Genomic DNA, 109216 nt, shown 5'->3' with positions numbered 1-109216 from the left:
CCTCCACCCTGCTCTGATTCTCCTCCCCAGTAAACACCCCCCTCCTCTCCAGAGCCCAAACCCCTCTACTGTGGGGCTCACAAAGCCCTCCACACCCTCAGCCCTTACCTCCTGCAGTAAATGACACGTAGCTCCCCTGCCCCTAAGGGCTCGGCTTCCCCACGGCCTCCCCAGCACTGGCTGCTCACTTTCTCACAGTCCACAGCTCAGGGTCAGGAGGTGGGGTCACCAGCCTCCCTGCTCCCCAAGGCCACATCCATTTCCCCTCCACTCTCCGAGGTTTAAGCCAGACCTCAGCCCATGCCCACCTCCCTCCTGGTCACTCCCCTTACATACCCAAGACTTTGGCAATGGGCTCACAGCCGACTGCCGACTCCACCCGACTGCCACCACCATCCAAGGCGGCCGCTGTGGTCCATCCATCCCACACCCTGGGCTCTCAGTCCCTTGACTTCATCTCCAAATACCTTCCCCTCCACTCCATTTCAGCCACAGCTTCCCATGGGCAGAACCTCTGAGATCCGGAACCCACACACTTGTACCCACACGTCATACTCTCCCAACCTTCTGGCCCATTCATCCAGTTACTCCCATCACATTAGCACTTATTCCTCAGCAAGGCCTCAAATCCATTCACTTCTCCAATTTCTCCCAATCTACCAGCCCCTTCTGGCCTTATGTCACTCACTCCCTATCCTGCTTGAACTGCGGGCTCCGTCTCTTCAATCACTCTCTTGTTCAACTCCTCAACATCACCACTGTCTTTCTAACCCCAACCCTGGACGAGTCGAACAGCCTTTTTCTCTGCAGATCTCATGATGGAGAAAAGCACACAGCCTAGGAGAGTGGGGCCTCCAGATCAGTGGCCACACATCTCAGCTGGATCCTCTACACTGACCACAATTCTCTGTCCTAGTGCCACGGGGCCCACCCTGGGGAGCACAGCACTCCTCTGACCTAAACCTGATCCATTCTCTCCAGCTCCTCGGCGGCCTTGAGCCACATTTCCTGCTCTCGTCCTCCTACACGGACAACCTTTCCCCGGACCAAGAAACCTCAAGCAGCATCTAAACAAGTGAAAGTACTCCGGTCTCTCTCATCTGAAAAGTACATATGTAAGCCCTCTCTTGAGCACATCTCCCTCCACCCACTGCCCCGTCTCTCTTCCCCTTCACAATCAGATATCTAGCTCCCTGCCTCGATTTCCCCATCTCCTTACTCCTTGCCCTGCTGTCATCAGGCTCCTGCCTCCACCAGCCACAGCTGCTCGCACAAGGTCACCGGTGTTGCTCTGACACAGCTGACCCTCCCTCCTTGCCCGTGTCTCTGAGACATCACACTCCTGCTGTCTACCTGTATCTCAGCTCCCTCGTCCCATGACCCCTAAGGTTGCAGGTCGCCTAAGATCTCACACAGGCCTTCTGCTCTCAAAACTTCAACTCCCATCAAACGCTGATGCCTCACAAATCTACATCTTCAGACATGTTCATCCAACTGCCTGCTAGACTTTTCCACTCAGATGCCGCAGAGGCTACCGCTCAGTGACAACATGGCCAGAACCAAATTACCTTCTCTTCACTCCTTCTCTTCGTCACTCTTCTCAGTGAATGGCAGTCCCACCCATCCTGTCCCAGGGCAGACCCGGACCCAGCATATAATTAAAGATCAATATTTGCAAAATAAAAATGAATCACTGAGCCTCCCTCATTCTCCACAGCCAATCACCAAGAATTATCATTTTTACCTCCTACTATATCCCCGTGCTTCTTTCTTAATTGAGGCTGGCTGCCTCCTACACATCCTTCAGAAGGCTTCCGGGACCCTAACTCCGGAGGGACAGGGATCTTGTCCGCTGTTCCCACGGCTCGTGACTGCCGCCACGGCCCGGACCACCACGCACTGTCCGGCCGGCCCTGTTGAGTGACACCCCACTGCACTGGGCGCTCCATCTCCGTAAGTGCCCACGGTCGGGCACACAGGAGCCTCCCAGCAAGCACTGAACGGTTGGAGCGAAGGAACGGAAGAGTAATGAGCGAAAGGGCCACGGATGGCACGCGATCGCGGAGAGAAGGCCGACAGGCCCCACGACAGGCAAGACCTCTAGCTGTGCAAGCCCAGCGCCCAGAGCGGCCCCACGCGGCGGCCGAGCAGCCTCGCCCCCACGTCACGCGGCGCTCCCCGCGGCCAATGGAAACGGTCCGCTGGCCGCGTCGGCGGACGCTCCCGGCCCGCGCGCGGCTTCTCAGCCAATGGGAGCGGCCGGCGTCGCCCTCGAGACGGGGCGGGGCGGGGCGCGGGGTCCTGTGATGGCGCGGTTGCGGGCTTGTTCCCACGTTGCGTTCCCTCCAGCGTAGTCTAGGCTCCTGCTCTGCCCAGCCGACGGATGATGGGGCCTCTGGGCGCCCGGCGCGGCCTGGAGTGGCTGCTGGGCCTCTACTTCCTCTCCCACATCCCGATCACCCTGCTTGTGGACCTGCAGGCGGTGCTGCCGCGCGATCTCTACCCCGTGGAGGTGAGGGTGCCGTCTGTCCTGGCCGCCGGTCGCCGAGGTTGGCGCCCCTCGGCGTAGCGGTTGACCTGGCGTCCCCGTGATCTCCCCTCCTCCGGCCTGACGCCCCGCCTCGCCCGCTCAGGGTTCCCTCCTGCTTTCCTTGGGTCCCGCCGGCGCTCCGGCCCCTCCTTATCCTTCAACTCGACTTCTTCCTCGGGGTTTTCTTTGTCTTTCCCAGCCGCTTCCCCAAGGCTCCTGGGGCCAAACACCTTGCTCCTTTTAAGGACAGTTCTTCCCTGGGTTTAAGACTCCCACACCCCAGCTCTGGTCAGTTGTCAGTATTTGAGGGAAGTAGCCTGGATGAACCAGTGTATAAATTAAGGACACATGTTGGATTTGTTTTAAAGTTGTGTTTCTTGGGAGAGCTTTAAAAATACCGACTAATCCCAAAGAAATAACACTAGTGTTAGACCCCTCTAAGGGACATTCGCAGAGCGTCCTGATTTCAAGATTAGGATCCAGCAACTTAAAAAGCTCAGAAGTAAACGACACCTTTTCAAATCGGCCTTTTTTATTGGATTTGAGCAAGAATGATCACCTGAGTAGAAACGGAGGCGAAAGCCCCATTTCCTGGTTGTTGGAGAGCATTCTTTACCCCAAACTTTAACTTTTGCTTTAAATGCTTTTTACTTATTGAGTTTTATTTTCATGTCTGGACCCTACAACCTTCTATCACGGAATTCCAGTCCTCAGTTCTACACTTCTCCAATCTGTCTGCAGAACTATAGGCAAGCCTGACGTGTCTACCTAAAGATTTGATTTTACCTCTATTTCTCTTTGATTGCTTTTTCTCTGCAGAGCAGGGGTTCTTAACCTGAGGTCCATGAACCCCTAACGGGGTATGCAAAATTGTGTGTGCCTTGTTTTCCATAGCTTCCATCAACTTTTCCAGGGGTCTGACCCTCCCCAAAAGGTTAAGAGCCACTGCTCAACAATAAACCCCCACTCCATAGTCTGGTTTGTTTCTAGCTCCAAGCATAACTGGGAAGACCCCTGACCTACCTTTTCCTGGGAAAAGTGTAGGTTGCGTGTGGCAAGAGCATTGTCTGGGGACTTGGTTCTTCCAAGAACTTCTTGAGTTCCTTGGGCAAGTCAGGGCTCTGTAGCTTCAACTGTCGAGTAGGAGAGAGAGGAGTTAAATCACAAGCTCAAACGTATACAAGATGTATTAGTTTCCTATTGCTTCTGTAACAAATTACAAAAATATAGTGATTTAAAACAACACGAATTTATTATCTTTCAGTTCTGGAGGTCAGAAGTGTGAAATGAGTCCTGTAGGCCTCGTTCCTTCTGAAGGTCCTAGTGGCGGATCTGTTCCTTGCCTCTTCCAGTCTCTGGTGGCTGCGGGTGTTCTTGGCTTGTGGCCACATAACATCAATCTCCGCTTCGGTCATCACTTTGCTGCCTTTTCTTCTTTAGTCCAATCTCCCTCTGCCCAACTTTTATAAGGACACTTGTAATTACATTGTTAGGGCCCACCAGATAACCAGGATAGTCTTCCCATCTCCAAATCCTTAACTTAATCACATCTGCAAAGTCACTTTTGCCAAATAGGGTTACATTCATAGGTTCCAGGGATTAAGATGTGGATGTCTTTGGGAGCCATTATTCAGCCTATGACACAGGCCCAGGTGGTACATGATCCTTCTAAACAGGTCGTCACAGCTCCGCACTAGCTACTAGTTGCCTCGAAGAAAGGAGAGCCATGTCTGTGCAAAGTCTGTGTGGCCAACAGAACTCAGGCAGGCTGCCTGTTCACAATCTCTGATGTTATGAGTCCCTTTAATAGTAGGCAGTCATGGGACTTCCCTGGTGGTCCAGTGGGTAAGTCTCCGCACTCCCAATCTGGGGGGCCCGGGTTCGATCCCTGGTCGGGGAATTAGATCCCACACACCTGCCGCAACTAAGAAGCCCGCATGCCGCAAGGAAAATCCCGAGTGCCGCAACTAAGACCCAGCACAGGCAAAATAAATAAATACATACGTACATAACAGTTATGTTACTCCAGGTAGCCAACCATTCCAGACTTAACAGCTGTTGGTTTCCCTATCTTTTCTGAATGTGCCATTCCCACAAGTTCTTGCTCACCACTCACAAAATACAATTAAAATGTTTCCAAAATCATAAAGACCCCATTTAAACTTATATATTTGATTGGTAGTTTTCTCAGCTTTATTTTTTTAAGTTGACCTGTTGTAAAAGGTCAAGGGACAACATAGGCAGGATCTGACCAGAAATTCTGTAAGTGTGTGTGTGTGTGTGTGTGTCTGTCTGTCTGTCTGTCTGTCTATGATACTGTTTAAAGACCTTAGTAACACAGGGGCCTCCCAGCTTGGAAGGCCTGTGTCTCTATTCACTCTTGTTGCTTTGGGGTGGGCAATGATGGTTTTGTTGCTTCTGTATGGGGAAATAATAAAAGCCCTGAGTTATTTTCAGATTCTTTGAAAAAATGCCAAATTTTAACATCTGTTGTGTTTTTCCTCCCTAAATAGAAGGAATTTCTCCTAGAACTAAAAAGCTTGTGGAGATCACATAATGGTTAGGCTAAAATTTGCAAATATCTTTCTTGGTTTGAATCAGATCAACACTTGGAAAAACTCTTACTATGAAACAATAAGAATTTAGTTTGGATTAGAACATGGAGAGGATGGGAAGCATTTTGTAGTATCATCTGCAGCTGGGTAGCATTGCTTCTGTTAAAATAAGGGAAAACAAGTGAACATCTAGATGCTGAAAGCAGTTTGTGCGCTTATTCTAAGAGGAGTGCAAGACTGTTCAGTAGCAACTTTGGTCTAGAAATCCATGTGCGTAGGCCAGGTGAATATTTTAATGGATAACAATGGTAAGTTGAGGCAAATGTGAGTCAGTTATAAATGGACACCGTTTTATTACCTTTTTTGGGGTCTTACCTAATAGTTATTAATGACCAGTTGCATGCTGAGATTTTTTTTTTTAAGATTTTTATTTATTTATTTATTTTTAATTTTTTTTTTAGAAATTCACGTTCTTTTATTTATCTATTTATGACCGTGTTGTGTCTTCGTCTCTGCGCGAGGGCCCCCTCCAGTTGCGGCAAGTGGGGACCACTCTTCATCGCGGTGCGCGGGCCTCTCACCATCGCGGCCTCTCACCATCGCGGCCTCTCTTGTTGCGGAGCACAGGCTCCAGACGCGCAGGCTCAGTAGTTGTGGCTCACGGGCCCAGTTGCTCCGTGGCATGTGGGATCTTCCCAGACCAGGGCTCGAACCCGTGTCCCCTGCATTGGCAGGCAGATTCTCAACCACTGCGCCACCAGGGAAGCCCGCATGCTGAGATTTTAATAGGATTAAATTGAACTTCTCCAAATATGTATTACATTCAATTAAGTAATCTTAACATCTACTGTGCTAGCCATTGTTCTAATGACTGTAAGTATTAACTCTTTTTATCTTACCAACAGCGAGGTAGGTGCTATAATTGGGAAACAAGTTTAGTGAGATTAAGTGCTTTGCCCAGAGCCAGCACTCAGCCCCTGGGTACCATGCTCATCACTCTGCTTGGGGGTTAAGGGCGTTGACCCTCCACAGTCGAAAATCCACGTACAATTTATAGTCAGCCCTCCATACCCACGTTCCTCCCTATCTTCAAATTCAACCACCCACCGATTGAAAAAAATCCACATATACGCGGACCTGCACAGTTCAAACCTGTGTTCAAGGGTCAACTGTTTTAAATTTTGCTGTTATCATCCTGCAGCCCTTAGAAATTACAGTGTTGTACAAATCTGCCTGGATTTATGAAATAGGTGGATCTGAATGTATACAAATTAAATAGAAAGTGAAGTTCAAATGAACCAGAATGCCTTTTTTAAAAAAATAAATTTGTTTTTGGCTGCGTTGGATCTTTGTTGCTGCGTGTGGGCTTTCTCTAGTTGCAGCGAGCAGGGGCTACTCTTCGTTGCAGTGCGCAGGCTTCTCATTGTGGTGGCTTCTCTTGTTGCGGCGCACGGGCTCTAGGCGCACGGGCTTCAGTAGTTGTGGCACGTGGGCTCAGTAGTTGTGGCACACGGGCTTAGTTGCTCCGTGGCATGTGGGATCTTCCCGGACCAGGGATCAAACCCATGTCCCCTGCATTGGCAGGCAGATTCTTAACCACTGCGCCACCAAGGAAGCCCAAATGAACCAGAATGCCTTTTAAATTCTGCATTAAATCTTTAAAAATAGATCCTTCCAATATTTTTTTGAAGTAAATCTAGAAAGCAAAAAAGGATCTTAAAATACATTTAGTCCAAGTTGTTTGTTTTACAGATGAGAAAATAGAGCCCAGGAGAGGTGCAGTGACTTAAACTTTATGAATATTTTCTACCACATTACCATCCTGAAAAGTGCTTAGAAGGAAGCTAAGGATATTGCTGTGAATTTAAATTTCAAGTCAAATACAAATTCAAGATCACTTGGTCAATAAATTGATTATCTAGCTAAGGCCTTTTTGTAATTAATATTATGCTAACAGAATGTTTGTTTCTGGATGTTTGCTTAAAGCTCACTTGCAGCAGAGAGGCGTCTATTTCACAATAGTGAGCCTTTATCTTTAGATTAAAAATTAACAGGAAAAATATCTTTGGATTTTCCATTATAAGCCAAATTCTTATCTTGGAAGTTGTCTTGATTTATCATAATATCAAGATGCCATCTCCAGGAGGTTAAATGTGACAGACCTTCAGTAGTCTACGTAGTGTGGAGAGCCCTAGGCTTTGGGCTCTTAAAAGAGCACAGAATGGGCAGCCTCAAACCCTCCTGCTTCCTTCCCCTGCCTGCAGCCTCGTCTACATGGATCTGCATCTTTTGATTTGACAGTGCCATCACGAAGGTGGGGCCCAAGCTAGAACTGAGACCACTCACTCTCCAGAGTGAGGCAGAGCCTGTTCCTCTGCGAATATACTACTGATCTCCTAAAACAGAAAAAACTCTAGAATTAGGGGGGTAAAGAATGACAAGGAACTTGAGATTTGGGGATAAGTTAAATTGTCTAAAATTGCAACTTCGCAGAGGTTAGATTTACCTCCCTTACACTTCCCCCCGCACCTCGCCCCCCAAAAAAGACAAGGAAACTTATTTCTGTATTTGAGGCCATCTGGCCCTTGGAGCTTGCTGTGCAGTTGCTATTTTGAAAGGACAAACGTCAGGATGGTTTTCACGTCGTTTCTTTATACAGAAGGATATTGTCAGCAGATCCTTCACGTTTGTGTGTTCAGCTGAGAGCCTACTAAGTGCCACACATTGTTGCTCCTGACAGTATCCACACCTGGATATGTGTTATCATAGACATGCTGGGTAGCACACAGGGGCTGGAAGAGCTGAGGAAAGCTGCTGGGAGAAGGTAACATTTGAGTTAGAGCTAGTGAGTTTTTATTAAATGACCATCTAGGCTGCACCACAAAAGCCAGCTGGGTGTGCCGTCTGCTGCCAAGGGAGCTGGGTAGTGAGAGGCTCCGCCAGCGGGTTGGAGCTGCTGAAGCCTGTCCTGCCAGGTAGCTGTATTCATTGTGATCCTCATCTTTTCCCAGCTGAGAAACCTGCGGCAGTGGTATACTGAGGAGTTCAAAGACGCCCTGCTACAGAACCCCCCGGTGTGGTTTAAGTCCTTCCTGTTTTGCGAGCTTGTGTTTCAGCTGCCTTTCTTTCCCATCGCAACATATGCCTTCTTCAAAGGTTAGTAAATGGGGAAATCCCATTTCTGCTCTGAAACCAGGTCCCAGAAATCTTTTGGGAATGTTTTACCAAGGGAGAGGGGAGTGGTCCCTGGAGGCTGTATGAGGGTGATATAGGATTGGTGGGAACAGCCAGGATAGATCTTGTATAGGGACATTAACATGGCTCAGGCTAGTGTCTGTGGTCAGCTGGGCTGCAGGACTGCCTCAGTCAACTGGAAATCTCTCACACACATGAAACCTGAGGCTACTTTCAAGTTTGAACTTGTTCCTTTTTATTGTCCCTCCCCTCCACCCCCCACCCCCAACAGAACTTCTTTTTTGTTGTTGCTTTTACTTTTCTGCTTTGGGTAGTATCATACTGGCTTTTAAGCAGTAGCATCAAGCTAATCTCTAAATGGCTTAACTTCTCATTTAAAAATTATTCTTACAGTGTCCCCATGACGAATGCTTTTAAAAAGAAGGTGGCCATACAAGTGTTCATGGTAACTAAGCTTGTACAGCTTCTTTCCCACTGGAACCCCCAAGCCATCTCAGCAGAATCTCTTGATCCCTCTCACCTATATATAATTACTTAGCAAAGAGATGTTGCTGACAGGTCTGCCCCGCCTCCTCCCCTCCCCCCAATTGCATTTTGGACCAACCCGGTTTAACTAGTAATGGCCATTTAACTGCCCCAGAGTTTTTCTGAATTAATTCTGACACCACCCAGTGTTCTTTGGCAGTCAGTGGCTAGGGCTCCAGCTGTCACATAAGTTTGCACGTTGGGCATTATTATATCACATCCAGTTTCCCATTTGTTTCCACTTGGAAAAGGAGGTAGAATGATTCAGCTGAAGGGAGCAGGCAGAGACAGGGTGGAGGATGTTGTGGACATACCTGGAGCCATGAGCAGATCTAACCCTTATCTCTTTCTCTCCTCGATGACCTCAGGAGGCTGCAGGTGGATCCGCACCCCTGCAATCATCTACTCGGTTCAAACGATGACAACTCTGATTCCAATCCTCTCCACAGTCCTACTCGAGGATTTCTCCAAAGCCAGTTGTTTCAGAGGACAAGGACCTAAGACTTTCCACGAACGACTATTCCTTATATCTGTCTACATGCCTTACTTTCTCATCCCTCTTATACTTCTGCTTTTCATGTTGCAGAACCCCTACTACAAGTCTGAGGAGAAAAGAAAGAAAAAATGAGGAAAAATAACCCTGGGTCCAGGGGAGAGGTGACCATGGGGCAGTTTCCTGTTGGACCCAGTACCAGGAAAATGCTCAGAACCCATGTTTTCAGTAGTATTTGAAACACACCAGCAGCAGCAACACACACGGCCAAGGCACTGGCAGCAGGCACATCACACCCTCATCTCCCAAGGGCGCTGGCGCAAACAGACCGATCACCTGAGGATGGGCAGAGGGGTGTGGGCTAGGTTATAGCGAAGTGGTGCCAAAGGCCTCACTGTGTGCCCAAGTGCCACTGCGGGATTACTAAAGGCAGGACCAGACCAGAAGCCACATAAACTTCCAAGCAACATGGCCTACTTGGCATGTTCATGAGTCATTTGACCCACAGTATACATGTGACTAACCCTTTGACTCATGACTCTACAGCGTGTCACTGGGGTGTCTCAGGCCATTTTTAAGCTTGAAGCTGTGCCTCTGTGATGTTCATTAAAAACTGTTTTCTTGTCCCCACACCTAGATGGGGGTGAGCTATTCTGTAAGAGGGTTAAACTTAGTTTTCCTTAACGTTCAACCTTGGCATGACCTTCAGTCCAAAATGGGTCAGACTGGAAGGTGTATTGTTTGTCTTAAACAGGTTGTCCCAGGAAAAGAGATTTTTTTAAAGTCTTCTTGTTTATCCTCTTTCCAAGCCTCAGTCTTCTATTACTTTTTACAGACCACCTAACATAAGTTCCTTTACTCTGACATCTGGTGTCCGGTCTCATTCCCAGTCAAAGGCAACGGGTGGCGGGGAGCTGCGCATGACAGGTCCAGTGTGTGCATATAGGGTCTCTTCACGTTAGTACTTGGTATTCTGCTAGCTTTCTCTAAATTCATACTCGAAGCCAACTCAAAAAAAAAAAAAAAAGACTTGTGAACACACATGGAAAATGGTAGATGCTGGTCCTGGTTAGTTCCCCCTTTTTGCCTGTTTTGCTTACAAGCCCTAACGGTCTGATTGTTGGGAGTATCGTCTGACTCGTGTGTCTGGTCAAAATAAAGGTAGCTGCTGACCACTGCCTGGTTTGTTTTGTGGACTAGGGGCTAGAGTCCAGGGTTCTCTTACAAAGGGTTAAATGTACATTTCAAGGGCACCAGGAAAAGAGGTAGATCAAGCCATTTGAAAATAATAATTTATTGCTTTTCCTTCCAAAGCTTTGTGAATTTACAAAAAAAGTTTATAGGCTGCTCAGTTCAGACTGAGAATGCAAGAGGTGAGAACCTGGACCACAATGGCCACTGGGTGTTCGCCTGCAGATAGGCACTGACGTCTGAAACAAGCTCCCCCAGATTTGTTTTATTGCCTTCAGAGATGCTGCATTCCTCACACACCATCTCACACAACACACTTGAGTCATTAGTCAAGTCACTGGATTGGTACAGAGGTTTTTTTGGTTTGGGGGTTGTGGGTTTTTTTTCTTTTTTTTGCCCTCCTGCTAGAAAATGAAATTTTCAGTTCATTTCTGAAAAATAAATTGGTCAATAAATTCATTTTGTTCTGCTTCTACTTTACACAGAGCTTCATATTCAACCCGATACCTGAAAAACAAAATTGTTAGAAGCCCTCAAAATGGATGAAATAAACCACGGACTTAATTCTTCTAGAGAAGAATGTAAGTGATTTAGATGATTCCAAGAAACGGTGTGAGTTCAAAATGAAGTTAGTGAGGGCAAGAAAGAGAGAAAAAATAAGAGGCAAAGCCCTACCCAGGGCCACCCATGAGAAGTCTCCAGCCCTGAGAGTCTTCCTTTCAGAGAGCCAGCCAACTCTGGACACTCGCTACCTGAGTGTCCGTGCTCTCAAACTACTAGAGGTTGTCTGATAGTAACAAATTTTTTTCCCATGAAATGTAATTTTATTTTTATTTTAATCAGGATGACAAGTTAAGACACTATTCCCGGGAGAACAACGATGAAGAATAAGGACAAGAGGTGACCATTCGAAAAGGAAAAATAGAATTGCAATTCAGTAAAGAACTTGCTTTATGTCAAAACTTCTTACCTTTCAAGCTGCATTTTCTTTTCAGCTATTAGTGCCTGGAGTTGCTGCTGTTGGGCTTCTCTCTGTTTTGCTATAGATTTGAGCAAGTTCCGAGCACCAATGGCCTAGAAAAACACGATACTGCCAAAGAAGGCCATGGCTTCATTAAAGTCCTCAAGTGGGGAAGGGACGCTGCCTGGGGCCGGTGGAGGGTGGGGCGCAGCGTGGGGAAAGTTGAGCCTCAGAGCTTTCGGGGTAAGTCAGAAAGAGGCTTAACCTCACGATCCCAGAGTGCCTGGTGAGAACGGAACTGCCGCTCTGAGGCAGACCTAGGAGTGTCCCCAGAGCCTGGCACACAGTGGCCCATTTGGTGCGCCATTTGTGTCCTTTGCCAAGTCATCTACACTCTGCACGCCTTCATTTTTTCATTTATAAAATGAGGGTAAACCACCTATCTCAGTGATGACGTGAAGATTAAAGGAAACGATGACGGAAAGTACACTGGCATATAAGAGTTCAATAGTAGGTTAACTGGACCAGGAATTATTTCAGGTGTACAACATAATCATTCAATATTTGCATAGGTATTCTTATTTAAAATCTTGTTCTAATTAAAGAATCCCCGCCCACCTTCCCCTACCCCCTGACCCCCAAATAAGTCAAGAGGGCAGAAGGATGAGAGGCTAGTGAACCAGGCCAAGGTTTAGACAAAACACATGCTGATCTTACCTTCATCTTCTCATTTTCTGCTTCTTTTGCAAGTTGGTCGACAAGCTCAATTAAACCACCAACTATTTTCTGAAACTGGCCGATTTCTTTTGGGGAAAGAACAAAACAAAATGTTTTATTTTCTCAGCATCACCACTCTCCCTCAGCATTCCCGTGCAGCAAGAGGGCAGGGCTAACTGCCCCTTCTAATTTGTGTCAGAAAACGTTTGGTGTCTGACACCCTTGGTCTGAACCTAGAGAAGGGTGGCCAGGTGCCCAGCGCTGGACTGGGGCATATTTGGATCTTGAGGCACAAAGGGCTGTGTTCATGAAAGAACCGCCCCAGGACGTGAACACTGCCTCTAGACAAGCCTCAGATAAGACACTAGATTTCAGTTAATGGTGGGGTAGGGGCTTTCCACCTATGACCTGAGCTAATAAAAAGCTCAAAGCATTTAAGGACTTAATCTCGCATTTGCTTTTTTCAGTGTCCTTGGGTGTAGTGGAACCCCATGTTACTGAGGAGTAAACTAAGGCCCAGAGGGTAGGACAACATGCACACAGCAATCAGAAGACTGGTGAGAGAACCCACGCTACCTTTCACCAGTCAAGCTCTCTCCACAGCCTACAGACGTCCAAAAGCTCAGAAATCCCTGCTCTAGCTAGATCTGCTCTGTATTCACTGCTACTGGGTTTGCTTGGCTGCTGGGACAGGAGGCATCCTGGGTATCTCTAGCTAAAAAAAAATGAGTCTTTTGAACTGCCTCTAGAAATTTTCACTCCTAATAATGGCAAGTCAGGGACTTCCCTGGCGGTCCAGTGGTTAGGACTCTGCACTTCCACTGCAGGGGGCTCGGGTTTGATCCCTGGTCAGGGGACTATTTATTTACTTATAGCCATGCCCTGAGGCATGGCAATCAATCAATCAATCAATAAAGGCAAGTCGGGCGCTGAGAACAGTATTTTTCCCAAGAAATCAAATCATAACTCCACTTCCCACCCCCAAGCCATAGTTCTGAAGTTTAAGGTTCCTGAGATGGCATATCTAAACAAATACCCTCCTCTCTCCATTGCAGTGTTGTTTTGATTGGTGCTCTGGGACTACACAAGAAGGCAGGTAGACAAGGTGGGTGGCACATGGGAATTCATGAAGGCCAGGCTCAACCTTCTGAGAGCCAGCAGTTCCACTGTGGCAGGGCCAAAAGCTGCAGTCGGGGTGGGGGTGGGGGTGGGGGCACAAAGCTGAGGGGCACCATGTCTCCCCAAATGGCACTCACTGTCCACAAAGTCCTTGCACTCTTCCTTCAGCTCTATGGTCTGCTGGGTAACCTCTGGGTCCAACACCCGCAGCTTGTTCAGCTCATCAAAGTGCAGCCCTGCTTCACCCAGGATGTCCTTGGCCATGGCTGTAAAGAAACCAGCCCCAATCCCCGATCACTTCCCAGCCACTCAAGGAAATGCCTGCATCCAGCCCAGCCCCACTCCTGGCCCCGGACACCAATGCCAGAAACCCAGATGTTCCAAAGGCTCCCCCTTCCCTCTGCCTCTGCCTCTCTGAGCCTCACCTGTTTCCTTTCCAGCTTCCCTAGAGAAGAGCAGTCCTGCTCTGAAGGGGTGACAGTGTCAGCCAGGAAGAGGTGTGTCATAGGAGCAAGGGTCAGGAAAGAATAAAGTCCAGTTGCTTGTCACAGGCATCGTTCATTCAACACACATTTCTTGAGGGCCTACTACATGCCAACACTGCTAGATGCTGGGGGTAAAGATGAGTACAACATGGTGCCCGCCCTGGAGGAGCACAGAGTTCAGCTGGAGGAAGACAGACATGTACACTGAAAAATTATACTGTGTTAAGTGCTTTTACAGAAATATCACTAAAGCGTGGAGGAGAATAGAACAGTTAACTTGGGGTGAGGAAGTGACATGTGAACTAAGTTGTGAGCCATAAGCATATTTATTTAACCACAGCTATGTACCCAAAGGGACATAAAAGAGCTTTTCAAATATAGTACAGGAACAACATAAAAGACAAGTAAAAGAAAATCTGAGCGAATTAAAAATTAAGGTTAAAAAAATAAGAAGCCAGGTGTAAGAATATTACCCAAAATGTATGCCACAGGCACAGCTGCCTGAACTGGGACCCAAAGGGGTCAGTCTCTTTCTAGCAGAAAACACAAAAAGGAGTGATATATCATCAAGAACATACCAATAAGGAGGCCAGGGAAAGGCATTCCAAGCAGAGAAAACAGCCTGGACAAGAGCATGAAGCCACTGGAAGGGCCTATCCTGCCTAGAAGATGAAAAGACAGAGGATGGAGCTGGAAAGGTCGGATGGAGCCAGATCAGAAACACCCTGTGTGCTAAGCTAAGGAGTTTGGTTTGTTTTTTTTTTCTGTAGACAAGAGAACCAGCAGAGATAACGTCTCCCTTCCCAGGCCACCTTGCATTCCTGGTCCAAAGGATGCCTCAACTCTGGGAAGGAAACACTGAAAACTCACCCTCGTTCTGGCTTAAATACACACACAAAATAAAATAAAATAAAAATAAGAGAGCACATACCCTGTCTAAAAAGGGAGGCAATGCTACTTAGGTCTAGCCATTGGCTGCTATACCAATTCCCACACCCCAGGTGTTCCGAAGGCTACCACAAACTGGCCCTGCGCCAGCCCTTCCCTCCCACCTCCCCCAGCCTCACCTGTTTCCCTTCCAGCTTCCTTAGAGAAGTTCTGTTCTGAATGGGGTGATTCTGCGAGTGACTTCCCGGGGTAGGTGTGCCACAGGAAGAGCAATGGTTAAAAAGAATTAAGCTCCATTCTTGCAAGAACTGATTTTCAAGAGGACCAGAAATCCATTAATTAATATATGAAATATATTAATAGATTAATATATGAAATCTGATTTTTAAAGGAGAGTATCTAATTCAAAAATTTTAAGCAAGGAAAAAAAAAAAAACCACATCCAACACTGTGTGGGCCAACTAATGTATGTTTGGCTGCGTATGACCGTGGTCCAGAGCCTTTGGCCTCACTGGAGCCCATTCAAGTAAGTTGGCTAGCATCTTCATTTTGAAACATTTTAATCATCCAGAGCTCCCTTATAACTGGGCTTTTAAAAAAGACCTGTCTTCCTATTTGTTCTATGTACACATACAGTCTAAGCATTTAACACCTACCAGCTGATTAATTAGAACAACTGTTTCAAGTAACCTGAGGGCACAAAGATCTGCTTCAACTTCCACTCTCTTCCCTGGGAGCTTGCATTTATTCACAAACATCTACTGAGTTCCTGCTCTGGGGATAGAGAAGTGAAGAAAATGCTTTAATGCTTTAGCTTCTGACCTCTGGACAGACAGTAAACAGATAATCATGAATTGTGATAACAGTATGAAGAAAAGCACATGGTGCTACCTGAAGCCATAGCAGGAGGACATAATTCATATGTAAACAAAATTACAAAAAAATTTGTAAACAAAAGTCTTCTGAAAAAGTGACACGCTGAGACCTAAAGGGTGTCCAGAAGTTTTTCAAGTTAAAGGGGGAGGAGGTATTCCAGGCAGAAGGAAAAGCATGTGTGAAGATGCTGAGGCTGTGAGAAATTTGATGTGTTCCAAGAGCCAAAAGGCTAGCGTGGTAGAAACACTGAGCAAGGGGAAGAGAGGAACGGGATGAGGCGAGGTGGGGAGGCTAGGGCTGGACGGCGGAGGGCTCTGAAAGCTGCAGCGATGAGCCTGGATTTTCTCATAAGGGTAATTAATGGGCAGCCAGCAGAGTGGCATAGTCAGATATGCCTTTTAGAGAGATCACTCTAACCCAGGATGGAGAATGGGTTGGAGGGAATAAGAGGATGGAGCTACAACTATCTTGTTCATCACTGTTACCCGAGCATTTGGCATGGTGCCTGCACAGAACTGGCACTCAGCAAATGTCTGTGGCATGAATGACTGTGACAACAAACAGAGCAAGCTATTTCAGTAACCAAGGCTTGGAGCTGAAGAAAAGTGTTCCGATTTGAGATGTTTTCTAAGTCGAGTTGATAGGACTTAGTAAAGGATGATTGAATGCAGGGGTTTGGGGAGGAGTGAAGGAGAGTCAGGCAAGATTCCCGTGTATCCGGCCGGAGCCAGCTGCACGGTTGGAAAGCACATAGTTGAATGAGATGGGTCAGACCGAAGAGGAAGTGTAGGCAGAGGGTTCACAGCCGACTACCGCATTCTCTCCCAACTACCACCACACGCGAACCTGAGGAGCACCGGGCACAAGAGCCGGACTGAGCTCCCTGCAGATCAGGGTGGTGACGCGCTCTCCGCCCCCCGGCCCCCCGGGCTCTTCCGGACCCACGCTGGGCGCTACGAGCAGGCTCCATCCGTGGGGTGTCGTGAAAATTAGGAAGACCTGGGTGATGGAGCTGGCTGTCTTCACTACGTAAACTCCTTGAACTTATCTGAGCCTCTGTTTCCTCCTAAGGTGGTTGCGAGCATCAGCGCGTAAAGCTCCAGGCCCTAGCCGGGGGTAAAACCGCTCCCAGAGCCGAGCGGAATTCCCACGTTTCTTTCACCCTGGGAAAGCTTTTCCTCGGGCCGCGGGCCTGTCAGGCTCATCTCGGCCCGGGCCCGCCCACGTCCCCCGACCCGGAGTTCATGGCTTACCTGTCTGCCCCACAGCGGCGGCGGCGGCTGCGACCCAGGCTGACGTCGGCAGGCAGCTTCTCTCCGGTCAGTGGCAGCCGGCGCCCTGCCCGCCAGCCTCAGCAGCGGCCACGGCAGGACCTGTTTACGCCTAACATCACTTCCTGACCTCGTAAGCCCGTACACCCGCAGAGCCTGCTGGGAAACAGAGGCCTGAGAGGAGAGACGGCTGCCTACAAGACCCAGAGGCCTTTGCGCCGGAAAGGCTGCCGAAAGTAGCTGTGCGCTCACCGCGGGATTCTCTCAGGGGCTCCTCCCTCCGCCCTGATTGGGTGCTGGGCTTGCCCCGCCTTATAGTCTCAGGCTCCCGCTGGCTTGGGGCGGAGTCAGCGGGTAGAGGATGGGAGTTTAAGGCCCGGGATTGCTGGAGGGCAGGCGGCCACAGTCTAGGGGCGGCACGGTGTCGACTTGCAACCCAGCTGAGAGGAGAGGCGCCACCTGGGAGGGTGAGAGCCGAGCCGGCCCATGCCCCAGGGGAAGGGATGGACGGGTCCAGGGCTGAGCAAAGAAAGTCCCTCCTGGTCTTGGGGAAAAGGCGTGGGACGGCGAAGGGAGGTGGAGAGCTGAAATCCTCCCCTGGGGGTGGGTGTCAGAACCGGTCTTGGTTTCTCGATAGTAGGGAGGGGTACGGGCTGGGGAAGACTCTACACTGGCCACGGATTGGTTGGGTCTCGATGAATTTCCCCAGACCCTTTGGATAAAGCATGAGATTTGCACCTTGGGTTTCTGCTAGATCCGCCCTCTCTAGCCAAGATCGGCTCCTCCCCTCGCCATCCCCAGTATGACGAATTTCTGGGACCTTCTTTCCTTAGGACCCCACCTTGTAACACCGCCGTGGTTGTTTGTCCTTTATTCGTCTTGGGTTGCCATTCGCTTCGCCGAGTGTGTCATGGATACGCCCCTAACATCCCCAAATATCCACACACAAAGTCCGGAAGGAAGAGCATTGAGGCTCTCAGTGGAAACTTCATTCTCACCGGAGTTACTTTCTGGGGCGTCACCTGCCACAGGATTCCTGGAACCCATTGGCCTGGGCGGAATCTGAGCGGGTGGAATCTGAGCTGACGTCATCCAGGGGCTCAAAGCAATTGCTTTGTTGGAAAAGAATAGATTAGCTTGGATTTGTCTTCCTCTTGGCAGACGCCTAGCCTTTAGTGAGCTCCTTTTCTCTGATCCTGGGGAAATTGGGCTAGACACAAAATACATAGGGAACTTGTTAAAACCTGTTAAGGGGTGGATTTATTCCTTTGGGGTGGGCAGAGGAAGGTAAGGTGACCTCATACTATTCAAGTTTACTTACTGATTGGGCAATATGCTGGTGGGGGCTCATCTCATCCATACATGACAAGCCACCAAAGGAATTCAATATTTCACACAGCACCTGCCCTGGGCCTTCCTAGGACATTCCTCCCAGGGACCTACCTAAATCTTTTCGGGGACAATTTCAGTCTAACAAACTGACAAGTACTTTTAAATGTGCATAGCATTGTGCTAAGCACTGTTTAGAGAGTGGAGCAGTAAATGTGGGAAAACCAGTGCACTTCTGGGTTACACTTAAAAGAGATAACGAGGTAAATTTCTGCAAGTTGTGATGATGAAATTAGGTCATTTCGCTTTTTTTCTGATTTCATTACCAGCACTGCAGTCCAAGCCTTCATCATCTCTTGCCTAGACTACTGCTTCCTCCGGTCTTCCCATTTGGTCTCTTGCACCCTTGCGGTCCTTTCTCTACACAGTAGCCAGAGTGATCTCAGATCATATCACTCCCCTGCTCTAAACCCTACAATCGATTCCCATTGCAATTAGTATAAAATCCAAACTCTTCAATATGATCCAGCCCCTGCCTTCCCTGAGCTTACATCCAGCCAACTTCCCCCTTCTTTCTATGCACCAGCCATCTTGGCCTTGTTTCTGTTCCTAAAATTTGTGTCTGACTGAGGAACTTTGCACTTACTCTTCCATCTGTCTGGAATGCTCTTAGAGCTCAGCTGGGAAGTCACCTTCCCAAAGAGGCTTTCCCTGGCTCCCCATCTAAGTTAGTACCTCTTCCTAGAGACTCTCTCTGTTTTATTATCTTTATTATTACGTTTCTCACCTTCTGGAATTGCCTGCTTATTTATTCATTTTCTTGTTTGTCTTCCCACTAGAATGTAAGCTCTACGAGGCTGACTTGTTTGTTCTCTTCTGTATCCCCAGCACCTGGCACAAAGCAGGAGCACAATAAATGCTAACGCTTATTATTTTTTTTCTTGTTAACTGACATTATCATGCTTCTTTGACCTCCTTGAAGTCAAGGACAATATCTTTTCATCTCTTTATTCCTCCTGCTTAACTTGGTAGGTACTCAATATTGTTTTATTGCCAAATGAATTAAATGAGCTGATATATATTAAATGCCTAGAATAGTACCTGGAACATAATAAACATGCAAAGAATGTTTGCTTTTTGTTTTCGTTCAGTGAATGAATTTTAGTGTTTCTTTAGAAAGCCAAAACATGTATAGAATCTAGATCATAAGGGGTGGTCTGGCTTTGCCCTCCTCTGCTTTGCTTGCTTCTCCCTCGTGTAAACTCCCGTCAGTGTTTCAGTTTCCAAATCACCTAATTGTTTTTAAATTTATCATCTGGTCTTTTTTGGCCCTTTCTCCCCATTCTTGTTGGGCAGGAAGAGAGAAGGAGATAAGGCTGGACCTGTTCTCAGGAAAAAGAAGCAAAAATAGCCATCCTGTAGTTGTTCTATCCTGAAAAATGGTGACAATTTCAGGAACTTGGGACAGGGCTGATGCCAAAAAAGGGGACGGTCAGGAAACCTTGGCTGGAGCTAGGGTAACCTCTGCCAGGAATACTGGCCGGCTTCCTCCAGCCTGGCTCAATCCATGTTCTCCTGAAGCTGCTGTTACTTGCCTTCCTGAAGCCAGTTTCTGGGTGGTGCTCAAAGGAAGCGCTGGTGCAGGCTGCTCCTGAGCCTGGAATCGTTAGAAAGGAAGTGCATCCTGTCCCTCAGACTCCTGGGAAACTCCTAGGCTGGCTGAATTCCCAGTAGGTTTGGCTGGAAATCTTGGATCCTGGGAACACTGAGAAGAAAACAACTGGAATCTGACTGGTGGATCCCCAGGGTGAGGACTTCTGCTCTGCCCAGTCTGTTCCTGGAGCTGTCTTTGATTAGCTCCAAGAGTTTACTTGGCCTCCTTGCCGCCCAGAGCTGGGCCAAGTCTCAGGGAGACTGATGAGGTGACCAGCATCGGGTTCTGGGAGGCTGTGCTCCCAGACCTGGTTCCTGGTACCATGAAGAACAGCAGGAATGTCTTTTTTGCCATTGCCTAGGGCTTTAGCCTCGCCAGGGAGTCTTGGGTTCATAAGGAGAGAATGACTGGATGGTCAGTGTTTGTCTTCCTGTTCCCTCCTGGCTGAGGGCTCTCCTCTGCTGACTCCTGTCTTCTCTCCCATCTCCTGCTCACAGCGCTGAGAGTATGAGGCTCTGGCCTCCACTGGCCACTCACTCGTGACCCTTCCACCACGGCGGGGCCTTCCAAGCCAACCTCCTGCCGTGTGGTGATCTACCTGCAGCGGGAGATGTCGGGGGATACCTGTCTGTGCCCAGCGTCAGGGGCCAAGCCCAAGCTAAGCGGCTTCAAGGGAGGAGGCTTGGGCAACAAATACGTCCAGCTCAATGTGGGTGGTTCCCTGTACTACACCACCGTGCGGGCGCTAACCCGGCATGACACCATGCTCAAGGCCATGTTCAGTGGGCGCATGGAGGTGCTGACCGACAAAGAAGGTGAGGTGCTGGGGCTTGTTGGGTGGGGTGGGGAAGGAAGGAGAAGTTCCTGAGGAAGTGATTTCAGGGCATGGCTCAAGCCTGGCAGATCTGGAATCTAGATTCATTTTCCCTGTTCACCTAGTGCAGGACTCCTTCACCTGGAGTTCTTGGTAGAGCTTCAGAATTCTTTGAAATTATACATAGAATGTTGTGTATTTACATATTTTCCAGGGAGAAGATCCATACTTTTAAAATATTCACATAGGACTAGATTCTCAAAAGAGCCATTGCCATAGTGCCTGGGCAGCGGGCCAAAGGCAAGCAGGGCCGGGTGTTTCTGTATTGCTGGGAGGTGGGCCTGAGCACTCCTGAGCTTAGACAAACTCTGTGGGCCTCTGCAGAGCCTGGAGGGCCTGTGTCTCCCACGGTAATGTGCCAGTTCTTGGCTTCAGGGAGGAGGGGTGAAAAGCAGCCATGGACTTAACAGCTGGAGGTTCTGTTCCCGCTCCCGTCACGCAATGCTGTGGGCTCTGTGCTCCTTATCACCTGCCACCAGGCTCGTCAGGTGGCCTTTGCCTGCTACCTGCTCTGAGGTACCTGGAGGCAAACAGTAACCCTCTGGGGCCTGTCTGAATCCCTAGGCTGGATCCTCATAGACCGATGTGGAAAGCACTTTGGCACCATTTTGAATTACCTCCGAGATGACACCATCATTCTCCCTCAAAACCGGCAAGAAATCAAGGAACTGATGGCGGAAGCAAAATATTACCTCATTCAGGGGCTGGTGAACATGTGCCAGACTGCCCTGCAGGTACGGAGGCAGAGTCGGGCAGGTTGATGAGGTCGGGATGGGGCCCCTCCTTCAGGGAGGTAGGGTCCAGTTCCTGGAAGGCTAGGTGGCAGGTATGATTGACAAGTCCAAACCTAGTTAGACACACCAGCTGTTGCCCAGGCCAAGCAAGCTGGCAGCCGGTCGGTTTATAAGGTGATGGACTCAGGCGGTGTGAGTAGACCGTGCTTCTAGTTTATCTGCCTAGATATCTGGATTTTAGGTTTCTGGGAATGGGGGTCTGCTTGCCAGCTGGCAGTTCTATTGCCAGGGGCCTCCTGTCTCTATCTGATGCCTCCTCAACAAGTAGGGGGTGGCCGTGGCAGAGGGGCTCTGACGGCTCCTGGGGAAAGCCTGGCTAAGCCTGGCAAACAGAAGATCTCAAAAAAAGATTCTTGGCTGTGTGTCACCCAGGACAAGAAGGACTCCTACCAGCCTGTGTGCAACGTCCCCGTCATCACATCCCTGAAGGAAGAGGAGAGGCTCATCGAATCCTCCACCAAGGTACTGGGACCTCCGAGGGATGGCCGAGGGCCGCGGGCTGGGGGGTGTCAGGCCCCTGGCCCTCACGCTCTCTTCCCTCACAGCCCGTGGTGAAGCTGCTATACAACAGAAGCAACAACAAGTACTCCTACACCAGGTAGGGGGGGGCACCTGCCAAGGGGTGGGGTGCGCTGCCCAGGGAAGGGCCACAGAAGCAGCAGAGAGGGCTGAGCAGACAGAAATCGGGCAGCAGACCCAAGGGAGGCCACCTGCACGCCTGGCACAGTTGGCGTGAGTCTGGGTCTCGGGAAGAGAACAGAGTAGGAGGGAAATCAGAGCTGAGGCATTTGGAACTCGATGCGGGGCCCTGGCTGGGATGTAGACGGGACTGAACATGAAACAGCCTCTTAACATGTGTCATGTCAGGCAGCAGGCCAGGTGTTTTCCCTGCATTCTCTATGGGCTGGAGGAAGGCTGGGACTCCTCCTCAGGCAGCCCTCACTCTTCATAGCTGGGCCAGTGTCCCCCTTGTCCCCCAGTGGCCTCTCAACAGGCCATAGTTAAGTATATACAGGAGGCTGCAGGCTCGGAGACCCAAACCCTCTCAGGGACTCCCCGTGGGCAGACGTATTGCCAGCGTCACCCCCCACAGCCAGGGAAGGGGGGTCCTCCTGCTGAGGTGGCAGCGAGCCTCCTTCCTTCCAGCCTGGTAAGAGGAGACCTCCCTCCCTCAGTCCTCTCTGCTTTAACTTAAAACCAACTCACCTCCTTTTCCTCACAGGCCCCCAAACCCGAAGGGGGCCCCATGACCCTTTCTCTCGCTGTCCCTCTGGCATCTTGACGCTTCCTCGTTTCATGAGCACAACAGCAGAGGGGAGGAGAGATCCCGGCCAGCACCCGCCCCTGTGCTGGGACCTCCCTCACTCCCAGGCCCCCGGGCCCTCACTGGTTTTTCAGCAACTCCGATGACCACCTGCTGAAAAACATCGAGCTGTTCGACAAGCTCTCCCTGCGCTTCAACGGCCGTGTGCTCTTCATCAAGGATGTCATCGGCGACGAGATCTGCTGCTGGTCCTTCTACGGGCAGGGTCGGAAGCTGGCGGAGGTGTGCTGCACCTCCATCGTGTACGCCACCGAGAAGAAGCAGACCAAGGTATGGGGCTTCTGCCTGCGTGAGTGGGGCTGAACCTTTCGCCACCGGGCATACATTTTGCTGTCTTTCCCAAACTTGCCGTGATGGTGCTGCTCAAGGACGAAAGCCAATGCATGGGGTTTAGGGAATGGTATAGAACTCTGCTTTGGTCCGCTGAGAGGCAGGGCTGTTGACCAGCAGGGAACAGCCTGGTGCCTTGGGAAGGACCCGGTCTTTGGAGTTGGCCCAATTCAGATCTGAATTCTGGTCCCACCATTTATCAGTTTTCTGACTTTGGATAAGCCCTGTAAACCATCTGGGCCTCAGTTTCCTCATTTGAAAACCTGAGAATGATAGTGTGAATTTAACAGAGCTGTTATGAAAATGAGACAGTTCTTAGGAGAAGCAGTGCAGGGCAGTAGAAATAGCTGTTCAGATCTCCTCTGGCCCCCGCTGGTTGGGTGTTTCTGGTCAATCAGCTTAGCCTCTGCAGTGACAACGCAATGCCAGGCACATGTAAGGGACTTGATAGGAGATAGCTCACTCTCTCTCCCCCGGCTGCAAGCAGATGGTGCCTCCCTGGAGAAGAGCTGTGCACCCGCCCCCCTCCGCCAGCGTGTTTTGGAGACGGCAGAGCATTGCTGGGGTGGAAGGGCAGCTCATCTGGGGGAGAGCTGTGTGCACGTGAAGGCCTCAAAGCAGCCAAGCTTTTATTTTTCGTTTACTGTGCGTCAGGCTCTCTGCTAAGCATTTTGCATCTTTCATGTAATGTTCACAACAACTCTCTTAGGTAGATGTTAACATGTGGAAACTGAAGCACAGCAAGGTTAAGTCCAAGGCCCCACAGCTAATAAGTGGGGGAGCTGTATTTGTACCTAGGCCTGACCACAGAGCCAAGGCCATAACCTCTGCACACACTAGTGCACTGGTCTAGGATTGGGTGAGGCAGGGGGAGGGTGCTAGCGTTCCGCATCTCTGTGTCCGTAGAGTCTGTCTCCTCACGCCTCCTTCAGAAGAAGACCCCCGCCCTCCCTCTTGAGATAGAAAGTCATGTCTCTTGAGAGAGTTCTGGAGGCCTTATGGAGTCAGCACAGGGCCAAGAGCCCTGACATGCTGCTCCCTCTTTGGGGTAAAACCTCATTCGGTCCTCTCGTCCCCCTTGCCCCAGGTGGAATTCCCAGAGGCCCGAATCTATGAGGAGACACTCAACGTTCTACTCTACGAGACCCCCCGAGTCCCTGACAACTCCCTATTGGAGGCCACAAGCCGGAACCGCAGCCAGGCGTCCCCCAGTGAAGACGAGGAAACCTTTGAACTGCGGGACCGTGTCCGCCGCATCCACGTCAAGCGCTATAGCACTTATGATGACCGGCAGCTCGGCCACCAGTCTGCCCATCGCGACTGACAAGACCCTCCTGGAGTCAGGGCACGAGATACCCTGTCTCCTCTCTTGTGGAACCCCGCCCCACTGGCCACCCCACACTGCTGCTGGCTTGGGTCCCTGCTCCAGCACCCAGAGGCATGACAGGCCCTGCCGGGGAGGTCAGAGGGCCTGAGCAGGGGAGGGACTGTGTTTCTTTTCCCAGCTCCCTGAGCACTTCAGGATGACTGAGCCCCAGCCCCTTTGCTCAGCATCTCCCTTTCTGCCACAGGGAGCCGCTGCTGCCCCTGGGCTGAAAGGACTGACCTGCCCACCCCCCTGCCAAGAGCATTCCCCTTGGCCCTTCGCTGAGCACCCCTTTGCTCTGCTGAAGGGCTGCTTTAGGCCTCAGGGGAGGCCCATGGGGAATGGGTTCACTCTGTGGGGAAGGTGGCTTCTGGTGCTGTGGAGGCCCGATTTCTTACAGAAGGTGGGGCTTCTTTTTTCCTAAGGTGTTTAAGCACAGGCTTAATGAGTTTGGTTTTTAAAAAATAATCTAGGAAATGACTAGTTTTAAGTCTAATAATGAGGAGACTGGGTATTTCTGCTCCAGGGTTCCAAGACCCTGGGTAAAACAGAACCCTTGGCCCTTTTGATGCCTTTGGGATCTGTTTCTGTAAAGCACTTTGTACTTTTATTCAGGAGATTTGTATTCTGCCCTGACCCACGTCATCTTTCTCTGATCCTAACCCCCTTCTCCCTGTAGAATCAATCTGAGGGAGGGGAAAGAAGCAATAAAAAAAAAAACTGACCAGCTTTGGCTTTGCCAAACTGGCCAAGCAGCTGGCCCAGAGAGCGCTGAGGGGGGAAGGATGTGTGAGTTAGGACCTATGGTCCTAATAACACCCCTGTAAGAAAGGATACTTTACCCCTATATCTTAGGGTCACATACTGACTTCTAGAGTCTTACATGATTGCTGTCTTTGATTCTCTTGCCCTCGGCTCCAAGGCATGCTGTCCTCACTTACTCTAAACCCAAAGAGCCATCACGGGGGCCAGGAGCTGCTTGCAGCCAGGAGCATGAGCTGCAGCAGGAAGGCTGTGGAGCCCGTGGGCACCACACCTGCCTGCCCATCAGCTGAGGACAGCAAACGCAGAGCCCCACGTTCCTGGAGGCCCTATGCAGAGGCGGCTCTGCTTGGCCATACATCTCCCTGCCCTGCATCCATGCTATTGGTTTTGTGTCCTGGCTGGGGAATGGTGGTTCTGCCCAGTGGTGAGTCCCTGAACACAGGATAATGTGAGTAGCCTAAGAGCCTTGAAAGGTTTCTTCATTTTTCTTGTTGGGTACTTGGCTGTGGAGATACAAGCACCGGCTCTTGGGCAAGGGTGCAAGTTCCTCTTCAGGGGTTTGGTATTCATTCCCTTCTGTTTGGCTTGGCCCTTAGGAGGCTGCTTATCCGAATTCTTTTCCAAAAGAATGCCGCCAGGGAGGGAGCTGTTCAGCCAGCCTAACAAAGCAGCATAGCACTTAGCAGTACCCACTCAGTCAGGAAGGGACATAGCTTATCAAGTTCATGTCTCTTGACTACTCTTACTATAGCTAGGTGGCTGCTCACGGCTGACCCCATGAGCCTATGGGCAAATGCCAGGCCAGGGTTAGCAGACACTCACAAGGACCTGAAATGACATGGTGGGGCAGGGGAAAGGTGACTTTAATCAAGTGTTTTTCACTTGTCGCAGTCTTGAACGTATAAAGACTTCCAGGTGAGGCACCTTGGTGATCAGCTACAAACGGTTCTTCCAGCCTTCACTGGAGTAAAAAGATGAAGACAAATCCATTTCTTTGACCGGATTCCGGCTTTGGCTTTGTGGCTTTCCCACAGTGACTGGAATGCTTCTGCTTGAGGCCCCTGGTCTGTTTCCTCAGCTGCCTTCCTGAAGCCCTTTAATACTCAAAGTCCCAGCTCCCCACTGAGGCATTTTAATGCTTGTCCTTTGACCTCCCCAGCCCCTGTAGCCTCTCTCTACTGCTTTGACATTCAGATCCTCAGCTGTCTCAGTGGTAAGTAGTCTTTCTGGGACTCTGGGCACTTATGTCGTCCAACTGAAAATATCTCTTTGGTCTTTAAATATTGAATACTAACATTGAACTCACCGAAGTAATCTTAGCTTTTAAAATCAGACTGTGGTGTAAGGGTTTGGGGTATTTTCTTTGAGTTTTCCAGCCCCACTTAGAAAGCAGCTCTTGGCTGTGTGAATTTTTCAACTCTGAGCAGCCCAGGGGAATGTAAACAAAAAGTGTGGATGAAGGTCAAAGCTTCTTGTCAGTTTCTGAGACAACTGGAAGCCTGCTGTTAACTACAGGGACCAGGATTAGGTGCTAATCAATCTGTTACCTGACCAAGTTCTGCTTAAAGGATGGCACAGGTCCTGACATGAGAGAACTTCTCCTTTATCATGTAACTACAATTCTTTGTTGCTCAGCGTAGGTGATGGAAAAAAAACACTAATTTCTAATAAAACTGTGTTACACTGCAGTGGTACAGAGCTGTGCTTACAGTGAGTATAGCTTGGTCAGCTCGCTGCTGTGGACATCATAATTGTATTTCTGTTCACCACCTGACCTTATGTTCTCACTGGGTCCTATGCCCCATTGCACTCAGTTGCCCTGCAACCCGGGCTCCCCCTGGTGGAGGATTAAGGACAACACTAATAAGGGTTGGAACTGAAATTTAATATTAATTCAAGAAAACGACCTCTGTAACAATCACTATAGTAGTGGGGGAGCAGGAATCCTAAGAATCAGGGCAAAAATGCAGCACATTTTATCTCTGGCTCTTGGAGATCTGTGAGAAGCTCAGAAAGTAGACTGGCTTCGTCACTGTCCATACCTAACACTCCTTGGCTGAGTTTCTGCAATTGTGATCTGGAGGCTTGACAGACCTGTGCTGGCAAGCCCATTGCTCCAGAACACCTGACAGGCTTGCCTCACTCCTCCCCCAGGCCCACGGAGGCCAGAAACGCCAATAGTTGGCCAGCACGAAGAGCCGAGCCACTTCTTTGATCCTGACGCTGGCCTCCCGCTCTGCACTTGGCAGAGGGTAAAGAGAACAAGAGTCCAGTCCAGCCCCCGCCTCACTGGCTGAGTGACCTGGGAGACATCGGCCAACCCCCAGCCTCAGGAAGGAGACAGATACTCTAGTTGAAGGGGCAGCTTCCTGGAAGGGCAGTAAGGACAGCAACGAAGGGCCCCTGCCGGGTCAAAAAGGGAGCCTGAGACCCTGGGGGCAGAAATGGCAAGGGGGGCCAAGCGTGCACTGGTTTATTGACCAAACCTCACATTCTAAACAACTTGTGTGACAGGCTAGGAAACTCCTCCAGTTTCCTAGCCTGTATGGCATCTGAACACAGAGAGTTCCTGATGGGAAGGTTTACTGGAACACAGCGTAGGCAGGGCTTACGGGGAAGGCCACCCTTGGAGGAGTCCTACGTGGGTCTTCTGGAGAAAACAGTTATACTCCACCCGCCAAAATAAGAACCCCACAATCAAAAGGTGCAAAAATTAAGAGACCCACTGTGGCCCATGACAGAGTTCTGCAGCAATTGTGGGATGTGAGCTGTTCTCTGGGGTCTGAGCCTGGGTGCTCAGGGCCTCAGCTGGCCTACCAGTGAAGGCCTGAAGGTGGTGTCTTCTCATCTTTATTGCTTTCAAGGGAGAAGGGAGGGATCCGGACATCAAAGTGGGAACCATCAGGCCTCTCGAAGCGGAATGTGCCCCTGTGAGAGAAACTGGTTTAGAGGGAGTGAGGGTTGAAGCCTGGAGAGCCCAATGTCCTCAGCACCAGAACTGAGGCAGGATAAGACAGGCCTGGGCTCTCTTCTGCCTGGCTCATGCCAGGACAACACTGATCAGAGATCCAAGAGCCTATCCTGGCCCTACGTGAGGAGAAGAAATGAAGCTCTCCCGAACCTGGCCCTTAGATGCACCCTGCATAAGCTACCCAACTATACTTTCAGGTTAAGGAGTGAAACACCAGGGAAAAAACCCGACTACATGGGCAACTCAGTGCAGCATCAAAGTCACCAGACCTCTTTGACCTAAGTCCTCATTCTACAAAATCACAGGGAACTGGAAAACAGTCATAAATCAGACAAGACCCACACAGCAATGAACAGCAGATAAGGCTCCACCTCAGGACTTCACTTGGTCCAGAGTTAACTGCAAGCTATAAGCTCTCACTTTTCTGACCTGCAGTGTCCGTGGACTTGAGCTGCCCCTGCCCCAGCATGTGCTTACTCACCACATGTGCCCACTGGAAGCTTGCAGGGAGACATGGCTGCTGTACTGGAATGCGGGCTGCTCCTTGGATAACACTGGTTCCTGTGAGGGTTCAGGCAAAATAGGTCAGGCCAGACAAGCTCCCTGTACCCCGGGGCCACATGCTGACTGCCAGTCCAGGATGGATGCCCCCTCATGCCTCCCACCATAACAGCCGACCAGCACCTTCCACAGCACAGCCATTGACCTGGGCCTTTTATTCTGACCCTGGGAAAGATAATCTCAGACTGAATGGCTGAGGTTACAGGCAAAGGTGCTGAGCCCAGGATCTACTCTGTAAACGCCCTGCCCAGCATCCATTCACTAAGTACCTGAGTGCCAGGAGCCACACTGTGCTCAGCAAACTTCTGCTAACTTAAGTCTGCTGCTAATCATAAGGTAATAGGTGTGATCCTAAGAAACAGAGATTTTGGTTAACTTGCCCAAAGTTATGCAGTAAATAAACAACACAGTGGGCATTTGAAAACAGACTAACTCCAAAGCCCTGTTCTTTCTATCCCACGCTGCTTCCCCAACTCCCTGCTAACATGGATAAATGCCTGTTGAATGTGGTCCTCTCTCATGACTTTATATCTCAGGAGACTGGGTAGGGTAACGCAGGAATTGCAAAATCAGATCTCTTCAAGGACCAGCAGAGGATGTACACGTGTAAAGAGGCAGAGGAAGGATGACCAGGAGTGGTGGCGGGTCCATGCCCCACCCAAGGGCATCCCAATAGATTTTTAAAAAGGCTGGCAACCACAAGCTTTGATGGCAGACTCACTTGGATTCAAACCCAGGCCCTGCGACTACTAGCTATAGGACCATGGGCTAGTTAAACAACAGTCTCAGTCTCAGTCTCTTCATCTGTGAAATGCGTTATAAGAAAACCGATCTCACGGGTGAGGTTTCTCACCCCAAACAGCCCTAAGCTTTCACACACTGAGCCTCTGTCCCTAACCACAGAGGAGGAGGAAACCATGCACTAAGCTCCTAGGCCTGCTGGGCAGGACTAGAAACTGAGCATTACTGGCCCAAAGATGCTCACCCTGCCCACCACCCCTCGGCCCCGCACTGTCTCCAAGGTGCCGGATAGACTGAATATCCTCCAGTGTCGCTCCCGGAGCTGTACTACGTCACTGTCGAGGTTCTCCAAGCGGATGCAGTAACGCCACTGCGGGGGTAGGGGAGAGAGTTCACATCTGAGAAGGAACAGACCCTGGGCCAGCCCCCTTGGAATTCTAGGAGAGCAAAGGGCAACAAAGACCGACACCAGCACTGCACCGTCTCACCTCCCGCCCCCAGAGGTAAACCTGCCCACCTCCCAACCTGCGCCCACAGGTACACCTCCTGAGCTCCCCTCCTCCCGAGGCAGACACTCACCCAGTAGACGTGGGAATTCTGGGCTTCCTGGGGGAAAAAACACAAAGAATTTCAGGCCCAGAGGGCAGGAACAAGTCTATTCCAATCAACAGCTCTCCAAGGGAGTGGACGTATTCCAGGAACGTTGCAAAGACAACAAAGCCACAGGTATCTGTGGGTTGATGATGTCTCAACTATGGCCAACAAGCCCAGAGGGAGGCAGCCTCCCTTGGGTCCATCCCTGGCGCCCTTCCTCTTCATCCTATCAAGATCACGAACAGAGCTGGATGCCAACAAAAACCAGCCCTGGGGCTCTTCCCTTTCTCACCACCCTCCCTGTCTTCCCCCACATTACTGCTGGTCCAGGCTGCTGTCCTCCTCCTCGGCCTTTCCATATCCCAACCTTATTTCAATACTTGGAATGCTGTATGTTGGCCTCCTGCCACTACCATGAGCTTCTGAAAGGCAGGGGACAGGGTTTCATTTATATTTGTATCCCCAGGACCTAGCTTACGGCCAAGCAAAAAATAGCTCAATAAAGGCATAAAAAGTGGGAAGATGAGCCTACACTGATTTAAACAAGTATGTGTATATTCTTCATAGACATGGCTCCCTTTGAGCCGGAAGAGAAGGAAGAGTCAGCCAGGAGGCCCCCTTCCTGGGATCTGAGAGTTTCCTCGCTCTAGGTCTTGGTGTCAGCTGTTGCCAAGAGGCTGCTCAATCCCAATCAATACACGCAGCACTTGAAAGCAGAACCACAGGCACGTGGTTTAAATTTGGAACCCACACCAGCAGTCACTGGGGACACCACACAGAACCTGGGGGCCTAGCCCTGAGGGGAGGTCCCAGGCTGGGCACATACCCTCATGCCCATGTAGAAGGGGATGACGGTGACACGGATGTTCTCGGTTGTTTCCCGGTGGACATCGGAGAGCTCCAGCCAGGGGTGATTCTTCTCTTGCCAGGCCCGTAGCGTCTCCCGAGCCACAAAAGGGGGTGCTGGGGCAAGAGATCGACTGGTTAGTCCAGGCCAGCGTCCGGGGCGTTACACCCTGCCCAACTGCTCCTCCTAGAGAACCCTTCCCAGCGGTGACCCAGGTAAACAAGACACCCAAACATGAGCAAAAGCACAGGCTGGAAGAAAGCACAGAACTGCCTACCAAGAATAAGCCCTGAGGAGGTATGTGACGTCAGAGGAAGAGAAATGGACGGGGAGTTAGGAGCCCTGGTTTTCAGACCTCACTCTGCCACCACCTAGCAACCTTGAGTCCCTTCTCATCATCCCTGAGCCTGTTTCCATATCTGTAAGGAGGAGATAATAGCCATCTACTTGACAGGTCTAATGGGAGATTAAATAAGATTGTAGAAATAGAGCTTTGAAATTGCTTCTGGGATATTCTCTTTGAGGAAAGGGCCCTCCCACTCCACCTTCCCTCTATGATAGAGGTTACCTTTTGTCTGGTCATATAGAAGAAATCTTTCAAAGAGCTCATGCTGGATGGGAACCTGATCAGTGGAGGTGTAGGGGAGGACGTCTTCATGGCTGACATAATCCAGGCCTGGCAGAGAGACAGAGACAAAGAGACAGTGAAACTCACACAGGAGGGGGGAGGAATGGGGCTGAAAAGAAACACAATTCCTGGCCTTATGGCAGAGTGGGACGACCCTGGCACCCCTGCTCTCAGCATCTATACTCCCTCCCAGCAGATTAAAGGACAGCAGAAAGGCCTCAGAATCCTCTCCCTGAGACACACCAGACCCCCCTCATCGACAGGCACCACTCAGACGCTCCTTACTCACCTGGGATGGCATAGAGGGCCCGGCTGTCATCATGGTTAGCCAAGAAAGTCACAGCTTCTGTCTGAGATCTCTGAGACTAAGGCAAGAAGCGAGTCAGAGATTTTCTCGGTCACTATCCAGTCCTGAGGACTTAGGGCCCAGTGCTGATCTGGGCCTGTTTGACCCCTCTCCTTCTCTTAGTCCCCATCACGGTTCGGGGCTTTCCCATGGAAAGGAACCCCAGGTGCAACCATCTTGCTTACTTACTATATGTGGACAGTCTCGGGCATCAATCAGCACCTGATAGTAAGTGTGAGTTTTGCCTTTCACCTCCTTCGAGCCGTGGCCGGCAGGGTTCTCTGCTCTATGGGGCAGGAGAAGAAGCCCAAGATCAACCCCAGAAAACGGAAGCAGTGCCTGCCCCAGCTCCCTACCACCCCCTCACCTAAACAGACCGGTGCCCGAGCTGAAGGAGCTTAGCACCAGCTGGGCAGCTGTGCAGCACACCCTGGCCCAGTGTTCCTCAGTCAGGGGCAAGCAACAGAGTGTGGTGTAGAGTCATCATTTGTCTTACTCTCTGGATGCCTCTTAGAAAAAAAGGGCCACGCTGAGCATATCAAACTGCTGCCTTAGTCCCTGGAGCCCAGAGCAGCCCACTCTTCTCACATCCCAGGGGCTGTCTGTGATCATTTAATGGAGCTGGGCCTTTTCTTTTTTAATGTACTCTCGTGATGATAAGAGATTAAGGAAAAGATTCTAACTGAACATCAAGAAATCAAGAAGCCTGGTCCCCCAGATGCCCTCTGGGGTACTTATAATGCAAATTGAGAATGCCTTGGGAGAGCATCCTGGGGAGACCTAAAGGGACCCCCTAGCTTAAGACTGTCCCTGGCACTCAACACTTTTGTCTCCATGGGTATTAGTGCCAAGGGAGTGTTCTGGGACCGCTCCTAAGGCCCAGAAGGATGCTGTCTTCAGTGCTGGGACCCCAATTATGTATGTCTGCCATGAGTCAGGCCTCCTCCTGAGGATACTGTGAGGCACGATAGGGAAACTTACTTTTCTGGAGCTACAGAAGCCACATCCCGGTCATACAGTCTGGCCTGCCAGGGAAACAGGACAACACCTCGGTAGCCAAAAACACTGTGAAGGAAAAGCTGGGAGAAAAGAGAGGCCTCAGTCAGTCTGCAGCCCAGCAGGTCCATCCAGGTGGGGCCCCGACCACTAAGTGGCACAGGTGGTGGCAACTCCAGCACAAGGTCTTGCTACTCTTTCCCTTGAACTCTGTGATCCACTCAGACCAACTCTGGAACATGTTTACTGCCTCTTTACCTGGCTGACTTCTACTCACCTTTTTTTTTTTTTAAATTTACTTATTTTTGGCTGCATTGGGTCTTTGTTGCTGTGCACAGGCTTTGGGGGCTACTCTTCGTTGCGGTGCATGGGCTTCTCATTGTGGTGGCTTCTCTTGTTGTGGAGCACGGGCTCTACAGCGCAGGCTCAGTAGTTGTGGCTCATGGGCTCTAGAGCACAGGATCAGTAGTTGTGGCGCACGGGCTTAGTTGCTCTGCGGCATGTGGGATCTTCTCAGGCCAGGGCTCGAACCCGTGTCCCCTGCATTGGCAGGCAGATTCTTAACCACTGCGCCACCAGGGAAGCCCCTACTCATCCTTTAGGCCATAGCTGAGGCCTCTAGGAAGCCTTCGCTCACCTCCCCTCCAGTTAGCACACTGTACAGCCGTTGACCATTTGCATTTTGTAATTCCTTTCTAGACTGTCAACTCCATGAAGGCACTGCTTTCTGAGTTAACACCAGTGCATAAAGCTCAGTCCATTGTAGGCACATGGAAAAAAAAAAAGTTTAATAAACAAAAAGTCCTCCTTACCTACAAGGGGCCTAAATCTATCTCAGTGGATCTGGCACAAAGCTGACATAGAAAAGGAGACTCACACCCAGAGCTTACTTCACTGCAATCAGTTCAACTATGACAAAGCATCAGAAAGCAGGTTTGCTTTTCTGAAAGCTCCCTCCACTGGCTTCCCACCAGCCACTATGTTAGACGACTCTTCAGCAACAGGACTCTCTCCTCAACACAGTCCAAACCATCTCTGTCCACACTAACTTGGAAACAGAACCCAATGACACATGAAATGTATTCAAATCCAGGAAAACAGAAAACCCGTCTTAAAAAGAAAAACAAAAAAAAAAAACTTGATTCTGGTCTGGCACCAAACACCAAGGCAGAAAACCGTAACTTTCATTCCTGTGACCAAATCTGACCCTTTCAGAAGCAGAGCACGCAGTGAAAATGAAAGATGACGCAGCCCAGCACTCACCTGCCCAGTCTCATATTTTCCGTTCTGTTTTGGCACTTCAAACACACCAACTGTCTCCAAAACTTTGCCCTCTGGTCGGTTTCTGATTAGGAAGGAAAAGAACAAGCAACTGAACAGCTAAGAAGTGAAGGGTACTAATCCATCAGTAAAAGCTACTAGGATACTGAGGGGCCAGGGCAATGACAGCAGAGAAGGGTCGCAGCAGTGGGGCCAGCTGAAGCAGGTAAGGGTCCTGCCAAGTCACCACTCCACAGAGATTCTGCCTTTCCTCCTTTGAGGTCCAGCCACAGATGCCTCCATAAGATCTGACTGCTCCCAGATCACTTCCTTCTCTCTTGACTCTCAGCATTCCTCATATCATGCCCTCAGACCCTGCTTAATTGTATCCCTTGCCTCCATTCCTTCCCTGACCCACCCTCCTGAACTCCCACAGCATTTTAACTGCCCTTCCCACCTTGCATTTCAGTTATTTGTGTCCCTGTCTTATCTCCATTAGAGACTGCAAGTTCTTTGGGAGCAATGCCTGTGTCTGATTAGCCTGTGCTCCCTCTCAAAGCCTAGTGTATAAATGGTGCTCAAAAAATACTTATTTTGTGTTATAATTCCATGTCCATCTCCCCCTCTAAACTGCAGTCCTCACCCCTGCACTACACCTAGTATTATTCTCTCAATCTAGTTTTTGTTCAGATTTAATCAGTTTTCACAGGAGCCTTAAATTGGAAATAGCTATCATCTCTCCCCAGTGTCCGTGTCTAATCTCACCCACTAAAAGGTCAGCTCTTACAGTGGTCTCTCCGGACAGGGCTGCTCTTTCTAGGGGTCCTTCAAAGCACTGTCTTCTTACTGTTTTGGAGATGTGAACTTTATGCTTCCTGCCACTTGATTCACCCGCCCCAATTTGATCTGCCTGGCCCATCCCTAGAGACGCTGCTCACACCATCCCCATGGCCTCAAACCCCCTTCCCCAAGTCACATAAAGAGAAAGTGTGTCCCCAAGGTCACACTGAAACCTGGGACCCACGCAGGGCGCAGATTCGGGTCCTGTTTCCCACTTCTAACATCTTTCTGTGGGACGCCTTGGCCCAGTCACGGGCTGGGGGAAAGCCCTAGGACTTAATTCAAGGGCTGCCCAGTAACAGCGGCGCTCGGATTCCCGCATTCGGGGAAGTAAGAGTCGCTCCGGGAGGGTCAGTAGTTCCCCCTCAGAGCCAGCCCTGCACAACCCAGGGCTCTGGGCCGCGCTCCCTTGTCCGCTCCTGGCACGCGGTGCGGGCAGCGCAGTCGGCTCCCGGCCGGAACCCTCTCCCGGGTCGAACTCCAATCACCCCCAGCCGGCCGGGTTCCCTGACCTCCCCTCTGGCCCGGGACACGCTCCCTGGGCTCCGGGCTCGGCCCCCGTGCTCCGTCCCTCACCGGGACGAGAGGTGCCTCCGCGTCGTCGTGGTCGCCACTGGTGGGAAGGTCCCAGCTCCACCCGCCGCACAGAGCGGCCTCGGCCCCCGGGCCCCGGTCAGCGACCGGGACCACCAGCGACTGCCCACGGTCAGGGCCCGCCGGGCCACACAGCCCGCCATGTCCCGCCCGAGTACCCGCTGGGCTGCTGACACAGGGCCCGACCCGCCGCCGGGCGGCGTTCCGCCCCCGCCCCACACTGCCCCGCGCCGCTTCCCCGCCCCCTTGGCCCTCTGCCCCGCCCCGCGAGCTTCGCGCTCCTTCCGGCACAGGCGGACGGAAGTCCCGGTCCGGGGTCACCTGACCCTAAAGTGGGCTAGTCATGGCGTCTTCCTTGTTAGCTGGCGAGCGACTTGTACGCGCTTTGGGCCCCGGCGGGGAGCTGGAGCCAGAGCAGCTGCCCGGGAAGCTGCGGGCAGAGCTTGAGGCCGTGCTAGGGAAGAAGCACAAGGGCGGCGATCGCTCGGCTGGCCCCGCTCGCCTGGTTTCTTTCCGCCTGATCCGGGACCTGCATCAGTACCTGAGAGAAAGGGGTGAGCCCCAGTCTCCAGTCCAGAGTCGCCTCCTTTTTTCCAGAGTTTAGTCTCTCCTGAGGTTTTTTTTCCTACCTCTAGCATTTTTATGAGGGATTGCATTACTCCCAGCAAAGCCAATCTACTGAGGCAGGGTTGTGGTGAAGGAAAGTACAGTGTTCAATGCAGGGTGCCAAGCAAGGGAGTGGGAGACAAGCCTCAGATCCATTTCAGCTTGGTCTTTGAGTTAAGGGGTTTTCGTTTAAGGGAGAAGAACAAAGAGGCTGGGAATAATCACTGTCATGTGACATTTCCTAATTGTCGTTTTGCGAGTCAGGATGTTTCTGATTTAGGATTCTCAGGCCAGGTGGTCCATGGCTCTGGCGTCTGTTAGCTCACCTTGCCCTGGAGAAACAACCGGAGTTTGCAGGTTAATGATGATATCTATAACAGCACTTTTAGTACATTAAAGATGTTATCAGCAATAGCAGTTTTAGTCATCTGACTCTGGTTCATTAGTATTGTTAGCAAAGGATTGAGGTTAGAGGGGACAAGAAAGGGAATAAAGTTTTGGATAGAGAGATTAATTATAAACTCAGTAAGGGAACTCAGTTTTAGGGGGACTGGGTTTCAAATCCATCACTCTCCTTCACCCATGGAATGATCACCTGGCCAACCCAAGAGTCACCTCATAAACCCTGGGGAACCCACTCCCTTCATAATTTCCATGGGAATTCTTCGTGGATGACAAAATTTACTTGTGCAGTTTCTGTTCTCTTGAGTCTCCTCTTTACTTCCAGGCCCACTTAGGCCCACCTGACCCTTGAGGAAGTCCAAGTTCTAACCCAATACCACTGCACAGGTTCAGTTTCTTTCTTTTAAGCCACATTAAAAAACATCTTAGCATAGTGAGCTTGCCCTGTTTGGGAATCTGGATTTCTTAGCAAGAGTGCCAAATCTGATGGTTTTTTGTTTGTTTGTTTTGGCTGCGCCGCTCAGCTTGTGGGATCTTAGCTCCCCAATCAGGGATTGAACCCGGGCCCTCAGCAGTGAAAGTGCGGAGTCCTAACCACTGGACCACCAGGGAATTCCCTAATGGGATTTTTTTGTTTGTTTTTGTTTTTGGATATAGGATGATGGAAAAGTGTGTTGAAAGATCTGAACTGGGAGTAGCATCTGTGTTCTAGTCCTAGCTCTGCTATTAACTCTTCTTGGAGAAGTCATTTCTCTTCCTTGGGCCTCAGTTCCCTGAACATGTAAAGGGGGGCAGTAGGACTAACTGACATGTAAGGTCTTTTGCCAGAATTAACAGCCTACCCAGAAGTGTGAAGGGTAGATTCTTCAATTATTGGAACTAAAAAGGACCTTAGAGATCATCTAGTACAGTGTCCTGTGAGTATTTGCCACCACTACGCCTTAAACCTATTTAGGGCAAGTTCTGTTGTGGCCACAGAAATTACCTAACTTAAAGGCAGATATAAGTGGCTTACATGTTATTAGCTGTGACATTGGTAGGGTGATTGAGAGCCAACAATTAAAGTCAGTATGTAGCACTAGGAGATACTTACGTGGGATTGTCCTAGTTTCTTCCCAGTTGAAAATGATCCTGGAGATGAATTGATATAGGCATGGCCATGTTTTATTTTGGTAGAAAGAACTGAAGAGCTAGACCCTTCTCTGATGTTAATCCTTCAACCTCAGCTCTATGCATCATTACGTTTGTGGAAATCTTTTCTTTCTAGGTTCCACACTATACCTTCATGAGCTCCTAGAAGGCAGTGAAATCTATCTCCCAGAGGTTGTGAAGCCTCCTCGGGTATGTAAGGGATATGTTTGTGAGAGTGGGTGTTGGTTGAGTTGGATTTACTCATGATACATCCAAATTTATGAATCAACATTTGGGCTCAAAAATTTGTCTTTTAAATCCTTGAATGCTGGGGTGGGGGAACCAGATATTGTCCTCCCAGTCTGACAGCTTGGAAAACTGAAATTAAAAAAAAAAAAGTTTCCAAAGCACTGGAGGCAGAACTGGTACGTGGGTCTTCTTAGCAGTACTTTGTCCCCTGAAACTAGTGATTGTGACATGCTTTCTAGCAAGCTGGGAATATCATTCTTCTCATTTGATTTTTCTGCCTCAGAACCCAGAGCTAGTTGCCCGTCTGGAGAAGATTAAGATACAGCTGGCCAATGAGGAATATAAGCGGATCACCCGCAATGTCACCTGTCAGGTAAGGGCCCGCTCTTCAATACATGGACTGTGTAGCCCCTGAAAGCAGGGCCCTGCACTGCGAAGAGGTACAGATGAAAGAAGCAACATGGAAACTTGGTTTGTATACTATTAAGGGACCGTAGAAGCTCTGTGCTGCGTACAAGCCAAATATAATTCCCAACTCATTTACTGAGATTCTGGGCTCAGATGGTGACTGATTTTTAAAGGTTGTAGATGGTGGGGATGAGCCTGGAGCCATTCTTCTGACAGGGCTCCCTCCTATTCTCTGTATGCTCCTGCCCCAGAGCAGGAGAGGGGTACATGGGTACTGGGAACCTATGTCTCTTCTCTGAAATGCTTGACCTGTGGTCCAGAGAAGAATCCAACTGGTCCCAGACAAAATCCATGGAGAAGGCAGAACTAATGTGTTGGGTAATAAAGAGGGCTGAGCCCAGACTGACAAATGAATACTTGCTGGGCTGGCTCTGAGCTGCTTCCATTCTGAAATCCTTTGCTTTTTCTTTTTCCCAGGATTCAAGGCATGGTGGAACCCTCAGTGACCTGGGAAAGCAAGGTGAGGGACTAGGAAATCAGGCTGCTAAAGCCTCTGCCTGGGACCGGTCAGTCATGGCCCTCCTTCCCACTCCAGTGCTCTGGGTTTAAGCCTGAGCTATTCAGGCTTGCTGTTGGAGGGAAACCCAGCTGAGGAGGGAGGCAGCCGTGAGATAAAAGGGCCTCTTGGAGGATGCTGACCTAATGGTTTCTTCCCTGGGCTCCTCCCCAAAGTGAGGTCAGTGAAGGCTCTGGTCATCACCATCTTTAACTTCATTGTCACGGTGGCAGCTGCCTTCGTCTGCACTTACCTTGGAAGCCAGTATATCTTCACAGAAATGACCTCGGTGAGTAGGTACTGGTCAGGGCAGGGTGCCCCAGGTGGGAGTGTTAGTGGGAAAGGGAGGACGTATGTGAAAATGCCTTGAACAGGTTAGGTATTTGTGTGATAAACAAGGGGGACATTAGATCTATCCAACAGTCATAGGGGTAGGTAATAACATCAGGAGAATCCAGATCCTCTTTTCTTCCCTTCCCCCCAACTTATGGGCTGGGTTGAGGTCCTCTCCATCCTTATTAGGTGCTAGAGGCTGCAGAGCTGGAAGCTGGCCTGCATCCCCTAAGCCTGGTTCTCGCACTTCCCAGCAGGTACTGGCAGCATTGATCGTGGCCTCTGTGGTGGGTCTGGCTGAGCTGTACATCATGGTGCGGGTGATGGAAGGTGAGCTGGGAGAGCTGTAACCGTGCTTCATCATCAAAGTCTGGAGACTCCAGGCTCCCAGCTGCCAATCACTGATTCTCAGTCAACCCATCAGGCTCTTTGTACTCAGCTCCGGTTAGTCAGAGGGCCGAGCCAAGACCACCTGCTGTTCCTGCGGGGAGCCCCATCCTCTGTCAATTTACAAAGTGGGCAGTAGAGGAGACTCAGACAACGACTGGAAAGAACTGGTCTAGCTGTACATTCTCCTGAACCCGGTGCCCATCTGCCTTCTACAGTCCATTCTGGGCATTGCTGGGGCTGGGTTTTTTTTTTCCATTGCAAGTAAAGACCTGTAATTTAGATCAGGAGACTCCAAGAAAGCAGAAGGGATTCCCTTTCTTCAGTTTGTGCTGGAAGAGGAACCAATTAGAGGACATCAAATAAGAGAAAGCTGGGTGGTACAGGATGGTGGAATCAGAAGCAAGGCAGCTACCTTTTTGGAATCTTAGTTTCTGTCTTCATCTTCTTCCTTCTGCTTGCCTTGCTCAGATTTTCTATATGCTTCTGCCTGTCTCCACCACTCACCAGCCCTCCTTAAACCTCCCGCCTTCCTATCACCCTTTGCTCTGCTTCCAAAAATGAAAACAGTTCAGATGGCAAAACAGTATGTTTGCTTTTAATTGCAAAACCCCTTGTGCTTGTTTGTATTTGTGGGGAGAGTATGCCTACTGTGAATTGTCTCAACTAATAAAGGGAGACATTCTTGGTAGACGGGACTATTTTCAGATTTAACTCTATGTATAATTATGTAAATATGAGTATACACTTTATAAGATACATGATATGTGTACATATTGTTATACATAAGCCTAATGTAGGTTATTTTATGTGGATTCTTAAACATGTTTGGGTAAGTGCAAAACAATAGTATGTAAAAGTTCACAGTTGACTAATTGTTTTACATGATTGCTTTTTGTCTTCACTACAATCCTGGAGGTTGGAAAAGGAAGTGGTTTTAGGCCCCTTTTCCAGAAGGCAAAACTGAGGCTGAGAGAGGTCAAATGATCAGCTTTGGTCCTTCCTCTTGTTAAATGGAGCCAAAGACTCCAAGGTTGTCCTGAAGTCTCTATGTAATGTTAAACTTCTAAGAACTTAGATTAGTGGTGTATTGATAGAATCTGTATAAGACATTTAGAAATTATAGCAGCATTATTATTTATCCAATAAATATTTATTGTATCCAGTGTATTCTTATTTCAAATCTCACGACAACACAAAAGCCCAAAGATTTCCATAGTTGTGAGAATTGGTCAGGGTCTGCTCCTAATGGTGGATTCTGTCTTTCCGTTTGTTCAGTGTATGAGCTCCCATGGTCTTTTTTTTCCCCCAGGACACTATTCTGTTCTTAGAAATTATACACTCATTGGCTCAGTAGATGTTTCCTCTACAATATTGCCAATTTCTTGAATTATAGCAAGTCAGCCTCTCAGGGCAATATTCTGCATGAGAGAGAGGGAGGGCTTAGGCCCTTCTGTTACACCTCAGATAACTTTGTTGAGAAATCTTAGGATATCTATTGTTGATTGGAAGAAATGTCAACTGTGAGAAAAAATGCAGGTGGCGTTTTACAGTGTTTCTAGCAACCCAGACTGTTTAAGATTGAGTTAAAAAGCTACACCGAGTCACTCATTGCTCCTGATAAGCAAAGCCAAACCAGATTTTTAGAATTCTTGTAGACATCATCCCTTCTCAAGTGACTGGATCTTGCAAATGGAAAGAGCTTTAACCTTCAGACCAATATCTATGCTATGTGCTTAAAAAATCTATTTGAATTATTTGCTTTGGTCTGTATTCCATTCTCCACCTTTGACAATGAATATCTCGGGGGTATATGGGCCGAGAACAGTAAGAAAAATGAGGGAAAAAATATACAGATTTTATCCTGAAACATACAAATCAGAAGAGAGAACCAGGGACTTCCCTGGTGGTGCAGTGGTTAGGAATCTGCCTCCCCTGCCAATGCAGGGGACACGGGTTCAAGTCCTGGTCTGGGAAGATCCCACATGCCACAGAGCAACTAAGCCTGTGCACCACAACTGCTGAGCCCACGTGCTTAGAGCCCGTGCTCCGCAACAAGAGAAGCCACTGCAACGAGAAGCCTGCGCACCACAACGAAGAGTAGCCCCTGCTCGCCGCAACTGGAGAAAGCCGGCACATAGCAACAAAGACCTGACACAGCCAAAAATATAAATAAATAAACAACAGAGAACCACAGAATTTTTAAATGCCACAAAAACTTAGATTAATTTTCCCGACCAAGCAATTCACAAAGACACTAATATTCAGGAGGATCACCTCCAAGGCCACAGAGCTTATTAGCGCCAAAACTAGAACCCCTGGCTCTTGGCTGTCATGTCACCATTCTCCACACTTAACACTATTCAGTTCCTTCCTAAAGTTAGAAAATTGGTCAAATGAAAGTACATACGAAGTACTAACATGGAGTGGGAACTCATTCTCACCATGTGCTTAATAATTGTTAGCTCTTTTTTTCTCTTCCTGACCTTCAGGAGTCTGAGGTTGAAGTATTCATTGGGTCTGATGCAGTTCCTAATTTTCTATATTCTCTCTCCTTTCTTTTACTTCATACTTAGGGTGCTCGAGGGAAGAGTGGAGAATACTGCCTACACTTTTGTGGGGTCACTATTAAGCTTTGGTATTAGGGAGCCTGACAACTCATGAGCCATAAGACAGACTTGGGAATTAAACTGATCATCACTTTGCTCTTTGGCTTTAGTCAGTAATATAGAACCATCCTCCATTTCAACTCTTCTTAGAGAAAACATTTCACACGCTGACCTAAAGATATCTGGACAGTTCTGATGATCTACATCAGGGATCAGCAAAAAGAGGTATTTAAAAAATATGTAGGGACTTCCCTGCTGGCACAGTGGTTGGGAGTCTGCCTGCTGGTGTGGGGAGCATGGGTTCGGGGCCTGGTCCCGGGGGATCCCACATGCGGGCTACACCCGTGCGCCACAACTACTGAGCCCGCATGCCTGGAGCCCGTGCTCCGCAACAGGACACCGCAGTGAGAGGCCCGCGCACCGCGGCGAGGAGTGGCCCCCGCTCGCCACAGCTAGAGAGGGCCCGCGCATAGCAACGAAGACCCAAGGAAGCCAAAAATAAATAATTAAAAAATAAATCAATTTATTAAAAAATAAAATATATGTATCTAAAAAAAGCATACCAACAACCCTTTTAGAAAGCAATTTATCTCAGCCATAAAAAAGAATGAAATAATGCCATTTGCAGCAACATGGATGGACCTAGAGATTATCATACTAAGTGAAGTAAGTTACAGAAAGATATCATATAATATCACTTATATGTGGAATCTAAAAAAATGATACAAATGAATTTATTTACAAAACAGAAACAGATTCACAGACTTAGAAAACAAACTTACGGTTACCAAAGGGGAAAGAGTTGGGGGAGGGATAAATTAGGAGGTTGGGATTAACATATACACACTTCTATATATAAAATAGATAAATCAACAAGGACTTACTGTGTACCACAGGGAACTATACTCAATATCTTGTAATAACCTATAAAGGAAAATAATCTGAAAAAGAATAGATATATCTATATGTATAACTGAATCACTTTGCTGTACACCTGAAACTAACACAACATTGTAAATCAACTATATTCCAATATAAAATTTAAAAAAAATTTTAAAGCACCAAAACCAAATAAATAAAGTTCAATAGGATTCCCCCTAAAAAATAAATAAAAATAAAAGCTACCCACACAAAAAAGTGATTTATCAATATCTGTAAGTGATGTTTGTAATACATGCCAGTGTTCATCTCAGAGTTATGTCTAATAATAAAATTCTATATTGGAGGGAATTCCCTGGCAGTCCAGTGGTTAGGACTCTGCATTTCCATTGCAGGGAGCATGGGTTTGATCCCTGGTTGGGGAACTAAGATCTTGCAAGCCACGTGGTGCAGCCAAAAAAAAAAAAAAGGGAAAGATGAAATTTGGTAATTTATCAACTCCAGGGTGAGAAGGGTGAGAGGCGTTGAACTGGGCAGACATGAGCCTTCACTTCACAGGCGACATGGAGACATCATGGTTAGGACTTGGTGCTCCGTGGGCCTGGGTTCAATCCCTGGTTGGGGAACTAATATCTTGCAAGCTGAGCGGTGCGGCCAAAAAAAAAAAATTCTATATTGGATTCAACTTAAAAATCAGCAGTAAGATGATTAAGTGGATTATAGTAATAAATACATTTTAAAATAAACATTATTATACAAAGATATTATTGTGCAAATTAAGTTGTGATACAACCCTGAAACATGACAGAAAAAAAAAAAGCTTACACTGAAGCTTTGTGGAGAGTCACGGCTGTACTTACCTGTGCTAAACTCCGTGGGCCGGGTTGCCCCCATATCCTCAAGTTTTCACAGCCTCCATGTACCTGGATTCAGGTTGGAAGACTTCCAAGTTTTAGATAAAGAGCAGGTCTTCTTTTTTTTGCCAAGTAGTTTGTGGGACCTTAGCTCCCCGACCAGGGATTGAACCTGGGCCCACAGCAGTGAAAGTGCCAAGTCCTAACCACTGGACCGCCAGGGAATTCCCATGGAGCAGGGCTTCTTAAATAGCTTCTGACCCAGGGCATCTTCTCAGGATGCCATTGGAGTCATTCCCCACACACTCCTCTTTCTTGGGATGGCATCCTTACCTGATCCCAGCCCCCTACTCACAAGCCAATAGGTTTCTGTGGCATTAATTTAGAGCTCCTTTATGGGCTGACTTCTGGGGCTAAAGCAGTCAAAGCCTTAGTGCCTGCTAAGGAAATGGCCATGGTGCAGGTGGCCTCCATCTGCAAGGGCAGAATGAGAAATAGGAATCAGGTGACCTGTCCTCTGGTTCTCATCCCAGAGAAGGGAACTCTGTCTGCTCTCAGCCCCAGCCACTCCCTCTGTCTCACTGTACCATGCTTTCTCCAGTGCATTCTGGGTCCAGGGCTTCCCAGGGAGAAAGGGGAGTCCTTGGCAGGAGGCCAGAAGAGCAAGAAGTTTGGGACCTTCCCAGTTTCTCATGGCCCGCCGTAGGGAGAGGGAGCGGGAACTAGCGTGCATTGAGAGCTTTTACAACGTGTCACGCACCACGTGAAGCCCTTCACCTACATTATTGCTTCTCGTTCCCAAAACAGAGAGGAGATGAGTATTATCATCCCATTTTTTGGGTTCATAGACTTTTGCAGAGTTCCAAGACTACATAGCAGCCACGATTTGAATCCAGCAAAGACCAACTGCAGATCCCAAGATTTTCTTTCTGAGGCAGAGCAGCTCCAGAAGTGGAGGCAGCTGGAGTGTCCTGGAACAAGTGGGACCCAGAGCAGGGGATGCAGCTGAGGCTCCCATCTCTCCAGGGTCTGTCAGCCAGAGCCCTAAGCCCTTCGATTAACTCTCCCTCTAACCAATCCCAGCAGAAGCCTGGGTAATACCTCCCACCCAGAATCTGTGGGGAACCTGGCCCTATTTAGGGATTAGGTGATGGAGATAAATTTCAAAAGCAAACGGCCCCCGTCCCAATTCATTTGCAGCACACAAAAATCCAGATTAAGGTACAGAGTTTGGGTTTTATTTGGAGATTAGTTGGTATTACAGATGATAGTGATACCAAAACCCAATGCTGCCACATGCACCACACCCACCCCATCCTGAATCTGTCAGGTTGTCTCTGCAGCCCCAGGTCAGAGGGCAGCCAATCTGATATTTGTGAAAATTAAATCAACATAAGCCCTGCATTCCTATTTCTACTTTATTACTTTAATATCACTCCCTCTTCAGATCCATGGTTCTGATTAATTCGTCCAGGTGGCAGGAGGACAGGAGAGGGGGGCCCTGAACTGTAAAAGGATTGATCCCTGCAGTCTAAAATTAGTATCAGCACTCTCCTAGCTCACTTAACAGTCAGTTAGGTAATGGCCTGAAGGGCCCTTGGGTGAGGGGCAGCTGCCCATTCTCCTTTAGAGGGAGGACGTGTTGTCAGCTGTGATGAGAAGAACTGGGGACCAGGCCTGGCAGGAGAAGTGGGAAACATGGGCTCCTACCTCATCCCTCTGTAGGTACCTCCTGCCGAGATGATGGGCAGGTGTCCCTGGAGGGGCGGGGTGCTGGGTAGCAGAAGCCAGGCCCTTGTCACTCCATAGCACCCGCATCTAGGCTGGCCTGGAGGACAGTGGAAGAGAGGGATCCCTGAGCTAAACTTTCTTCCCATAAGAGAACTCCCTTGTGTAAAAGGAGAGGGCAGGGGATCCAGTTCTGGTGTGTTCAGTCTTAAGGGGCAGGATGGGCTACAGGAGCCAGAGGAAGGGACTTGCAAGTTCTAGACCTAGATTAGGAGTGGTCCAGGTTGGTGACAATGGCCGAGGCATAGATGAGGTCAGACAGGCTGCCCAGTGAGGTCTGGGGAGTAGCTCGTTCTGAAGAGACGTGGACCCCTGAAGCCCCAGCTGGTCCCCATGGGGCCGTAGCTTTAGCCCCTACCCAGCCCTGCCCTGGACCCAAGCCAGGAGCTGGACAGGAGGCATGTCGACACACAGAGGCACACTGAGCTGTGCTGTTGGAGGGTGGAGGCTGGCCAAGGGTGCGGGGCTCCCAGGACTGCTGGATGGTGTCCGGAAGAGAACGGGATCTCTGGGGAGGCTCGGGCCTGGGACTTAGGCCTCCTGGCTTCCTATTCTTGATTCTCTTGGCTCTGCGGTTCTGGAACCACACCTGGTAAGGAAAGAAGGAGTCTCTTCTGGTGCCAGCATCCCCTCCCCCCAGGTACAGGGAAAGCAGAACCTGGAGGCAGGATATCCAGAGAGAAGTGACTGTGAGTCAAGCTTAGAAATCCGCTGTGTGAGAGCACCCCGACCCTGAGGTGGGGTGGGTGGTCACAGCTCACCTGTATCTTGGCCTCAGGGAGGCAGGTGACCCGGGCCAGGTGCTCACGGGTGCCGATATCGGGGTAAGGCCGTGCTGCAAACACCCGCTCCAACTCCAGCAGCTGCCCTCTGCTGAAGGTGGTCCTCTTCCTCCGGTGGGGACCCAACCCACTGGCATGGCCTGCAGGCCAGGATGGGGGTCAAGTCAGGACTCCTTGCAAGAGCCTCCACTGCAGCCTCAAAGCCAACAGACCCTGAAGCCCCTACTCCCCACCCCTCTTCAACCTTCCCCATCATACCTTCCCCACATCCTCCCCCTGCCCACCCTTTCCCCACCAGATCACCTGCAGGGGACGCGTCCACTGGGCTGGCCATGGAGCCGGCACAGTGAGGAGCCAGATGGCCATGCCAAGGCTGTGCCCACACCACTCCCCTCCGCCTGGAGTTTTATCCTGCTCAGAAGGCTGGCCCCGCCTCCAGGAGGGGCGAGGTTTAGCGTCCAGCTCGAGGAGGGCTGAGAAGCCCCAGAGGAAAAGGGGGCTTGCAGGGGCATGGGTGGGGCAACCCTGTTCCTCTGGGACTTCACAAAAGAAGCTGGCCCCAGCCCCCCCTCCTCAAAGCTCAAACTCTGGCAGTCTGTGTCTGAAATCCTGTACTTTGTGAAAATCCTCCCAGGGCTCCGTCCAGGAAGCCAACGAGATCCCTCTCTAGATGCTCCTCCTGGGCCTCTGGTGCTGGCTGCCTTGGGGGAGAGTGGGTGGCGTCCTATCCCACACTGAGGATGGCGCTGGGGGAGCTGGACAGGATGAGAAGCTGCACAGCAGATGAGCGGCAGCCCCCCTCCCCTCAGCACAGCTGGGAGCAGATGTCGCCACCAGATCACCCTCAGTTCTGCTTTAGAGCTTTGCCTGCACCTAGCCCTTTGTCCCTGGCCCTTCAAGAGCCCAAATGGACTTCCTACAGTCCGGGAACTTGGAACCAGAGGAGGTTCCACAACTACATTTGAGGGGTTTTGAGAAAGATGCTTGTTTTTACAGTGTACTCATCGTTTGGAAGTCTTCTGGGCCACTTTTCTAAGAGAAATAGGTGCATTTGAATTTCCTTTCTGTTCCTGCCCTTCCTGTCTCCCCTGCCTCAGTGCTCTGCACCCCAGACCCAAGACAGAGACCTCAAAGGCCCATTATCATAGGGATAGGTTTGGGGGAGCACAGTGACCGCTTCCCCAGGGACTCAAGGGTCTGAGCTAACAGCATTTCAGGTCCAGGATGGGCAGAAAAGCTGAGCTGGAACCCACCACCTCCTGCCCCCGTGCCCCTTCCAAGACCATAGTCAATGACAAGAGGCGAAACAAACCCAGGGCTGGGTAGGGTAGCTTGGTGACTCCTGTCACCCTTAGAGGGGTCCAAGCTCCTGCTTAGCTGCTGGTGGGTTGCTGGGGGCTGCTCCGTGTGCGAGGAAGGCTTGCTCTCATGAGGCTCTCCCAACCCACAGCTTTTCTGGCTCATGGAGAGGGCCTGAGCCCAACACAGGGTGGACACAAAGACGGATCTTCTCTGTCCCCTCCCCCAAGTCACCCTGACTGCCCAAGTTCCCCTCCTTTACCCAGGCAGACCCCTGCCTCCTGCCTGTCCGCCCCAGTCAGGACAGTAGTCTTAAACTCAGGGCCAAGGGATCTTTATTGAGCTGGGAGGAGGACGCTGGAGGAGGCAGCAGTAGAGGCCCAGCTGTTTGGACTCCGACTCCTACTCGTGGGCAGGGACTGGGCAGCCCAGCCAGTACTGGGCGATGGAGCGTGGGTAGGGAGGGATCACAGCATCCACTCGCCGCGTGCGAAGGTTCACTCGGTAGTACTTGTCTGGAAGAGAGGTTGGGAGAGGGTGCATGAGGCCCTGCCTGGCCCTGCCCATCCTGCCCTAAGAAGACCTGGGTCTCTCCTGGAAGGGTGAGTGAACATCCGCAATGCACCAGAGGAGTCCCGGCCTGGCATTTTGGAGTCACCACTCAAGGGCTGTGCTCAGCCCATGGGGACCAGGGACAGCAGAGATGACCCAGCTAGACCAGCTACAGGGCTGGCAAGGGCTCCCACCTCCTGAGAAGAAGTAGACGCTCTGGATGGGCTCACAGTTGGCAGGCACAAGCCAGTCCATCTTGTAGTTGTCATAGTTATAGTCTCCCAGGCCTATCTCCTCACTGGAGAACCAGGACAGCCAGGTGGAACGAGATTGCCAATAGGGGTTCTGGCTGCGGCTGCGGCCGCGGCCGCGGCCGCGGCCACGGCGTGAGCGGTAGCGTTTACGATTGCGACGCATAGACTTGGTCATCTTGGTCCGAGAGGGGCGGGGAGCTGAGCCTGAGATGTAGATGTGGCCAGCCATGGCCGCATCCACTTGTCCGGGCAAACCAAGCCAGTCCTGGCTGATGAACCTGGGCTTTCCAGCACCACCTGTGGCAAGGAAGGGGTTAATGGGGAGCCTTGGAGGTCAAGGATGGGCTATGCCTTGTCCAAGGACACACAGCAAGTTAACGGCAGAGCCCAGCATCCCAGCCTTCCGACTACCTGTTCAGTACTCTTTCCCCTGGCCTCCCTCCACCATATCCCTCCCCGGTTGCCTCAGCTACAGCTCCTCCTTCTGCTGGCTGCGCTCCTGGCTGTGCTAGGCAAAGTCCAAGGTGTGGGGTCCGGGTGGAGGCAAGCCTCCCCTACAAAGGTCAACAGAAGCAAAGTCTGGCCTGAGCAAACAGCTTTTGACCGATAGATGCGCAGTCAGAGCCCCTCAGGCCAGCTCAGCCCTACCTCTACCCTGGGGGATCCCAGCCCTCCGGACGGGGAAGCAAGACTTGCCCTCCCTCTGTACCAGAGGAACTGCCCCAGAAGAGAAGTCTGAAGATGTCCTCCCAGCTGTCCCGCTGCATCAGGGCAAAGTGTTCAAACACGGCCGACTGGGAGCTGCCTTCGCACTCCTCTCGACTGGGCTGCTGCTGGAACTCGTACTCCCAGTACTGTTTCCCTGGGGAAGGGTGGCCATGAGCAAGTCTGGAAAGCCCAGAGGCTGCGGAAGTTAGGAGCTCCTGGCAAGGGGGGTGGGGATAATCTGAGGCCTGTCGCCAGTGAAGCTTAAAGAAAACCAAGACTGCCCCACTGCGTGCGCACCCTCCCACCCACCTCCCGAGTACCCTTGAAGAAGTAGACCCGCTCCCGGCCACTGTAGCTATGAGCGGGGAGGGCCAAGGCTGCGTCCACGTTGTCCGGAATGCCCTTGAAGCCTTCAGAGATGTTGCGGGGGAAATCGGGGTCCGGGACACCATCCTCAAAGCGCCAGTACTGACTACCCTAAGGGGTCGGGAAGGAGAAGAGGGTGAGGAGGCAGTTGGCTGTGCACAGAGGCAGAGTCCCCACCCAAGGCAGGAGCCCTAGTTCCAGGCTTGTCACCCAGGACCTGGAGCCTTGGGCTTCTGTGTCCTCACAGAGCCCCAGCCAGGGACCACAGGCCAGAATCCAGCCTTCTTGCCCACTTTGATCCTGGGCACAGCAGCCCTCAACCTCTGCCTAGATACGCTTGGCCCTGACCCACAGCCCCTGGGCCTGGCACCTTGAAGAGGTAGGTCTTCCCCTGACAGTTGATGCGGGTGAAGGCAGCATCAATAGGACCCTCGATGCCCCAGACATCGCGGATGAGCTTGGGGTACCCGGGCCTCACTGCCTTTTCATCCAGCTCATAGCAGTAGAGCCCTAGAGGGAGGGAGGCTGTGTGAGGCAGGATGCTCCTGGGGCAGACCCCCACCCCCATAACCTGCCCCCCGAGTCACCTCGGAAGGCAAAGAGGGAACCATTCTTGAGGTCGGTGAAGGCATCAAAGGGCTTCCCACTGCACTGCTCTTCCTCTGCTGGGGACTCGGCGATCCCTAGATTACCAGTCTCGGGACTGAGGGTCCCCACCTCAGGCTCTGAGTTCCCCCACCCAGGTCCTGGGGTTTCTTCCTCAGGGTTCAGAACAGGTGTCTGCCCAGGAGTCTCTTCAGGCTGGACCCACTGGACAAAGGTCTGGGTGGAGCCCTCTGGCTGTGCCTGGACGCTGGTATTGGATCTGGTCTCCTCGCGGTAGTCATGGAAGCTGTACTCGTCTTCTGGCAGAGTGAATACATCCCCACGAGTCACTGCAGGCAGGGAGGGTGGTAGTGAGTCTCCAGCTGCAGAGGGGACCCCAGGCCCGCCCAGCCACTCTGAACACACCTTGGGGCTTGCACTCGACCACGTAGTCGGAGCAGCAGCTCTGGTAGTAAGAGCAGAGCTCGTCACACTGACACTTCCTGTCGGCGTTGAAGCCCTCAGTGCAGCGGCCCTTGCACGACTCTGTGGGGAGGGGGTATCAGTTGGCACAGCCAAGCCCAGACCACCCTGGCCCACCCTACATTGACCCAAATGGCCACCAACACCCTCCGGCACCTTGGTCAGCCAGAACAACCCACGCCAGCAGGGCCAGCATCAGAAGGGGCCTTGGGGATGCCATGGCAGGGCCTCCAGCCTCGAGCCTGGTGAAGTAGGTTCTCTGCGGTCTCTGCTCTGATGCCTGAGGAAGGGAGGGAGTGGCAAGACAAGGAGGAGGGGAACCGGAGAAGAGGAGCTGCCTTTTCTACTGCTCTGTTTGCTCAACCCCCAGCCCAGCCCCCAGTGCCCCGACCCCAGAGGCTGTTGCAGCAGAGGGTCATGTTCCTGGAACTCCGGGCCTGGGAGAGCTGTGAATAGGATCCGTACCAAGCTCAGGGGCATCTCCGAAGAGCACTGGCACAGTGAATCTGGAGGGCAGAAAGAAGTCCCACTCTGCCGCTCTCGGGCTGTGGGACCTTGGGCAAACTGCTTTATCTGCCTTAGTTCTCGTTTTGGCAAAATGAGACTAATCATACTCGCCTCACAGGGTGTTGGGAGCTAAAGCAGACAAAATGCCCAACTCCTGGAGTAGCTCCAACTTCATTCTCCATTAGTGGTTATTGACCCGTGATCTGTTTGATCAGGCACATCCCTGGCTGGGTGGTTCACCCACCCCTTGTGTATTTAGGGCAGTGAAAGAGGGGGTAGGAGCTGGGGAAATTTTTTTTATCATAAAAAAACAAAGTTTCATTTCTGGGTTCATCTCTAGGGTGCATTGATGTCCCCAAGCTGGTCTTCACAGCACGGTAAGTTGGGTGAATATTAACCCTTTGGACTGGATGCAATTCCTGAGTCTTTCACTAATTTACTGCTTCTCAGCAGGCCACTCCCTGTCCCCACCCTCATCCTCCCCCATCGGTAACAAGTGGCCCAGTTCCCCACACTTTTAGGCTCTAGTGAGAAATAGGATCCCTCTACCTAGAAAATGCTCACTGGCACACAACGCCTGATTTTGTGCCCACTTTCAGGGGTTCACATACCTCTGGAAGTCCTCCCAGCACCCGGAGGGAGTGATCCTCAGAGATTCCGATGATTTTTTTCTGTTCTATAATCAGAGGGGAGTGTGACTTTGGAGAATCTTCTCCATGGACCTCAGTCGGTTCGGCTGTTAAATGGGAGCAGTAATTGCTACCTCGTAGGCATGATGTAAGACTTAACTGAGAAACAGGCATAAAGTGTCGCAAGAATTGCTATTATAATTGCATTAACCACTAGTAGGGCAAAGGCACACTCAACCGTGTTGCCCTCACATTCCAGTGTCACCCCAGTATCTCCAACGTAAAACCGAAGCAGTCCTTCCGCCTCCCACCTCCTTCCCCCTGCAACCAGTAGAGGGGACAGGGGCGTGACTAGGGGGAGAGGCCTGGCCAGCGTGTGGGAGTAGCTGGAGAAGACTTGGGGGTGGGGCTACGCAGGCGGCAGGGGAGGAGCCCCGCGAGACCGAGAGGCGGGGCGTCGGCTTCCTGACCACAGCTTCTCAGGGGAGGGGCTGCTGCAGAGCATCTGTGCGAACCTAGCCTGAACTGGAGCCGCTCTTTGTTCTGGCTGCTGCTTTCTAGACCCTCCGGCCCCTGGGTCCATTCCTCGCCTTCCCGCTCTCTCCTCCCGCCTGTCCCCTGCATCTGGGCCTGCATCCCCTTCCCCAACCTCTTCGTCCTATATCCTGCCCTCACCCCTCCCCCAAACTTCTGGTCGGTGCCCTTCCCTGTTACCCTTCTCTCCACCCTCCCTCTTGCATCTTCTTCCCCCTGGTCCCCTCTCGGTTCCTCCTTTTCCCAAGGTCTGGGTCGCTCCGCCCGGCCCCGCCTCTCCAGGGATGTCCCCTGAAACCCCGTGCCCATGGTCCTGACGCTGCTCCTCTCCGCCTACAAGCTGTGCCGCTTCTTCGCCATGTCGGGCCCACGGCCGGGCGCCGAGCGGCTAGCGGTGCCGGGGCCGGACGGGAGCGGCTGCGCTGGGCCGTGGTGGGCGGCGGGCGGCCGCGGGCCCCGCGAGGTGTCGCCAGGGGCGAGCACCGAGGTGCAGGGCGCCCTGGAGCGCGCGCTGCCCGAGCTGCAGCAGGCGCTGTCGGCTCTGAAGCAGGCAGGCGGCGTGCGGGCCGTGGGAGCCAGCCTAGCCGAGGTCTTCCAGCTGGTGGAGGAGGCCTGGCTGCTACCGGCCATGGGCCGCGAGGTAGCCCAGGGTCTGTGCGACGCCATCCGCCTGGACGGTGGTCTGGACCTGCTGCTGCGCCTGCTCCAGGCGCCGGAGCTGGAGACGCGCGTGCAGGCTGCCCGCCTGCTGGAGCAGATCCTGGTGGCAGAGAACCGGTGAGGGGGCCGGGCTGGGGCGGAGAGCGCCGCGTGGTGTAGGGTCGCAAGGGCGGTCGAGTGCCTCGGTGTCCCGTGTGCCTCGCACTGTGCCTTTCCTGCCTCACCTCACAAACCCCTGCATTATATCCCTGTTGGGGACCAGCGTGTCCATTTTACAGATGAGGAAACTGAGCCCTGGGAAAGTTTAGTGACTTGCCCAGCGTCACACAGTGAACTAATGGTGCAGCCAGGATTCACTCCCAGATTTGGTGGGGTGAGAAATGAGACAGAGAGGGGAGGAATAGAGTAGTAGGACAGGAATCTGTCCCTGGTTCTGAGGATGGAGCTGGGATCCCACAGCCAAAGCCCTCTAAACCCACAGCCCTCCCGATGGGCCTGGATATCCTTCCGTGCTACCTTCGCTCTGCCATACCGTCTCGCTCCCACTAAAAGAGAAAGAGAACACATTGCTCAGAAAATAGGAGGGGGGACCCCTTTCCTCTTCCCCCAGGCTGAAATGAGTGCTGACCTAAGGTTACTGGCTGCCTTCATGCCACCCCCAGTCCACTTCCTGCTTCCTCCGTTTTCATTTTGCTTCATGTAACAGGACAGACATGATCTCATGCTGTGCCTGCTCATCGGAAACAAGATGGGTGTTTTCAGTTGGGATGGGTGGTGGGGGAAGAGGAAACTGAGGTGTGGAGCTAGGCAGGGGCCAGAGTATGTGTTCTCTACATCTTCCCCACACGTGCCAAGATACAGTAGGTGGGGTCCAACTGAAGCCTGGTTGCTATGCTTCCCTGCCTCTTGGGATCTCCCCTGGACTATAAGGACCACTGACCCACTTCCTTGCCCCTCTAATGCCGGAGGAGACCAGGCTGTCACACTCCAGTCTCATGCTGAATTCTCGGGCCCTTCAGGTTTAGAAGGGTTTTGGAAGGGTCACTTTCCATTTATGAAGCTCTCAAAGGTGTGATGGGCATGGATTAGGGGCATTTTCCTTGCCCTTTTCAAAAAGTAAAGATAACCTTGTGGATGGTGGAAATGATACCACTTTCAAAAGTGCATGAATGAAGCAATTTAAGTTGGGAGGCCAGGTTAGGATTCTGCTTGTTCAGTAAGTCATTAATCTTCTATGTAACAACAGGTGTCCTGTTGGGGATGGGCTGTGAATGTGGAGGGCTAGCAAATGGAGTGGGTGCTCACTGGATGTGGTGGGCTAGCATTGAAGGGCGTGTCCTGTAGGCCTGGTATGTGGGATAGGGTAGCTATAACTAGAACTCCTGGAGAATGGGTGCAGCCAACACCCCAAGAAGAGGAGGGCTGCAAGATGCAAATAGAAATGATATTTTTCAAGGTTGAAAATAACAATCCTCACCTGGTTCAGAATTACTGAGAAAGGAGGCACACTAACCGGTGTCTCTGGTCCCAAGAAACAACGTGCTGGTGTTGGCATCACTTCAGGACCAAGGACAGAACCCAACAAGCCAGGTCCCCATCCTCCCGGAGAAAGGCATAATCTCCCCACACCTCTGCACTGCTCTGAGAGGAGGCTGGGAGGCAAGAAGGGAAGAGGGTGGTGACACACTGAGAATTTGTGTCTATGAAATGTTTTCCTTCCTCCACCAACCAACTTCCTCATAAAGAAGGTTCTTCCATCAGTGCACCCAACTCCTTTTGCCATTCCCTTTCCTGCAGCTCTCTTCTTCCCTGGGTGCTGCCACACTCACTGCCTGGGAGCCTAGGTCACAGCTTCACTGACCCTCGAATACCAGGAGAAGCCCAACAGGGTAGGGCCCTCTGAGCCTGGTCCCACCACACTCTTACTGCTAGCCCTCTAAAGTCACAGCCTGCCCACTTCAGGAGACCATAATGAGGTTAAATGGCTTTCCCAAGGATACACAGTGAATAAGTGGAGGCGACAGGTTTTTAAAAGAAAGAAAGGAAAAGGAAAAAAATAAACTATTGCACATAAATTCAAGTGCAAAGTACAAAAAAGATACACACTTAAACGTTCTTCTTTCTGTTCTTCACTGGAGGCAAACCAGTGAAACAAGTTTCTTGTACGTCTTTCCAGAGAGAGTCTCTGCATATACAAGCACTTGCATATATGTGTATATTATATATATAGGCTTATATATGTGTATATACGGACAATTTACCCCTCTTTCGGAGCTGTGATTTGAACCCAGACCCACAGCCTCTCAGACTGTAGAAGAATTGGGAATTGAGTGAATAAATCTCACAACAAGCACAGAGTTCAACTCTATAAAGGTGCCAAGTGCATAGGGAAAGGTGAGGGCTGGAGTTCAAGAAATGCACAATTGGGAGTTCCCTGGTGGCCTAGTGGTTAGGATTCCGGCTTTCACCGCCATGGCCTGGGTTCGATCCCTGGTCAGGGAACTGAGATCCTGCAAGCCTCGCAGCCAAAAAAAAAAGAAAAGAAATGTGAATAAAGTCCTCTTTCTGAATTGATGTTTCTGAACATGCCCTTCCCTTCATTGAGCCTCAGGGGGTGGGTGTTGTTGGATTAGATGATTTCTTAAGCACTTCCTGGTTCTGATATTCTTGGAGTATATATAGTCAGATTGTTCTGGAAGCACAAAATGCAGACGAAGGATCTTGAGCCCTGGAGACAGACAGATGTGAGTTCAAATCCCAGCTATGCCTCTCACCAGCTGTGTAACCTGGGCATGCCATGTAACCTCTCTGAGCTTTGGCTTTCTCCTTGGTTAAAGGAACAACTGCAGTGCCGTCTGCCCGAGTGGATGATTAGAACCCATCTGTTCCTTTGGGCTGCAGAGAAGTTCAGTGATCAGCTCAGCAAAGCTGTCCTGGCCTCAGGCCATGTTCTGGGCTCAGCTGGGCCCTGCAGTGGACACAAAGTCACAAGCACTGTGGTCACTGTGGTGCTCACTGGGCAAGGACTCCATGGCTGGCTGGGCCTGTAAGTCTTTGAGGGACATCATTGGTGGAGGCCAGGAAGACAGGACACTTTCACCTCTGCCTGGAGTGTGGCAACTCTCCTGTCTGCTCTCTTGGCCTCCAAGCTCTCTCCCTTTGACCTGTCCTCCCCACAGCAGCCAGAGCGAGTTTCCTAAAACCCATGTGTTACCAGGTCACTCCCCTTCCTGAAGCCCTTCAGTGACTCCCCATTTGCCATCAAGATGAAGTCCAAATGCTTTGAGATGGCTCAAAAGGCCCCCAGAACTCTTTCCTCTTCCCTTGAAACTTCCACCTCAACCACTTGAAGTAGCTTCTGCTTTTTGCCCATTTAATGGGTGTAAAGTGATAGCTGGTTTAATTTTTATTTCTCTGATTACTAATGAATTAGAGTATCTCTATTTGCTTGTTAACATTTTGAATTTCCTTTTGTAAATTGCCCATTTGTGTCCTTCGCCCCTTTTCTGTTGGATTTACTGCCTTTTGCTTGTTGATTTGAATATGTATTTATATATTCTATATATGAATCCCTCGTTTATTTTATATTTTTCCTTGTTTGTTTTAGACATTGCAAACATCTCTGGCTTTCTTTCTCTTCCTGGAACATGCCAAGTTCATCAGCCCTCGGGGCTTTTGTCCTTGATGTTCTCTCTGCCTATTATGCTCTTCTTCCAGATACTTGCAAGCAGGGGTCTCTGGACATTTAACTCGCAGATGTCACTTCCTCAGACATATCCCTCCACCCAGGCACTCTCCATTACAGCACCTGGTTTTGCTATCATTTTGGTCAGATAACTATTATTCTGTTCATTCACTGTTTACTTGCTTACTGTTTGTCTCCATATTAGCTGTTATTAGCTCCAGTTTCTCTTAGTCACTGTTTAACTTCAGCCCCTATTGCAGTGCCTGGCACACAGTAAGTCCTCAATAAATGGTCTTTTGAATGAATGAATAAATACACCCCAGTCACACAGCATGGAGTGAAGAGAATTTTGATGAAATGAACATTTATTGAGTCTTTCCTATGTGCCAGGAACTGTGCCAAGCACTTTACATGCATTTTTACATTAGTTCTCGTAATAACTCTATGGGGTGGGTATTCACTTTATCCTATTTATGAAATGAGGAAACCAATAAAGATAAAGGAAGGTACCCAAGGTCCCACAGCTAGAAAGTGGTAGAGAAGAAACCAGGACCCAGGAGGTCTGCTCTAGAGCTAGAATTCTTAACCACCACACATGCTGCTTCTCCAGGGAAGGGTGTCTGGGAAGAAATGGGTGTGGCCAGGATGGAGCACCCTTATAATCAGAGAAGTCTGGTTGTCCCAGGGCAGGAGATGAGGGAGGTGGAGGAGGCAGGGAGGACCAGACTCATGTCCTATGTGACGCTAGCGAGGCCCAGAAAGCATAAGTAACGAGGCCCTGGGTTAAGATAAGCACCCCTGGCTGCGGCAACTCCACTTTCTCCCTCCCGCTTTCCTTCGGCAGGGACCGAGTGGCGCGCATCGGGCTGGGCGTGATCCTGAACCTGGCAAAGGAGCGGGAGCCGGTGGAGCTGGCGCGGAGCGTGGCCGGCATTTTGGAGCACATGTTCAAGCACTCGGAGGAGACGTGCCAGCGGCTGGTGGCGGCCGGCGGCCTGGACGCGGTGCTGTACTGGTGCCGCCGCACGGACCCGCCGCTGCTCCGCCACTGCGCGCTGGCGCTGGCCAATTGCGCGCTGCACGGGGGCCAGGCGGCGCAGCGGCGCATGGTGGAGAAGCGCGCCGCCGAGTGGCTCTTCCCGCTCGCCTTCTCCGAGGACGAGCTGCTCCGACTGCACGCCTGCCTCGCCGTGGCGGTGCTGGCCACCAACAAGGAGGTGGAGCGCGAGGTGGAGCGCTCGGGCACTCTGGCCCTCGTGGAGCCGCTAGTGGCCTCATTGGACCCCGGCCGCTTCGCCCGCTGCCTGGTGGACGCCAGTGACACCAGCCAGGGCCGCGGGCCTGACGACCTGCAGCGCCTCGTGCCGCTGCTTGACTCGTCGCGCTTGGAGGCGCAGTGCATCGGGGCTTTCTATCTCTGTGCCGAGGCTGCCATCAAGAGTCTGCAGGGCAAGACCAAGGTGGGTGCGGGTGTGGGGCTGGGTGGGGAGGGGGTAAGAGAGAAACTGGGAAGGCTCCCCAGAGGAAATGACATTCAGCTGGGACTTGAGGGACTTCCCTGGCCGTCCATTCGTTAAGACTCCACGCTTCCACTGTAGGGGACACGGGTTTGATCTCGGGTTGGGGAACTAAGATCCCGCATGCCGGTGGCACAGCCAAAAACAAAACAAAACAAAACAAAAACAAAAAACAAACAAACAAAAAAACTAGGACTTGAAATACACATGAGAGGTGAAATGAGGAGAAAGATGAGGGACCCATCATTCTGGCCTTGAAGGCAAGACCAAGGTATTATGCAGGGGACATACATCTCTGTATGATCTCTGTGTTCTACAAAGATCACCCTGACTGCTGCATGGAGACGGGGTAGGCAAGGGTGAGGCTGCAGGCAGGGGGGTCAGATAGAAGTCCATGGCAGGGGGCAGCTGGGATGGTGGAGGTGAAGACCAGGGCATGACAGCAGAGGCAGAGAGAAGCAGATTCCAGAGGTACTGAAGAGACAGAATTAGAACTTGGTGGGTGGCTGGGTGAAGGAGAGCGAGGAGCTGAGGATACTCCTGGCTTTGGACATAGGAAACCCAGGGGATGGTGGCACCTGGTACTGAGATAAGGTGAACTGGGTGAGATAGTTTGAGGGTGGAGAGAAAGTGAGTTCAATGGGACAGATGGAGTTTGAAGTGCCTGAGAGATGACAACCTGGGGTGCTCCAGTGGGCCATTCTGTCATGTGGGTCTGGAGTCCAGAAAGGAGATGGAGTAAACAGAGGCAGGACATCCATGTGTCAGCTAGATAACTCCCACCCGAGTCCCAAGGGGTCCCCAATCTCAGGACCTGATCTGCAGCCTTTGCCCTCTGCTTTAACTTGCTGTGTGACTGTGGGTACCTGGCTTCCCCTCTCTGGGCCTTTATGTGCCTCACTTTTTTTTTTTTAATGTGGGATATTCTTTTTTTTTACTATTTATTTATTTGGTTGCGCTGGGTATTAGTTGCAGCAGGCAGGCTCCTTAGTTGCGGCTTGTGAGCTCCTTAGTTGTGGCATGCAAACTCTCAGTTGCGGCATGCATGTGGGTTCTAGTTCCCTGACCAGGGATCGAACCCGGGCCCCCTGCATTGGGAACGCGGAATCTTATCCTCTGTGCCACCAGGGAAGTCCCTATATGCCTCACTTTTGACCTCTGGAAAATTGAAGGAGTGGACCACAGCAGCAGTTCTTACCCTGGACGTGAGACTAGTAATAGTTAAATTATCGAAAGTTTCTGGTTTTAGTTTTTTAAATATTACAGAATTAAGATTACCCTATAATGTCACTCTCCCTCCTTTGTATTCCTCTGGAGGTTTGGGGGGTTAGTGACCGCTGGTGCACAGGGAGCGGTGCACACTGCATGGACCACCCTATCTGTACGACAGTGGTCATCTGGGGCTGGACAGGGGTCATCAGAGGAGTGTGTCTCACAGGTGATTGTCCCCTGTCACGTGTGTCCCCATAGATCCAGAAGAGACTGCTGTGTTAGGGGGTCTCTGAGGCCTCTTCCAAGGTCCAATGTTCTAGGAGCTTTTGATTCTCCTCTCTGCACCCCAGAGTTGGGCCATGGGAGGACTGGCTTTACAAACAGGCCATTCTGTTTTGGGAGGAGGGATTTAAAGGGAAGTAGGGAGTGAGGACCCCAAGGAGTGGGTCTTGGCAGCAGCCATGACCACCAGCTCTGGCACCTCTTTCCCAGCAAGGCCAAGTGAGCGCAGTTCAATATAGACATAGTGAGCCCTCACTCTATGCCCTGCAGTGTGCCAGTTATGGGACTCCAGGGGTGACTAAGACATGACCTCAGCTTACAGTCCAGTAGAAATTGCATTATCAATTAACAATAGTAGCATTCAGAGTGTAGCACAAGGCCTAATTGGAGGTATGGGCCAAGCTGTGGGGCAATCAAAGCAGGCTGCATGTTGGAGGTGCCAATCAATTTGTATCCAATGGATGAGTAGGATTCCCACAAGCAGGCTAGAAGAGCTAAGCATCTGGAAACACCACAGGTTGAGGCCCAGAGGTGGGAGAGCCTCCATGGGTGGGTGGCTTGGTGAAGGGGGAGTAGAGCGGGGATTGGTAGGCAGGGGCTGCACTGTGCCAGGCCTGGCAGCCATACTGAGAACTCGACTTGATTTCAGGGCAGGTGGAAGCTGTAGAGGCGAGGCATGAGAGGGACTTACCTGGTCAAGAGTTGAAGGAGCTTCTGGAGGGGGAATCCACAGGACCTGGTGATTTATTGGATGAAGGCAGGGCAAGGGCAGACGGTGGGGCTTTCATCGGTGAGAAGAGGCGAGGGGAGGGACCAGGCACGTTTGGGGGCGGCTGGTGAATTGGTGGATCCAAGACATCCTCTCCGCACTTCCCCAGGTATTCAGCGACATAGGTGCCATCCAGAGCCTGAAACGCCTCGTCTCCTACTCCACTAATGGTACCACGTCGGCGCTGGCGAAGCGCGCGCTGCGCCTGCTGGGCGAGGAGGTGCCGCGGCCCATCCTGCCCAGCGTGGCCAGCTGGAAGGAAGCCGAGGTCCAGACATGGCTGCAGCAGATCGGCTTCTCCCAGTACTGCGAGAGCTTCCGGGTAGAGCCGCACGGGGTCGCCGGCCGGCAGTCGGAGCAGGCGCATCCCCGAGGGCCGCGTGGCCGCTAGGGGCGCCCTGCACACAGGCGACCGCGCCCCATCCCGGCACAGCACGCCCGCGGCACCAGGGTGGACTTCTGGGGGTGGGGAGCCTGTACTCAGTGTTTTTCGGGGTCATTCGGTTCTCATCTGGGTCCCATCCGCCTCCCCCACCGCCATCTCCAGGTCCCTCCTCTTGATCTTGTGCTGGGTGGGGTCCAAATGCTGAGGATGGGAGCCTTTCCTTACATCTGACCCCTCCTCCAGGAGCAGCAGGTGGATGGAGACCTGCTTCTGCGGCTCACGGATGAGGAACTCCAGACCGACCTGGGCATGAAGTCAGGCATCACCCGCAAGAGGTACGGAGCCTCCAGCCCGCATACTCCCCCGCCCCGGGCAGGTCTAACTAAACGCCCCCTCCGCCTCTAGCCAGTGCCCAGTCAAGATCTCAGCATCCTCTCCTCCCCTGGGTGCAGATTCTTTAGGGAGCTCACGGAGCTCAAGACCTTCGCCAGCTACGCTACATGCGACCGCAGCAACCTGGCTGACTGGCTGGGCAGCCTGGACCCACGCTTCCGTCAATACACGTATGGCCTGGTCAGCTGCGGCCTGGACCGCTCCCTGCTGCACCGAGTGTCGGAGCAGCAGCTCCTGGAGGACTGTGGCATCCGCCTGGGCGTGCACCGCGCCCGCATCCTCACAGCCGCCAGAGGTCAGCCTGCCCACCTGGGCCCCTACCCCTGCCCCTGCCCCAGCCCTGGAGGGGTGAGGGGAGACACATGGCGGGGGCTCAGAGCCTCACAGCGGGTTGATTGAGCACGTAGGCTGTGCTGCACTGGGCTCTGAGGATGCAGAGATGAATATGTTGCACTTTGCCCTCAAGAAGTTCCCAGTCTGAGGTGGGAAGGAGGGTGGGAGGAAGGCAGATATATAAACAGGCACGTGGCTGCAGGAGCTGGCATGCCCAGGACTCCAGTGGGAGCCTAGAGGAAGCACCACCTACCCTGTCCGCCCAGGCCTAGGCTTTGGAGAGGGGAGGATGCCTGACCAGGTCTTGAAGGATGTGTTGCGGGGGGGGGGAAGAGAGTGGTGGCAGCAGGAAGAGCAGCCCAGGCAGAGGGAGCAGTACATGCAAGTGTGGAGGTAAGACAGAGCATGGGGGCTGGGTACAGGGGACGTGGGTGGGAAGACAGAGGGCTTATCCTGTTAGTCCACAGCTGACAAAGTATGGGTGCTTTAGGGAGGTCATGAGAGCAGAGTGGATCCTAGGGCTCTAGCAGCCCTCTTGATTTATTAATTTAATTTACTAATTTACTATTTAGCTAATATTTATTGTCAATTACTAGAGGCCAGGTCCTGATTAAGTTTTTAACAGATATTATCTCATTAATCTCTACATCCATTCTGTGCAGTGGGTGTTTGTTTTTTTAAAGTCAGCTTTTAAAACTTTTTAAAGAGGGCTTCCCTGGTGGCGCAGTGGTTGAGAATCTGCCTGCCAATGCAGGGGACACGGGTTCGAGCCCTGGTCTGGGAAGATCCCACATGCCGCGGAGCAACCAGGCCTGTGAGCCACAATTACTGAGCCTGCGCATGTGGAGCCTGTGCTCCGCAACAAGAGAGGCCACGATAGTGAGAGGCCCGCGCACCGCAATGAAGAGTGGCCCCTGCTTGCCACAACTAGAGAAAGTCCTCGCACAGAAACGAAGACCCAACACAACCAAAAATAAAAAAATAAAAAAAAAAAGACCCAACACAGCCAAAAAAATTAAAAAAAAAAAAAAAACTTTTTAAAGAATAAAAGTGGTATAATTTAACTTAAAAGTGTCCAGTTTGAACAGTTTTGAATGTATACCCCTGTGTAACCATCATCATAATCAAAGGTAAAGGACAGTTCCATCATGGGTGTTAATTTTACAGATGATGAAACTGAGATTTAAGTTCATTTTGTAAGGTTATAAGTCATTAAATGACAGAAGTGGGATCTCAACCTCTGCCCTTATACCTCGTAAAGAGACAAACGTTGTCTGTGACTGTTGTCTGAATATTATAAGATGGGTTCTTTTCATGCATGCATGCATTCAATAAGTATGTACTAAGCTCCCACAGGGGACAAGGGACTGGGCTTTGGCCCCATTCTTTTGCTTCAACCAAAGCAGATTAACTTCTATCATTTTTACATTGCAGCTCCCAATAAATCCCCAAGATTTAATTTTTTAAAAACAAGAGGGTGCTACAGCAAAATTAGCTTACAAACACCTCCTGTAGGGAGTAGGGAGCCATGCACAGTTTTGAAGTGGGGGCAATGACACACTCAGATTTGGATTTTAAGCAGAGCTCTCTGGTGCCTGCGGCAAACAGATTAGACTGGGCAGGTGTGGATCTGGAGAGACCACTGAGGACGCTGGAGTTGGGGGCCTGGACACAGGGACGGCCCTGAGGCTGGAGTCCAGGATGTTAGTAGGTAGAATCCACAGAGCATGGTGCCTGACCCTGAGCGTTGAATGTCAGCTCCATGAGGGCAGGGTTTGTTTTGTTCATTGCTGTACCCCAAGCACTAAGAATAGTGCCTGGCACACAGAAAGCACTTAGTAAATATTTGTTGAATGAATGAATGAGAGGCAGGAGTTGAGGCTGATACCCAGGTTTCTGGCTTTGGTGGGAGACTAGGAAGAAGGGGGGTCTGGGGAGGATTTGGGATGGGTTGGGTTTGGAGTACCTGTGGGCAGCTGGCTGTGCAGGTCTGGAGCTCTAGAGAGAGGGCAGTGCTGGAGGTGTCCCCAAAACACAATGCCTGCCTCCTGAGAGGACCTCACTGATAGTTTGCAGCCTGCCTTCCTGTAGGCCCCATCTCTCCACCTCTCTGACCCTTTTTGGAGCAAGCCACCCTGCCTGGGCTGGGCTGAGAGGGCTGGGTGTACAGGAGATGATGCACCTCGTGGTGAATGATGGGGAAGGCCCACCCTCGCCAAGCCGTCTCTTGTCTGCTTCAGAAATGCTACACTCCCCACTGCCGTGCACCGGCTGCAAGCCCAGCGGGGACACTCCAGACGTCTTCATCAGCTACCGCCGGAACTCAGGCTCCCAGCTCGCCAGGTGAGGAGGGGCGGACAGGCAGGCTGCCTGGGGCCTTGTGGGGAGGCCATGGCAGTGACACAGGACCTCTTTGCAGCCTCCTGAAGGTGCACCTGCAGCTGCACGGCTTCAGTGTCTTCATTGATGTGGAGAAGCTGGAAGCGGGCAAGTTCGAGGACAAGCTCATCCAGAGTATCATGGGTGCCCGCAATTTTGTGCTGGTTTTGTCGGCTGGGGCTCTGGACAAGTGCATGCAGGACCACGACTGCAAGGACTGGGTGCACAAGGTAAGTACCGGCCCCTGTGGTCCCAGCATTGGCCTGCGGCCCAGGGCACAAGGTCCCCGTTTCATTCTTTCTCACCTGCATATACTCCAGCAACCTCCATAGCCCAGCTGGAAGTCAGGAGCCATGGCTCTGACTGTAATAGGACTTTAGCAACTTACTTAGGCTCTCCGAGCCCCAGTTTTCTCATCTACAAAATGGGGGTAACTTACCTGTCCTAGTCACCTCGTAGAATTGTTGTGAGGGTCAGAGAGGGATGAACACACTTTGAAAAATAACCTCTGTGAGGGAAGGGGGGCAGGAGAGCATAGTGACAGGCACAGTGGAATGGTTAAGAGCACAAAGCTGTGAGTTTAATTCCTGGCTCTGGCTTTGGGCAAGTTACTTAACCCTAATGAGCTTCATGTTTATCACTGGAAAGTGGGATAGTTACAGTACCTAACTCCCTAGGATATTGTTAGAAAGATTAAAAGAGGTAAAATTTGTGAAGTGCTTAGCAGAATGCCTGGCACATAATAACTGCTGTATGATGGCAGCAATTACTATTATTAATATAATTATTGTGAGTACTACCACTGTTTAATTCCCCATTGTATCCTGAGTGCCTACGCATAGTAAAAACTTATTGGGAACTTGTAGAATGGATGGATGGATCTGTATCACATCTGTAGGTTATTAATCATTACTCGTTAGTCAGCAGGAATTGGGGCCAGGGCAAAGGGAAGCAGTTGTCATATGGATAGGGTCCTTGTCCTAAAGCAGCTAAGGAGACAAGAATATGCCCAGAATGACTAGATCATACATAAATTGGTGTCAACGTAAAGCCGGGTAGGCGAACCTCTTACTTGCTATAAGAATATGGAGAAAGGAAAAAAACATCAAGGGCTGGAATAATCCGGGGAGGCTTCGTGAAGGAAGCAGAACTTGAGAAGAGTCTTAAGAATTTAGGCCAGTGGAAGAGAAGGCATCTCAGGCAGGGGAACAGCAGGAGCAAAGAACAAAAGTAGGCATGAGAAGGGTGCCAAAAACCTACCTTATCACTGGTATTGCCTTCTCCATTTTACGGATGAAGAAACCAAGGCTCAGAGAAGTAGAATAATTTTTCCCATGGCCACACTGCTGGGGCAGAAATCAGAACTGGGCTTTGAACTCCTGTCTGTCTGACTCCAAAGCCCATGCTCTTTCTTAGGATCCAGCTTTGTCCTATGACTCAGATCTGAGGGGTGGGAGGGGAGGTGGTGAGATAGGATTGGAATCAGCTGACACCAGAGTGATTGTCTGCATCTCTTCCCAACTCTGAGTTCAGTGATGTCACGCCAGCAGCTTGAAATCAGCCATGGTGGGAGTAGTTACGCTAAAGAAATTGGTAAAAACTACAAATCAGGATTTTATTTGTTTGGTCGTTTTTTCCCCCTCTGGAGAGCTAGTTGTTAAACATGTACCAGCACACCACTGGCTGGATAAGAACTAAGAAACCAGGTTATGGGGTTCCTAAAGGCAGGGAGAAGACCTGTGCTTAAAGCACTGGCAAAAGGGATCCCATGAGGGCAGTGATGCCATACCAGTGGGTTTTAGGGAGAAGGCTCCAAACTAGGGTGCAGCCCAGATTGACAGTGGGGAAGAGGGTCAGGCCCCAGAGGCCATGTAGGAGGGGCTGAATACTGGGTTTGGTTTGGGGAGGGGATGCTGGGTCAGAGAGACACCCTGGAGGATCATGGCTTACAGCAGGTGGCAGGCGGCCTTCTGAGAGAAAGAGAGGAGTGTCTGTGAGCTCCGTGAGAGCTCAGACCTTGCCTTGTTCATGCTGCATCCCTGATGCCTAAAACCATGCATGGTACAAAGTAGGCTCTTGAAGAGTTTTTAGAATAATTGAATCAACGATTAAATAGATGAGTGATTCTGATGAAGCTGAGATGACTGGGAGAAACATACGTATCTACTAGGTTTACTAGGTCAGAAGACGCAACTCTAATCAAGTTTTCATATTTAACTGGCTTCATGATCTTGAACGAGCCATTATGCCTCTCTTGGCCAGCCTCTGAATCGGTACAGTAAGCAGTGTGCTGTCTTTGCTTCTGTGTAATTCTGGATGAAACAAATGTCTAAAGGTTCCCACATAAATTGCTGCAGGGCCAGAATTCATCCAAGGGCTCAGCAGAGAGGCAGAGGGCTTGGTTGAAATAGCCTTGGACTTAGAATCTGAATGCTTGAGTCAGAGACCTGGCCCCCTCCTGGGCTGGGCATGTGTGTGACTTGGGAGCAAGTCCCTCCCCTTCGCTGGGCTTCCTTCTTCTCAGTTGTAAAATGGAGAGGTGCCCCAGAAGCCAATCAGGGTTGAAGTTATGCAGATTCCTCCCCCAGGAAGGCTCTGCTCCACGAGGGTGCTTGGCGCCCATCACTGTCCCAGCCAACTGCAAGGAGGGAGGAGCGGGCAGGTGGTGGGAGCCTTTGCTTTGGACCAGTCCCAAAGGCTCCATCATCCCTCCTTGGTTGTTTTTAGTGCTTAATTGCCTCTGGTTTTAAAACTGCTTTCCTCAAAGCCACATTTAGTGGGTAATCAATATGGAAAACCACAAGTGAACTGCACTCAAAAAGTCCAATCCTTGTGGTTCCCCCTTGAAAGGAAAAAAACATTCAATAAGCACTTCCCAGAGCACCCATTAATAGCAATATCCTCAGAACAACCTAGTGAGGTAAGTTTTATTATCCCCACTTTACAGAGGAGGAAGTAATAACACTTGTTATTTATTAAGCATACACTGCATGCTAGTCGCTAGTCTAACCACTTGCCGTGGGATAGCACAGTTATTTCTCCCAGCAATCCTACAAGATAGGGACTATCATTAACCCTATTTTAGAAATTAGAAAACAGAGGCTTTGAGAGCCTGTTGTTTTTGCCTCAAATGACAGAGCCTGTGTCAGAGACTTGGTGTGAACCCAGATCTGATGATTCCAGAGCACAACCCCTAAATGCTATGCTGTCTCATTCATTCATTCATTCATTCATTCAGCCAGTCAGCTATAAAGTATTTAGCAAAGGCAGACTACGGGCAAGGCTTTGTGAAAGATCCTGAGATACAAGGTGAGTGAAACCTGGACATGGTTCCCACCTTTATGTCTGGTGGGGAAGACAGATATTAAGTAAATTACTCATTAGTGAATTTAAATTTGTAAGTGTAGCATGTGATGCGGAGCCTATGAGAACCTATAACAGGGGATGTGACCTGGTCAGGAAGTGAGGGAAGACTTCACTAGGAAAGTTGATTGAGCTCAGATCAGAAAAATGAGTTGGTATTAGAAAGGGCAGGGAAGAGTGTTCTAGTCGGAGGAAGCAGCATGTGCAAAGGCCCTGTGGAGGGAGGGAGGTAGCAAATCTAAGGGACTGCAAGGTCTGTGTGGCTGGGAGGACAGCGCAGGGATCGAGTTTGAGAAGTGAGCTGTGGCCAACCGCACAGAGCCTTGAACTTTATTCAAAGAGCCGTGTAGAGTCGTGAAGTTTTAAGTGTGTGTGTGTGTGGGGGGGGTGACATGATCAGATTTGCATTTTGCAAAGAGTAGCTAGGTGAAGGAGCAACATGGAGAATGAATTAGAGGAGGCAAGAATGGATGAGAAGAGACCTGGTAGGGGCTAATGGTAATACGGGGTTGGAGCAGGGCACTGGTGGGGGTGGAGGTGGAGAAAAATGAGCGGATTTGAGAAATAAGTAAGAACTACAACTGGCAGGGCGGCTCAGGATGGATCGATTTGGATGCAGGGGGTGGGATGTACTTCTTGACACCAAATTTGTGTGGGCTTTTTCCCATACCAACAACCAGTTCTCCACTTCACCAGCACCAACTGGCTGTCCCACAATTCAATGCAGTTCTGACACTAACTACCCACCGGGAGCCAGTGTCAGACTCCATGGTTCAAGGGATCAGTCTCACAAGTCTGCCCTCACTTCAGACCCAGTCGCAAGGCCCAGGCCACCTGCACTGCTGTCTGACTCGGCTACAAATGCAGGGGTTCCTATGACCAACCCCCTCAGGTTCAATACTTTGCTAGAATGACAGGCAGAATTCAGGAAAGCACTTTACTGAACTATTACCAGTTCCTTTTAAAAGATACAACTCAGGAACATCCAAATGGAAGAGACGCACAGGGCAAAGTAAGGGGGGTTGCGAGCGTGGGCAGGGCTTCCATGCCCTCTCCGGGCCACCCTCTCCACACCTAGATGTGTTCACCAACCTACCGGTCCTTAGGGGTTTTATGGAGGTCTCATTATGTAGGCGTGATTAAGTCATTGGTGAGTGAACTCAGTCTCCAGCCCCTCTCCCCTCCCTGGAGGTGAGGGGGGTGCTGAAAGATCCAACCCTCTAATCACAGCTTAGTCTTCCTGGCCACCAGCCCCCATCCTGAAGCTATTCGGCACAGCCCCACCCCCCAGGTCATGTGAGAGGGCTTTAGGAGCTCTGTACCGAGAACCTGGAACAAAGGGCAAATGTAGATTTATCATACCACAGGGGATGAGGGAGAAGTCAATGTGGACTTCACGGCCAACATCCCGCCTTGGGCTCAGCCTGGCCCCGAGGTCCCTGGATGGGGCCCCGCGTGTCCTCCTCTTCCCCTCTTCTTTCTCTAGGAGATTGTGACTGCTCTGAACTGTGGCAAGAACATCGTGCCAGTCATTGATGGATTCCAGTGGCCAGAGCCCCAGGCCCTGCCCGAGGACATGCGGGCTGTGCTCACCTTCAATGGCATCAAGTGAGGAGGGGGCGGGGCGGGGCGGGTTACACAGGCCCCCAGCCAGCAGCTCCCTCTGCCCAGCCCTCTGACCCACCAGCCTCTGCACCCACAGGTGGTCCCACGAGTACCAGGAGGCCACCATTGAGAAGATCATCCGCTTCCTGCAGGGCCGCTCCTCCCGGGACTCATCTGCAGGCTCTGACACCAGTTTGGAGGGTGCTGCACCCCTGGGCCCCGCTTAACCAGTCCCTAATTCCCAAGCCCTGCCGTGACCCCCCATTTCCACCATCCCAATGGGACAGCTCCTCACACTGGCTTCCCTGGGCTGAGACAGCCTGGGCTCTTCTCAGGAAATGGCTCTCTGCCTCCCCCGACCCTCACCGTCCACCTCAAACCCAGCTTCCTCAGTATCTGGAAAGGGAAGGGAAGCCAGGCATTGGGGGTGCTAAGACCTCCCCTAGGCCCTGCCCCCAGGTCCTGTCTCGGGCGTGGGAGGGTCATTGCTCAGCTCTGAAGACTCTGGAGAATGAGGGTTTGCTGCATGCTAACCCCTCTCCTGCCCTGCCAGCAGCCTGCTTGAGTAGAGTGAAGGCAGGCAGCCTCGGGCAGGGCTCAGTGCAGTGGCCAAGCCTCCCGACCAAGCAAGGGCTTGGGCCCGGGAGCCAGCTAGGGATGAGAGGCTAGCCATGGCTCTCCACCGAGACTGCACCTGGCCCCTGGGCTCACCACTTCCTGCCATCCTGTGGCCTTGCCCTGTAACCATTCAGTGCCCTTAGCTGGCCAGGTCCACTCCCAGCCTTCCTGATGTGCAGCCTCCTTTGCCACATCTGGGGCCAGGGTGAGACTGGGCCGGCCCTCACTCTGGCTGGTCTGCAGCCGTGGCCTGCGCTCACTGGTGCATGGGAGCCCCCTGCTTGAGCCTGAGCAGGGGAGGCTGCTTCTCAAAGAGCAGCTAGCCACCCTACCTAGCCTTGGTGCTGTGCGCCAGGCCTCTGCCCAGCATGGCCCAGCTCCCTTCCTCAGCCCCTCACCCGTCCAAGGCTGCCCCCCGCACTGGCTCAGGGGGAGCTGGGGCGAGGCAGCCTCCCTGTGGCAGCAGCAGTAGCCTGGGCAGAACCTGTAGCTCCCTGGGAGGAGACAAGATCCTGAAGAAGGGCAAGGGGTGTATTCGAAATCACCTGGGAATTTTGTTAAAATCCCATTCAGGACACCTGGGGTGGGGCCCGAGTTCCTGCATTTCTCACAAACTCCCACGTTGGCTGAAGCTGGTGATCAAGGAATGATACCTTAGGAAGCAAGACTGTGAAACACAAATGCCTCACAAATGTTTGCCATTTCCCTGACACTTCACTCCATGGTCTCTAATCATCAGAGCAGCCTTACCTGGTATTATCTCCATCTTACAGAGAAGGGACTGAATGTCGTGCCCAGTGTCCCAAGTCTCCAGTGGCAGCCCCAGGATGCAGACCTGGCCTCCTGGTGCTCAGTCCACTGCTGGGGGGACTCTACTGAGAATCATCCTGGAGGCTGCACCCTGGGCAGGGCTGTTGCTCCACAGACGGCTGGCTTCCCTCTTGCCCCAAAGAATCTAGCCTTGGGGGGGACAGGCTTTCACAGCAGAAGGCTGACTCAGGGGCTGTAAAGAAATAACTGAGCAGGAGTGTCCCTCGGCCCCTTCCTCCACCAGGGTAGGAGAGCAAGAAAGCATCCTCCTTCCAATAAACGCAGGCTCCAGCTAATGGGCTGAGTGGGCACCTGCCCTGCCCCTCCCCTCCTGAGGGCAATGGGTTCACACCCGAAGGCTGGCTCAGCTCCCAGAGCCACCTCCTGCAGGTGCTGGCCAGGCCCCTCGGAGCTCTTGAGCTACATCGTCAGAAAGTCAAAGGTCTCGCTCCAGGCTTGGGACTCCTTCCTTCCACTCGCCTCCCTGCCAAAGATACTGCCTCTAGCCGGTCCTCTGACTGCACTTGACTCTTTTCCTTCTTGCCGCACGAATGCCCACCGGTGCCCTGGATACGACGGAGACTGAGGCAGACTGGATGTTGCCTTCAGGAGCAGAGACAATAACAATACAGTGTGATGAGTCTTCTCCAGGGGAAGCCTTCTGTCTTTTTGTCCCCAATCAGTCCCACTCCCTCCCGAGGTCCCTCATGGGCAGTACTCAGAGAGGTTGCCCAGCACTGTTTCTGTTTCTGTTTGGCACACTCTCTACTGCTGCCTGCCTCCTGTCTCTCTGGGGAATCACAGCCCAGTCCCCGGGCCCCACCAGAGCAGCTGAAGCGACGACCCTCCCCTGGCCAGGCCAGTGTGTTCAGGGGCCAGCCTCCCCTGCCGTAACAAACACTGCCCAGATCGCAGCCAGGGCAGGCACCCTGGCCTGCACCTTCCGCCTAGGCCTGGTCTCACAGGGCCGGTCCTGAGACAGAGGGCTGAGAAACAGCCTTTCGCCACCCGCCCCCCAGCCTGCTCTGACATTGCAGCCTGGTCTGCGGGGTCAGGGTTTTCTGCTTGGCTGGGCTGTAGCTGCGGCTCCCAGGTCGGGGCTGAGTCAGCCTCACCCCACCCCTCTCCAAGACCAAGAATTGCTCATGACCAAGAAACACTCAAAAGTCAAAAGTCCAGCTCCAACTCATTTATCCTTCCCCTAGGTCTGTGAATAGAGGCATTCCATTCTAGAATATATGAGATAGGAAGGATCTTAAAACAGTATTTAATCTAGTGTCTCCTAACTTGTCCAACCATGATCAGACAATTAGAGGCATTGCTGATCTAACCCTTTATAGAGGGCCTTGCTCAAGGCCACACACAAGCCAGAGGCAATGCCCGGAGTAGAGCCTGGGCCTGAGGCCAGCCCAGAGCCTTTTTCCTACCATCCTCACTGCTGGGACAGTCAGTGGAGGGGGCCTCTCCTTGCTTGATCTCCCAATGACAGGGGACAGTGAGATGGGAATCTGCAAACAGGCCCAGGCTACAGAGGGCCACAGCTGACCCTAGTTTGCTCTGGGCCACCCCCATTTTACCTGCGTGATTTCTAGCCAGAAAACTGGCTAGCAGGGAAGGTGAGAGAGAATGAGGGTAGAAATACCAGCAGGGGGCCATGCCCTGTGGCCAATTCTGTTTTGAAGAGTCAAGTGTCATCTGATTTGTTTGAGGGCTTATGGCCCTCATCAAAGCCAGTGCCTTAATACCAAATCCCATTCTGCCTTGCAACTTCAGGTCCAGGCTTTCCTAACGCCCTAGAAATGGGCCCCTCATTCTTTGGGGAGTCGGGCCCATCTCCAGGTTCCTGTTGAGCTACAGATGCTCGAGGGATGGTGTCAGCACATGGCCCTGCTGAAATGCCCAGCAATGGGAGGTGTTAGAGGGCTGAGTGGTAACAAAAACTGATTCTGCTTGGTTTGGTGTAGCCAGGAAGACCAGGGCAAGGTGTCTTCAAGGAGTAGATCTCTGACCCTGAGGAATGAGCAGCCAGGGCTCTGCCCGGAGCTTCTCTGCTGACCTGATGCAAGCGTGGCAGCCCTTCGCCTCCCAGCAGCTCCGGAGAAGAGAATGGGCAGTCAGATGAGGACTGAGCTGGCCACGCCCAGTACCAATCCCATGGCAACTCAGGGGCCCCTGTCCCTTCCAGCAGCCACTTCTGTCTGACCTACGGTGGGCAAACTAGGAACAGGAAAACAGAAGGCCCCACAGCCCAATGCCTTGGGGGCCGGAAGGTTCATTCCAGGGCGATTATACTGACTTCTTATGATTGGCACTGCTAAGCCCAGGGGATTGATTCCCACACAGCACTCTCCCTCCAGGTGGCACCAAGTCCCTCCCACAACCCTCCCTCCCCCCAAAGCTGGCACTGACCAGTGGTACCCTATTCATCACTAAGGAGTGACTGGTAGCTGCTTGGCCGTGAACTGAGCACCGTGAGCTGCACAGTTTGGGTTGGAAGCAGAGGTGCTATGGCCCTCGTGCTTCAGCTGGTCCCTCCATCAGGAACTGTCCTCTCCCCTGGAGGGTTCTATGTGATTGATGGACTAAAGGGTAAACAGATCCCTGTTCTAAATGGCTCCCACACCACCTGCCCTGAGTGGGACTGTCTGGGTTACAATTCCAGATCCTAGAATCATAGGCAGGCATGGCGTGGATGAGGTGGGGGCCTTGGTCGAGCTTGACCACCTGGTCCAAGGTGAACACCGCCCTTTGAGGGGAGCTGCCGCTGCTACTGAGGGCTGGGATCCAAAGGCATCTACTTCCAGTTGGTTAGTGCTCACGTTGCTCCTCTCGCCCCCCGTCCTCTGGTCCAGGCACATCAGGGGCTCTGGGGAAACTGCTGGAATTCAGGGCAATGATTAGCCCTTTCCAGTATCCTGTGAGAGACCAGAGAGAGGGTTCAGATTTAACACGGGGGACCCTCAACTCCTGGAGAAGTGACACAGGCTTTATTGGATGGGCTGGTCCAGGTATGCCCCTCCCCAAGCTGAGAGGTGGAAGACAATGTCCAGAGACAGAGGGCTCTGGGGGAAGAAACAAGTGGGTCAGGTTAGCGTGTGGCCCAGTCACAACTAGCCGAGGAAGCTCTCCAGGCTTCCTTTTAGCACATTTCTGCCACCGTAGTTCCATCTGTAAAATGGGAATGGAGGGGGATGAGGGGAACTGGGTGCGAGAACATAGCCTTGCCAAGAAGCACTGTGAGCCTGACCCTTTCCCTACCGGCCTCTGCCTTGCTCCCGGGGAATCGCTCCCAGACGATTAGGCAACCATCTGCAAGGGGAGAGTCAGGCTGGGACTGAGACACCCACAGGGGAAGAGCTCCAGGACTGAGGAGGTTGGAAGGAGGAGGAGGAAGAGGATACCTTTAGGGTATCCTAAAGGTAAAGGTATCCTTTAGGGTAAAGGGCTCCATTCTGAGCCAGGGTCAGGGCCCTGCATTACCCAATCAGGACGGCCGGGATGAAGAGGAGGCCAGCTCCCAGGAGGAAAGGGAAGCCCTTCATGAAGTTCAGGGTGGCTGGGTAGAGCGAGTTGAAGATGCCGGAGGCTGTCAGCATGGCCAAGCCATTCACACAGGCCACAGCAGAAAAGAGAGCGCCTGTGAAGAAATAAATACCACACTCAGGAATTTGAAAGACCTAAATGCAAATCCTGACACCACTACCTCGCAGCTGTGTGACCTGGAGCAAGTCACTTAACCTCTCTGAGTGTCACCTTCCTCAGCTATAAGTCCTACATCATGTGCTGTGAGAAGGCTTCGACGAGGTCATGCGTGGAAAGCACCTGTGCTACAAAACAAATGGCTGTTATTAAATCTATATATTACAAGTACATGTGATGTCTTCTAGCAAAAGTCTGATAAAATGGTTTTGGGTTTATCCCCTTTGGAATCATCTCCTGTTTAGGATAAATTTCTGGGCTAATTCTCAGTTTCAACACTTATTAGCTGTGTGATCACCGAATAAGACACTTACCTTTCTGGGTTTCTGTCCCCCTTCTGTTAAATAAGGATAATACCTTTCATAGATTATAGTGTTTCATAGTAACACTATAATCGCATGATAGGTATATATGTGCTATACCTATCACACGGCCTGGCCCCCTGGAGGCAGCCAGTTGGTAAGAGCTGTTCTTTTCTCCTGTTCCCCTTGGCATCTCTGGGCACAGTGAAGGTGCTAGAAAAATGCTTATTGAGTGAGTCAATGAAGGCACATGGGTTCTGAGGATAACAGAACCCATGGTGGGCTATACATGGCACCAGAGTCCCTGCCATCACCAGATCCTACTTCCAGGGCAGATGGGGAAAAGTGGATGAGCCACATGTTTCCGGATTGGGATCTAAGGACCAAGAGGCCTGAGAAGCTATTCTTTTTTTTTTCACACACACACACACACTGTATTTTATTTTTACAAGAGATAAATAGACTGACACCAAGCATTGTACATGGATGAGCACAACAAAAGCAACAATGGAAGCTATTCTTTATAGATATGACAGCACGGGACTTCCCTGCTGTCACATTGGTTAAGAATCCGCCTGCCAATGCAGGGACACGGGTTCGAACCCTGGTCCGGAAGGTCCCACATGCCACGGAGCAACTGAGCCCGCGAGCCACAACTACTGAAGCCCACTCACCTAGAGCCCGTGCTCTGCAACAAGAGAAGCCACTGCAATGAGAAGCCCGCGCATGGCAACGATGAGTAGACCCCGCTCACCGCAACTAGGGAAAGCCCGCGTGCAGCAACAAAGACCCAACGCAGCCAAAAATTTTAAAATAAATAGAATCGATATGCCAGCAGAACACAAATTTTGCAAAATAAGCAACAGCCCAACAGAAGTTGAGATTAAACTATCAGACTGTCAGAGCTCGAAGGGCCTACAGATGTCATCAAGAGCAATTCACGGGACTTCCCTGGTGGCGCAGTCGTTAAGAATCCGCCTGCCAATGCAGGGGACACGGGTTTGAGCCCTGGTCCGGGAAGATCCCACATGCCACAGAGCAACTAAGCCTGCGCACCACAACTACTGAGCCTGCACTCAAGAGCCTCTGAGCCACAACTACTGAGCCCTCGTGCCATAACTACTGAAGCCTGCACACCTAGAGTCTGCGCTCCGTAACAAGAGAAGCCACCGCAATGAGAAGCCTGCACACCGCAACGAAGAGTAGCCCCCACTCCCCGCAACTAGAGAAAGCCCGCGCGCAGCAAGGAAGACCCAATGCAGCCAAAAATAAATAAATTAATTAATTAAATTTAAAAACTATAAAAGAACCCCTCCCCCACACACAAAAAAGAGCAATTCACATGTGTTACAGATGAGGAAACAGGCCCAGATCACACAGCCGGTGTGACAGAGCCAGGATTAAAACCCAGATCCCCAGACCTGCCACGCTTAGAAACAGACCTGGGTGTGCATCCTAGCTCCACCACTTACTGAGTGACCTCAGGTGAATCAATTTAACCCTCTGGGCCTCTGCTTCATCTGCCATGTGGAGACAGTGAAACCTACATCACAAAGTTGGACACTCTGACCCCAGGGAAGCAGGGAACTCTGGCATCGTCACATCCACTTTACAGATGGAAAAGCTGAAGTCTGGAGAGAGTAAATCCTCTGCTTGGCTTATCCAAAAGAATATAATCGTATGCTGCTGACTGCAAATTCCAACTCTGTGGTCTGAAAATTCAAATCGCTGTGGTTCTCTGCCAGCCCTGGGCACTGTGACAGCAATGCAGTTGTCTTGGCTACTTATTTCTCCAGGGTGGGAGGCAGGAAGGTAAGCTGCCTCCTGGCCCGTGGCTGCCCTCTGCACAGTTCAGGAAACACTGGGCATGAGGAACCAGACACAGGCTAACCCTGATACTCACCCTGCTCTGACTCTCTCACCAGCCTGGAGAGCTTGGCCCGGATGATAGGCGTGACGACCAATGACAGGAAGAGGAGCCCGTACCCTGTGAAGAAAGAAACAATCATCAAGGAAATGGGGTTGGGGAGAGGGGTGCCCAAGTGAGATGTAGCAGAGGTCCTGTACCTACGCCATGAGGGACTCGGATTAGACACAGAAGAACTTCCCTGATGGGGAAGGAGACAATGATGGGGCACAGCAAGCACACAGTAAATGCAAGTTCCTTTTCCCTTGACATTTAGTTACTCACAGGCTTACACTGTTTCCTTCGTAACCATTTCTCTCCCTTGTGCAACAGTTACCTCCTCAACAAAAACTGCAAACTGCTAAAAAACAGTGGCGCCTCTGAAGTGCATTCACGATGAGGCCCCCCAGGGCCCCTTCAGGTGAAAGGCCCCCAAATCCCAGAGCAATGACAGTGTCTTCATCATCTCTGCACCCCCGAAGGCGTTGAGCCCAGCACCGAGTCCATGGAAGATGCTGTGAGCATCTCCTGAAAAAGGTACCTGGTCCCCATCAGCACCGTCCAGGAGAGCAGCCACATTAGGAAATCTGTGATTACAGAATGGCTGACTGTACACACTTTAGGGCTCTATTAAAATAAATCTGTCCATTCAGGAAAGTTAACTTCCTCATTCACAGCTGCCCCCTCCCACCAAAAAAAAAAAAAAAGAAAGAAAGAAAAGAAGAACCAACACAAGCAGGAATTTGATAGCTGCGGTCTGAGAAGACTGGCTTTTTTAAAAACCCAAAGAAGCTGACCAAGGATATTTGAGATAGGTCCTGTGATTCTTATCAGAGAAGTGAGTATTAAGGCATTAATAGCTTGGACTTTGCTTAAGAGCACCATGAATATAGGCTGTGGGAGGCCAAGGAGTGGAGCAATTAGTGTAAGAGCAATTTTTTTGTCTTTGGCTCTATCTTACTAACAATATTTATGGTTGGTAATGTGAATGAATTACTTTGGCTATTGAAGGTCTATATGTTCTGTATAACAAAGATGGCATTTTTATGAGGTTTCTTAGTTGTCTGTCCTCCAGTGCAGGCTAGGGGCACAGTGATGTTTCCAAAGACATGGGCATGAACTACATTTGGCGGCAGCAGGTGGCCAGTCCCCAGTTTTCACCCAGCAATTCTGAGACAAACTGTCCCTGAACTCATACACACTTTACCTGTGAACATGAGGGGTGTAATGGTAGCAAATGCAAAGACCACCATCCCCATGATGTTGAAGGCCAGACCGATCTCAGCCACCCAGGTGTCGGCCAGGCAGTACTGCAGAAGCCTCAGGCCCAGCAGGCTGGTGAGGTATGGGAGGTGCTGAGCCGCAGAACCGTAGCCAATCAGCCTAGAGTCCCAGCAGAGGGGTGTGCTCAGCTCATAGAGGGTCAGGATGTCCTGGGCCCCAAAGTGCACGGTGATCACCACGAAGATGGCCAACGAGTACAGGGCTAAGTGCTTCCTGGACTTCTCCGGGGCCTGGGTCACGTAGAGCTGGACGATGGATCGGTGGTGACGGAGTGTGAAGAGCCGGGCACGTGTCGGCTCTTTCACTGTCTCACCAAAGCAGAATGCTGCATAGAGAGTCATGGCAATCAGCAAGGCCAAGGCCAGCCAGAAGGGGTTGGCATAACCCTGCTCGTGGAGCCAGTTGCCACCAATGAGACTCGCCAGCATCCCTGCTACCCCGATGCACGCTTCCAGCAGGGCCATTCGGATGGTACGGGTGCGGCTGGAGCTGACATCTGCCACAGAGGCAAAGCCAGCAGCCAGGAGGCCACCGAAATCGCCGAGGAGGGCACAAAGGATGCGGCCCAGCACAAAGTAGCCAACGTGGAGCTGCAGCTGTACCACAAGGATGGACAGCACGGTCTGGAGCAGAAGGCCGAGGGAGGCCAGCACCAGCAGCGGGCGGCGGCCCACACAGTCACTCCAGGCGCCCAGCAGCGTGCACGAGAAGAGTCCCACCAGGAAGCCGCCCATGTTCATGTAGAGGGTCCAGTGGGAGGTAAGCGTCTCCACTTCCTGCGGAGGCAAGAGTCTTATTACCAGGGTGCCATTCCTCACTCTGGGCTGCCCATCGCCCACACCATCACCAACCTGGGAGATACAGGGATGAGGACTTTCTTTGGAGCCCTAAACCTCAGAGAATTTTAGTACAACTCTTAAAAACTGACACTGGAGGGGTATGGGAAATGGGCAAGATCCGTTCTCTCACTTTTAGCACTGTGAATGAAAAACGTTGCCTGCCACATCAGCAAACAAAGGATGCTGCGGCCATCAAGCCCTCAGCCACTACTGCCGCCCCTGATGCTGAGCCCTGAGGGAACTCAGGATGGAGACAAACAGGCTGCCCACCGCCAAGCCCTCAGCCACTGCAGCCACCCCCAAGTACAGACTCAGGATGGGAAAGAACAGGATACTGGCTCTAGAGAGCTAAGGTGCATATCAGAGGAGTGATTTCAATAAGCCCAGGCTCCTGCATCTTCCCTTACTTAGAAAAGTGCTAAATTCATTGACTTGTGGGAATTCCCTGGTGGTCCAATTTTTAGGACTTGGCGCTTTCACTGCTGGGGCTGGGTTCAACCCCTGGTTGGAAAACTAAGAGCCCACAAGCCAGGTGGTGCAGCCAAAAAAAAAAAAAACAGTCCAGTAACTTGAGATGTCTGGTTTTCCTCAATTAACAGTAATCTTTCGATGTTCCAACTACCTGGTTTTTATTGCAAAACTCCTATATATCCTGGCGACTTCCTTACCTCTTGGGAACAGTCCCTCAGAGCTATCTCAGAGACTGCCTCCCGGGCCTGAGTCCTCAGAAAGTCCGCCAAATAAAACATAATTCTCAACTTTCAGTTTGTGCTTTTTTTTTTTTTAATTTTACTTATTTATTTATTTTTGGTTGTGTTGGGTCTTCATTGCACCGCGTGGTCTTCTCATTGTGGTGGCTTCTCTTGTTGCAGAGCATGGGCTCTAAGTGCGCGGACTTTAGTAGTTGTGGCTCGCGGGCTCTAGAGCGCAGGCTCAGTAGTTGTGGCGCACGGGCTTAGTTGCTCCGCGGCGTGTGGGATCTTCCGGGGCCGGGGCTCGAACCCGTGTCCCATGCATTGGCAGGCAGATTCCCAACCACTGCGCCACCAGGGAAGTCCCTCAGTTTGTGCATTTTTTTTCAGTGGACACCCTCTTTTGTTAACCCTCAAACTCGCTTTACCTAGATCAACTTTAAGCATCCCTGCAACGCATTTCTCAGTCAAGCCCCAACTTTGCTCCGGCCCCGCCCACCACCCAGTATCCTAACCCGCTGGGCTGCCCCCAACCTTTACGCAGGCCCCGCCCGCTCCGCTGCCCCCACACTCCAGCCCAGGGCCCGCCCCTGCCACGCTCCTCGCTTCTCCCCGCCGCCCCTACCTGCGCGGTGGGGTCCACGCTATGGTTGCTGCAGCTGCCCCTGTCACGAGTGCCGTTGTAGCCAAGGTCGGCACTGAAGCGGTGCCACAGGTACTGCGTGGTGACCGGGCCCTGCAGGACCAAGGCGAAGTTGGCAAGGAAGATCAGCGGCTCCACGCAGCCGCGGCACAGCACGGACCCGGCGGGCCAGGCGCGGGGCTCGCCCCGGGAGTTCGCGCGCCCCTCCATGCTTTTGCACTTCTGAGCTGGCGCCAGGCTTACGGCTGGCTTTCTGCGCCTGCGCTTAGCGTCCTTTTTTTTTCTTTCTTTTTTTTAAGCCTGGTGGGGCGGGGCCAGGAGTGGTGGGCCCCCTTCCTCTCGGCCCCTCCCTCTCTGGGCTGGGGAGGGGAGGCGAGGGACCCTGCACCCCTGGTTTACAGAGTGACCTGAACTGCAGACCGTGCCAGGATACAGCCCTGCACTCCTCCGCAGGCGCAGAACACCCATAACAGTAACAAGAATGTCAATAATTAACATTCACTGATCGCTTATTATATGCTGGGCACTGTACTAAACTCTAAGTGAGTTAATGTCCCAACAACTCTATCGGCTAGCCGTTATCAAGGATCTCAATTGACCCATGAAGAAACAAGGACATGGGACACTCAAGGCTGAGCTAGAAGAACACACGCCTTTTTTTTTTTTATTAAAAAAAATTTTTTTTTGTTTATTTATTTTTGGCTGTGTTGGGTCTTCGTTGCTGCACGAGGGTTTTCTCTAGTTGCGGCGAGCGGGGGCTTCTCTTGTTGCGGAGCACGGGCTCTAAGCACGCGGTCTTCAGTAGTTGTGGCACTTGGGCTCTAGAGCACAGGCTCAGTAGTTGTGGCGCACAGGCCTAGCTGCTCTGCGGCATGTGGGATCTTCCTGGACCAGGGATTGAACCTGTGCCCCCTTCATTGGCAAGCAGACTCCTATCCACTGCGCAACCAGGGAAGCCCAAGAACACATGACTTCCGACGTCTATGCTGATGTTCTGCGCTGTGACAGAGGCGACTCAGTGGATAATAGTGCAGCCTCCAGCTCTACAGCCTCAGTTCCATCACCTAGGCCCCGCTACTATCTCGGACATGCCACTTAGCTCTTTGTGCCTCCATTTCTTCACCTTTAAAATGGTGGTGCTAATAGAACCTGCCTCAAAGAGTTGCTGTGGAAGAACAGTGTCTGATACATTGTAAGTGCTATTGTTATAAATAGGCTGTCACTTGCTCCCCTCCTGCCCTAGGATCTTTTCCTGGGAAGCTTGTCTTGTTTCTGGGGCTGGGGCCTGGCTCTGCAGTGCCCTTGGAGGAGCAGAGGAGGAGGAGGAGAAGGTGGAGGACCTGGGAGGCCCTTAGGTGTGACCTTGTGCTCCCTGGTCCTCCTACTATAGAAATAGGGGCATAAAGCAGTTGGATCTCCTGTTTGGGCCTGTTTTATTGCCTGTAAAAGGGAATGGTATTACCTGGCTTTCTCCCTTATCAGTGCATTTGTTGAGTGCCCCTTGTATGTCAGGGACAGTGCCTAGGGGAGGCTCTGGAAACACAGCAATGTAAAGAAAAGAAATGTTGCCTGCAATTCCAGTTCTACGAGGATCAACCATTAGCCGCTGCTGTCGCCCACCATCCATCCACCCGAGGGAAATTCTGTGCTTTGGACACCGCCCCTAGGTAGTTAAGAGACACAACTACAGAAAAAATTCAATGACCCCAGATTCCTGTGTCTTCCCAAACATAGAAAAGTACTCAATCATTAACTGAAGATGTCTGTTCTCTGCGGTTAGCAGTAATCTTGTTATGTTCGACTAGGTGTTTTTCTTTCCATTGGGTGGGCGACTGCAGTGGCTAACGGCTTGATCCTTGTAGAACTGGAATGACAGGCAACATTTTTTTCTTTACACTGTTGTGTTTCCAGAGCCCCTTCCACCCACCCCCACCAGCATGGTCCCAGACATAACAAAAAAAAATTTATATATATCCTGGCTCCTCCGTTACCTCTTCGGAACAGTTTCTCAGAGCTCAGTGAGAAACTGAATAAACTCAACTCACAGCTCTTATGTGGTGCATTTTTTTGAAGTCGACTGCAGTGAGGAAACAAAGCCCTCAACCAGGCCCTGCAGTTTCTAGAATGGTGGGGGAGAGACATCAAAGAATCCTACTAAGATTTCAACTGCGGAAAGTGCTTTAAAGGAGAAGAGCGTGGGACCCTGAGGGTACTAATTCAGGAGCCTGGCCTGGTCTAGAAGGAGCGGAGCCAGGAAAGGCTGCCTTCCCTGACAAGGGGGCAGCTGAGTGGATTTCTGGAGGCAAGCCTTGTGCCATGACCCACAGGCCTGATTCTTGGGGTGGTGAGGGCTCCGTTTCTGGCCATCATGGCTGTGAATGGGCTTGTTGCTGGCTTACTGACTCTCCCCCCTCCCCTGAGCCAAAAGGAGTCTGAGCCTCAGACGAGGTAGATGCTGGCTAGATACCAGTGGACTGAAGGATGCCCAAGCTCCCCACAGCCATCACCACCCTGTGGTCTTCCTAGAGACAGGAAATTGCACGTTAAACATACAAGCCCCTGGGTTGGCTCCCTCCCCTCCCTCCCCCCAACCTGTACAAAAGCTTGGCCCAGTTAGGTCAGCTACAGTGAGGAAGGGGTGCTCAGCTGAAATCTTAGAATCATTTCCTAGATAAAGAACTAAGACTGAGAGATGGAAGGCCAAGGTCCATCTCTGGGAATGGGACAGGGTGTGGCTCGTCCCAGAGCTGGAGCCTGCGGTGCCCACGCGGCGAGAAGCCCCTTCTAACCAATAAAATAAGAATATTTGCAAGGCAGGACGAGAACGTTTTTAAGCGTAAAATTCTCTCTCTGCCCATTTGAGCCACCACCCCCTCCCTTTAGTGTGCAATGAGCAGCTGTATGATACATTAACTAGATCCCCTGAGAAGACACAGCAATGCCTGGTCACCCCCCGCCCCCTGAAAAAAAAAAGCAGTTTTCTCCTGGCACAAGCAAGGTAACTTCTTAGGAGACATTTCTTTCTCAATCCTGTAAAGAGGTCAAAATAACCCACTACTCGCCTTCTTGGACTATGGAAACTGTCAGTATGTTACTTTGATGTAGAACCTTTTGTCTCAAAAGCTTCTATAACAGGTAGAACAGTCCTCAGAGCTTTCTGAAAGACTGTCTCCCAGGTTACAATCCTCAGATTGGTTTTCTTTTCTTCTTTCTCTTTTTAAAATATTTTCAACTCTTCTAATATAAACATGCATTTTAGTCACGGAAAATATAACATTAAAAAAAATCTGATGTTCTTCTACTTTAAACCTAATCTGGCTCTGTTGCCAGAGATCAACTTCATGTCCCTTGGTATTCTGGTTTTTTTTTTTTTTGGCCATGCCAGGAGGCTTGTGGGATCTTAGTTCCCCGACCAAGGATCGAAACTGGGCCCTCAGCAGTGAAAGCGTGGAGTCCTAACCACTGGACTGCCAGGGAATTCTGCCCCTTGGTATTCTGGAGACATCAAAAGGAGCTGACTTTTCTTGAACCAGGCACTGTGTGGGGGCATTACATATTATCTTATTCAACCCTCACCACAACTTTATGAGGTAGGTACTATTATTTTTACAGATGTCGTATCTGTGGCTTAGAGAGACGCAGGGAAAAGTCCTCCCCACCCTGGGTATAGGTTTTCTTCTCCTTATACCCACTCCAGTGTTTTCTGGATCCCAAGCCTTAGTATATGTTAGTCCTTTTGCCAGGAATGCCCTTCCCACCTTGCTTGGCCTAGTCAACTCCTATTCATCCTTCAAGACCCACCTCTGGACCACACTTTCAGGCAGAATTAATCATTGCTTAGTATGTGCTTCCACAAGACTGTATTCAGACATCTAATCCTGGTTTTAGACTTCACCTGGTTATAAGTACGTGTTCACAGGATTGTCTCTTCCCAACCCCTACCCACATCCTGCCTCCAGACTTGAGGGCAGAGACATTGTTTTATTCATCTCTGCATCTCCTAGCAATGGGCCTGGCATGTGATAAAATGAAACGTTAAGTAGATTTGATGGCATGCACCAACCTCAGTCAATTGATTGCAGCTGCCTGGATTGCAACATTGAGATGGGCTGCTTCTCTGGCTTGGTGGGAAGGAGTCATGTGATCCACTAGTTCTGTCTGCCATGGCCTCAGGAATGAAAAGTATCTAATGACAGTATTGTCTAGCCCTGGGCTATGTGCTCAGTAAGTTTTGTCGAGAAGCTTTGGAGAAGCCTGTGGAAGCTACAATGGTTTCTTCACTGCCAGTTGGTTCATGCCCGTAGAGCACTGTCTTACAACCAACCACTGTGAAAGAAATGATTGCAGCAAGGATTCCTCATCCAAATTCCTCATGCTGCAGTCTTGTCATGACTTCCACCCAAAGCCTCTGCTTCCTTTTCACAAGTGGCCAACCACAGCTTCTGGAGAGCTGCTCTTGTTTTTAGATATTACAAGGAAGGGAGAAGAGAGCATGAGGGTAAAGACATTTCCTGTTTCAAGTTGTTGCTTCTCACATGCCAACTCTGAGCTTTGTGTGACTGTGTCCAGGTGCCACGGATGGCGGTTGCTGTTGAACCGAGCTTGAAGATGGGCAGGGATTTTACCAGAAAGAAGTGAGGCTGTCCCAGGTGAGGGGACCAGCTGAGCCTTAGACAGGAATGCCGTCCAGGATCCAGAGAAGTGCAGGGCTGCAGGCGCAGCTCCCCAGCCACTTACCGGACAGGGGAGCTTCCCCAGACCACTTCCTGTCTCAGGACTCCTGCTCTTGGTCTCATTTTAAACACTTTGTCCCTGATAGAACCTTCTCATCTTTCCATCCCTCCATCCGTTCACTTAGCATCTACTGCTTGCCAAGCTCACTGCCAGGTGCTGGGGTTACATACTAGTGTTTACACAATCCCTTCCTTCAGGGAATTCCCAGGCCAGTGGGAGGCAGCACTACCAATTCCAAATTACAATAATGAAAGTATGCAGTTGCATAAATCAGTTCAGAGAACGTCCTCACAAGGAAGTCAAAGAAGGATTCACAGCAGAGGAGCTGAATTTTGAAGCATGAGGTGGTGAAATGGAGTCACCAGGCGAACAGAGAGAAGAAACAGAGAAGGGCTTTCTGTGCCCTGAGAAAGGCAGGTCCATGCAATTATCCTGTGACTAGCACAGTTAAACGGCATTCTGTTGTGTGTCTTAAAATGTGTTAATTTATTCAATGTAAATGTTTAAAATGTACTATAAAAACCTGTCTTGGGAATTCCCTGGTGGTCCAGTGGTTAGGACTCCGTGCTTCACTGCCGAGGGCCTGGGGAACTAAGATCCCATAAGCCGTGCAGCACGGCCAAAAAAATAAAAAATAAATAAAGCTATTTAAAAAAAAAACCAAAAAACCTGTCTTGACAAGTGTTCATTTTTATTTTCCCTGGATTCTCAAATAAGGTAATTGAACCCAGGCCTCTCGATTTCTGGGAGGCCCTGCAGGAATTCCTGATGGCCGACCCAGTTGGGGGGTGACCATGAGGGTAATGTCTAGGGGTTCAGAGGAAGGACAGTTTTGGTCAGGCCCTTCCTCAGTTCCGGGCTCAGAACCCCAGCAGTGATGGTCTCGAGCACTTGGTTTTCCGAGTGCCCCAGAGAATGAACTCACACGAGACTGGGGCGCCGAGCAGAAGGCTGTTCACGGACTGTACTGGCCTCATTGCTCATCTAGGGCTGCCCGTTCCCCGTACAGGGAAATGGGTGATGGAATTACTGATCAGAAAGGTGCTGGGTGAGCAGGAATCAGAGCCAAAGGAAGGCGGATGGTTGAGGTGTTGGGGGCAGGCTATTTTCTCCCTGCACAAGGGAAACCACCACTGAGAACAGCTGTTTGGGGACTGAAGTGATTGTAGCACCATCAACCAGGCTCGCTCTTCCCTTCCTTGGGGGTGTTCATGTACCCTGTTTTCCTAGGCTGACCATATAAACATGCTCTTTTCATAGATGTATCAATAGGGCTGATAAAGTAATAATTGGCTTCCATTTAGGGAACTGCTCTGTGCTGGCCATTAAACAAATATGATCTCTTGGGAATTTCCTGGTGGTCCAGTGATTAAGACTTGGTGCTTTCACTGCTGTGGGCCCGGGTTCGAACTCTGGTCAGGGAACTAAGATCCCACCAAAAAAAAAAAAAAAAAAAAGAAAGAGACTGTCCCCTGTTTTGAGGTGGGGCGTGTGTTCGCCAATTCACCACTCCCCCGCCATCACCTTCACTCATGGAAAGAACACCTGGCCTTGTAGGCTGGCAAGATTGCAGCCCCTTTACCGAGCTCTGCCATTGTATGAGAACAGGATCCCAAAGTTTCTATGGGGCCTGTATTGATGGTTTCTGAACAGAAGTCTGATGGAATCACTGTGGTACTATGTCAAGCTGCTATTCCAAGGATCTGAAAAATATTCTGTTTCCTCCCATAGTTTGTTGATTTAATTAGCTGTAAGGCCACCACAATCTGGTATTGCTACACCTTACAACAAAGGGGAGAGAGTGTGAAGCCGGAGAAGTCAGCAGGGGCCAGATGATGCCCTTGCGGAGATCAATTTGGATCTTACTGAGTTCGAGGTGGCCGTGTGTGACATCCTGGTGGAGGGGGGCTCCCACGGGCAGGTGCACCCAGAGCTCGTGAGGAAGGGCAGGGCTGGGAGTCAGCCGCCTCTGATAGAGCCATGGGGGTGGACAGACCCTCCTGAGAGGACAGGACAAGTGACAAGGAGCCTGGGCAGGAGGCAGGGAGAAGCACAATGAGGTAAAATGGACAGAGGAAGAAGGAGTAGGTAGAGAGGGAGGAAGAGGAGAAGCAGAAGAGAATGTTGAGGAAGCCAAGAGAGAAGAATTTGCAGCTGACGTTGGTGACATGTGGGATACTAGAGAGAGGTCGAGGCAATTAGTCGTCAGTGCTGGGCACCCCAGAAGCTTCAGCAGGTGAGACAAGGGAAGGGAAATGTTGTGGTCTGTGCATGGGTTGGAAGAAGAATTTCCAGACACAAAGTATTTTAGAAGAGAGTTTATCGAGAACAAAGAACAGAGTTAGTGAGGGGCGCTGCAAATACAGCGGCCAACTTCCTGATAGACAAAGGAGAGCCTACCCCCTTTGTGGGCTAGCAGCCAACTTTCAGAGCCTCAAGACAAAGAAAATTCCTGCTGGCAGGATGGCATTTGGTGATTGGTCAGGATGCTACATGGTGAATATTTTACCTAATATGGAGTCGGGGGCTCTCCGGTTTAGGTCAGGAGACCCCATGGCAACAGTTGCTATGGGGCCTCGGTAATTGGAGATTTTTATCCTGTGCCCTGGATATTGGGCTCCACAGGAAGGGTAGAAGTCAGATCACAATGGGTTAAGGACGGATCAGCCGGGCATTTAATACGAAGGAATGAAGCAAACGTGGCCCTTGATAAGCTCACCCTTAGAGAATGTAACAAGCAAGATGCAACACATCTGGGGTGAGATTAGCTCCTCTTTCAGAGGTGGGACTGAAGCTTTAGGGACAGGCAGGCCTGATATCAGAGACCAATGTAATTTCAGGGAAGCATATCTGAGGCTGAAACCCAGTCAGTGGGGGAGAGAAAGCAAAAGGTGCAACCCCAGCCAACCCTGGCCGGCTCGCTGATGACAGCAGCAGACGCACTCTCCCATCCCCACAGCGTAACCTGTCAAGGCAGACAGCTGCCCTCCACGGTTCGAGTGCTGACCCTTTTGTACTTACACTCCAACGCTTCTAGGTCGGCTCTCAGAGGCTAATCTGGGACACCTTCGCAGCCCTCCCAAACCAACACTTCAGGCTGTCTCACTAGCCTTCCCCATTCTTAGCTTTTCTATGCAGTTATTTTGACATTTGGTTGACATTTGCCCTTATTTTATAAGACTGAATGGGAAAAGGGAAAACCCTGAGCTGACCCCGTTGCGGTATACTTCAGATAAAAGACAGAACGTCACCAGGCACCTGAAAGCAATGGGTTTGGGCCAAGGTGAGTGCTCATTGCCCTGAGAGTGAGTGACAGGTGTTCAGCAGTGAAAGAAAAGGGCAAATTTAAAAGAAGACTTGTGGGACTTCCCTGGTGGCACAGTGGTTGAGACTCCACGCTCCCAATGCAGGGGGCCCGGGTTTGATCCCTGGTCAGGGAACTAGATCCCACATGCATACCGCAACTACGAGTTCACATGCCGCAACTAGGGAGCCCACATGCCACAATTAAGGAGCCCGCCTGCCACAGCTAAGACCTGCACAACCAAATAATAAATAAATTAATTAAATATTTTAAAAGAAGACTTGTGACTCGTACAACTCAACATCAAAAAAACAAACAATCCGATTGAAAAATAGGCAGAAGCTCTGAATAGACATGTACCCAAGGTAGACATACAGACAGCCAGCAGGCACATGGAAAGATGCACAACATCACTAATCACCAGGGAAATGCAAATCAAAAACACAATGAGCTATCACCTCACACCTGTCAGGATGGCTGTCATCAAAAAGACAACAAATAACAAGCGTTGGTGAGGACGTGGAGAAAAGGGAATCCTTGTGCACTGTTGATGGGAATGTAGATTGGTGCAGCCACTATGGAAAACTGTATAGAGGTTCCTCAAAAACTTAAAAATAGAACTACCATACAATCCAGAAATTCCACTCCTGGGTATTTACCCGAAGAACAAAAACACTAATTAGAGAACATATATGCACTAGCCAATATTCGGAAGCAACCTAAGTGCCCATCAATAGATGAATGGATAAAGAAGATGTGGTATATATATACAACGGAATATTACTCAGCCATAAAAAGAATGAAATCTTGCCATCTGCAACAACATGGATAGACCTAGAGGGTATTATGCTAAATGAAATGTCAGACAGAGAAAGACAGATACTGTATAATCTCACTTATATGTGGAATCTAAAAACCAAAACAAACCAACCTAACAAAACAGAAACAGAGTTATAGCTACAGAGAACAAACAGTGGTTACCAGAGAGAAGAGGGGGTCGAGGGAGGAAGAAATAGGTGAGGCGATTAAGAGGTCTAAACTTCCAGTTGCAAAATATCAATAAATGTGTCATGGGTATGGAAGGTACAGTGTAGGGAATATAGTCAATAACTATGTAATATCTTTATATGGTGACATACGGTAACTAGATTTGTTGTGATGATCATTTTGAAATGTACAGAAATATCAAATTACTATGTTGTGTAACAGGAACTAACATAGTGTTATAGGTCAATTCTACTTCAAAAACAAACAAACAAAGGAAAAGAGATTAGATCTGTGGTTCCCAAAGGTGGGAGGTGTGGGGAGGAGGAATTGGAAGAAGTCAGTCAAAAGGCACAAACTTCCAGTTGTAAGGTAAATGAGTGCTAGGGGTGTAATGTACAACATGATCCATATAATTAACACTGCTGTATGTTATATATGAAAGCTAAGAGAGCAAATCCAAAAAGTTCTCATCACAAGGAAAAAATTTTTTTTCTATTTCTTTAATTTTGTATCTATATGAGATGATGGATGTTCACCTAACTTATTGTGATCATCATGGTATGATGTATGTAAGTCAAATCACTATGCTGTACACCTTAAACTTATTCGGTGCTGTATGTCAATTATATCTCAATAAAACTGGGAGAAAAAAAATAAAGAACGCCTGTGAAATGATGGGACTGTGTATCCAGGGGTGTATCTAAAACATGAAGAAATGGGATGTCTCTAAAAGGATGGGGGACTTCCCTGGTGGCGCAGTGGTTAAGAATCCGCCTGCCAATGCAGGGGACACCGGTTCGAGCCCTGGTCGGGGAAGATCCCACATGCCGCGGATGCAACTAAGCCGGTGCGCCACAGTTACTGAGCCCGTGTGCTGCAACTACTGAAGCCTGTGCGCCTGGAGCCCATGCTCCGCAACAAGAGAAGCCACCGCAATGAGAAGCCCACGCACTGCAACAAAGAGTAGCCTCTGCTCTCCGCAACTAGAGAAAGCCCGAGCAGTAATGAAGAACCAACGCAGCCAAAAAATAAATTAATTAATTAATTAAAAAAGGACGGATTAAGGATCAAAAACATCTCCCTGGAGCACAGGATAAATCACCTTAGGATCACTGGTATGAACTGGAACACAGATGATGAATACCAACATAGGGTTCTTGCAGGAATTCCTAATTCCTCAGAGCAAATACTGTGACCCCCCTCCTTTCTTTTTGAATATGTATCTGAATCTCCTTTCAGATAAATTCTTTACCTATGCACTACAATTCCTCTCGTTTTCAAAATGTACATCTGAATCTCTTTTTAAGTCTGTATTTTCTTTTCTTTACTCTATTTCTATTTCCTCTGTTTTCAACGTGTGGACTTGAATCGCTTTCCACATATACTCTAAGTCTGTTAATTGCTAGTGCAAAGATGTCCCTCCACTATGGATCCTAAAACAATTTCTGGAAAGGCAGCAGTGGTGCAGAGAGGTCCTGGGTGTTTCCCATGAATGACAGAGAACCTGTAAAAACTGATGTGAGCAGTCGCCCAGTTTCCGGAGAGTGGGATCTCCCCTACTCTTTCCTATATGCGTGTTTTTAGGAAACTGAAAAAGTCATATTACAAAATAAATTAATAATGACAAAGAAATGTCAGTGACCCAAATGCAGCAAGAATAATAATAGTAGTTAATGGTTAATGATTACTCACCATGTGACAGAAATATCTCAACTAATCCTAATAAAACCTTACACGGTGGTTACTGTGGTTCTCGTTTATAGAGGGGAAGACTGAGGCTTTTAGGGATTGAGTAACTTATCAAAAGTCTTGTGTAATTAAGGATCAAAGACGTTACTGGAACCCTATCTCTCTGCTTCCAAAGCTAGACTGCTCACTCCTGCTCTCTGCTGCTTCCTGGGTCTGCAAAACTGTTGGCAGACAACCAGCTCATTAGAGTCCTTTCTCAAGCAAAGAAGTGAGTGTTTAATATTTCCTCTTGAAAATTTTCAAGAAAGGTCACTGAAATACATCCACATCACAATCTTCCACTCAATCTTCTACAAGATCCCTGTTGAAAAATCAGCATCAGCAAGCCCTCACTCCCAACCTTAAAATTAATTTCCTGTGTCTCCTCAGTAAGATGGAGAATAAAAACAGGGTGATAAGAAATTACCCTAGAAATTTAATTTTTATTGCTGCTACTGTTTAATCCATCTTTAACTTTTTATGATTATGAAAATGTTCAAAGGCACACAAAACAGAGGAGCACAATGAACCCCCCATATACTCATCACTTAGATTCAGCAATTACCAAAATCTTGCCGCAGATTCATTCACTTTTGTCCTTTGCTGAAGTATTTTAAAACAAATTCCAGACATTACGGTGTTCTGTTCTGTCATTTCATCCCATATTTTACATTTCTAAAACATATAGACATTTTCTCACATAAGCCCAATGTTATTATCATACCGTAAAATACAACAACAGCTCTTTGCCATGATCTAATACTGATCTAATACTAATAACTGTTTCCAAAAAAAGTCTTTTTATGACTGATGTGTTTGAATTAGACTTCAAACAAGCCCACACAATGCATTTTAAGGGCACATTAGGCTCTTAAATCTCTTTTGTTCTGGAACAGTCTCTCCATTCCCTACCATCCCCCGCGTCTGCTTTTTTTCATGTCATTAACTTGTTGCAAAAACAATGTTTTAATGTTTCTCCAGAAAAATCATGTATAAATTAAACAATGCTGAGTTGTAAAAAAATACTCATAAACGTTTATGTAATACGGAATTTTATAGCATTCATGAGCTCTACGAATGGACTCTACCATAGGACACGTAAATCTATTTATCAACTTTTGTATCCTTAACCTCCGCAGTATGTAAGAAATAAGGCACTTCTTGTAGCGGAAAAATGTGTCATATGAAAAGAGTGGACCAAAATAGGACGAGGAAGACATCCAGGAAATGGAGACCAAAAGGAAAGATGAAATTTGATAATTTTTTTAAATTAATTTTTATCAGAGTATAGTTGATTTACAATGTTGTGTTAGTTTCATGCGTACATCAAAGTGAATCAGTTATACCTATACATATATCCACACTTTTTTAGATTCTATTCCCATATAGGTCATTACAGAGTACTGAGTAGTTCCCTGTGCTATACAATAGGTTCTTATTGAAAGTTGGTAATTTATCCACTCCAGGATGAGAGGTGTTGAACTGGGCAGACATAAGCCTTCACTTCACAGGCAACATGGAGACCTCAGTTGACAGTCCTTGCCAACAAGTTGCTCAGAGTCTTCATAAATAGCCTTACAGTGTCTACACACACACACACACACACACACACACACACACACACACACACACACACACGCCTTCATTCTCCTTCTCCCTTGGTGACCCCTGATTACCCTTCCAGCCTCCAGGGCCCTTGATGAGTGGGGTAGAAGTGCCTGTTGATGGGCACATGTAGTCTGGTCCCTCTTTAAAGATCTCTTCAGATTTTCCGAAGTTTGATTCCCTACTAAGAGTTAACACATTGGTATTTGGAACTATGAGGCAGTCCCTTATGGACCTGGTTACTGCGTGTCAGCCTCTGAAAACCAGACACAGTCTGGCTGTCCTGACAAAGTGGCATTTGACTGCCCAGGATTCTGTTGCCATGGCCAGGATGGCTCTCAGACCAGCTGCCACCCTCACCACTTAATGTCTTACCTGGTGGACGAGGCCTTCCGTGACCTGTTCTTTTCCTCTCCTCCCCCTTATTCTACCACCCCAATAAGCTCCCCCATCAATTTCTTCCCTGCCCTCACTGCCACTCCACCAGCCCAGGCCCCTTCTCTCCTCGGACTATTCCAACTAACTCCTAATTTGTCTCATACATTCTAGGCTTCATCTGCTTCCAAATCTTTCTCCACAGCAATATTTTAAAAATGCAAATCTTGGACTTCCCTGGTGGCCCAGTGGTTAAGAATCCGCCTGCCAATGCAGGGGACACAGGTTCGAGCCCTGGTCTGGGAAGATCCCACATGCTGCAGAGTAACTAAGCCCATGCGCCACAACTACTGAGCCTGAGCTCTAGAGCCTGCGAGCCACAACTACTGAGCCCGTGTGCTGCAACTACTGAAGCCCACGTGTGTAGAGCCCGTGCTCTGCAACAAGAGAAGTCACCGCAATGAGAAGCCCGCACACTGCAACGAACAGTAGCCCCCGCTCGACGCAACTAGAGAAAGCCCATGCGCAGCAACAAAGACCCAACGCAGACAAAAATAAATAAATAAATAAATAAATAAATAAATAAATATATATATATATATATATATATATATATATATATATATATATATATATAAAGCAAATCTTACTGTGTCCCTTCTCTACTTAAAAACCTTCAATAGTTCCCTTGGCCTGACCTCTGAGGCTCTTTCTGATCTGGTGCCAGATCCCTCACACTCAGCACCCACTCTATGGAAGACACTCTGCCCATTTCCCATAGAGCCTTGACACCTGCTACTGCCCTTGCCTAAAAGTCCCTCCCCCATGCCCACCACTCCCTCCCTGCCTATTTCCTGGAATAACTCCCTCCTACACATCCTTCTAGACTCACCTCAGATACCCCCCTCCTCCAGGAAGCCCACTCCCCATCTGGAGCAGGCACAGCCACAGAGCTCTGCTCCCCCGAATCGGGGCACTAAACTCTAAGTTATGTGTTTTTCCTTATCTAGCCGTGTCTGACATGCCAGGAATAATTGTCAGATGATTGAAAAAGTAATTGTTTAAGATAGCGTGCCTTCTCTGCTCCAGGCTGAACAACTCTGCTCCTTCAACTATTCCTCCTTTGATGGGATGTCCAGATTCCTCCCCATAGTGACCTGTCTTGCAGGAACAGATCACTCTACAGGACGCCGCGTGAGCGTCACCTGGCTTGTCCCCATTACCTGGTCTCATTAATTAAACCATAATTGGGGGGGTGGGAAGCGCACTCTCACTGCCTTGCTGGCTCCTGCTGTGTTGTTCTGGGAATCCCCAAGCTTTCGTTTTACACTCTGCTCCTGTGTCCACCATTTGGCCCACGTGCAGGGGGTTTGGGACCCATTTGCAGGCCCATACAAGTATCCCTTACACTTGATGTCATCTTGTGAGATTCAGCCCATGTGTCACTTAGCATTCTCTAGTTGCAAGGAAAAGAAACATATTCTGGCTGTCTTTTTAAAAAGGATTTGTTTAAAGGCCCTGGAAGGGTAACTCTCAGAATACAAAGAAAGCCGAACAGCCAGGTCACAATTAAGACAAGATGCAGGACAGTTCTGGGAATCCAGGCAGCAGGAACCATCAGACACACTTTATTGGACACTGTTGTCAGGAGAAAGCAGCTGTAACCCTATTCCATTACTCTCAAGAATCCAGTTCCCAGGAAATGGAGAGGCTGGCTGGGCTGGCTGGGCCACATGCGCACCTTTTGGCATGGGAGGGGCATCCTGATTCTCCCAGGTTTGTACGCAGTGGGGCATGGGGCGTGCAGAGCAACACGCACTTATCAGAAGGTGAGTTGATTGCCAGTCAGGAGAAAACCCTGATCTCTACCCAGCTGCAACTTGGATGGATTCCGGAGATGAAGGAAGCCTGATGGAAAAGATTAAGTGCAGTTTGCAAAGGATAACCTTGGGCCCAGCTCCAGCAGGGTCTACCCAAGGCTCTCTTCTGAACAGCACAGCACTGGGGCAGATGGTCCTAAAAGCAGCCAGGCAGCCAGTATGGTTCTAGGGCACCAGTCTTTTCAGAGCAGACCCCACCAAGGCCCAGGCTAGGACTTAGGGACTGTGCGCAGGCTCAGTGACAACCACCCCACAGGTAACACCAGGGACCAGGCTTCGGCAGCAAGACTAATTCCAATCTCCGTGGCCTGGGAGGTTCCCTGCTTCCTGGTGACTGGGAACCTTAGCTGCCCTCTTCCTTTTCTCCTTGCATCCTGCTCCTAATGGACTTTCTCTCTAGACCTGACCCAAGCTCTCTTGCTTGCTTCCTGGTGGCCACGCCTGGTATGACAGTGCTCTCCAGGCTCCAATAAAGTCCCCAACCTGCAGATAGAGACCTCACTCTACATCTTGAAAGTGAACCCAGCAGATTAAGCAAGGTTATTTTCTAAACAAAGAATTGTCAAGAGAGAAGATTCTTTTCAATGGGTTAATTTATGTAATGACAGGTCCTATAAAGGTATGAATATGAACAATTACATCTAGCAAACCAGTTCTAAGTCATCTCTATTGAAAAGAGTAGAAGTGCATGACCCCAGGACTCTCCTAGAATCTTTCGAATGTCAGACCATAGCCTCAGTGAACCTCCCAGAGACTAGCCCTCTTGGTTCTGTGGGGCTTTTCACTGGAGAGAAAAGTACACACTATTGAAATGTTAACCTGTCAACATATCACATGCCCTCCTACCAGGAACTTCCTTCTCAGCACACACACCTCATTTTCCAGGCTTCCTTGATCACAAGACTCCTTATCCCCTCCAGACTTGATTGCCAGCATTTCTTCTCCAGATTCCATCAGGCTTCAATCCACCACCTGCTATTTGCAATCGCCATGTAACTGGTGTTCCTATTCTCAAAGAAAAGGAGGAAGAGGAGGTAAGAGAGGAGGCGGAGGAGAAGGATGGGGTTATTGAAAGGACAGGACCACCAGTTGACCCGCAAGCTAGACCAGGGCAATCGGAAGCTCCTCACACGCTCCCCTGTGCCTGGAATGTGCCTTCAGCTGGCCTTCCCCTCTAGAAGCTTCCCTCTCCCTGCTCCCACCCCCCAGGAAGCTGCCCCAAGGACACAGCCTTAAAATACTCAAGTGTTTTGAGACCATCTGGTCGGTATATACGACTGAGCCCAGATAAGGCCTCTACATAAATTTTAGAGGTGGTGGCTGGTGGGTGTGGAGATCTACTCCTCTTGCAGTCACCCCAAACAAGCCTGATATGTAAGTTCCCGTGATTTTAAACCTGTCACCTACCCCTCTGGAGTGGCTGTCTCTTTATTTGGTCTCTCCTTGCCCTCCGTGTTCAGGGACCAGTTTGCAAACCAACAGAAGGAGCAGTCACTGTATTAAACACTTAACAATATTATCTCATTGAGACCTGTAGACATTCCCATTTTACAGATGGGGCAGGCCCAGAAGCCCCACAGTTATCAAGAGCCAGGGACATTTACAAGTGGGGGTTAGGGGCTGTGGGAGACTCCTGACAAAATGGCCATACCCCCTGAACTGGCCTTGAGCTGGAAATCCTATCCTGGGAGAGTCATTCCTCTGAGACGTTAAGGCTTTGGGGCTGGGAATTCTCATTGCAAATGGTCATTAATTAAGGATTCATTGACCAGAATGTTTTATCAACGGAGTTGTGTGTGTGTGTGTGTGTGTGTGTGTGTGTGTGTAGAAGAATATTAAAAACAAAGTCTTTTTTTTTTCTTTTTTTTACTTTTTGGCTGCGTTGGGTCTTCCTTGTTGTGCGCGGGCTTTCTCTAGTTGCGGCGAGCTGGGGCTACTCTTCGTTACAGTGTGCAGGCTTCTCACTGCCGTGGCTTCTCTTGTTGCAGAGCACGGGCTCTAGGTGCGCAGGCTCCAGTAGTTGTGGCACACAGGCTTCAGTAGTTGTGGCACACAGGCTTCAGTAGCTGTGGCTCATGGGCTATAGAACGCAGGATCAGTAGTTGTGGCGCACGGGCTTAGTTGCTCTGCGGCATGTGGGAACTTCCCGGACCAGGGCTCGAACCCATGTCCCCTGCATTGGCAGGCGGATTCTTGTTTTTTGTTTTTTTGGCCACGCCACGTGCCTTGCAGGATCTTAGTTCCCCGTTTGCAGGGATCAAACCGGTTCTACAAGGGATCAAACCTGTGCTCCCAGTGGAAGCGCGGAGTCCTAACCACTGGACCGCCAGGGAATTCCCAACAGTCTTTAAAAAAAGGATTTTTACTTCCCTCTGTCATGCAAACGCTTGCAATCTGTAGAGAAGGATTTAATTTTTTTAATTAAACTTTTTTTTAAGATCATTGTAGATTTACGTGCAGTTGTAATAAATGTTCTACCTGTATATTCTCTTCAATTAGATTTCTCTTCATATCTTTTGCCTACTTTCTAATTAGATTTTTTTTCAATGTAGAGTTTTGAAAGTTCTTTTATATCCTAGATATTAGTCCTCTGTTGGATATGTGGTTTGCAAATGATTTTTTTCTCAGTCTATCGCTTATCTTTCATCCTCTTAACAGGGTCTTTCACAGACCAAAAGTTTTCATTTTGGTGAAGTCCGATGTAGCAATTTTTGCATGTATGGATTGTGTTTTTGGTGTCAGATCAAAGAACTCTGCCTAGCCCTAGATCCTGAAGATTTTGTCCCATTTTTTCCCTAAAAGTTGCATAGTTTTCATTTTCATAGTACATGATCCATTTTGAGTTAATTATTGTATAAAACATGAGGTTTAAGTTGAGGTTTTTTGTTTGTTTGTTTGTTTGTTTGTTTTGCTTATGTATCTCCAATTGCTCCAGGACCATTTGCTGAAAGGCTATTCTTCCTCCACTGAATTACTTTTGCTCCTTTATAAAAAATCAGTTGGGGGAATTTCCTAGTGGTCCAGTGGTCAGGAATCTGAGCTTTCACTGAGGCCCCGGGTTTCAATCTCTGGTTGGGGAACTAAGATCCCACAAATGGCATGGAGCAGTCAAAAAAAAAAAAAAAAAATCAGTAGAGCATATTTGTGTGGGTCTACTTCTGGGTTCTCTATTCTGTTCCATTGATCTACGGGTTTATTCCTCCACCAATACTGTCTTTTTTTTTCCCTTGGCCTCACTGCATGAGCTTGTGGGACCTCAATTCCCTGACCAGGGATTGAACCCTGGCTCTCAGCAGTGAAAGTGCAGAGTCCTAACCTCTGGACTGCCAGGGAATTCCCCACCAATACCAGTCTTGATTACTCTTACTATATTATAACTCTTGAAGTTGGGTAGACTTGTTCTTGCCACTTTATCTTTCTTTTCAAAATTGTTTTTAGCTATTCTAGTTCCTTTGTCTTTCCACATAAATTTTAGAATAATCTTGTGTATATCTGCAAAAACTCCTGCTATAATTTTGATAGGGGCTGTGTTAAATCTGTATGTTAATTTGGGGAGAATTGATATCTTTACTATGTTGAGCCTTCCAATATATAAACACTCTGTGTACTCCATTCATTTAGATCTTCTCTGATTTCTTCCTTCAGCATTTTATAGTTTTCAGCATACAAATGATGTATACGTTTTGTTAGGTTTATACCTAAGTATTTCTTTTTTTTTTCTTTTGAGTGCTTGTAAATGGTATTGTATTTTAAATTTCAGTGTACTAATGTATGAATGAATACATATTCATTAGTTCTAGGAGTTTCTTTTTTCCTTTTTTCTCTTTCTTTCTTTTTGTGAATCCCTTTGAAATTTCTTTCTACACAGGCAATCATGTTATCTGCAAATAGGAATGGTTTTCTCTTTCTTGCTGATCTGCATGTCTTCCATCTCCTTGTCGTGTCTTATTGGACTGGCTAGAACTTCCAGTACTTTGCTGAATAAAAGTGGTGAGAGTAGATAGTCTTTGTCTTGTTCCCAGTCTTAGGAGAAAAACATTCAGTCTTTCATCATTAAGTATGTTCACTATAGGGTTTTTGTAGATGTTCTTTATCAAGGTGAGGAAGTGCCTCTCTATTCCTATTTTTCTGAGAGTTTTTATCATGAATAAATAATAAATTTTTTCAAGTGCTTTTTCTGCAATGATTGATATAATCATGTGATTTTTCTTCTTTGGCCTGTTAACATGATGGATTACATTGTTTAATTTTCAAATACTGAAACAGTCTTGCATGCCTAGAATAAACCCCTCTTGGTCACGGTGTGTAATTCTTTTTATATATTGCTGAATTTTATTTGCTATTTTTTTAAGGATCTTTTCATCTATATTCATGAGGACTATCGGTCTGTAGTTTACTTTTTTGGTACTGTCTTTGTCTGGTTTTGGTACCAGAGTAATATTAGCTTCATAAAATGAATTGGGAAGTGTTCCCTCCTCTTCTATTTTCCGGAAGAGACTGTAGAATTGGTGTTAATTCTTCTTTATATACAAGTTTCCCCCGCTATCTGGAAGTAGAGCGTTCCTACGAAACCTTTCCTAAGCTAAAATGGTATAAATCAAAGAAGCACACATCTTGCTTCTTCTTTAGGACACATCATGCTAACAGATGCACAAAGTAAGTTGAGATAAAGCACAGATGCTCACAGTTCAGAGCTATGGCAGCTTGATGCTGAGATGCTGAGTGTAGTTACCAGGAAAGAAGCTTGGCAGTGCCACTCCTGCTGCCCAAGGATGTGTGCTGCTTCTATGATGCTTGCTGCAAAACAAACTCTGGACACTACTTTTGCTTTTAGCATTTTTTCGTAAAAATGAAAATCCTCTTTAGATTTCTTTTGCTTATCGAAAACAGGTACTAATGTAGGTCTTTTATAAAAGTAAAGTGGCGGACTTCCCTGGTGGCGCAGTGGTTAAGAATCCGCCTGCCAATGCAGGGGACACGGGTTTGAGCCCTGGTCGGGGAAGATCCCACATGCCGCGGAGCAACTAAGCCCGTGCACCACAACTACTGAGCCCGCGTACCACAATTACTGAAGCCCGCGCACCTACAGCCCATGCTCCGCAACAAGAGAAGCCACCACAATGAGAAGTCCGCGCACCGCAACTAAGAGCAGCCCCCGCTCGCCACAACTGGAGAAAGCCCCCAGGCATCAACGAAGAGCCAAAGCAGCCAAAAATAAATAAATTAATTAATTAAAAAAAATAAAAAAGTAAAGTGGCATAAAGTAAACTTTCGATAATCGGGGTATACCTGTATTTGGCAGAATTCTTCAGTGAAACCATCTGGGTCTATAGATTCCTCTTGGGGGAATTTTTAAGTTACAAAATCAATTTCCTTAATAGTTATGGGGCTATGTAAATTTTATGTTTCATATTGGGTGAGTTATATTAGTTAGTGCTTTTTGAGAAATTGGTCCATTTCGTCTAAGTTGTCAAATTTATGTGTGTAGAGTTGTTCATAGTATTCACTTATCCTTTTGATGTCTGCAGGGCCTGTAGTGATAGCCTCTGCTTTATTCTGGATTGGCAAAAATGTGATCTCTCTTTTTTCTTTGTCAGTTTTGCTAGAAGTTTCTCAACTTTATTGATCTTTTCAAAGAACCAGCTTTTCTTCCTCCCATTTGACCTTCTCTATTTAAAAATTTTCTGTTTTCCATTTGCAGCAACATGGATGGACCTAGAGATGATCATACTAAGTGAAGTAAGCCAGACAGAGAAAGACAAATATGATATGATATCGCTTATATGTAGAATTTTAAAAAAATACAAATGAACTTATTTACAAAACAGAAATAGACTCAGAGACATAGGAAACAAACTTATGGGATAAATTAGGAGTTTGGGATTAACATATACATACTACTAAACATAAAATAGATAACTAATAAGGACCTACTGTATAGCACAGGGAACTATACTCAAAGTTTTGTAATAACCTATAAGGGAAAAGAATCTGAAAAAGAATATATATACATACATACATATATATATATATACACATATATATACACACATATATATATAACTATGCTGTACACCTGAAACTAACACAATGTTGTAAATCAACTATACTTCAATAAAAAATTAAATTAAACTTAAAAATAAACATTAAAGATACTGTTAAATAAAAATAAATAAATAAATTTTCTGTTTTCAATTTCATGGATTTCTGCTCTTTATTATCTCTATTATTTTTTTCTTTCTGCTAGCTTTGTGTTTATTTTGCACTTTTTCTAGGTTCCTGAGGTGGAAGGTTAGATTATTCTTTGAGATTTTTCTTCTTTACTAATGTAAGCATTTAGTCCTGTAAATTCCCCTTTCAGCACTGCTTTAGCTGTGTCCCACAAATTTTGATATGTTGTAATATGCCTCATCTTCATTCAGTTCAATGTGTTTTTTAAATTTACTTTGAGACTTTGCTTGGACACACGGATCATTTAGAAATATGTTGTTTATCTTTCTGAGTGTTTGGAGATTTTCCTGTTATCTTTCTGTTGTTGATTTGTAATTTGATTCCACTGTGGTCAGAGAACACACTCTGTATGATTTCAACTCTTTTAAACGTGTTACAGTTTGTTTTATGGCCCAGAGTATGGTTTATCTTGGTATAAGTTCCACAGGCACTTGAAAAGAATGCGTGTTCTGCTGTTGTTGGGTAGAGTATTCTGTAAATGTCAATTAGATACTGTTAGTTATGGCGTTTTTTAGTTCTTTGGTATCCTTGCTGATTTTCTGACTAGTTGTTATTATATCAGTTGCTGAGACAGAGATGTAGGAGAGGGGAAAATTATATAATTTTAGGACATCTGCAAGCTTTGTGACTTTGGGCAAGCCAACTAAGCTCTTTGAGTCTATTTCTTCATCTATGAAATGGTGACAAAAATACTAAACTCTGGGCTTCCCTGGTGGCGCAGTGGTTGAGAATCTGCCTGCCAATGCAGGGGACACGGGTTCGAGCCCTGGTCTGGGAAGATCCCACATGCCGCGGAGCAACTGGGCCCGTGTGCCACAACTACTGAGCCTGCGCGTCTGGAGCCTGTGCCCCACAACAAGAGAGGCCACGACAGTGAAAGGCCCGCGCATCGCGATGAAGAGTGGCCCCCGCTTGCCACAACTAGAGAAAGCCCTCACACAGAAACGAAGACCCAACACAGCCAAAAATAAATAAATAAATAAATAAATAAATAAATAAATTTATTTTAAAAAAAAAATACTAAACTCTCAGGATTATCTGGAGGATTTAAATAATGAAGTAAATAGTCCAACAAGTGCCTGGCACTGAATAGGGGTAACAAGATCTTAATCAATAGGGTTAAACTGACCAAATCATGTTTCTATCCAAACAGCTAAGGGAAGAGCATCCCAAAGAAGAAAGGTAACTGAGAGGGCATCAAGGGGTTTTTGTTTGTTTGTTTGTTCGTTTGTTTGTGCCACACTGCGCGGCTCGCAGGATCCTAATACCCCAACCAGGGACTGCACCAGGGCCACTGCAGTGAAACCACCGAGTCCTAACCACTGGACCGCCAGGGAACTCCCAAGGCATATTTTTTTAACCCCAAAGTCCATCATACCCAGGCTCAGGCCTATCCCTCCAGAGGTCTCCCCATCTCCCACCCTGAGCTCCTCAGATCCTTCTGTCTGCCGACTGTAAAATGTCTTGGGACCCAAGGATTGTCCACTGAATGCATTCTCAATTTCTGAGGCTCAATTATTTTAACAGTAAATCTATCAGCGAGAAATAAGTCCAAATTTTAAAAATAGATATTTAGTACTCCACCTAGAAATAAAGAACGTAACAAAATTGCTTTGGGGCTGGCTCCACCTCACCTCCTCTTGGGGCTCTATTGCAGAGAAATAGTAGTCTAGCAACCAAAAGCATTAAAAGTAATCCTAACATTTACTTACGTTTTTCAAAGATCCCCTTCATAAGCTACAATAATATCTCTTGAGATCTCCATTCCCAGGATAGTCTTTTTAATAAATGGTACTGGCTCAATTGGAAAGCTATATAGAAAAAAAAAAATTAGCCCCTGCATTACACCTTACACAGAAATAAATTCTAGATGGGTTGTTTTTAGAAGAAAACATAGGAGAATGCTTTAATAGTCTCAGAGTAGGCAAAGAGTTTTTTTCAACACAAAGAGCACTAACTATAAGGGAAAGAATAGATAAATTAGACTATATTAAAAATTAAAACTTCTATTTATCAAAAGACACCCTTAAAAGAGTGAAAATGCAAGCCATAGAATAGAAGATATTTGTAATACATTTATCTGGCAAAGGACTCATATCTAGGATATATAAAGAACTCTTAAAAATCAATAAGAAAAATGTCATTTTTTAAATGGGCAAAAGACTTGTACAGACATTTCACAGAAGAGAATATTCAAATGGGCTGATAAACATATGAGAAATTACACAACTTCATTTGTCACCAACAATTGCAAAATGAAGCCACAATACAATGTTACTACATGCCTGAATAGCTAAAAGTAAATATCAAGTCTTGACAACATAGCCAAATATCTGGAAACAACTCAAATGTCTATCAGGAGCAAAACAGAGAAATTGTGGGTATTCACACAAGGGAATATTATAAACAGCAAGAATGAATGAACTACAACTACAGGCAACAATATGGGTGAATCTCGCTGACATAACACTGAGGGAAAGAAAAGAGACAAAGGAGTACATACTATGTGAATCCACTTCCATAATATACAAAGAACTGTCAAAAGAAATCTGTTAATTTGACTACAGGCAGATATTGTTATCAATGGAAATACTCAATAAACAACCTGTAACAGGAATAGAAAAGAGTTTTATTTGAGCCAGACTGAGGACTTTAGCCCAGAAGACGGTCTCTCAGATAACTCTAAGGAAGTGAGCACAGTTTTATACATACCTTGTCAGAACAAAGAACATCAAACGTGACAGGGATATATTCCTTCAAGGTTAAAAAAAAAAAAAAAGATCAGCATGTACACAGTGAGTCAGTATGATCTTGGTGCCTGGGAAGGGAGACATCACCGAAGGAATACCAGCATTGGCATCCCAGGAAGGAAGGCATTTATCTCTATTTTCAAAATGGACATTCTTTACTTCTGGACCTCTTTCTTTAATGGTTAAAGCAGATGTACAGTGTATTTTTTTATTATTATTGAGGTATAGTTGATGTACACTATAAGTTTCAGGTGTACAACATAGTGATTCACAATTTTTAAAGGTTATATTCCATTTATAGTTATTATAAAATATTGGCTATACAATGTATGTGTAATAGGCCACAAAATAGGCTGTCCTAGTTAGCATAAAGTTTAAGTTAAATCATGTGTAAGCCAGAATGACTTCCCCATACCTCAATATGTGAAAATTTCTCCCACCATTGTGTTTTTCACAAATTGAAGATTTGTGGCAACCCTGCATCGAGGAAGTCTATTGGCACCACTTTTTTTTTTTTTTTTTTAATTTTATTTATTTATTTATTTATTTATGGCTTTTGTTGGGTCTTCGTTTCTGTACGAGGGCTTTCTCCAGTTGCGGCAAGTGGGGGCCACTCTTCATCGCGGTGCGCGGGCCTCTCACTATCGCGGCCTCTCTTGTTGCGCAGCACAGGCTCCAGACGCGCAGGCTCAGTAATTGTGGCTCACGGGCCTAGTCGCTCCGCGGCATGTGGGATCTTCCCAGACCAGGGCTCGAACCCGTGTCCCCTGCATTGGCAGGCAGATTCTCAACCACTGCGCCACCAGGGAAGCCCTTGGCACCACTTTTCCAACTGCATTTGCTCACTTCATGTCTCTGTGTCACATTTTGGTAATTCTTGCAATATTTCAAACTTTATTATTATCATTATTATTACTATTATTATTATATTTGTTACGGTGATCTGTGTTCAGTGTTCTTTGATGTTACCACTATGACTTGCTGAAGGCTCAGGTGATGGTTAGCATTTTTTAGCAATAAAGTTTTTTTTTAAATTAAGGTATGTACATTTTTTAGAGACGTAATGCTATTGCACACTTAGTAGACTACAGTATAGTGTAAATATAACTTTTATATGCACTGGGAAACCAAAAAACTTGTGTGCATCGGTTTATTGAGATATTTGCTATATTGTAGTGGTCTGGAACAGAACCGGCAATACCTCCGAGTTCTGCCATTAATAGGCAGTGGTTACTCTGGGCAGGTGATGGAGGAAGGAGCTTCAATGGGACTGTTAATGTTCTTGACCTGAGTGCTGGCTACACATGTGTTCATTCCATGGAAATTCACTGAGCTGTACACTATGGCTTGTGTACTTTTCTGTACGCATATTTTATCCCAAGAAAAAAGTTTTTAATCCCCTCTGTACCTTGCAGCTGCCCTGATGTTTCTGAATTTCTCTCTTCCAAATCCCTCCTACCCCATTTTCCATGACAACTCAGGGTTTTTTCTCCCTCTGCCTTTTCTACCATCCCAATCTTATTTTCTTTTTCTTTCTTTCTTTTTAATATTTATTTATTTATTTATTTATTTATTTGGTTATGCAGGGTCTTAGTTGCAGCAGGCAGCCTCCTTAGTTGCAGCATGTGAACTCTTAGTTGCGGCATGTGAACTCTTAGTTGTGGCATGCATGAGGGGTCTAGTTCCCTGACCAGGGATCGAACCCATGCCCCCTGCATTGGGAGCGCGAGTCTTAAACACTGTGCCGCCAGCGAAGTCCCCCAGTCTTATTTTCTTTCTCCCTGTTCAGCCAATCTCACATTGTTTCCACAAAACTCCCCCATCCCATCTCCTTGGTTCTCTCTTCATTGATTTCTCCAGTTTTCACAATAAGACCAGAGGACAGAGGTAAGAAAAACACTGATAAAGGAGTCCTTCAGGGGCATGGGGAGAAGGGAAGAAGTTGTAAACAGCTTTAACATTTTGATCATTTGTGTCCCTGTAACGAGTAAGGAGTTATATTCTGATCTTTCACACCCTTATTAAGACCTTGCCACCAGTGCCTTTCATTTTGTTTTCTTTTAAGCAAAAGGAGAAGTTACTGGCTCACTGCACAGAAAAATTTAAGGGAAGTATGCTTCAGGCATGACTTGATCCAGAGTCTCAACAGACATCTTCAGGACTGAGTATCTCCCACCTCAGCTCTGCTTTCCTCTGTACTGGTTTCCTTCATTCAGGCTTTTCTCCCATGGTAGCAGCAGCCCCCGGCTTAGATCCTGCCCTCCCAGCCCCATGCCCTGCAGAAATAGAGCTCCTCTTTCCAATGGTTCCAACAAAAGTACACTCAATTCTCATTATTCATGAATCATAGACTTGTGAATTCACCTAGTTGCTAAAATTTATTTGTAACCCCAAAATCAACACTGGGCACTTTCACCATGTTTTCAGGGTCATTTGTGGACAAGTGCGGAGTGGTGAAAAATTTGAATCGCCTAACTTGTTCCCAGCTGAGGTCAAACAACATGACGCTTTGCTTTCTTGTCTCAGCTCATACTGTAAACAAACATCCCTTTTACAATCTAGTTGGCGCCATGTTTTGGGCATTTTCGTGCTTTTTCTTGCTGACTTCACTATTTTAAATGGCCCCCAAGTGTAGTACTAGAGTGCTGTCTAGTGTTCCTAAGTGCAAGCAGGCTGCCAATGTGCCTTAAGGAGAAAGTAAGTATGTTAGATAAGCCTTCTCAGGCATGAGTGATAGTGCTGCTGGCTGTGAGTTCAATGTCCATGAGTCAATAATATATTAAATAAGGTGTGTAAACAGAAACACATATAAACAAGGTTAGGTATTGATTGGTTGATGAAAATGTGAACAGAGGCTTGCAGGAACCTAATCTTTTATTTCCCCTACAATAGTCAGTACTGGCTAATTCAGTGTTCCTGGCAACTTTATAGAATATAACAAATGTAAAATAACAAGAATTAATTGTACTAGAATTAAGTCTCATTAGTCTGGCTTGAGTCCTAGGCTGTGAAGAAATCACCTGACCAGGAGGAGCGAATGTGGTGATTGGCCAGGGCTGTGTCATTGGCTTACCCCATCCCCACTGCATAAACTGAATCAGGGAAGAGAGGTTCCTCAAAAGAAATCAAAAGGAGAGGAGTGGAAGCCAGGCAGGCAAAAAGACAAATGCCCACTACGCCCAGTCTCTCTTTGAATTCTATCTTACTTTACAGATTATTATATAATAATATTATTACATTTTATTATTATTATCTTACTTTACAGATTATTACTTTACAGTAATTTGGATTAAATGATTGGGTAAAAAGTAAGATTGAGGGCTTCCCTGGTGGTGCAGTGGTTAAGAATCCACCTGCCAATGCAGGGGACACGGGTTCGAGCCCTGGTCTAGGAAGATCCCACATGCTGTGGAGCAACTAAGCCCGCGAGCCACAACTACTGAGCCCCCGTGCCACAACTACTGAAGCCTGTGCACCTAGAGCCTGTGCTCCACAACAGGAGAAGCCACCGCAATGAGAAGCCTGCGCACCACAACAAAGAGTAGCCCCCGCTCGCCGCAACTAGAGAAAGACCATGCGCAGCAACGAAGACCCAATGCAGCCATAAATAAATAAATTAAATAAATATTTTTTTAAAAAAGAAAAAAAGTAAGATTGAGGTAAGTGTGAGTCAGGGTTATATTGGCAGCAGTAGACACTGATGTTAGCAAATCTAAATAGAAATTCTCTAGGGAATTCCCTGGTGACCCAGCGGTTAAGACTCGGCGCTTTTACTGCCATGGGCCTCAGTTCAATTTCTGGTCGAGGAACTAAGATTCCACAAGCTGTGCAGCGTGGCAAAAAAATTTTTTTAATTAAAAAAAAATAGAAATTCCCTAAAAGGTCATCAAGGGATGCACAGAATTCACTGGAAGGCTGGAAAACCAGGCTTGGAAAATAATCAGGAACCACAGCCAAGGCTTGCCCAAAAACTGTCTGGTTGGGACACAGCTTGTCACCCTTGTGACCAGAACACTGTGGACATGGGCCCTGCTGTTGGTACCACTACTGGACATTGACCCCCTGAATGGAAATACACTCTGCTTCTCTTATCACCAAGACATAAAAGTCCATGCATGGCAGATGCTATAGACCAGCTCACTCAGCACCATTCCAAGCCATTTCTAGCTTACCTTCCTGTATTTTAGAGGCCAGAAGAGTCTACATTTTCTAGACTCTCATGCAGCTACAATGACCTAGTCCCCCTCAAGCACAGGCACCCACAGGAGAGCAATGTGAGCTATAGACCACAGGCTGGAAGTTTGGAAATTCTGTAAAGCACAATAGCGCAGCTATCCTGTTCCTTTGGGTGTTAGATAAGAATGAAGTTCCAGGGTCTAAACTTTAGTGTTATAAGGATTAGGCAATGAACTGTGGCATTAGTAGTGTTTCTTCTGGAAAATCCTGGGGCATGATTAGGCATTTTTCCTGCTCATGTTATTTCTGGCTGTTTTGGGCTGATAGCTTAACTTCCATGCTCAGTTCTCTGGTCCTCCCAGAGATTCTTTAGCCACCTTATATCCATTAATAAACGTTTTCACGGTTAAATCAGCTAGAGTGGATGCTGTAGATGGCAATTAAGAACCCTGACTAACAACAGACGATCCAACAGATGCTAATGGGTCGTACTTACTCCATATGGAAGAATGATAAAACGTCTGAGCTCTCTCCCTCCCTCCTTCCCTCTCTTTCTTTCTTTCTTACTTTCTTTCTCCTGGATTCTTCCTTCCTTTTAGCATGCTAAGTAGATACCATCTTCTAAAAAATTCTTTTAGCCATATATTTTACCCTCTCTACCACCTTTACCCTCTCATCTTAAATAAATATTTCACATATGTAAGTTTTATTTTGATTTTTTTATAAAAGTAAACTAAATCCAGAGGACTGACTAAGCATGTATCTGTGTTGATTAGATTCAGATGAAGAGAGTATTTTTGAAGACAGAGCTAAAGAAATACTCACAACTCAGCCCAGAGGCAAATAAAATATGAAAGATAATACTGAGGTTAAGAAACCTAGAAAATAGAATAAAGTATGAAATCTAACATAGGTCTAATTTGGATTCTGGGAGTAGAGTCTAAAGAGAATGGAAAGAGACAATTTTTGAAGAGATATTGGTTGAGGAATATCCAGAATTCAGAAGGACACACAAATAATCAGATTCATAATAAGTCCAGTTTAGGATAAGTGATCCCAAAAAGCAGGTTTGGGATGGAAAAAGGAGTTGTGTACCAATAAATTGGTAGGCAAGTGGGTAAATCAAAGCAAACATTAACTGTACAAACCAGTATTATAATGACAATATTTAATTTGGAAGGGAGGCTGTAAAAAATAAACAGAAATAAAATAATGGACCACAATTACATGTAAGATGGGAGGGGGTGATTGGTGTTAAAGAGAATGACAGAGATACTGAATAATTTTAAATTTTGTATAAAGCATTCATGTCAAAGGTTAACATTCAAAAAGAAGAGAAATAGGCTTTATAACTTCCAAATTAAAGGGGGGAGGAGGAGTTAAATTTGAAAAGTGAGTTACTTCCAGGTTAAAATGTAGATTCAACACATGCAACTAATCTCACTTCCATCAAAGTCCCATTAAAAAGAACAGTAGGGTGAGATAGGGAGGGTGAGAGGGAGGGAGACACAAGAGGGAGGAGATATGGGGATATATGTATATGTATAGC

The 109216-nt window shown here is 49.1% G+C and overlaps 9 protein-coding genes across 14 annotated transcripts; 4 read left to right on the top strand and 5 right to left on the bottom strand.

The window, feature by feature from the left end:
• The first annotated feature begins 2279 nt into the window (after nt 1–2279).
• Nucleotides 2280–10475, top strand: TMEM97 (transmembrane protein 97). Its single transcript, XM_007183904.2, has 3 exons — nt 2280–2512; nt 8097–8241; nt 9174–10475. The coding sequence occupies exons 1-3, from the start codon at nt 2384–2386 to the stop codon at nt 9431–9433; spliced, it is 534 nt and encodes a 177-aa protein (XP_007183966.1). The 5' UTR covers nt 2280–2383; the 3' UTR covers nt 9434–10475.
• Nucleotides 10476–10572: 97 nt separating this feature from the next.
• Nucleotides 10573–14765, bottom strand: IFT20 (intraflagellar transport 20). Its single transcript, XM_057535324.1, is given in 7 exon segments — nt 10573–10996; nt 11460–11563; nt 12168–12253; nt 13424–13552; nt 13712–13739; nt 13742–13952; nt 14350–14765. Coding segments are annotated over 6 exon segments (480 nt in total). The 5' UTR covers nt 13793–13952; nt 14350–14765; the 3' UTR covers nt 10573–10914.
• A 2379-nt stretch (nt 14766–17144) lies between these two features.
• Nucleotides 17145–26930, top strand: TNFAIP1 (TNF alpha induced protein 1). Its single transcript, XM_007183903.3, has 7 exons — nt 17145–17273; nt 20287–20604; nt 21228–21397; nt 21830–21919; nt 22003–22055; nt 22856–23051; nt 24199–26930. Exons 2-7 carry the CDS (start codon nt 20400–20402, stop codon nt 24433–24435), a joined length of 951 nt encoding a protein of 316 aa, XP_007183965.1. The 5' UTR covers nt 17145–17273; nt 20287–20399; the 3' UTR covers nt 24436–26930.
• A 176-nt stretch (nt 26931–27106) lies between these two features.
• On the bottom strand, nt 27107–35840 carry POLDIP2 (DNA polymerase delta interacting protein 2). Of its 4 annotated transcripts, none has more exons than XM_057535320.1 (11): nt 35603–35840; nt 34190–34271; nt 32912–33009; nt 32120–32216; nt 31874–31949; nt 31525–31632; nt 30936–31072; nt 30095–30121; nt 29760–29885; nt 28695–28774; nt 27107–28182 (listed from the first exon to the last, which is right to left on the bottom strand). In XM_057535320.1, the coding sequence occupies exons 1-11, from the start codon at nt 35761–35763 to the stop codon at nt 28056–28058; spliced, it is 1119 nt and encodes a 372-aa protein (XP_057391303.1). In that variant the 5' UTR covers nt 35764–35840; the 3' UTR covers nt 27107–28055. The 4 variants fall into 4 exon arrangements, with proteins under 4 accessions (XP_057391303.1, XP_007183964.2, XP_057391304.1 ...); XM_007183902.2 differs by having other exon boundaries at nt 27107–28170; XM_057535321.1 differs by lacking the exon at nt 29760–29885.
• A 92-nt stretch (nt 35841–35932) lies between these two features.
• On the top strand, nt 35933–40847 carry TMEM199 (transmembrane protein 199). Of its 2 annotated transcripts, none has more exons than XM_007183894.2 (6): nt 35933–36174; nt 37896–37969; nt 38292–38381; nt 38894–38936; nt 39149–39261; nt 39563–40847. In XM_007183894.2, exons 1-6 carry the CDS (start codon nt 35964–35966, stop codon nt 39653–39655), a joined length of 624 nt encoding a protein of 207 aa, XP_007183956.1. In that variant the 5' UTR covers nt 35933–35963; the 3' UTR covers nt 39656–40847. The 2 variants fall into 2 exon arrangements, with proteins under 2 accessions (XP_007183956.1, XP_007183955.1); XM_007183893.2 differs by having other exon boundaries at nt 39560–40847.
• A 4454-nt stretch (nt 40848–45301) lies between these two features.
• SEBOX (SEBOX homeobox) lies at nt 45302–46970 on the bottom strand. Its single transcript, XM_007183896.2, has 3 exons — nt 46908–46970; nt 46584–46744; nt 45302–46411 (listed from the first exon to the last, which is right to left on the bottom strand). Exons 1-3 carry the CDS (start codon nt 46936–46938, stop codon nt 46031–46033), a joined length of 573 nt encoding a protein of 190 aa, XP_007183958.2. The 5' UTR covers nt 46939–46970; the 3' UTR covers nt 45302–46030.
• Nucleotides 46971–48221: 1251 nt separating this feature from the next.
• Nucleotides 48222–51988, bottom strand: VTN (vitronectin). Of its 2 annotated transcripts, none has more exons than XM_057535704.1 (9): nt 51970–51988; nt 51008–51131; nt 50795–50914; nt 50371–50718; nt 50154–50293; nt 49738–49894; nt 49419–49571; nt 48650–49006; nt 48222–48418 (listed from the first exon to the last, which is right to left on the bottom strand). In XM_057535704.1, exons 2-9 carry the CDS (start codon nt 51069–51071, stop codon nt 48306–48308), a joined length of 1452 nt encoding a protein of 483 aa, XP_057391687.1. In that variant the 5' UTR covers nt 51072–51131; nt 51970–51988; the 3' UTR covers nt 48222–48305. The 2 variants fall into 2 exon arrangements, with proteins under 2 accessions (XP_057391687.1, XP_007183960.3); XM_007183898.3 differs by lacking the exon at nt 51970–51988 and adding an exon at nt 51317–51408.
• Nucleotides 51989–52555: 567 nt separating this feature from the next.
• Nucleotides 52556–71158, top strand: SARM1 (sterile alpha and TIR motif containing 1). The gene is made up of 9 exons (XM_057535703.1): nt 52556–53298; nt 57711–58326; nt 60756–60968; nt 61275–61366; nt 61484–61719; nt 63998–64100; nt 64177–64366; nt 68986–69107; nt 69202–71158. Exons 1-9 carry the CDS (start codon nt 52829–52831, stop codon nt 69329–69331), a joined length of 2172 nt encoding a protein of 723 aa, XP_057391686.1. The 5' UTR covers nt 52556–52828; the 3' UTR covers nt 69332–71158.
• A 548-nt stretch (nt 71159–71706) lies between these two features.
• On the bottom strand, nt 71707–80147 carry SLC46A1 (solute carrier family 46 member 1). The gene is made up of 5 exons (XM_007183901.2): nt 79880–80147; nt 77647–78499; nt 76437–76520; nt 74013–74169; nt 71707–73447 (listed from the first exon to the last, which is right to left on the bottom strand). The coding sequence occupies exons 1-5, from the start codon at nt 80105–80107 to the stop codon at nt 73390–73392; spliced, it is 1380 nt and encodes a 459-aa protein (XP_007183963.2). The 5' UTR covers nt 80108–80147; the 3' UTR covers nt 71707–73389.
• Between the last annotated feature and the right edge of the window lie 29069 nt (nt 80148–109216).

Source organism: Balaenoptera acutorostrata, chromosome 20 (assembly GCF_949987535.1).
Source record: "Balaenoptera acutorostrata chromosome 20, mBalAcu1.1, whole genome shotgun sequence".
Taxonomy (NCBI): Eukaryota; Metazoa; Chordata; class Mammalia; order Artiodactyla; family Balaenopteridae; genus Balaenoptera; species Balaenoptera acutorostrata.
Note: the sequence above shows the minus strand (reverse complement) of the source record. Positions and strands in the feature narration are given on the sequence as shown.

Coding starts and splice junctions, on each gene's coding strand:
- TMEM97 (XM_007183904.2), top strand. CDS start 2,384: ATGATGGGGCCTCTGGGCGCCCGGCGCGGCCTGGAGTGGCTGCTGGGC. Junction 2,513..8,096: donor GCGATCTCTACCCCGTGGAG/GTGAGGGTGCCG, acceptor ATCTTTTCCCAG/CTGAGAAACCTGCGGCAGTG. Junction 8,242..9,173: donor AACATATGCCTTCTTCAAAG/GTTAGTAAATGG, acceptor CGATGACCTCAG/GAGGCTGCAGGTGGATCCGC.
- TNFAIP1 (XM_007183903.3), top strand. CDS start 20,400: ATGTCGGGGGATACCTGTCTGTGCCCAGCGTCAGGGGCCAAGCCCAAG. Junction 20,605..21,227: donor GGTGCTGACCGACAAAGAAG/GTGAGGTGCTGG, acceptor CTGAATCCCTAG/GCTGGATCCTCATAGACCGA. Junction 22,056..22,855: donor AACAAGTACTCCTACACCAG/GTAGGGGGGGGC, acceptor CTGGTTTTTCAG/CAACTCCGATGACCACCTGC.
- POLDIP2 (XM_057535320.1), bottom strand. CDS start 35,763: ATGGCGGGCTGTGTGGCCCGGCGGGCCCTGACCGTGGGCAGTCGCTGG. Junction 33,010..34,189: donor GAAAATATGAGACTGGGCAG/GTGAGTGCTGGG, acceptor CTTTTCTCCCAG/CTTTTCCTTCACAGTGTTTT. Junction 32,217..32,911: donor GCTTCTGTAGCTCCAGAAAA/GTAAGTTTCCCT, acceptor CCTGCCCCATAG/AGCAGAGAACCCTGCCGGCC.
- TMEM199 (XM_007183893.2), top strand. CDS start 35,964: ATGGCGTCTTCCTTGTTAGCTGGCGAGCGACTTGTACGCGCTTTGGGC. Junction 38,382..38,893: donor CCCGCAATGTCACCTGTCAG/GTAAGGGCCCGC, acceptor TCTTTTTCCCAG/GATTCAAGGCATGGTGGAAC. Junction 38,937..39,148: donor CAGTGACCTGGGAAAGCAAG/GTGAGGGACTAG, acceptor TCCTCCCCAAAG/TGAGGTCAGTGAAGGCTCTG.
- SEBOX (XM_007183896.2), bottom strand. CDS start 46,938: ATGGCCAGCCCAGTGGACGCGTCCCCTGCAG. Junction 46,745..46,907: donor AGTGGACGCGTCCCCTGCAG/GTGATCTGGTGG, acceptor CCTGGCCTGCAG/GCCATGCCAGTGGGTTGGGT. Junction 46,412..46,583: donor TCCCTGAGGCCAAGATACAG/GTGAGCTGTGAC, acceptor TTTCCTTACCAG/GTGTGGTTCCAGAACCGCAG.
- VTN (XM_007183898.3), bottom strand. Junction 50,294..50,370: donor TTCCCTCTTTGCCTTCCGAG/GTGACTCGGGGG, acceptor CCCTCCCTCTAG/GGCTCTACTGCTATGAGCTG. Junction 49,895..50,153: donor GGAAGACCTACCTCTTCAAG/GTGCCAGGCCCA, acceptor CCGACCCCTTAG/GGTAGTCAGTACTGGCGCTT.
- SARM1 (XM_057535703.1), top strand. CDS start 52,829: ATGGTCCTGACGCTGCTCCTCTCCGCCTACAAGCTGTGCCGCTTCTTC. Junction 64,101..64,176: donor TCAGGCTCCCAGCTCGCCAG/GTGAGGAGGGGC, acceptor ACCTCTTTGCAG/CCTCCTGAAGGTGCACCTGC. Junction 64,367..68,985: donor GCAAGGACTGGGTGCACAAG/GTAAGTACCGGC, acceptor TTCTTTCTCTAG/GAGATTGTGACTGCTCTGAA.
- SLC46A1 (XM_007183901.2), bottom strand. CDS start 80,107: ATGGAGGGGCGCGCGAACTCCCGGGGCGAGCCCCGCGCCTGGCCCGCC. Junction 74,170..76,436: donor GGTGAGAGAGTCAGAGCAGG/GTGAGTATCAGG, acceptor ATTTCTTCACAG/GCGCTCTCTTTTCTGCTGTG. Junction 73,448..74,012: donor ATCCCGGCCGTCCTGATTGG/GTAATGCAGGGC, acceptor GGTCTCTCACAG/GATACTGGAAAGGGCTAATC.